The following is a 144,179-nucleotide window of genomic DNA, read 5'->3' on the forward strand; positions in this document are numbered from 1 at the left end:
GTGCTTATTTCAAAATTTCAGTGGTTGCCTGTTGCCCATAGATTTATGACCTACGTCTTCATACGAATCTCTTGAAAATCCGATTCCAATCTATTTTTTTCAGATTAATCTCCAACGCCCTTCCTCATACTTGATGTCTTTGCTTTAGTTATCAAAGGTTGTTTGCTAGTTCCTGAACATGCCACGTGACATCACGCCTCTGTGACTCTGTGCTTGTTATTCCGCTGGTAAGAAAACACTTGGGTTTTTTTGGTTGTTATTTGTTTGTTTTGTTTTGTTTTTCCCTACCTGGTGAACTTTAAATTTTCGTATAGAGATTTAACTAAGTCATGATCACTTCAGTGAAGACTTCTCTGGCTCTCTATTGCAAAGCTAACTCTTCCTTCACTGTATTCTGTTGTCCTTTATACGTGTCCCTCCTAGAGCACTTATTACATCACAGTTACTTCTTCATCCACCTATTCCTGAAACGATGATGAGCTTCATGAGGATAGACAATATGACCTGGCTGACCTTATACCCTATGCCTTGAGTTATAATGCATCACAGATTAGATACTGAATAATCAATATCTTTTGCTAAATAAATAAACAAAAATAATTTTAACATGAAGATCTTATGCATAACAGTTATTCAAACATAAATTGAAAATGTAAACCCGTAAGAAATTTGGAGTGGTATAGTAGATAGGAACATAGTTCTTATATTTATATTTGCTTTCAAGACATATGTCTTAAACCAAATTTAATAAAAACTTATGACCCAGTCATGTGCTCTTGGAGAATTGTAACATGTCTGTCAAGTTCCAGTTCAAATGACAGTCTGCTTTGAAAGACTTTATTGTTAACTGGTCCATGCTAATTAGTATGGCTACAAAGATAAATAAATAAGATTTTCTTCCCACAGAAACGTCATAAACAATAGGGTCAGTCATATACAAAACAGCTACCTGGGTAAATAAGAGGTGACAGTGGAAATCACTGGGGAAAGGAAACTTCAAAGTGGCTACAAAAACCAGCTTTTTACGTGGAAAACAAATAAAAAGTTAGATGAACTATTCATGTATTAATGATCTAAATGAGGAAGAAAATTCAAAACTTTCAGTGTCTAGGAGAGAGGAGAAAAAAATTCAACACTTTTATGAACACGTAGACAGTTTTTTTTTTTTTTTTACCTCAGAATAGAAAGAATATTTAAAACAATATATTAAAATATATTTTAAAAATTGTTAAACTTTATATGGGGATAATGAAAGTCAATCTAACAAAAAGATAGAAATAAATACCATAAACTAATTTAAAAGACAAGAGATTAGAAGAAGATTGTGACACATTTTTGACAAAAAATGATTCATATTTAGAAGATACGCAGCAGAGGTCATACAAGTAATTAAGAAAAAAACAAACATTCAAATAGGAAAAGATATGAGAAGACTGTACTGTTGATAATTGCATATTACACTTAGAACTAGAAAACCCACTTTTTAATATAACAATAATGACACTAAAATAATAAGAAGAATGATAAAAATCAATGTTTTGAGTCTATTTTATTTGTTTCTGTACAGAAAAAGTAAAGACTTCATCATAAAAACTCTTAGAGCTAATAAATGAATTAGGCAAATCTGCAAAATACACAACCAAAATACAAAAAAAAGTTTCTATATACTAACAATATACTATCCAAAAAACAAATTAAGAAACCAAGTCAATTTTTATTAGCATCAAAGAGAATATAATACTAAGAATAAATTTAACCAAGGAGGTGAAAGGTCCATACACTAAAAACAGCAAAACTTTGATAAGAGAAATTGAAGAAGTCTCAAATAAATGGAAAATGTTCAGGAATTACAAAATTAATATTTTTCTTACTATCTAAATTTATCTACGTATTCAAAGCTATTCCTATCAAAATCTCACTGGCATTTTGCATAGAAACAGTAAAAACAGCCCTAAAATTCATATGAAATCACAAAATATCTGTAATATACAGAGCAATCTTGAACAAGAAGAACAAAGCTGAAGGTATTGCACTACCTGATTTCAATATGTTACAAAGTCTTAGTAAGCAAAACAGTATGGTAATGGCATAAAAATGGAAATATAGACGAATGGAACAGAGAGCACAGAAATAAATTCATGCATTTACAGCCAATTGATTTTCCACAAGGTTGCCAATAACACACAATCGGAGAAATGACGGTCTCTTCAACAAATGATGTTGAGAAAACTGAATATCCACATACAAAAGCATGATATTGGACTCTGTCTTATAACACACACACAAAAAAAAACTACTCAAAATGGATTAAAGACATAAATTTAAAACCTGAAACTGTAAAACTATTAGAATAAAGCATAGGGGAAAAGCTTCTTGGCATTGGTTTGGGTAAACTGAATTTTTAGATATGACCCCAAAAGAACAGATACTGAAAGCAAAAATAGCCAAATGGGATTGCATGAAACTAAAAATTATTCTGTGCTCCAAGGAAATAATTAACAGAGAGAAGACGCAACTTACCTATGAATGAAAAAAAAAATTTGTAAACCAGACATCAAAGTTTAAAATCCAAAGTATATAAGGAACTAAACTCAACAGCTAGCAAACAACCCCACTGAAACTGAGCAAAGACCTGAACAGACACTTATTAATGGAAAACATACAAATGACCAAGATGTCAAGATATGAAATTAATTGTTCATCAGTGGATGAATGGATAAAGATAATGTGGTGTCTATATAACATGAAAATTCTGCATTTGAGACAGCACAGATGGATGTGGAGGACATTATGCAAAGTGAAATAGGCCAAGTACAGAACGACAGATACTACATGATCTCACCTATATGATGAATCTAAAAACGCTGAACTCTTAGAAACAGAGAGTAGAATGATGGTTACCAGGGGGCAGACAGAAGTGGAGTGGAAGAAATGGAGAGATGTTGGTCACAGCATTTAAAGTTTTTGCTATGCAGTTTTGGATATCTGTACAGCATGGTGACTATAGTTAGTAACACTGTTCTGTGTCCTTGAAATTTGCTAAGAGAATAGGTCTCAAATTTTCTCATCTCACACACTAAATGGTAACTATTTGAAGTAATGAATATGTTCATTGGCTGGATTTTGGTAATCATTTCACAATGTATGCTTATAGCAAAACGTATACTTTAAACATATAAAATTTCTGTCTACTGTATCTCAATAAAGCTGGAAAAAATAAAAATAATTCAAATAAATCATCAACATACAAAATGTTGGCAAAAATGTGGAGCAACTGGAACTTTCACATGTTGCCAATGGGAATGTAAGATGGCATTCTACTTTGGAAAATAGTTTAGCAGAGTCTTAAAATACTAAACATGTATCTAACATATGATGCAGTCATTCCATTTCTAAAAGAAAAATGAATACATATGTTCATACAAAGACTTATATATCAATGCTCAGAGAAGCTTTATTTACAATAACAAAAAGAGGAAATAGCCCAAATGTCTATTAACAGTTGAATAGATAACCAAAATCTGGTATACCCATACAATGGAATACTACTCAGCAATAAAAAGCAATGAACTAATGATACATGCAACAACCTGAATAACTCTCAGAATTTATTAAGACAGACCAAAAAGAGAGTACCTACTATATAATTCCATTTATGTAAAGCTCTAGAACATGCAAAATAATGTATAACGACAAAAACACAGCTCAGGGTTTCCCTGCAGACACAGCGAAGGGAGTAATGAGTTACAAGGAGTCAAGCAGAAACTTTTGGAGGTGGTAGAAATGTCATTATATTGATTGCATTCATGGACTCACTGCATACACTATGTCAAAAGTTAACAAATTGTGCATTTTAAATACATGTGTCTATTGTTTGTCAATTGTACATCAATATAGTCATAACATTTTAAAATAGTGAAATAATAAAAATGGAAAAATATATTCAATGCATTATTAATATGATTGCTTCAGGAAAGAGGTAGGGATTGAAACAAAAAGCTTGAGGTGTATTATTAAAATCTAAGTAAAAATTATCGTACTTTTTTTTTTAATAGTAAAACCCAAACTCCTTACAAAAGCCTACAAAGGCATTCATGACTTGTGTCCTTTCTTTATTTCTCTATTCTTATCCACTACGTCTCCCTCCATTGCTGGACCACCACTACTCTAGACACACTATCCTCCTCCCTGGTCTCAAAATAGTCCTACCTTGAGACTCTGTTACTGGTTTTTTGCTCTGCCTGGAAAATTCTTCCCCCATTATTTACAAGACTCAGTCTCCTACTTCATGTGTCTACCATGACTCCCCAACCCCAACTAAAACAGAAAATGTACTCCCACCCAGGAGCTCTCAATCTCTTTCATCTGTATCTATATAATAGAAATATGTTTCTAAAACACTGTATAAATTTTTTGATTATACTTATTGCTTATTTTTCCTCACAAGCATGAAGTTCCAAGAAGGAAAAAATTTTTGTTTCTATCCTTCACCAATGTAGACTTAGCACCTAACACGGTACCCAGTATTTGTGTTGTTTAGTAATTACTTCTTGAAGGGCTTTAGTATATACATATTTCATATCTGTGTGAAATATATGTATGAAATATAGGTATTACATATAATAATATGCTTTACTAAATGCTTAGAAAAAATATATAGAATTCAAAATTATTAATTCTGTATAGTCTGCATATTTGAAAGATTCTTTTTCTTTTAAAAAAGTTTTAAGAAGTTGATAAAACAGCCGGGCGCGGTGGCTCAAGCCTGTAATCCCAGCACTTTGGGAGGCCGAGACGGGCGGATCACGAGGTCAGGAGATCGAAACCATCCTTGCTAACCCAGTGAAACCCCGTCTCTACTAAAAAATACAAAAAACTAGCCGGGCGAGGTGGCGGGCGCCTGTAGTCCCAGCTACTCGGGAGGCTGAGGCAGGAGAATGGCGTAAACCCGGGAGGCGGAGCTTGCAGTGAGCTGAGATCCGGCCACTGCACTCCAGCCTGGGTGACAGAGCGAGACTCTGTCTCAAAAAAAAAAAAAAAAAAAAAAAAGAAGTTGATAAATCAATGAAAATATAATACATGTAAAGACTATAAATTATGTAAGATGAGATTGATTTGCTGTTGTTGGCACTTAAATTACATGTTACAAAAATAAATACCTGAAATTATATTTAATGAAATATTAAACTCTCAACCAGATTTTACTAACATGAAAGTCTGGTTAGTTTTCCTTTTTACTGAATTGATGTATTACTTAGGCTACATATTCTATGATGCAGCTTAAATGTATGAAGAATAAGACATTATGTACATTACAACAAGAAAGAAGTTTGATTTTTGAACTTGGATATATTCCCTCAATTTGATGACCTAATCAACCTTATGAAATAAAAGCTTGGAGGAAAAGTAATTCTTTTTTCTTTTCATTTACTTAAAATGAATGATTTGGATGAATATATACAGAACAGGTTCCAATTTAAAGTATAAATAAAGAACCTCTATAATATATATAACAGAATTCTTCCCAGATTACAATGATAACAAAAAGAAAAAAAGGGACTAATTTCAGAGTAAACTCAGTTTCCAGCAAGGTGATTTTTCTGAAAATAGATTATGTCCCAATTTACTTGCATGCACAGAAGTAGAGCTACATGCATTTGCTTGTGAGGTCTAATGCATGAATACATAACTTTAAAAGTATGAGCCACATTATAGCCACCTCAGCGGGGAGTTTACTGGACTGGCTACATGCAGGGAATTTATGAAAAACGAACTGAGAAAATCTGGTCCCACTATGGGTAAATTGGGAGGACAACTTGAAGAATGTAAATTCAAACAACCAATAAACCAGATGGCTCAGAGGGGAATTTAATTGTTATACATAAAATTTAATAGGGAACAGGCACCAGCAAGGTAAGTTACTCTTTAAAACTCACACAGTGTAGCAGAAAAAAGTCAGTGACTGGAAATCTCAGACTATTTCTGAATTTCAGATGGAAAATTTCCATTGTTCAACAGCCTGTTCACTAACTTAACATACAAACAGAAAGAAAAAAAAGTAAGAAAACATCAATATGAAAATACTCTTATTTCTGAAAAACATAGTTTAAAGCCACTACTTCATACCCGGGTTTCCTGATATTTAATATTCATGTGTTATTTCAATTCACTTTAATGATAGGTTAGGGACTATGCACAAAATTACCCTAAAAGAGAAAATAAAGTGATATTCAGATGATAATGGTCACTGTATTTTTTTCCTCCTAAGTGTAATGTTGATTACAATGTGGAAATGAAGAAATGAACATGGCTGTGAAATTTGACTTTGTGAATGCTCTGATCTCTGGAGGCAGTTGATCTCATACCATGATTATGTCGCAATGCAACGGGAAAACACACAATCTCACTGTTAAAGAAGTGCATTTTTGAGTTGTATTATCCCAGGGATATTCACAGAGGGTCAAAGCATGAGGTTTATCTACCTTTTTTGCCTCAAATATCTGTGTGGAAGTGCTGGTCCTTTTAATCTGAGCCCAATATTATGTGAGTCACAAGAAGTCATTTTGCTTGGATTTTCACAATTCTGTAAAGTACAAAAATAGTGCGCTCCCTGAACCTCAGGTGCCCTGCTTCACATTTGGTGTTCCTGGGTTCTCATTCAAAGACAATCAATCATAGCATAAGAATAAAATAAATCAGTCCCCACAGGGAAATTTCACTTAAATATAAGGGCTTTTGTTTCCTCTTCTGCCTCTCTTCCAACAATGTATCCTTCAAACACTCTTTCACCTAAGATTTCAGAGATCCATACCTTGCGAGTAATTTACAAATTTACAAGATGTTTTTCTGGGCTAGGTGTTACTGTTTGTAACTACAATGCAAGTTATTTTCTGAATATGAAGCTAATTGTACTGCATCTAACTTTGGTCTCCATGTTTATTCGTAACAAATTTCTTACTTTGTTCCTCTTTCTTTCCACAAATATTTACTAAGTAGTTACAAGATGCCACATACTGTTCTCAACCCCGTGGGTCTTAGAAAGTGAGTTATACTGCTTCCATTCATTTTCAAAGTATTTTAAAGAGATATGTGAAGTGCATATCCACATGAACACAATTATCAAAATTTATATTATCTAAAAGCCATTTACATGTGTTCTTTCTTTGTGTGTTCTGAATTCTACGTGAGTTTTCAGAGATTATGAAAGTAGGAGCAATTTTTTTTTTCTAAAGCAATAGCTTCAAAACGAAGTGTTTTATGCAAGCTACTCAGTGTCAACTTGGACAAGTCAAGTCAGAGCCACCATCACATGTATGCACCTGCCTTGTCTTTGTGGGAGCTGCCTTAGCTAATTACTTAGCAGTAAGAATGCCAACAGCTACCCAAGTTTTCAAAGAGGTATGGAGGCAAAAATCCTACATTAATTCCTTCATTGTGCTTTTGAAGGAATTAGGAACAGGTTTCTTTGGGGGATGAAGCAAAGGAGCAGAATTCTTATTACTATGGCTCATCTTATAACAAAGTTAAGATTCATTTTCCTTAGAAACAGCTGAAAGATAGTATCTGGATTCATATCTATTTTTTTCAAAGCTGAAAATCATGAGGGATTTCTCTTTCCATCAATCATTGTTAGAAAATTTAAAAATGCGGTTATTAAAGAAAACAATGTAACTAACATTTATGGTCCAATAATTTTTTAAAATTGTCACCATTTTGCCGAATTTGTTTCAAGTATTATTTTAAGAAAAAGATACAGATAAATTTGAAGTGTTATTTGACTTACACTGTGTCATATCTTCTTGTCTGTTTTTACAGAGGCAGTCTTTATCATGATTTTTATATCTCTCTCAAATTTCCATATATCTATATATGTATGAATGAATAATGTCAATTATATTTACCACTTGTACAAAGAGTATCACATAATATATCTTGTGTATTATTCTGAAAGTTGCTATTCATGTTGCTTTGCATGTATTTATGTTGTATATATGTAACATTTACACACACATGCATACACACATACCTTTATAGAGAGTAATCTATTTAGCTATCTAGAGAGTTTATTCTGGCTAGGCATAGTGGCACACACCTATAATCCCAGCACTTTGAGAGGCTGTGTGAGTAGATTACTGGAGCTCAGGAATTTGAGACCAGCCTGGGCAACACGGTGAAACCTTATCTCCAAAAAAAATAAAAAAATTAGTTGAGTGTGGTGGTATGTGGCTGTAGTCCCAGCTACTCAGGAGGCTGAGGTGGGAGGATCGCTTGAGCCCAGGAGGTAGAGGCTACTGTGAGCCGCAATCATGCCACTGCACTCCGGTCTGGGTGATAGAGTGAGATGCTGTCTCCAAAAAACAGAAACAAGAAAGAGAATTAATTCTTTAAAGTTTTAACTTTTCCACTGTATAATTTTACTATTTTTAAATTTAATCCCCTGTTACTAGAAATAACTAGTCAGAAGTGTTGAACATGTTTCCTTGCCCATGTGTGTGAATTTCTCCAGGGTATTACTATACTCAGTAGTGGAAGCCTGTGTGGTAGACTACATACACATTCAAACTATTATTTTCCACAAAATCACCCCACAATGACTGTACCAAGTACAGTCACAACAGTGCTTCTCTTCTTTATCTGCTTTTGTTCATTCCAATTTCCTTTTCTGTAAGTTTCCTGATCATAAATTTAGCCCCTTAGCTCGTTGCTTTTTTTTTGCCTGCTCAGATTTTCTCTACCACGACAGTTTCTTAGTGCTGAAGAGCTGCTTTTCCCAAACATCCTCAGTATCTTACCGTTCCCATCCAATCTGACATACAACTTAGTCATATGTTATGTTGGCATAACTATAAAACATTGTCAGGAAATAACAACCTAAGAACTTTCTAATCTGTTATTACTATTAAACAAGCCTTTTAATCCTGCCACTATACACGTACCATAAAGTCCGTATTTCTGGACCAAACATTTTTTGGTTTGAGTTCACAGTGGAGGAAAATGCTAAACAGGGACTTGTAAATCAGTCTTATATGTGAAATTATTCACCACACTACCAATAAAAAGTTTATGTTCCCCTCATCCTCCCTCCCATTTTTATGGTTATTTGCAGGCAAACCACAGAAAAAAAGGACAGAAAACTGAGGATTGATATAATGATCAGCCAAGAACTATTTGAAGAAACAAAAGATTCTTAGTTTATTATGACAAAGAACTGAACAATTGTAACTGTAAAATATGTTGATGACGATTCCACAATTGAAATCTGAAATGTGAACCATTGCAGGTTGATTTTTCCCCCAAATGGTGGTAAATGCCTTGACTTTAGAAAGGAACATCTTATAGCAGACAAGCATGAAGCAATAACAGTGTTGGACGTAGCAGCAACGCATAAGACCATTAAGAATTAAAATAAAAAAGAAATTCACTCAATTTCCGGGCAGAGACAATTGAGTGAGCCCTATCTAAGAAGCTCTTTAATTACTTAGAGATGTGGTACGTTCAATAACTAACAAATCATTCTTAAGGTGTGCAAGTACATAGCTATTTTATTTTCAATGATATAATCTTGCTCTTAAGCTCCTAACCTGTTGAATGGTGATAGAAGGAATAAGGACTTATAATTGACAAGTGAGGATAGCCTTGACTTTTCAGGTTTAAGCCAGTAGATTCCACTTTTTAATGGGTAAAAATTCAGTCTTTCAGAGTTTTTTCCTACTCCAAGCTAACCTATCCAAGGTACCAGTCAGCGTAAGAGACATCCTGTAGACATCAGCTGTGGAAGTTCAAGATCAGGGCCATTAGGCTCAGTTCGTGGGCCTTGTATACCACGAGTTCTTCATCTGGACCACAAGATGTTAATCTTCTGATCATTCTACACATCTTCTACATAGAAACCCTATGTGTGCAGACTATGAAGAAACAGGACAACCACTCTTGAGTCATTTGCTTCAAATACATATGTATTAGCAAATGCTTATCATGCTGGATATGGTAACAAAACGAAGTGATATTATTGGAGAAGAATTTTGCTTTTCTTTTTTCAGTTTCCTCCATGTTAATCTAGATATTTCTCTCGTAAACCACCTTGAGGATTCTCTCTGAGGGAAAAATTACGTATTAGCACCTGCTTTCTTTCATTAAAATTTTCTCTCAAAATTCTCTTGCATCCAACTCAGTCAAGTTTCTGCATTCTACTTTGGCAGGTGGAATTTCTAGTACAGCATAGCCTCATTTCTCTACCTGGCTTACAATAAAACTGGCTATTCAAGCTTGACTCTATCAGAATTGGCTCTTGATATGTTAATGGAGCTTAAGGAAAATCCTCTTTTCTCTCAGTAATGCCTAGCTTTCCAGAATAATTGTCTAACAAAAGACTCAGAAATTCTTAGTGGCTTTAATGACTAATTTGACAGTCAAAAATCTAGTAATGATTTTATTGCTGTAATTGGTATATCCATCTTTCTAAGACTTAAGCCTCTTGGCTTGCCCTTAAGAAAAGATTGTAGGGGAAAATTATTCAGGAGAAATACAAAATGAATCTGGTAAATATTTTCCAAATATCCCATGATAGATACATGAATTGGCAGTGAAAAACAAATTCCGCTTCATAATATTTATTTTTGTGTAAATAAATGCATGCTTATGCTACTGAGTAAACGTTATATGATAATTTAATTTGAGTATCCCTAATTGAATAGAGAACGTCTTTGTAAAATTTCACTCCATTTTCTTATTATTGTAAAAGAGAGGTTACATTCACAAAATGCTGTTCCTACAGTGCCTTAAGTACACTTAAGCCATATAAAACTGCAGATTTTGATCTTTTTAAAAAGTTCAGAATATTATATATATTCAGGCTTGTGTTTCCTCATGGAACAATTAGCTGGAGCTGAGTAGTAGCTGGCAGCTCTCTATGGAATTATCCTCTTGATTCATTACTGTCTTCTCCACTTTCCATTTTCTTTCTGACACAATAACTATCTTATTTATTAAGGATAACTGCATGGGCTCTGTAGGCAAGTGAGTCTCCAAACATATTTGAATTATATACACAAACCTAAGATAGGCATATTTGGATTTGGTAGGCTCTGAAATACTATCACTATCAACAATCCAAAGCCCAGAGCGTACAAACTAATAAGCAACATCCTTTACTGGATGCCACCTGTGGGGTGTTTATCCCACTCTTCTGGAGGTTACATTGGCATTTACATTGACCTGTAGTCTTGACTTAATTCTTGCCCTTCTCACTTAAGTCACTTTATTGCCTTAAGACAGAACAAAGTATACAGTGTCTGATACCCCTACATCAATTGGAAGGTCAATAGGGCTTTCCAGTTAGTAAGGCTCCTGTGGATCTGGGGCGCTAGATAGAGGAGAGAGTAATGGATGTGATGTATAGACAAAGAGAACAAATAACAAATGGAATCCAAGTAAAATAACTAAGGACAAAGTCATAAAAGTATGGGCACACAGGGATATTATAGAAATGAGATAAATCTGAGAAAGCCAAGAAGCCCTTGAAAGTCAGGAGAGAAGAGGGAACAGAAAGCAACAGACTAGATCAGTTCTAGATGTGTGCTGGAAGACAAGAGGCTCGATTTTTATCTGCTGCAGGTAACTGGAGGCAAAGTGAGTCTGTGCAGAAGGCCTGCGATAGAATGAATTGAACCAGAACCTGAAATTTGGTTTGGCACTAAAATGAGACAGTTAAAAACCTATCTCTAACTTTATTTTCCAGATTGCAAAAACCCTCTGGATTTGTGAGAGAATTCCGACAATAAAGGGAAGTAAAAAACCTTGCATAGTAGCATAGAGAGGCAATAAAATTAAAATGTTTAAAGTATGTAATATTAAAATTTGAATAACTAAATCTATGTCAAATTATAGATATTTCTACATGAAAGCAATAGTGTACTATGTGGGTGTGTATTTTATTCAATAAGCATTTTCTGAGAACTTAAATTGCGTCAAATATAAAGGGGGAAAAGGTTCATTAAAGGCACAGAAAAAGTTTCCTCTTAACAAGTTTAGAATCGCTCTATTGGAAACCAGATATATATACTGATTAGGGAAATTTGAAGCTTGCAGTAGCAATTTACCATTATTACAGCCTTCTTTTTAAGCGCCAAGTACTGTGTTGGATACCATAGTGCAATAGCTTTTCTTATCCTCAAGGTAAGTAAAAAAGATATTATTATGCCCATTAAACAACTAAGGAAACTGAAAAGTTTTTTTTTTTTACCCTGGACTATCTTGATAGCTTTCCCAAAGCTCATTTCCATATGACCCATACCTTTCTCGAGTACACTCTTGAAGCTATTTTCAAGTTCATATTTCTAAACCATATCTCTGATTTTGTCACTTTTATTACTCCCTATAGAAAAATTTAAACCTCTTAGGCTGCCTTTCAAGTTACTACAAGATCTTTTTTCTTATATCATCAATAATTATCACCTCTTTCTTCCTTTTAAAAACTTTAAGTTTCAGTCTACTCCAGCATTCTCTTCTGCCCAAACAGCTTGAACTTCTAGTAATTATGCATTTGTTCCACTTCTATCCACTCAGAGAACTTTTCCCATTTTTTCTTAATAACCAAAGATTATGCATTTTTCAAGTAAAGAAAAAAGTGAAATAATAATTTTCATAAAATATTTCCCTTAATTCCTTTAGTTTTAAGTAATTTATCTTTAGCATGGACACTTATCTCTGCCATGAACTCTTCTATAACTTAAATCATTCTACTTTTGTGCTATGGTGTGGCCAAGAATCTGAATATTTAGTAATTAATTGGTTTTGTGACTGGAAGATGTACAGAGAGAGAGAGACACTGAAAAACAAAAGATGTTGAGAGGGCACCTAGAAAGTAAGCATTGGAATTCTAGGGAAACTCTGGTAAGAAATGATCGAGACCAGATATTTATCTCTCAATTTATTGTTACCAAACCCTTTGGGATGTCCCAGGATGACCCTGCACTAGACCTGAACACAGGTAAGAGCAACAGAGCCCTTAAAATAAAACCATCATGCAGTTTCTGAGCTTTACCTAGAAGCTACACTGGTGAAAAACGTTTGCTAGTTCTGAATTTGTAAGAGGCCAGGTTTACTTTTTGGTAAGGTGAATGTGTAAGTGAATATAAAAAGATATAATGTTGGAAGTACAGGCACAAATTTGAAAATTTAGGTTTAAACACCCCGAGACAGCATAGGCACTGATTTCTTTTTACTTTGCAACTTGAAGAAGTTCTGCAGCAAGGATAGAGGCAGCAATCAGAACAGACAGCTAGAGGGGAGGAAACGTATCCCTTTCCTTCCACTCTTCTAGATTCTTGACTGGGTCTCCTTGTCAAAAGACAGATTAACAAAAGGAAAGCATTTAAAATAAGTTTTATGTGACTTGGTGCCTTCATTAGCAAATGAAGATCCAAAGAAATGGTTAAACTGAGCATTTTATACTACATTTGATGACGAGTGGAAAGTTATGGAAAAGTATAAGAGATAAGGGTATGAGCTAAGTGTATTAGACTGAAGGGTAGTTAGCAAGGCTCGTTTGTTAGGATTCCTGTTCGTGTCCCTCTGTCTTTGAGGATAAAAAAATTCCTTTTTGCCAGGTATTTGGGGAGCACCTCTCATTTGAGGGACATATGACCCTGCCAATTCTCAAACTCCTTCAGCTTAAAATATTTAATATGCCAAGATGCCACATTTTGGAATAGGGTGTCTTGAGCCCTGTCATAGCTCAGTTCCATCTGCTTTGCAATGACATAGTGCAACAGTCAAGCAATGGAAAGCAAGGCCCTCTTTGTGCATGGAAGCTGTGTTAAAACTATGAGTATTCAGTGTTGGTGAAGGACAGGTTTTTTTCTTTTCTTTTCTTTTCTTTTCTTTTTATTTTTCTTTCTTTCTTTAGAAAAGAAATGTAGTATCTACAGAGATGTAGATACTTTCTAACCTCAAGAAGGTACACCCTAGTTTTACATTCAGCAGAGTTAGAGATAGCAAGAAAAGGCCCCTGGGCCATAATAAGACACCTGCAAACTTCTTAAATCTCAAGGGAAAGAGATCCAAAGAAGAGGAATTGGACTTTACATTTTTAATATATTCAGATAGGTGCTTGATTGACAAAGCACATGAAATGATATCTGACTTTCCAAAGAATCTCCATTTTTTGCCCCTCACTGTTGGTAGAGTGTAAAAATGGCCCCAAATTCTTTCCCTGCTTACATTTATGATCTTATAGTGTTACATTTTTTTGTCAAGAGACAGTTTTGTCAAGAGACAAATCTGCTTGACATTTAACATGTGTTAGCCAGTCGGACATTGGCAAATGTGACACAAGCAGAGGATAGAAAGGTGTTTTAAGCACTCCACTGTTCTCTCTCTTGTTTTCTTGGAATATTACAGAATACGAAAAAGCCTGAGCTAGCCAGCTGGAAGACACTATATCATGTGGAAAAGAACTGAGGCCCCAGGCTAAAGCAAACAGCAGATACGTGAATAATCCCAGATCTAAACCAACCAAATCTAGTGCAAAATTGTCAATTCCTGGAAATGTGAGCCAAGCACACAATTGTTGTGAAGCACTAAGTTTTGGGGTGACTTATGACACAACGATAGCTGTTTGATATGGAGGTTTTTGAAAATAAACATTCAACTCATGCAATTACTCATGCACATACCTCATCTCCACTTTTAGACATTAAGCACTTTCAACAAGTTTCATATCTTACCATACAATTTTTCCATTAAAACAAGCACAGTGATTTGCAACACAGAGTAGAATCTCGGGATTCAAAATCTGTGGTTCAGATAAATGTTGTTTGAGGAGGCAGGGGACAGAAATCAGTACAGGCCCAAGCTGAAATGAGCATATTAGGCTCTATTTTGTCTCTGGTGATACCCCAGAAGTATTTTACACCTATCTTAGTCTACACAAACGAAACTCCTTCTGATAACAGGTGTACAGTAATCTTTCCAACTTTACTCACATAGCCTACCTGCTACTTGTCCTAAAGAACTCTAAGAAGTGTAATTTCTTCTGACATGAAAGGGCACTTCTTCTCAGATGGCATAGAAAACGCATGAATCCTACCCATGTTGCTGTTCTTAATGTCATTTTATAACCGAAATGGAGTTATGCATACGAGCTGTTCTGTTATTTGGCCCGTGAGCTGTCAGTACCCTGAGGTATTATCTACCTATGTGTTCTCTTTATTGCCTGCACAAACCAGTAAGGTCACTTGAAATTCTCTTCCTGTTCAGCCCACGAGGAAGAGAATTGACAGAAGAAAGCAGAGCTTGTCAAAATAAACTGAGGATTGCTGACCTAGTTACTTCATTAAGATAATATCTCTTTAGCATTTCTTCTAGTTGGCATAGTAAACATATGTGCATGTGCACACATAACCATACATGTGTTATGGTATTACTGGTCTGCAGGTCTTCTTATCTGTTTTACTTTATTTTTGCTCTTAACACAATGTAGGCTTACAAATTGTTTAGTTATGACTACCTCTAGCAATTACAGAAGAGATGTTTTACATACTTTGAATCTATGTTATACTAACATGCATGCTGTTTTGGGGAAAACAATCAGCTGGGTGGCAAAAAAATGGCATGATGGTCGTTTTCTAAAATGTATGACTTCAATTATTATTAATAACAACACGACAAGATAATTAACACCCTGCACAGCATTTTTCATTTTAAGAGTACTTTAGGAATATTAATTGTATAACCTCTTCAACACCCCACTTTACAACTAGAAAAATGAAAGCAGAGGTTAAGTGATTTCTCAAAAGTAAAAATACCCAGCATAAAATTCAGCAACCTGTCCCTGATGTTTCTGCCTTACCCTTAGACCAGTGAGTGATCTCTCTTTTCCCTTCATATCTAGGATCAAGAAAACTGAACATGGCATTAATGTAATACTCTACTGCCAGCCATGATAATAGTCGATAGCTCACCTACTGAATTATACTCAGGAAACACTTTCTGAAAAGAGAGAAAACCTAATGAAAAAAAAAAAAAATCAGCCAGAAAGACAGCTAATTAAAACTGGAGATTTCTCCATTCCATCTCTAACTTGTAAGTACAAAATAAATTGTGAACATATTTGTTGGTGGCAGAATCTATTGTCCTCCCAACTCAGTGAAAGAGAGAACACTAATTAGTCAATAAAGTTAGGATGGGAGGAAGAGGATGCAGGTAACGACAATACAGAAGCTTCAGAAGTCACAAATATGACTACAGGCCAATTGATAGGCAAAGCTGACATAATTTCTCAGGTGATGTCATTCTGCAGAAAGGTACTGAGTAAACAATATTTCCAATTTATTTATCTATTACGTCTTTCTTTTTATACTACCTCATGCCAGTTATTCTGTTCCATAGAGTTGACAATACACCAGTTTTGACTAATATCTGCTTTTTATGCAAAGGTGTAGCTCTAGTTCTTGGGAACAAGTATGTCCAATTAGGCCTAATTATTGATAACAAAGGTAATGTAAGCCTGTGTGGTGGTGATGTCATCTTTGCCGTATTGTACACATGCAACACATAAAAGCAAACTGCAGCCTTTTTGCATTTTGATTAAGAATTCTTTCTATAGTCACCATGTCACCATCAAGATATCAACAGAAAAATATATTTGAAACATAGAAAAAGAGATACAATTAAATTCAGTGAATTAGAATAGATTCAGTGGCAAGATATAGAAATGATGAGGTTAAAACAAAGCAGATCAGATGATAGAAACAATGTTAACACTAAGAATTATATTAATTAACTAGTGCTGACCTCTGGAAATTGTGCTATCATTTGTAAATAAAGCAGCTTGTTATGATTAAGAAGTTGCTATTATGACAAAAATCTCTTAGTCTCTTTACTAATTTAATTAAAATCATAGGAAATATATATTCAGCTCTTCAGAATTTCTTTATCTTGAATCTTTAGGAGTTGCAATCACTGAGAGATATCAATATTAATTTGAATGGAATGTACAGACCATGCTGTTCCTAACCTTCTGCTAGACTAAATGCCCTAGATGATTCTCCTCATGGAGACTGAAAAGAGCATGAAAAAAAATGTGCAGTATCCAGAATTAATATGAACACAGGAAATCAGAGGATTTCAAATAAACCCTAGATGACTTCGGTTTCCACTTTGACAGCTTTAAGGTAACTGAGACAGAAGATAAAGCCTCGAGTCCATTGAAGGTGAAAAGTCCTGTATAAAACCGCCTCATAACTCTGAGAACCAAAAGGGATATCTTGTCAATATAAACAAGAAGTAGACACACCATTCAGAAGGGAAACTTGAGAACAATGGTCTTTACTGGTAGGAAAAAATAGTCTACTCTAAAAATTTGCAACCAAAATTCAGAGCGCATCTGGTTTTGTATTTGAAATTCATGAAAATGTTGTGATCCGGAAAACCTCTAAATGGTTCTAAACCAAATCTAACATAGTGTTAAAACACACACACAAAAACACATATACACACATTATAAACAGTATGGGTTTATTTCAAAATCAAAGACAAATTTGCATTTAAAATGATTAATATAATTTACCATTCTGATAAATTATGATAGGCAAACCATCTTGATCGTTGTAGAAATAGTATCCAATAAAATTAACATTCACTCCTGATAAAACTATCAGCAAATCAGGAGTGGGAAAATACTTCCTTAAAGGTGTAAAACAGGGGTCCCCTAACTCGCAGGCCATAGGCAGCTACCAGGCCTGTTAGGAACTGGGCCACACAGAAGGAGGTGAGTGGCAAGTGAGCGAGCATCACTGCCTGAGCTCCACCTTCTGTCAGATAAGCAGCAACATCAGATTCTCATAGGCATGCAAACCCTATTGTGAACTGCGCATGCGCGGGATCTAGGCAGTGCACTCCTTAACGAGAATACCTGATGATCTGAGATGGAACAGTTTCATCCTGAAACCATACCCTCACCCCAACAACACCCCTGTGAAAAAAGTGTCTTTCACGAAACCCATTCCTGGTGCCAAAAAGGTCAGGGACTGATACTGTAGAAGATAGTTGAAAAAAAAAAAAAAAAAATTGTAACAAACATTATTATTACTGGTAAAATATTTAAAGTTTTCATTAAGATTACTAAAAATACGTTTTTTCTCTGCTAATATAATTTCAATCAACATGAAAACGGAGATTCTAGCTAGCTTAGCATGATAAAAAAGAAAGTAAGGGCGGAGTGTGATGACTCATGCCTGTAATCCCAGTACTTTGGGAGGCCAAGGCAGGCGGATCACAAGGTCAAGAGATCAAGATCATCTTGGCCAACACGGTGAAACCCCATCTCTACTACACATACAAAAATTAATTGGGTGTGGTGGTGTGCACCTGTAGTCCCAGCTACTTGGGAGGCTGAGGCAGGAGAATCACTTGAACCCGGGAGGCAGAGGTTGCAGTGAGCTGAGATTGTGCCACTGCACTCCAGCCTGGGCAACAGAGTGACAGAGCGGGACTATGTCTCAAAAAAAAAAAAAAAAAAAAAAGGAGCAACAAAATTCTATTTGTTGAAGATAATGCTAAGGTCTATGTAATAAGCTAAAAGTGTACATAAATTATAAGCATCAATGGCAAATAATTTTAAAAGGTCAAAATATAATGGTCAATATACAAAAGCTAACTGAATTTCTGTGTATTGTCAAAAATTAGAATCTACAATTTAAAATATATGTTATTCAATATATTTCTCTATTTTAACACATTGATAAACTATTTAGAGTAGCGATAATACATATCTAGCAATAAATCTAATCAAATATACTAAAGCTTTTTATTTAGAAAATTATAGATATTAGACAATAAATGAAACTTTAACAAATGAAGAAATACTAATTGCTTTTGAAAAATTTAATTCAATGTTGTAAAGATGTCCAACTTCATGGAATTTATCTATAAATCAAAATAATTTCAGTAAGTTCAAATATAATTTTCCATCTCTTTCCATGTGTATGAGTGTGTGTGTTCCACTCAATAGGCTGATTCTGAAAATCATATGAAAAGTATTGCCAAGACACATTCCAAACAAAAACTTGAAGAGAAAAACAAAATGACAAGGAAACCAAAAATCCAAGATGATAATGAGAGACAGAACGAGCTGGATTTCCTAGGCCGACCAAGAATCCCTAAACCTAGCTAGGAAGGTGACCGCTTCCACCTTTAAACACCGGGCTTGCAACTTAACTAACACCAGACCAATCAGATAGTAAAGAGAGCTCACTAAATTGCTAATTAGGCAAAAACAGGAGGTAAAGAAATAGCCAATCATCTGTTGCCTGAGAGCACAGCGGGAGGGACAATGATGGGGATATAAACCCAGGCGGTGGGTTAAGCCAGCAGTGGCAACCCCCTTTGGGTCCCCTCCCTTTGTATGGGAGCTCTGTTTTCACTCTATTTCACTCTATTAAATCTTGCAACTGCACTCGTCTGGTTTGCGTTTGTTATGGCTTGAGCTGAGCTTTTGCTTGCCCTCCACCACTGCTCTTTGCCGCCATTGCAGACCCTCCGCTGACTTCCATCCCTCCAGATCTGGCAGGGTATCCGCTGTGCTCCTGATCCAGCTAGGCGCCCATTGCCACTCCCGATCAGGCTAAAGGCTGGCCGTTGTTTCTGCATGGCTAAGTGCCTGGGTTCCTCCTAATCGAGCTGAACACTAGTGGCTGGCTTCCATGGTTCTCTTCCATGACCCATGGCTTCTAATAGAGCTGTAACAGTCACCGCAGGACCCACGATTCCATTCCTTGGAAACCGTGAGTCTGAGAACCCCAGATCAGAGAACACGAGGCTTGCCACCATCTTGGAAGCTGCCACCACCATCTTGGGAGCTCTGGGAGCAAGGACCCCCAGTAACAACAAGAAAACAAGATCAGTTCTATAACCAGTCAAAATTTATTATAAAGCTATATTAATTATGACATACATTCTTAGACTACATATAGACAGTAAAAAAGAATAAAATATCCAGAAAATGACCCATACATATATAGGTATAATTTGTGTCAAAGCCATCATCAGGGGTCAGTAGGGAAAGGATCGATCATGAAAACTTGGCACTGAAAAAGCTGGCTTTTTTGTTTTTTAAATTTATTTTTATTTTTTTAATTTTTATTTGAGACGGAGTTTTGCTCTTGTTGCCCAGGCTGGAGTGCAATGGCATGATCTCGGCTCACTGCAACCTCTGCCTCCTGGGTTCAAGCGATTCTCCTGCCTCAGCCTCCTGAGTAGCTGGGATTGCAGGCATGCACCACCACGCCCAGCTGATTTTGTATTTTTAGTTTCTCCATGTTGGTCAGGCTGGTCTGGAACTCCTGACCTCAGGTGATTTGCCCACCTCAGCCTCCCAAATTGCTGGGATTACAGGTGTGAGCCACCTCGCCTGGCTGAAAACTGGCTTTTTATATAAAAAAAAATTTTTAATTGGATTCCCATTTCAGAAAATACACAATTTCAGGTGAATTGAAGGATGAAATGTAAAAGGCAAAAAAAATAAACTTTTATTAAAACTCTATAAAGTAGAATATTTTAATATGCATAATAAAACCAATTTTTTAGGAAGATACAACACTCACATCATGAAGACAATTTGAAAAACTACAATATTATAAAATCAAGGAATTGTTATAATCTAAAGATCCCATGAAAGCATAAACACTTCCCAGGAGAAGGCATTTCTAGCACATACATATAACAAAAAACTATGTATCAATAAGAAAATTATAAAGAGCCCTTTAGAAAAATTAGCAAAAGACAAAAAAGTTTTCCTTACAGGATACACACATGGCTCATATTACATGACAATACTCTCAATATTATTATCAGAAAAATTCAAATTAAAAATTTTATATCAAATATATTGAATAACAGTCAACATTTAAAAGCTTGAATAGATCTTGTTAGAAAGTGCATAGGGTCATGGAAGTGCTCAAGCACAGTTGGTAGAATTTTTAAACGGTTTAATCATTTTCAAAAAGGTTTTGACACTAGTTAGTAAATTTGTTTTATTTTGTTTTGTTTTGTTTAGTTTTTGAGGCGGAGTCTTGCTCTGTTGCCCAGGCTGGAGCGCAGTGGCGTGATCTCGGCCCACTGCAACCTCTGCCTCCCAGCTCAAGCAATTCTCCTGCCTCAGCCTCCAAAGTAGCTGGGATTACAGGCATGTGCCACCATGTCCGGTTGATTTTTTTGTATTTTTTTTAGTAGAGACTGGGTTTCACCACTTTGGCATGGCTGGTTTCAAACTCCTGATCTCGGGGTATCCACCCGCGTTGGCCTCCCACAGTACTGGGATTAAAGACGTGAGTCACCACACCCGGCCTCTACTTTGTATTTGAAAATGTGCATGCCCCCATGCTTTAAGCAGTCCGCTCTTGCAAAAATACCATTGAGAAACACTTGAGTACCTGCAATAGTAAACAGATTTTTAAAAAGTGAATAGGATCATTGTTTGTAACAGCAAATATTCCAACCCAAATGCCAATCAACAGCAGAAAGGACAAATATTTGTAATACATTAATATAATGGGAAACTACACAGCTGGGAAAATGAATCAATTACAGTAACTAGCAAGTTAGAGGAATTTCACATACTTAATTCTGAGTTGAAGTCATAGAAAAATGTATATGACATGGTTTATTTCATTTAAATGTCAAAAAATATATAAAAACTACATAGATGCATCAAACTTTAGACAAAGGGAATGATTAATAAAATGTGTATGATTTTAGTTACTTCTGAGGAGAAGGCTGGATGATAATATTGGGGAGAGGCACACAGAAGGCTTCTAAGATGCTGAGAAACTACTTTTTTAAATTGGGAGAGATGATGATTGGATGGAGAGAGAGAGAGAGATTGGAGAATTTCATTCTGCTACTATTTTTTAAATCTGTACCTATATCTTTTGGGTATAGAACATTTTAAACAAACAAAAGTACATATTAGACTTAAGTCCATTAACCCGACATGCGTTAAGCACGTTGGCTTTGAAGCTAGACAAATTTGGACGCAGTTCTGGGTCAATCACTTACCACTTCTATGATTTGGGGAATGTTTATCTAACCTATCAAATCCTCTCTTCTTTTACCTGTGAAATAGAATAAAAGTACCTATTTCATAGAAATGTAAGGTTTAAGTAAGGTAGTGTATGTAAAGTACTCAGCACAGCACCTGCCAAAACAGTACTCATGATTAGACGCTGGTTATTATCATCATCTCCATCCTACATGGAATAATTAAAACATATAGATGCATGGTAGAGTGAGATAGAACGAGATTCTAAAATCATACCACCTCTATTATCTCAGAGAGTTTGTATTGTCTCTGGATCTCAGTTTTCTCATCTTTGAAATGGAGATAAGAATACTTAGCTCAGTTGATAAGATGAGAACTGTTTGAAATCATCTATATAAACTGCCCAGCAGAATGCCTGATACATGCTCAGTTTTCAGCAAAGCATAATTTCTATGTTAGCAGCATATTGCTGTTGTCAATAAAGCATCTTAATAGTGACTTTGTAACATATCAATTTAGTTAGGCTGAACTTCATTTCCTAAAAATAGCTTTCCTGTTTTGCTTTTGGTGAACATGGGTCACAAGAGAGATTCTTGTGGGAGATCTTGTGGGAGGGTGAAAGTTAGGTTGCAATCATTTTGTAGCACACACACACTGCTCACCTCAGTGTAAGCCAGAGACCAGATCTCCAGCTGTTTCATCTTCCTCTAGATCTTCCTACAGCTCTTCTCAATTCTGAGCCAGGTGTATTTTTAGCTTCATAAGAAGGACCCCAGAATCTGCAGGACAGCCATACCCTCAACATCGGAGGCAACAAGACTGATAGGAGGTTTAATCCATGTCAAGCCAACTTGTCCTTGTGGACTCTAGCTTGTTCTTGCACTCCTCCATTTTACATTCATCTTTCCTTTTCTGTTGCCTGCCCTGTAGTCTTCAAGTACCAACAGCAACAGATGCACAGATGACAGCTTCACAGAAACTGCTTAGCCAGCTCCAACAATTGTGTAAGGTAAAATCCTCGTAACAAAATCCTTTATGTGTGTGTATGTGTGCATGTGTGTGTATACTTATATATATGTATGGACACGGTGGCTCACGCCTGTAATCCCAGCACTTCGGGAGGCCGAGGCGGGTGGATCATGAGGTCAAGGGATCGAAACCATCCTGGCTAACATGGTGAAACCCCATCTCTACTAAAAATATAAAAAAATTAGCTGGGTGTGGCAGCGGGCGCTTGTAGTCCCAGCTACTCGGGAGGCTGAGGCAGGAGAATGGCGTGAACCCGGGAGGCGGAGCTTGCAGTGAGCCGAGATGGCACCACTGCACTCCAGTGTGTACATACATACAATAATATATGCATACATCTACTTATAATAAGACAATTACGATACATAACGTGTTTGTGTGTATATGTATCTTAGTACTCTTGCTTCTCTAATTGACTCCTGACTGATGTATATGTTAGCCTCACAATCTGTGAATAATTGTTTCTGCTGACATAGTAATAACTTCTTTATTTCAGACTTTTAAAATAAGATTCAGTCTGTGTTGGTAAAAAGCCATAGAAAGAGGCGCACAGAAATTCTGGGTAAAAATGTAGTTCAGATGGGGTAGAATGAGCACTGTTCCACCAAATCTGTGACAAAGAGGGCACATACAGGTTTGGATGAGAATTTAAACTACAAGGGCTTATATTGTTAATCATCCCAGAAGTGTTCAGTACTATCTATATTACTGATATTCTAGGCTCCCTCTTACACTGGGAGGGATATTCTAGGCTCCCTCTTACACTGGGAAACACTTGGGACACAATCGTGGTCAGAAGAGGGATTTCACTACAGCTACCATCATAATTTGCCTCCCTTAGTGATGCTGCCTGTGCTCACCCCCAGCCATTTTCCCCTGGAAAACCAGGAATGAGAAGACAGAAATTTTTGGAAATCTAATCTTTCATCCTGAAGACAAGTGATCTGTGTCTCTAAGTTGCCTTCCTCTTCTTTGTTTGGCATAAATGGAATTCGAAAAAAATCTAGTGACATGGTATGAGTCATATAAGTTAAGATATCATCAGTTATTTGCCATGGCGTGGTATTTATTATGACGTCTTAGACCTGGACAAAGTAATAAAACCAATTTGATCCCAACTCTCCATGTTACAAATGAGGAAACTATGGTTTAAAGACATTACTGTCAAATTTGCCAAAGCCACATAAGTATTTAGTGACAAGTTTCTAAAGGGAATTATGTTCTTGTGCAAACAGGATGTCCTATGAGGTATTTTTCTTCCTAGAGGTTTAAAGCAATTCTGGAAGAACTAAACTTTTCGAATTTCTTTATAGAATATGACCAACAAATGATGCTATAGAGCTTCACATTTATTTTCCTGTCCTGAAGTAGGTAACATTAGCCTTGAAAATTGTTTTGCATACTGACAGCTTTCAAGATGGAGAGGAGAAGCCTGGAAAAGTTTAAATAACCCTGATGCTACTTATTTCACAGAGCATACAGTCCCACTGGTGATCATTGCCATGTTTGTGGTGGTTAACCTGTGAACGCTGGCAGGAAATCAATGTGACCTCTTGTCTGGTTCCCATGCTTCAGAGAATCTCCCCCTTGATGGCTGAAGATTTAAGAACATCAATAAGTGCATTTTTACTCTCTGAATATTTTCCTTTTTTATGACATGAATCAAAATATTTTTGCTTTTTAGGAATATTTCTCACTCTTTTTAGATTTTGAATTCAATTGGGAAGGTGTTAATGAGGCCTTGGTTAGAAATGTCATTCCCAACTGGGACGGGACAATCTTTCACAACTAAAAACTGAATTTTAAACTTTGTCAAGTCACATAAAAAATAAGTATCTCGGCGGGGCATGGTGGCTCACACCTGTAATCCCAGCACTTTGGGAGGCCAAGGTGGGTGGATCACGAGGTCAGGAGTTCAAGACCAGCCTGGCCAAAGTGGTGAAACTCTGTCTCTACTAAAAATACTAAAATTAGCTAGGAGTGGTGGTGCACACCCGTAGTCTCAGCTACTCAGGAGGCTGAGGCAGGAGAATCACTTGAACCCTGGAGGAGGAGGTTGCAGTGAGCCAAGATCACACCACTGCACTCCTGCCTGGGTGGCAGAGTGAGATTCTGTCTCAAAAAAAAAGAGGGAAAGAAAGAATAGAAAAAGAAAAGTATCTCTGAAATACATTTAAGGATGGCTCGGAGTGAATTCATTCTCCCCTTTGAAAACAAATATGTACTCTTTCTCATGCTTTACCACAGCTTTCTTACATTCCCTCCTCCCCTACCCATACCGCAGATAGACTCACAGGACACACACACTCCCTAGTTATCTAACCATATGGTCAGGGAAAAAATAATTGATTATAGTGCCAGGTAGGTAGTGTTGGTTGTAATTTTTAGTCAGAGAAGAACTTTGATGCTAGATAGAGTGGATTTTAAGTCCTTATTCATAAATCTACAAGCTTTGTGACCACAGGAAGTTACTTAAGTTAAGCCTGAGTTTCTTTTTGTTCAGAATGGGAAAAATAATACTGCTTAATTCACAGAGTTGCAGTGAGAGTCAAACGAGGTAGTGCGTATAATGTACATAGCATAATCTGGCCAATGAATATTTGTTTAAGAACATGTTTTGAAAAATAAGTAATATCTAGTTCAGCATTCAATCTCCTATTTCCTTAGTGGCTTTTCTTGAATTATTTTTTATTTTCGTCAATTGATAGATTAACTTGTAGGTTTGCCTAAGAGATGATTTTGAGATTTTTCAAAGAATACTTTTAAAACAACAACAACAACAACAAAAACAAAACTTCTTTGGCTGGATATCTTATCTACCTGACCTCTTTATTTATGAAATAAAGACTTGAGAGTAAATTATTTTTGATTCCCTTTATGGAGTCAAATTATCTTTTTCTATTATTATATGACTTGTTCCTCACCTGGTCCAGACTCATTACCTTGTGTTAACCAATAAAACGGTCCAGGAAAGACACACTAGGATAAGCCGAATGCATGTTGTTGGTAGGAGAAATGGAGACACTGAGTATAAGAGAAATAGAGCTATAAATGTGTTAGCGTGATGAGGTTAAAGAAAAGAGAACCTAGAAGGCTGGACGCGGTGGCTGACGCCTGTAATCCCAACACTTTGGGAGGCTGAGGCGGGCGGATCCCGAGGTCAGGAGATTGAGACCATCCTGGCTAACATGGTGAAACCCGTCTCTACTAAAAATACAAAAAAAATTAGCCGGGCCTGGAGGCGGGCACCTGTAGTCCCAGCTACTCTGGAGGCTGAGCCAGGAGAATGGCGTGAACCTGGGGGGCGGAGCTTGCAGTGAGCCGAGATGGCGCCACTGCACTCCAGTCTGGGCGACACAGCGAGACTCCGTCTCAAAACAACAACAACAACAACAACAACAAAAAAAGAGAGAACCTAGAATTGCAAGATGGGAACTCAGAAAGAAAATGGTCTTTCTAAGAAGGAAATCTAGGATTATTAAAGTAACCAATAAATCAATCTCAGGAAAGGCAAAGTGGAAGAAGTAGAATAAGCTTAGATTTCAGCCTTTGTTTTCTTCATAAAATAGGAGGCAAAGTGTTTGGGATGGAATTGGAAAAACAGGATAAGAAGTTAGAGAAGATCTCAAAGAGTTTTGTGGAAAATAATCTATGATACAGACAAGTATAGTGAAAAAGTGAGGAAGAAACTAAGGTCACAGAAGCTGAATTTGGGCTGGACCTCATCAGAGTGACTGGTTCTTTTGGAATGCAAGGTTAGAAGCCTAAACAGGAACAGGAAGGTTTTTGGAGTTTTCGGAGTTGAGAATCCCTGTGGTGTGAGTAACAAAGGGTAAATGTGGTAAGAGACTTAGGATCTGGGTTCAGGCACACAGACATCCTAATAGAAATTGTTTATGTTTCAGGGATTTATTCAGCTGGGAGTTTAGCCGATTCAATCTCATATATGTCATGATAACATGGATGCTCAATTGGAGAGTACTCTCTCAATGAGAATCAGTTTTCAGTTCTGTTATATCCATATACACTGAGAGAAACCCAAGTCAAATCATTACAGATGTACTGTCTTGTTGTTTTCATCCTATTTTGAAGTATGCTATTATTTTTACATTGTAGTGTATATGTATGTGTGTATAACTATCTACTTTAGTTTGCTAAGGCTGCTCTAAAAAAAGTACAACAAATTGGGTAGCTGAAACCATAGAAATGTATTTTCTCTTGTAAACCAAAACATATCTGAGACAGGTTTCAATCAGCTTAAAAGTTTGTTTTGCCAGGGTTAAGGACATGCCTGTGACACAGCCTCAGAAGGTCCTGAGAACACATGCCCAAGGTGATCATGCCACAGCTTGGTTTTTAGGGAGACATAAAGCATCAATCAATGCATGTAAGATGTACAGATGTACATTGGTTTGGTCTGGAAAGACAGGTCAATTTGAAGGGGCAGAAGAAGCTGGGAAGCTCCAGGTCATAGGCAGTTGCAAAGATTTTCTGATTGGCAATTGGTTGAAAGAGTTTATCTAAGGATCTGGAATTGGCTGTGTGCAGTGGTTCACGCCTATAATCCAAACACTTTGGGAGACCAAGGCAGGTGCGTCACTTGAGGTCAGGAGTTCAAGACCAGCCTGGCCAATATGGTGAAACCCTGTCTCTATCAAAAATACAAATATCAGCCAGGTGATATTGGGAGGCAGAGGTCGCAGTGAGCTAAGATAATGCCACTGTAATACAGCCTGGGTGACAGAGTGGGACTCTGTCTCAAAAAACAAAAACAAAACAAGAGAAACAAAACAAATCTGGAATCAATAGAAGGGAGTGTCTGGGTTAAGACAAAAGATTGTGGAGATCAAGATTTTTATTATGCAGATGAAGCAAGTCTCCAAGTAGCAGGCATCAGACAGAATATATTGCAAATGTTTCTTATCAGACTTATAAAGATGCCAGACTCTTAGCTAATTCTCTCCTCCATCAGTGAAAAAAATTGGAAAGGGAAGGGAAAAGGGAACAGACACCTTTGCAGACCATTTCAAAGTATGTCAAAGAAATATATTTGGAGGTAAAATACTTTGATTTCTTTTAGGGCCTTTTATCTATCATATCAGTATCTTATTGCTACAGAGAGTCTGCTTTGTCAGTCTTAAGGTCTATTTTAATGTTAAATGCTGGCCAGCTGTGCCTGAAATCCAAAAGGAGAGTATAATGTGGTACATCTGACCCTCATTAACCTGATGTAGTTAACCTGAACTAGCTTTCCAGGTTAATTTAGGAATGCCCTTGGCCAAGAGGAGGGGTCCATTCAATTGGTTGGGGGTGCTAGAATTTTATTTTCAGTTTACACTCACTTCTGGTAGCTAAATGTGGTTCCCTCAATTGACTGGAAGGGAGAACATGTCCCGTGTCCCTCTCTATCTTCTGGTGGTTTTCCAGCAATCTTTGGTGTTCTTTGGCTTCTAGATACATCACTGTAATCTCTGCTTTCATGTTCACCTGACATTCTCCCAATGCTCTTTCATGTCTGTGTCCAAATTCCTCCTTTAATAAGGACACCTGTCATATTGGACTAGGGGTTGTCCTACTCCAGTATGACCTCATTTTAACAAATTATGTCTACCAAGTCCTTATTTCCAAATAAAGTCCCATTCTGAGGCACTAAAGTTTAGGGCTTCAACATGTATGCTTTTGGAAAACACAATTCAACCCATAATACTATCTGTATATTCATCTCTCTATATAAATTTGCATCTACATCTATATCTTTCAATGTATCTATCTAGTTCACATCTCTCTGTCTAAAGTGTATATATGATTTTCATTTTTTAAGGGAACTATTTTTTATGTGTTATTATTGTTTTTTCAATTTTTAGTTTAAGTTTGGGGGCACATGTGAAGGCTTGTTACATAAACACTTGGTTTGTTGTACATATTATTATATCACTCAGGCATTAAGTTCAGTACCCGATAGTTACCTTTTCTGCACCTCTCCCTACTCCACCCTCCCCCATCAAGTAGAATCTAGTGTCTGCTGTTTTCTTCTTTGTGTCCATCATCATTTAGCTCCCACCTACAAGTGAGAACATGTGGTATATGATTTTTTGTTCCTGTGTTAGTGTGCTAAGGATGATAGCCTCCAGCACCATCCATGCTCGTACAAAAGATATGATCTTGCTCTTTTTTATGGCTGCATAATATTCCATGATGTATATACACCACATTTTCTGTATCTAGTCTGTCACTGATGGCCACTTAGGTTGATTTGTGTCTTTGCTATTGTGAATAGTGCTTCAGTGAACATTTACATGCATGCATCTTTATGGTGGAATGCTTTATATTCCTCTGGGTATATACCCAGTAGTGGATTGCTATGTAGAATGGTAGTTCTGCTTTTAGGTCTTTAAGGAATTGCCAAATTGCTTTCCACAATGATTGAATTAATTTACACTCCCACCAACAAAGTATGAGGGTTCCTTTTTTTTACTTTTTTTATAGTAGCCATTCTGACTAATGTGAAATAGTATCACATTGTGGCTTTAATTTTCATTTCTTGATCAGTGATACTGAGCTTTTTTTCATACGATTGTTGGCTGCATGTGTGTCTCCTTTTGAGAAGTGTCTGTTCATGTCCTTTACACATTTTTTAATTTCTTTTTCTTGTTAAATTTGTTTAACTTTTTATAGATGCTGGTTATTAGACCTTTGTCAGATGAATAGTTTGGTAGTTTGAAAAATTTTTCTCCCATTCTGTAGGTTATCTGTTTACTCTGTTGATTGTTTCTTTTACCGTACAGAAGCTCTTAAGTTTAATTAGATCTCATTTGTCAATTTTTGCTTTTGGTGCAACTGCTTTTGGTCATGAAATCTTTGTCTGTTCCTTTGTCCAGGATAATATTGCCTAGGCTGCCTTCCAGTGTTTTTATAGTTTTGAGTTTTACATTAAAGTCTTTAATCCATTTTGAGTTAATTTTTGTATATGGTCTAAGGAAAGGGTCCAACTTCAGTCTTCTGCATATGGCTAGCTAGTTATCCAAGCACCATTTATTGAATAGGAAGTCCTTTCCCCATTGGTTGTTTTTGTCAGCTATGTCAAAGATCAGGTAGTTGTGGATGTGTGGCCTTATTTCTCAGCTTTTTACTCTGTTCCATTGGCCTCTGTGCCTGTTTTTGTACCAATATCATGCTGTTTTGGTCACTGTAGCCTTGTAGTATAGTTTGAAGTTGGGTAATATGATTCCTCCAACTTTGTTCCTTTTGCTTAATATTGCCTGGGCTATTCTGACTCTTTTTTGGTTCCATATAAAATTTAAAGTAATTTTTTTCTAGTTCTGTAAAGCATGTCGTTGGTAGTTTGACAGGAATAACATTGAATCTATAAATGGCCTTTAGCAATGTAGCCATTATAATTATATTGATTTTTCCTATCCATGAGCATGGGATGTTTTTCCATTCAGTTGTGTCTTCTCTGATTTCTTTGAGCAGTGTTTTGTAATTCTCATTGTAGAGATCTTTCACCTCCTTGATTAGCTGTTCTCCTATGTATTTTATGTTTTTGTGACAGTTTTGAATGAGGTCACCTTTCTGATTTGGCTCTCAGTTTGGTTATTGTTGGTGTATAGGTATGCTAGTGATTTTTCTACATTGATTTTGTATCCTGCAAATTTGTTGAAGTTGTTTATCAGCTGGAGAAGCTTTCAGGCCAAGACTATGGAGTTTTCTTTATATAGAATCAAGTCATTTACAAACAGAGATAGTTTGACTTCTGCTTTTCCTATTTGAATGTCTTTTGTTCTTTTCTCTTGTCTGATTACTGTGGCTAGGCCTTCCAATACTATGTTGAATAAAAGTGGTGAAAGAGGGCATCCTTGTCTTGTGCTGGTTTTCAAGAAGAATGCTTCTAGCTTTTGAACATTTAGTATGATGTTGTCTGTAGGTTCGTCATAGATGGTGCTTATTATTTAGAGGTATGCTCCTTCAATACCTAGTTTATTGAGAATTTTTAACATGAAGGGATGTTGAATTGTATTGCAAGCGTTTTCTGCATCTATTGAGATAATCACATAATTTTTGTCTTTAGTTCTATTTATGTGATGAGTCACATTTATTGATTAGTGTATGCTGAACCAACCTTGCACCCTGGGGATGAAGTCTACTTGATGGTAGTGGGTAAGCTTCTTGATGTGCTGCTGGATTCGGTTTCCCAGAACTTTATTGAGGTTTTTTGACTGATGTTCATCAAAGATGTTGGCCTAAAGTTTTCTCTTCTTCATTGTGTCTTTGCCAGGTTTTGGCATCATTTGGCATACAAAGAGTTAGGGAGAAGTCTTTCCTTTTCAATTTTTTGAAACAGTTCTACTAGGAATGGTCCCAGCTCTTCTTTGTACATCTAGTAGAATTCAGCTGTGCATCCACCTGGTCCTGGGCATTTTTTCATTGGTAGGCTATTTATTACTACCTGTGATGGTTAATATTGTCAACTTGATTGGACTGAAGGATGCAAAGTATTGTTCATAGGTGTGTCTGTGAGGGTGTTGCCAAAGGAGATTAACATTTGAGTCATTGGACTAGAAGAAGCAGACACACCCTTAATGTGGGTGGGCACCACCTAATCAACTGCCAGTGCAGCTAGAATAAAGCAGGGAGAAGATGAAAAGAGAAGACTTGTTAATTCTTCCAGCCTTCATCTTTCTTCCTTGCTGTATGCTTCCTGCCCTTGAACATTGGACTGTAAGTTCTTCAGCTTTTGGACACTTGGACTTACAACAGTGATTTGCCAGGTCTATTAGTCTGATGGGCTTCCCTTTGTAGGTGACCAGGCCTTGCTCTGTGGCTGCCCTTAACACTTTTTTTTTTTTCATTTAACCTTGGATAAGCTGATGATTATGCATTTTGGGGATGATCTTCTCATGAGATACAGTACTGGGGTTTTCTGCATGTCCCAAGTTTGAATGTTGGCCTGTCTAGCAAGGTTGGGGAAGTTCTCATGGGTAATACCTTGAAATGTTTTCCAAATTGTTTCCATTCTCCCCAGCTCTTTCAGGTATACCAATCAGTCATAGATTTGGTCTCTTTACGTAATCCCATATTTCTTGGAGGTTTTGTTCATTCTTTCTTGTTCTTTTTTCTTTATTCTTGTCTGCCTGTCTTATTTCAGAAAGATAGTCTTTAAGCTCTGAAATCCTTTCCCCTGCTTGGTCTATTCTACTGTTAATAGTTTTGATTGCATTATGAAATTATTGTATCATGTTTTTTAGCTCTATTCTGGATATTTTGCTTGTTAGCACATGCAATGTTTTATTGTCATTTTTAGCTTTCTTGCATTGAGTTAGAACGTGCTCCTTTAGCTCAGTGAAGTTTGTTTTTATCCAGTACATTAGTCCGTTTCACACTGTTGATAAAGACATACCCAAGATTGAGCAATTTACAAAAAAAAAAAAAAAGAGGTTTAATCAGACTTTCAGCTCTACATGGTTGGGGAGGCCTCACAATCATGGTGGAAGGTAAAAGGCATGTCTCAAGTGGCTGCAGACAAGGGAAGCAAGCTTGTGCAGGGGAAACTCCCCTTTATAAAACCATCAGATCTCATGAGATTTATTCCTATCATGAGAACAGCATGGGAAAGACCTGACCTCATGATTCAATTACTTCCCACTAGGTCCCTGCCACAACACGTGGGAATTCAAGGTAAGATTTGAGTGGGAAAACAGACAAACCATATCATTCACATTCTGAGGTCTACTTCTGTTGTTTAAGCCATGTCAGCCTCAGCCCCATTCTGAACCCTTGCTGGGGAGGTGATGTGGTCATTTTGAAGACAGAGGGCACTCTGGCTTTTTGACTTGTCAGAGTTCTTACATGGATTCTTTCTCATCTTTGTGGGCTTATCTACCTTCAGTTTGAGGTTGCTGGCCTTTGGATGAGTTTTTGTTGTTGTTGTTTTGGTTTTTCTTTAAACAGTCTGGCTACTTTTCCATAGGGCTGCTGCAGTTTGCTGGGCATCTGCTCCAGTACCTAATCACCACGGATTTTCCAGTACCTGGAGGTATCACCAGTGAAGGCTGCAAAACAGCAGAGACAGCAGCCGGCCCCTTCCCTGTTGTCAGTAGGTGGGCCATCACCCTGCCCTACTTTTCTCTGTTCTCTGTGGGTCCAGCTGTTTCCCTGATCAGTCCCAAAGTGAATATCTGGATATTTCAGTTGAACGTGCTATATTTACTCTCCCCTTTCCTTCCTCTCCCTGAGAGCTATGCACTGTAGCTGCTTCTAGTCAGCCATTTTGGCCCTGAGAACTGTATATGATCTTCTAAGAAACAAAATGATTTTACAATTTTATCTTTCTTTCTGCATACTATATTTTATTTTGTTAATTTTCTTCATTATTTATTCCCAAATGAGGAAAACTTCTTTAAAAAAAAAAAGGCCATTTTGATTAATAGATGATGCATGTATCAGTTATACCATCCAGTCACAGAATAAAAACACCACTTATTTTAATAAAGATAATTCAGTATAAATAATTGTTAAGTATTGAAAAATAAAAATGCAAGAAGAAAAACTAATGTGTCCTTGAAGTGGCTGTTTCCAGAAGTAGGTATTGTTTCTAGAGCTGGGAAAACAAGCAAAAGAGTTGGAATAATTAAAGCATAAAATCTAGGAGAAAGGGCCCCACAGTACTGGAACATGGACCTCTAATTGGACAGTGCTCAGCCACCACTCATGTCTCGGCTTGGAGTTGGGGTTCCGGGGAACTAGGATCCAGGCCTCTCAGGGACACTGTCAGCTGTTGCTGCTGCCTCCAAGGGGTGGCAGAACAGATTCTGTCTCTGAGTGTTGGAAAAAATTGCAAGCTAAAATCAACTGCTGTTACTGAGGTGAAAAGAAAAAATTATGGCTGACACAATGGTAACAAGAACAGGAAGTAGAAACAGGCTATGTTCCTATGGGAAAAATAAGAAAATTATAATTATTTTTAATAAGCCAGTAAGAAAATCCATTCTTTTTTCTGTCTAATATTTATTCTTGTTTTGTAGAACTCAGATTTATTTTCTTTTTGGATACAGAAACTATATCTGTTCTAAAAACATTCAGTTAGTCAGTTTAGGTTAAAAAACCATCATGAGAAGAATGTTAGCTGCCAGTGCTCTAGACTTTGTCTGAAGTGGAAGGTTCCAATCTTTCCTAGACTATTTGATGTAATTAAGTCTTCATGTCTATTTCCCACCTTCAGGCTGCTATAACAAAATAGTATGGACTGAGTAATTTATAAACAGAAATTTATTGTTCACTGTTCTGAAATGTAGGAAGTCTAAGAACCCAAGTCATCAGCAGAATGAATGTTTGATCAGGGCTTGCTCAACTTTAGCTTGCAGTGAGCCGAGATCACGCCACTGCACTCCAGCCTGGGCGATTGTGAGATTCCATCTCAAAAAAAAAAAAAAAAGAAAGATTGTGCTTTCCTGCCGTGTCCTCACTTGGTGGAAGAAGTGGAAGTCTTCATTAAACCTTTTTTATAAGGGTACTAATTCTATTCATGAGGGCCAAGCCCCCATGATCTAATCATTTTCTAAGGGCCCCATCTTTTAAAACCTAAGTTTTGACATGAATTTTGGAGGCACACAAACATGCAGATCATAGTAGTAGCTTACCCTACCCTCAACATGGGAATCTTGCTTTATCCTCAAATAGCGCTAGTTTTTCAGCTATCTCTTCAAAATGCTACCTCACCTGGGCCATATCTCAGCCTTATAGCTTAGAACTAGTACATTATATAAAAACTTTCACAGTACTGATCATTCTATACTATTATATCTTGCCAAGTTAACAATAATGCAAAATTCTTCAGAGCCTTCAGTGATCTCTCGGCATTTGACTTCATGCTTGCTAAAGTCATGGACAATTATTGTTGGCTCATGATTATAGGACTTGAAATACTAAAATCAGTGTCTGCAATGTTGTCATCTTCCTGAGTGTCAGTTTCTTCTGCAACAGACAGGGAGAAAGCAGGAACTGCCTTTTAAGCCAAAATGTTGATCTCAGCATAGACCCTTGAATATTTATGCTGCTTCTTCTCCTGCATTATAATATGATTGCCACACTAGCAGCACAGTGAGAAGAGTCTCTGGACTCATCTCATTCTAATTCTAAACAGTTTTCTAAAAGCACTATGTTGCACAGCCCCTTTTCTCTTTAAGTTACATTTAAATAGCTTGATTCTGTTTCTAGATGAGTTGGATACAAGCCCGTATGCCATAGCAAAAAGGCCTCTCCTCTAGTGAATACTAGATTATATCATGATCTAGGAGCAACCTCAAGAAGCAATAAAAACTTTTAGCTAATTACTGTCAGACAGAAGGGCTTAATATCAATTCCACTAAATTTAAAATTGTAGTCTTTGGCAGGAGTCCTCAGGTGGTAAAATGGGCAGTACTAAATAATTCCATCCAGCGAGTCAATCCATTCTATTACTTAGGAGTATGTTTCATGCCTAATTCATCCTGGCGAGCCAATCAGCTTGTAGCACCAGTCAAAATCAGAAACAATTCTGACCTAACACTGGGTTTCTCTTATGGATAAGACATCTTACTCTCCCAAAATATTTTAGGCCCAAATAAATTATCTTATACATGGAACCCTGTGCTCAATGAATTGTTGTCCAAGGTAGTGTATTAAAATATTTTTTTAAGGAAAAACATTGGGATTCCAATGCAGAAGTAGGACCCTCCTTTCATAAGTGTGCACATACAGACTTCTGATGTGCACAGGGAATGTCAATGTTACTGTCTGATATTTTAATTTATTGGGGAATGGATCTTTCTGTAAACAGTAACACAGAATAACTGTTACTTGGTTATATAACATAGACTTCAGGCTCATGTCTTCTAAATAAAGTTACTAGAGGTCAAAATCCCTGAGATCTATTAGTTTGACTTCCTCTAATGATGCCTTTGCTGTGTTTTAATGTTTTGTCTTGATTTTCATTGAAAGTCAAAATAAAAAATAGCCACACACAAAAAACCATTACTCACTTTCAGCCAAACCATTGCTGAGGATGTCATTTCCTTTATTGCTCAATGTCACTTTTATGAGAGTTCACATGATAATTCACTCCATGAGTTTAATGTTAGAAAGAAAAAGTCTCAACAAACGATCATACGTGCTTTCATTGAGAGAATATAGAGATCATATTATGATTCTTGCTAGGAATCTATCATATTTCAAGGCTCAGTTTAAATCCTGATAGTACAGACACCTTCATCAACTTATTCTTATCTTGTGAATATTTTCCTTCTTTGAATTTTTATACCATTTATTATCTGCAACTTGTAATATTTATGCTTAACTAAGTTCATGAGTTTTCCCACAGTAGCCCCTAGCATAAGCATAGTAAATTAAGCACAGAAAGCTTCACTGATTGTATAACTAGTTCTAGTGAAAAGCAATCATTTCTTTAGTTTTCTTATTTGTAGCATTCTTCAGGTCTTTATTCTTTCACGAGAGCAGGCTTTGCCTTATTTAACACTGCATGTCCAGCACATGGTTTGGCATATAGCATGCATTCAATAACTAACTGTTAAATAAAAGAAAACTTTCAGTGACTCCACCCTCCTTAGATCAGTAGTTCTTAATCTTTAGTGAGTATAATAATGACTTTTATATGTTAAAAACTTATTCAGAATTCAGAATACCAACTCCATTGTTACTGGTTTAGTAATCGAGATATTCAATGTAAGGCCTATGAATATGAACATGATTGTTTAAGAGGCATTTCAGGAGATTCTGATAGAAGAGATTAAAAGTTAAGAAAGCTTGCTCTAGAAAATAAAGTTTAAATTCCTTTCTCAGGTATTCGAAGCCTTATGCAATCTCTCTCAAACTCACTTTTTAAAATGTATTTTCTACTATCCTCTTTCTATCCAATATGCATTAAACAAATATAATTACATATTATTATATGTGCAAGGCCATTTAGCACCAATTCACTTTGACCCTCCAACTCCTACCTCTGTACACACAAGTTCTTACCTTTTACAGACCAAATCAAAGGCCATTTCTTCCAGAAAGTCTTTGTTTATTACTCCCCACCCTGGTTGACACCAGCCAGTTCCTCACTGACAACCCTGACTGTCTTTCTACTTAGTACCAAAGTCATTAATGCATCTGAGCTTTTTTTTTTTTCCTCCCATAGCTCCCTGAATGAAGATTTTAGGTCTAATTCATCTTTAATTCTCTGCCATACTCATCATATTACATATGGAAAGTTGTTGCTTAGTAAATACTGAGTAATTTAAAAAGCAAGTCATTTCTGACATTCCTGCACAACTTCTTTTTACTTCAACACCTTTCCCCCATCTTTGTGCCCAAAACATGTACTCTCTGTCCCAGATGACTTAGTCTATGAAGTAGCTAAGCATTAGCATCCCAGCCCCTTTCCTCAGAAGCATGCTTAATGTTGTTACATAAGAAATGACAAGGCACCCCTCAACAGGAGATGTGTTTTCATTTGTCTCCAACAAGGAAGTGTTTCTTTTACCCTGGGGATGAGATCACTTCTTCCCCTCACCTCAGTGTTGGAAAAAGAACACAGACATCACAGAGCAGTCTGGAGAGAGTGCTTCAGGGCCAACTTAAGAGAGAGAAACCAGTTTCCCATTTAACAAGTCAAGCAGACGGCCAGCTTTTTTTTTTTTTTTTTTTCTCTGAGCATTTTGAAAAGAAACAAGACTTCCTTACTGACTGCATTTAAAGTTAACACTGGGCATTTGCATTGCAAAGACTAAGAACCCAGAACCAAATGGCACACAGGAATGCGGTCAGGAAAAGCAAACAAAACAATCAGCAGAACAATTCAAGAGAAGTCAGGTCAGTTTCTGCTGCATTGATTGGGATTTGTCCCTGGATGTTCAGTGAGGAGAAAATAGATGTTAACACCAGAAATTCACAGGCTATATTTAAGCTATTACATATATTTATGATTAAATAAGGTATGCATTACAATACATAATTCTCATTAGAAACCTCTATAGAGTTTGTATTAAATTCAGAGTTATAGGACCCTGGGATATAAGAGATGAAATTATGGAAGTATCATAATTAAGTTTCTGATTGTCCAGAAAGAGGAAAACTAAGTGAGCAAGACCCTTAGAGAATGCTGTCTAAAGACTGCTGAATTAGGTCTAAAAATGCTACACTTTACCCTTGCTTAGCTGATTTTTTTGACCATGGTAAGTGTCCTTAATGAACACCAAACTTGCTAAAGTATAATAAATGTTTAAATTTATCTTACTTTTTCCAATTTTGTTTTGTTTTGTTTTGCTACAAAACAAAAAAGTTGAATGATAACCTCTCATTTTCCTGGTAAAAATTTTAATTTCTTTCTAGTCCATAAAACAAAATTATAACAGTAAACCCAATAAAAGAGTAAATCATCTCTGATACTTCTCTGACTGCTTCTTTCCAACCCTTCTATCAGTGTAGATACTGATTATATTTGGGATCTATTAGATCTGCAGAGCACAGCCTTTCACATACTAGCATTAACCATGTATCAATTCTTTTTTCCAAGTGCTAACTCACTTACTGGAAAATTTAATGAAATACTCGCCCTGGCACTGCAACCTGCCTTTTGTCACTTTGAGCCGATAATGCAACATAAATGTTTTTTACCACCTCTGGATTCATGGGCTTTAGCAACCACTGCTGAGAACTTACTGTGAGTGTAGATAGCTTTAAAAGCCTTGCTTCCTTGGTGTTAACTTTCAATAACTGGAACTGAGGCAAGAGCCTTGCGTATTCCTCCCATGCAGATGCTAAGAATTTTTCTTTATATTCATACACTCAGAGTCTTCTTGATAAATAACACTAAGACTCAAGTAAACCATATCCAAAATAATCTATACTGTGACAAAATGAAGGCTGCAGAGTCATTTGAGATATTGAATATGAAAGACCTTCAAATTACTTTATAGCATTCTATAGAAGAGATTTAATAGTAAGTCCTATCTTTATGGTAAATGATGCATAAATGATGGTAAAGGTTTATAAGGAGAACATATGAAAACTCACATATAGAGCATAAACTAGGTGACAGCCAGCTTTTCTAAGGGTGAATGGTTTTGCTCACTTGTTTAGAGCATATCAGCCAGTGATGGATGCAAAACTGCAAAATTTTAGAAACCTATTTTTTTCCATTGATAGGAAGAGGCTGTTCTTTAACAAGTAGAACTTCTGGTTTTTATATGCAGAGGGGTATTTCGTTTCTATTTCAAGGGAAAGAGCACTCAGTCAAAGCTCCCTCCTGGAGATCATGCTCTTACCTATAAAGATGGAAACTTGTTTAAATCCAAAGGGAATACTGTCCTCCTCAGTTCCCACACCTTTGTATTATCTTCATATAGAGGAATGACAATTCCAAGCAATTGTATAGTCATAAAAAATAATAGTATTGTGATCAGAACAAGTATATCAGCCAAGCATCCACAGGTCTCCTAGTTTATTCTGTACTCTGCTTGTACTCTGCTTCCAATGGAGCTTGAATAAAATATTAAGGAAAAATATGTCACTTCTTCAGAGGCAGAAAGGTCCTTTTTGTTGAAGCCCCCAGTAGATCATCTGTTCATTGGAGGTGATCTCCTCTGCAGCTTGACAAAGAACTGTGACATTACAAAGCAGTGTACGGAGGGGTTTGGAACCAGCTTAACATGAGCAGAGCTGGCACATGCTGAAAAGTCATTTGCCTCTTTGTATTTTTTTTTTTTTTAATCCCCTGCAGTGTCTTTTTCCTTTGACTTCTCATTACTTTTATAATACACAATTTTGTTTTCTGTTTGTAACTCTCTGCTGCAGTGATTTAAAAGTTTCAGAATAATCAATTATTGTAAGGATGACTATATATATATAAAAAAGCTGGTTTATTTGAAAGTGATATAAGTTTCACTTCACGTATTTGTCTCACTAAATCCCTCATTTGACCAATAAAGCAAGATGTTCTAGCATGGCCTTGACAGAGGCCCACCTTCCTCATTCTGGTCTGTCTCACTGGTTTGATCAAGGCCTAAGGCAATTTGCATTAAAAAAAATTCAATAATTGTTCTAAATTGCTCTCCATATGGTACAGTGCTAAGGAAAAATTTACAAGTTACTGCCTTCGTGACTTGAGAGAGAAATTGTTTTATTTTATTAAATATCAGACAAAATTGAATATGTAGTTTTCAATAATAACTCTCAAAGCTGATATTAAGTACCTGAACAGATAAGACCATGATAAGGTCAAGAAAGAGGATATTTAAACATCTGTAGCCTTTTTTTCTCGCTTTTTTCTTTTAAACTTAAGCTTTTAAATCTTGAAAGTTCATGTCCAGTGCCTTGATCAGAGATGATAAATGAACTACTGAATTGGAAGAAGATGCTGTTATTATTTTAACCAGTAAACTAACTCAGGGTTAATCTGGGTGTTATTTAACCTATTGAAAGCGTTTTGAGTGAACATATGGTTTCTATTGTGAAATGAAGGCACAGTTTTAACTATGAATATAGATAATTACCCTTTCGACTTTAAACATTTATATGTGTCACATTGTGTCAGAGCATTTTTCATGGTCAATAGGTTGAAAGGTTATAAAGTTGAAAATGAAAATCAGTACTTTCGAGTAAAACTATGTAGCCAGTACAAATAAAGCAATTCACTACTGCTCTCTCTTGGAAGGCGTTAGTAATAACACCCAGAAAGCAATCACTACACCAGTAGCACAGATAGTAAGTGAAAAACATGATCTCAGTTAAAGACCTAACCTTTAAGTTAGAAATTCAGCCTATAAATACATATTCATGAATATTTCAATGATTATTTTGTAGACTGAATTATAGATGATGATTTTTTTTCTTTGTGTAATAGAAAGAGAACGATATTTTTAAGTTATTTTAAAACTTGATATAGAATGTGTCTACTGCAACCCTGATTTGAACATTTCATATAAATGTAATTTTTGAACTGACACTGAACATTTACAGCAGGGTACAAATTTTGTAAATTGCTCAGAATGACGTCAATACTTTGAGCCTAAAGAAAACAATTCCTTCAAATGGAATTGGACTCTATTGCAAATGCTTACTTTCAGAGTGGACGCCATATAGATTCAAGAGAGCACGACCCCCATTCCAACAGAGTAACAGCAAATTTTCAAATTCATAAGAAAGGGGTAGGGGTCAGAGGGAGAGAAAGAGAGAGAGAGAAACAAAGAGAAAGAGAAAGAGGGAAACACATTTTGGCAAATTTCAATTTTTTATCAAGGCCTCGAAAGTAACTAAATATTGAATAATTATTTTATCAACACTAATGGATTGGCAGGATATAGCTATCAACCTAAAACTTAATTTTAAAACAGTGTTTTCATTTGTATTTCACTCTTTAGAGTGACAGAACCCATTTTGCACTGGGTGGTTATAATACCTCTGTCCTATTATTATTTTTTCTCATCTTACTTCTTACAACAAATAAGAAAAAAAGTTAAGGCAATTGTTCTTTCTATTCTTTTACTCTCAGATAAGACATTCTTGGGACAAAGATAGCATGCGAGTGCTTTCAGTTTTATTAGAAAGGAAAGGCACACACGTTATTTGTGGTATGTGCTTTGTTGCTCAAATTGTTTGGAACCATTTATGTCAGATGCTGATGTCTTTTTAAAGATCACATAGCCAGTGGTTTACAGAATGAGGTTCCAGTGCTGCATGAAGCCAAAAGAAAAACCCAAATGATGATGAAGGACTTTGAAAAAATAAGATTATAACAACAATACATGCAAAGTTTCTATTTTGCTAGACTGACAACCAATTCAGGGACAAGTACACAGTGTCTTTTGATAAAAATACTGGCCTTCATCTTCTGTAAGTAAACACTATGTACGTTTTAGGATTCCTAAATGTGTTACCACTATCATTAGTGTCTTTTCCAGCACTATGACCATTCTTCTTTTTTGTTTTTTTTTTTTTTCAGACGGAGTCTTGTTCTCTCGCCCAGGCTGGAGTGCAGTGGCGCGATTCTGCTCACTGCAAGCTCCGCCTCCCGGGTTCACGCTGTTCTCCTGCCTCAGCCTCTGGAGTAGCTGGGACTACAGGCGCCCGCCACCTCGCCCGGCTAATTTTTTTGTATTTGTAGTAGAGACGGGGTTTCACCGTGTTAGCCAGGATGATTTTGATCTCCTGACCTCGTGATCCGCCTGCCTCGGCCTCCCAAAGTGCTGGGATTACAGGCGTGAGCCACCGCGCCCGGCCGACCATTCTTCTTTTAAGAAAACTATAACCCTGGTCAGACAAATTCTATATTCAAAGGTAAATGCAGTTACTAAAATGAAAGAGGCTGTGAAAGTCTCTGAATAATTGCCAAAATTATTATTTTTTAATCCATAACGAGAAGAAACATGTAAAAAGTGTGCCTCTGCTTGTAACTCAGATCAACATTAAGAATTTGCATCTTTTATTGTGTATATAAATATTATTTCTCCAATAATGTTAAAATATCCACCACATGTTCTAAGACTGTAAATCTTTTATAAATGGAATGATTTAAAGGGAATGCATCTCAATTTGTATTACCTACGGTAAAATGTACAAGATGTTTTTATGTAAAAGTAACAATTATTATGCTTTTTATCTTTACAGTCTATTTGTGTTTTTATAGAAATAATGTTTACATTAAATTCCCGTGTTTTTTGTTTTTACTTGTTTTCTTATCGTCATGAAATATTTAATGTATTTTACCTTAGTATTTCTTTATGTTTATTCATGAAAGGGCAAGAAGAAGAAAACATACAGGAGGAACACTTTTCTAAAACAATACTTGACCATTTAAATTATCAATTTCACAAGAAAAGTTTTTATTTCTTTTAATTAATAATAATAATTATTAGCTCCTGATAATTAAGTGAATGCGTATGCACAATATTCATAGAATAATGCCTGAAACAGTGTATTGTCAATACGTTTTAACTATCATTGTTTATCTATTAATTCATATATTAAGTAAACATGAACAGGATGCTTACTGAAAGCAAGTTAGACCAACACCATCTCCCCTCATAAATTTTGCAATCTAGAATGTATTGTAAACATTAACTTAGCAGATTTCTTTAAGACAGGTTATTATATTTCTGAGCTAGCTCGGGTGTTGTGTTACAAAGTAATAGAGAAATATACTTAATGGTCTCTTCAAAGCCTTCCATTAACAAGTCTGCACAAGTTCTAATGAACCACTTTCAAAAGTCAAATCATTTGTTTCATGTCCCATTCAAGGCCTGCCGTTTACTCATCACAAGCTGGAACTCACCATTTTGCTATTTAAATAAATCAGGGCCCAGCGTCAGAGTTCAGAAGGAAAAAACATCCCAGAAGTTGCTTTTGAGCAGTAGTTAAAATACTTTACCCTGCAACCTACTTCTGAGAAATGGTAAATTGGTTAATGAGGTCACTTCCATGAAGTTTAAAAGCTACTTAGAAATGGAAAAGATGGACAAACACCAGATATTTTAAGAAATATTCTACTACTGTAAGATCTGTTTATAAGGTTGACCCCATTATCTAAGCTATGAGACTCAGTTACCTGATATCCCCTGTGCTTACTCTCCTTGGAGAGGAAAGTGACAAAGTTGACCTTTAGAATAGTCCTTATTACTATTTTAATGAATATTAAAATATTTATTAAGAATTCATAAAAAAACATTAACTATACTTAAGGAAATTCCTGAAAAAGACTTACACCTGTAAAAACACATAAAGCACCCATGACTGTGATTCACACTTAGCATTTTATTTTACCACTTTTAATAACATTTACTACATTGCATTACATCATAATCTGCCTGTGGCTTGTCACATAAGGTCAAACAAGAATAAAGAAATGGGACCATATTGGGGGCATTAAAAAAAACTACAATTAGTACTGGCAAATGTCTAAACAAAGGCATTTTCTGAATTTCTTCAAAGCTCTAGATATCATCAAAGTAATGTTAGAATTATTTCTGAAAAAAAAAAAAGAAATGTACAGTATTGATATTATATTAGCACTAAGATATTATGGTTCTTTCTTTTGAAATAAAATTGAGGTGGATATGGTTAGAGTCATTGCTTCAGAAATCATGACTAATTTCAAAATTGGATCATTGGAAACGTTTTTGCTATAACACTGGTATTACGCCTATTTAAAGGCTTTTTTCGTTTATTCAAATTCATTTCTTCTTCAAATGTATTTGAGATTGATGGTAGGTAACACACATTAATAAATAAGTCATGACATTAACCTACCAAACCTCCAAAATTAATTTTAATTCCTCTACAACATATTTCTCTAGCATCTTTACCAGCAGGTGGGCCTGCTACTCAACTGGAGGAAGCCTTGATGCACATCTTACAGACCTCACCCACTCCATGTACTAAGAAGAGAAAGAGCTAGAAATCATGAGATTGTTTTGTTAATTCATTCCCTGATTTTACTCGTGAATTAAAAGTCCATAAAATGAGATCAGAAAAATACTTCTAAATCAATATATAATTTCTGCAATGTTTGGAAGTCCTTTAACAGTTTGCTGGATGGAAAAGCAATTGCCACCACTGCCCAGGCTTGAATCCCAGTACTAGATTTATCAGCTATGTCACTTTAGGCAAATACCTTAGCCTCTCTGATCTTCAATTTTCTTATTTGTAAGATGGTTAAAACAAAATCTTTCCACGGACGTGATACGGCTATTTTACTTAACTGTCCTACAACTTCTGCTCAAAAGATTGTATTACCTCCATGATATAGGAATCGTGGTGTTGTTATTTAGCAAAATGAATTGTGTGTAACATCTAGTGGTCAACCAAATGCTATTGTCTTTTCAGTTTTACATTTAAAAGCACTTGACATACTATTTGCTTACATTAAACAAAATAGTTGTGTAATTATTAATGAAAGGAACATGTTCTGAGAAATGTGTCCTTAGGTGATTTTGTCATTGTGCAAACACCATAGGGTGTACTTACACAAACATACATAATACAGCCTATTACATGTCTAGGCTATAAGGTATAGCCTGTTGCTCCTAGGCTACAAACCTGTAGAGCATGTTACTATATTGAATATCATAGGTAAGTCATGAATATCATTGTAAATCATGGTAAGTATTTTGTGTCTAAACATAGACAAGGAACACAGAAGTATAATCTTATGGGATCTTTGTCCCATATGTAGTCTATCATTGACCATAATGTCCTTATGCAATGCCTGATTGCAAAACGTTCTATTCAAGGTAGCATGAATTTACTTTACAGCATCAAACTCAAGCTCTAAATTATATTTTAAATGTCTCAAAAGCCAGTCTCCACATGAGTCACCACTTTTACTCATTTGGATTTCTTGCCCAATCATCTTGGTTAAAATTTTAAAATTAAGCATTCAAGGCTCTGTTAAATTAAAATCAGAATGCAACCGTGTAAACTAGTCTGCAAATTGCATGAAACACATTGTCATTTTTAATCACAAAAAATTATTTATTCTATGAGCTGTGGCCCTTCTTACTGTTTCCAAAGTAAGTGGGAAAAACAGGGTTTATACAATATATGAATGCTAAATTATGCATGCAAAATCTTTTCTTTCTTTTGCTATTATAAAAGAGAATGGACTACAAAAATGCATAGCCAGTAACTAAATGTCCAATTTGTTTTTATTATTAACAGAAATGTGCACATAAACTAATTTTGCAGGTGGGCTAATTGCACCTGTTTTTCAAATTACAGTCCTTAATGAACTCTCTTTTTCAGAAATATGTTCAGTCCTAAATATGTAGACTTTGCGTCAATTGCAAGACAACTAGCCGTGTACTACACAAATGTTATAGCACAAGGATCAACTCTCCTGCATATGTCTTGAATATATGCAAGTAGTACATCAGGGTTTAACCACAGTGAGGAAATAATAGTCTGTTCAGAAAAAAAAAATCTTTACTAACATGCTTTTCTTGTTGTTGTTCTCTTGCTGTCGCTAAAAATTCCACAGAAATCAGATGAATAAGAAAAAGTAATACTTATTATCTCTAGCCTTCAGATACCTAGATTCCTTGAGCCGTAGAATAAACTCTGTTAAATTCTGCTGTACTTTCTGTTCAATTGTTTTATTTTTTATAGGTGAGGAGACAGGCCTAGAAAGATTGATTTTTCCTACATCACACAAATTAATTAATGACTCAGGCACACCCAACTCTCTGGAAATTTAACTCAGTGTTTTGTCTGTATTGTTTTTGGGTTTCTTCGTGTTGTATTGTCTTATATTTACAAGAGTAGATTCACCTGGCAAGAAGTTTGGCTGTAAATTTGTTTTTCTTTAATGAGATAGGATTTTCTAACTGATAATAAATTTTTATATTCTTCCTCAAAAATTTAATTCTTGGGATGCCCTCTTGCATGCTGTGAAGAAAAGTATTTTTAGAAATGTGTGTCACTTAATTCCTGTTAAATTTTCTATAACAGATGGTGTAGGTATTTGAGTTATGTACTCATCTTCATGTGGTCTGCTATTAGCTTTTTTTAATATAAGGACTTTTTTGTTGTTCATCATCGAAACTTTATCTTTCTACTACATGAACTATTATTTCTGGAGAGAAAAAAAAGTAAGAGAATTTTTATGTTACTGAAATTGAGCACAATTTGGTGATTAATTGCATTGTTCTCATTAATGTCTCTGCCTGATGTTGAGGGCTTATTACCACAGTGTGAATTCAGTGGAACTGGAATCTTAACCAGGTGTGGGTTATTAAAGTGGCAGTACCCAATTTGAAATTGTTTAAGGAGGTGTATCAAAGTTGATATGCTTAACTATGTTCTTCTGGAAAGAAAAGCAGTGCTTGTTCAGGAAAATCACTCATATCCATCATGTGACAAAAGGACTCAAAGCTCTTCTTCCCTTTGGTAAAGCAAGAGGGAACTGTATCTGTGGTATATTAGCAGCTTCAAAACTGATGAAAGAATACAGTTTATTAAAAAACTTTTTGTTTTGTATTTGTAAAATCATTTATTTCTTACCTCTTACCAAGGAATTGTTTTCCTTCACTAAGAAAATTAAAAGTGTAGGCTGAGTTTATGAGGTAGATATTAGTCTCTAAAGATGGTAAGTTTAATCCAGTCACTAAAAATATTCTTAAAATGTTATTCAATCTACACTAGCTTAAAAATGAGTTATCTTTTTCAGAAAGGTGATAGTATGCTCCAGAAATCAATTGTGAGTGAAGTTTCATTAAATTACTCATATCTTTAGATGGTTCTACCATAACAAAGTCAAGGGTAGGTTTTTAACTTGGGAATTGACAAAATGCAAATATCTGCCAGTTCAAGTTTAGAGCAATCATCATAACCACCTGGTGGCAATTTCTAGATCTTAATGTTAGATCAACAATAAGTTTGACACAAATCAGAAAACCAAATAGATGGACATAAATTGAGAGTCTGGGGGAAAAATACTACCTTGCATAGAGCTTGGCAGTTTATAAAGCAATGAATGATACAGTCCTTCACAATCTCTGTTTACACCAGCAACAATGCCTCCCATGTTACACAAAAATTAACTCAAGTTCAAAGAGAAGAAATTTCTTTCCCTAAATCTTACATCTATTAAACTGTGGAACTTGGTTTGGAACCCTTCTTTTCTGATTATTTCCACTGTTTCTACAGGAACTGTTCATAAGTGGCTAAAGCAATTTTGTGCAAAGATATATAATTCTTTGAGTGTGAAATGGGTATATTTGCCATTTTATGTCTCTTTTGTGTGTACTGAAAAACAGTGAAGCGTTCAATTATATTTTTTTCTGTGACTTCTTAGCAATTTTAAAATGGTAAAGGAAAACATGGAATGGTTCTGTATTGTTAAAAAAGACCCAGGGAGGAAAAATAAAGCTGAACCAGAACAAGGCTTGGAAATGCTTCAGTTTTTATTTTATTTTATTAATGTTTGTATAAATTAATTTGTTCCTACTGTTGATTATACAAATTCATGTAAATCAACAGTCAGGAATTTCTACTTTTAAAAAAGAACAATACTGATGGGTAGAAAAGAAATCAGATTTCTATTGGCCTGAGATTAAATGGGTTAATATCACAGTAGACTGTCTCAGCAGTCACAATAAAGAAGGAATAAGATGTGGAATAACAACAAATAATGGTGAAGAAGGAGAGCTACTTAGAGGAAATCTGACTTGAAATTTTGAGGATATGTAATTAAAAACACACCAGGCATTTGTTAAGGAATGACATTGTGCATAGTAGAATAATATTAGTTGTATCATATGATGTTTATATATATTTAGTTCTGAAAGAGGTGAATATTATGCATTTCATGTGGCTGAGATTAACAGAGCAGTAGTAGAGGCCACGTATCTGAGGCTTTGGTTATCTGAGCCTGAGCAAATATGAGTGCATATCCCAGTTCTATGCTTAGTAAACTATGGAAGAAGGGTAATTTATTTAACTTTTGCACCTTAGTTGATTTGTCTATAAAATGAAGTTCTTGGGGTACCATAAGTGACATTACATATGTTAAACATTTAGTACCATATCTGGCAGATATCAACAATTTAATAAATGCTAATTATTATTATTATAAATTCAATATACTAAAATTCTATAGAGCAGTTGAGAGAGGAAGAAGTATATATAATTTTGAATCATCAAGGGCTGAATTGGGTAACTGATAGGATTTGGCTCCGTGTCCCTACCCAAATCTCATCTTCAGCTGTAATCCGAATTGTAATCTCCATGTATCAGGGGAATGACCTTGTAGGAGGTAATTGAATCATAGGGACAGTTTTCCCATGCTGTTCTAGTGATAATGAGTGAGTTCTCACAAGATCTGATGGTTTTATAAATGGCAATTTTTCCTGCACTCACTCATTCTCTTTTGCCGCCATGTGAGAAGGTACAAGCTTGCTTCTCTTTTGCTTTCCACCATGATTGTAAGTTTCCTGAGGCCTCTCCAGCCATGTGGAACTGAGAGTCAATTAAACCTATTTCCTTTATAAATTATCCAGTCTTGGGTATTTCTTTATAGCAGTGAAAACAGACTAACTCTCTGTTTTAGAGTAACTGTCATTACAACTACAGAGAAAAGAGTTAAGAGACAAAATGTACTGGGAGGAAGAAGAGTTGGAAGCCAGGGCGCCTTTATTAAAGAGATGGTTGTATGCCAAACTTGGTCCTTAAAAGACCTATAGGATCTGGAGTAGGCTTGGACAACCTGGAGTAGATGACTTCAATTAATGGAACAGTAGAAATCAGGATATTGCTTTTGACAGCTGATAAATCTGCTGTCTGAAGAGCTATGGAAATAAATATAGCTCATAGTGTACTTTGAACACAAATTTAGTGCCAAGCACTGGAATAAGTGCTTTGTAACTATCACATCAAATATTTGTAGTAATCTCATGAGGTAGATACTAATATCATCCCCAATTTACAAATAAAAAAATGAAGTACAAAGAAGTTAAATAAATTGCCTAATGTGCACTCAACTAGCAAGTGGGAAAACTGGGCAAGACCCCAGAGTTCATGCTCTTAATCAAGAAAAATCTATGTGGTATCTTGTGTTTCTGTGATCCAAAGCTACTTTCTGTGGCAAGCAGTGAATGTGTCATTGTTTAGTTAAATAATATTCTTTTGTGTAAGTGGGTTAATAGCCTTTAGCAACAGACAGTAGAGTGTCAACTACCTAAAAATTCCAATTTTATCACATTGTCTTGATTTTTAAAACAATACATATAGCATTTGCTCAGTTACAATTTGAATGAATCAATAAAAGAAAAAAATCAAAAGCATTCATAAAAATTTTATAAACACTATCATGGCATAAACATTGGAAGATGACAAATCATATTTATATTTTCTTACCATAAAATCGTAACTATATAAAAACTTAGATGATAAAATTTAGCTTTGTGTGAAAACAGATTTCACATTGTGGGTAAATCTATCTGATTTACCATTCCATCTCAATTTGTAATAACTTCTGTTTCATTTATTTTACGTAGAAAACCTATACTAAAATGATAGTTAAAATAAAAAAGGTTGGTTAAAATAAAAAAGGTTGTTCAATAGAGGAAACCTGAAAAGTTCTATTGAATTCTCAAATAACTCTTCATTTTCCAGGTGCAATTTATTCAATTTACCTTCATTATCCTCACTTTATCTGCACAACAAGAGGTCTTTAGGCCATTTTATGGTCCTATGGATATTAGCACTTCTAATAGGAGCTGGATATAAAGTGAGAGAAGGTGAAATTTAAATCAGCCCATTTTGCCGCTGCTTTATTAGTTTCAAACTGGATCCTTTGGGACAGAAAATTAGCACCTCTAATGGAAGTGTGATTTACTTTTGTTGTAACCTATCCAGTTTTTGCCCTTTCTTCATTCAGCTATATCAAAAATAGATTATTTGGTCCAATGCACCTCATACCAGCCTACGTCTGGGCATGCTCCACGAAACATTATGTGCTTGATAAATGGATCTGTGCTTTCCAGTCTTATATTCAGTTATCCACAAAGCTACTATTTGCAAATGGCTTACCTAACTTCAAGTCATTAGCTATTTCTACCTAGATTACATGTGACGATTTTTTTCGCCTTGTGATTTAGTCTCATTTCGTTTTTTTTTTTTTTTTCTGCTTCACATTAGTCAACATTCCCCAGCATCCCAGATCCTCTCACATTGCCATGTCTTTGCACATTCTGCTTTCTTTGTATTGCCCTATTCTCCAGTTCTCAACCTGGCATATACTCACGAATATGCAAAATGTCTGCTCAATAATGCCTTTTCTAAATAGCCAGAATATTGACTGTTCTCTGTGTTCCCACAAGAGTCCGCTGATACTATTTATTATTTATTATGTTTATTGATTCTCATTAGACCACGAGTTCCTTGAAAGCTTAAAATACATTGTCGTGGTAGCTCAGGGTCTAGCACATAGTAAAGACCCACAACAAGCTTTGTAAATAATAGCTAATGTAGCTACTTAGTTTGGCTTAGATTTACCTTTACCTCTTTCTCTTATTGACACATAATATGTTCCATATTTATGGGGTACATATAAGTGTACGTTTATTATATAGAACAGAATGTGTAATGATCAGGTCAGGGTATTTGTGGTGTCCATTGCCTTGAGAATGTATGATTTCTACGTGTTGGTATCATTGCAAGTCTTCTTTTCCATTTACTTTGAAACATACAAAGTATTGTTGCTAAATATAGACACCCTAGTATGCTATCAAATATTAGAACTTATTTTTTGTATCAAACTATATATTTTTACCCAATAACCAACCTCTCTTCATCTTCCTCTCCCACTTACCCACACTTCTCAGTATCTGGTATCATTGTACTCTCTATGTTCATAAGATCATTTCTTTTTTTTATCTACCAATATATGTGAGTACATGCAGCATCTGTCTTTTTGTGCCTGGCTTACTTCAGTTAAGATAATGACTTCGCCAATATGCAATAAGTAGTGATGTTGTAATAGTGACAAAGTTGTTTTGTTCCTGACGTTAGTGAAGATGCCTCCTGAATTTCTTATGTAGATAGACCAACAGATCAATGGGGAAAAAAGAATCCAAAAATAGAACCATACTTACATGTTTGATTGATATTTTGGCAAAAGATCTAAGATAATTCAATGGGAAATGAAAAATCTTCCTCTCAATTTGTGTTGAAACAAGGAGATAAACATAGGGAAAAATAAAGCATGATCCTTTTCTCAAACCACACATGAAAATTAATTTGAGATTGTCACTTAAATGTAAAGGAAAAAATGTTAAAGTTTATAGCAGGAAAGATAGGCCTATATCTCCTGGTTTTACAAAATTTTTTTTAGCATACACAATGGACAAAACATAAGACAAAAAATAATGTATAAATTGGGTAGTATTAAATGGACTCCCCCCTTAAAGGCAGCATTAAGAACATGAAAAGACAAGCCACAGACTGTGAGAAAATATTTATAATGCATATATACCTGATCAAGAATGTGTCTACAGAATATATTTCAAAAGATTCCTACATGACTATAATGAAGTGACAAATAAATTACCAGAAGCCTTGAACAGACACTGTACAAAAAAGCCTAATAAGCAAATGGCTAATAAGAATATGAAAAATTATTCAATCTCATCTGTCATCAGAAAAAAGCAAATCAAAACTACAGTGACATACTGCTTTATATGTACCAGAATAACTAAAATTTAAACTGTCAACAACAAATGTTGTCAAGCATGAGGAACAATTGGAACTCTCACACATTGCTGGTGCAGTGAAAAATGTTAGAGCCACTTTGGAAAACTTACAACATCTTATAAAGTCCAACATGCACGTACCCTATTGTCCATCAATTTTACAGCTGGGTATTTACCTCAAAGAAATGAAAACACCTATACACAAAAAGCTTGTTTATCTTGGTTTCATTCATAATAACCCTAACCTAAAATATTAAAATTTCTATCAACTGGACAATACATTAAGCAAATTGTATACTCATACAGAAAACTTCACAGTAATAAATATTGATGAACTTGGACAAACCATGTAAATGAGAACAATTATTGATATGGGAAGGGGTGTAAGGGAACTTTTTGAGATGATAGAAATGTTTTAATATATTTATTAGGATGTTGATTGCATGGTTGCATGTTCAAACTCATTAACGTGTTCTTTTAACATACTTGTATTTCACCATATGTAAATGTTACCTCAATGTAATTTTGTCTCAATATAGATCATAAACAAAATGTTGTACACATTGGAACCCTTATACGGTGTGGTTGGAAATAAAATGATTCAGCTGCCATGGAAAGAGTTTGGAGGTTCCTTATAAAGTTAAGCATAGAATCATCATATGACCTAGTAAGTCAGCTCCTAGGTTTATACCCAGATTGTTGAAGGTAAGCACCCAAACCAAACACCTTCACATGCATGTTTATAGCAGTGCTGTTCACTATCGACAAAAACAGTCCAAACATCCATCAACATATGAATGTGTTGACAAATTATGGTATATACATGCAATGGAATATTATTCAGCTGTAAAAAGGAATGATATACTGAGACATACTACACATTGATAAACCTCAAAAACATGCTCAGTGAAATAATTCAGACACTAAAGATCACATATTGCATGGTTTCTTTTATATGAAATATCTGTAATAGGTAAATTCATAGAGAAAGGTGCAGATTGATGGTTGTAAGGGGCTGAGGATAGAGTGAAATGAGGAGAAACTGCTTAAAGGGTATAGGGTTTTATGTTGGATTTAAATAAATATTTTATAACTAGATAGAGATGGTGATTGTGCAACATTGTGAATGTAATAAATGCCACTGAATTGTTCACTTTAGAATAATTAATTTTATATTAGATACATTTCATTTCAATAAGTTTTTAAATAAGCAATAGGCATTAACTTCATATTGCATTGTCTAATTAAAATTTCCAAATAATAGTAGTGAATATCTAAAAGCTTGATGCGTGGAGTCCTTTTATTGGGATGTTTATACCATTTACAATTAATTTATATGGTTAGCATTAAATTTCTTATTTGCCTTATGTTTCTGCTTCCTCTTTTTCTGTACTGTGCTTCCTTTGTTTTAATCACTTTTTATGATTTCATTTTGTTTTCTTTTTTGGCTGCTTAGCCAAAACATTTTTGTGTAAGTGCTTGTTCAAGAGTTTGTAGACTACAGCTTTAACCTACAGCCTACCTTCAAGTGATATTTTCCCACTTCATCTGGAGTATAAGAACCTTATAATAGGTGACTTCCATTTCTCTGCTACTGACCTTCATGCTGTTGCTTTCATTTATTTGACTTTTACATTCTTGTAAACTCCATACTACATTGTTATTGTTTGGTTTCGTCAATTATCTTTTACAGAGATACAAATAATAAGGAAAAGTACTCTGTATATTTACCTATGTGATTGTCATTTCCAGTTCTATTACTTCTTTGTATGGGTTTGTGTTTTCATGCAGTATCATTTTCCTATTTTCCTTTTGTCTGAAGACTTTCTTTAACATTTCATGTAGTACAGGTATGCTGGTGATACTTTTTTTTTTTTTTTTCCAGTTTTGTATGTCTAAAAAGTGTGTATTTTGCCTTTATCTTTTTAATACACTTTCTGGCCAGGCATGGTGGCTCATACCTGTAATCCCAGGACTTTTCGAGGCCAAGGCAGACAGAGCACTTGAGGCCAGGAGTTCGCGAACAGCCTGGCCAATATGGCGAAACCCTTTCTCTACTAAAAATATAAAAATTAGCTGGGTGTGGTGGCACATGCCTGTAATCCCAGCTAATCAGGAGGCTGAAGTAGGAGAATCACTTGAGCCTGGGAGGTGGAGGTTACAGTGAGCAGAGATCACACCACTGCACTCCAGCCTGGGTGACAGAGTGAGACTCTGTCTCAAAAACAAACAAACAAAACAAACATACTTTCCTAGGTAAAAAAATATGCTAGGTTTATGTTATGGACTGTATGTATGTGTCCCTGAAAATTCATACATTGAAATTTTAACCCCTAATGGAGTCATATTAGAAGGTAGAGGCAATTAGGTAATTAGGTTTAGATGAGGTCAGGAAAATGGAGCCCCCATGATGAGATTGGCATCCTTATAAGAAGAGAAAAAGCCTAGAGTTTTGTGTGTGTGTGTGTGTGTGTGTGTATGTGTGTGTGCACCAAATAAAGCAAGTAAAGGCATGGTAGGACATAACCAGGAAGAGGATCCTCACTAAGATCTGTCTATGCTGACACCCTCCAGAACTGTGAGAAATAAATTTCTGTTTTTAAGCCACACCGTTTGTATTAGTTCTTTCTCTCACTGCTATAAAGAATTGCCCAAGACTGGTAAGTTTATAATCAAAAGAGATTTAATTGACTCACAGTTATGCATGGCTGGGGAGGCCTCAGGGAACTTACAATTATGACTGAAGGCAAAGGAGAGGCAAGCACCTTCTTCACAAGGCACCGAGAGAGAGAGAGAGAGAGAGAGAGCAAAGGAGAAACTGTCAAACATTTGTAAAACCATCAGATCTCATGAGAACTCGTTCACTATCATTAGAACAGCATGAGGGAAACTGAACCCATGATCCAATCACCTCCCACCAGGTTCCTCCCTGAATAGCTGGGGATTACAATTCAAGATGAGATTTGGGTGGGGACACAAAGCCAAAGCATATTACAGTTTATAATATTCTGTTTTAGCAGTTGGAAATAAGACAGTTGATAATTTTCTCCCATTAGTACTTTTAAAAATAGTGTTTCATTGTTTTCTCAACTGCATTGTTTTCAACAGAAATCTTTCCTCCTTGTTTTTGTTCCTCTGCATATAATGAGTTTCTTTTTCTTTTCACTTTTAAGATTTTTCTGTTTATCATGGGTTCCGATAAACTTTATTGAATTGTATGTAAATTTTCTGGTAAGTTTTTATGCTTCTTGGTGTAGTTTTATTCATGTCTTGGGTTTATTGAGTCTATTAGGTCCCTGAGTTTATGATTTTCATTCAATTTGGAAATTTTGGGGAAAATATTACTTCACACTTTTTGCTCCTTTCCTTCTTTTGTGGGTTGGGGGCTCTAAATACACAAATAAAAGGGCACTTGCATCTTTCCTACAGTTCACAATGCCCTGTGCATTTTCAATTGTTTCATTCTGTAATTCCAGCACACTGGGAGACCAAGGCAGGCGGATCACTTGAGGTCAGGAGTTTGAGACCAGCCTGGCCAACATGGTAAAACCTCGTCTCTACTAAAAATACAAAAATTAGCCAGGAGTGTGGTGCATGCCTATAACCCAGGCTACTTGGGAGGCTGAGTTAGGAGAATCACACGAACCCGGAGGCGGAGATTGCAGTGGGCCAAGATTGCGCCACTGCACTCCAGCCTGGGCTACAGAGAGAAACTCTTGTCTCAAAAAAAAAAAAAAAAAATTATTTTATTCTCTGTATATTACTTGAATAATTTCTACTTCCGTGTCTTCATGTACACTGTTCTTTGTTCTGCAATATTTAGCTTCCTATTAATCCCATGTAGTATTATTTTGATCTTGGATACTGTAGTTTCATTTTTAGAAGTTAGGTATGGATCTCTTTTATCCCTTCTATGTCTCTACTTACTATTTTGAACATATGAAATACAGTATAGCAGCTTTAATGTCTTATTGCTAACTCCAATATCCAAATCTATTTTGAATGGGTTTGAGTTGAATAATTATTCTCATCAGAACAGATTGTATTTTTCTGCTTCTTTGCATACCTACTAATTTCTGATTGAATGTCAGACACTGTTTATTGTACTTTGGGGTATTTTGGATATCTTTGAATTCCTATAAGGACTCTTGAGCTTTGTTCTGGGATAGTTTTTTGGAAACAGTTTATCCCTTCAAATTTTGTTTTTAAAATTTGTGAGGTGGTAGTCATGACATATTTTGTCTAGAGATAATTATTTCCCAAAACTGAGGCAGTATTATTACTCTACCAAATGCCTGGTGGGTTATGAGTTTTTCCAGACTTGGCTGGTCAGAAAATACACTCTTCCAAGACCTGTGGGAATTCCAGGTGGTTTTCCCTGTAACAGTTTTGGTTGGTTATTTCCCTCATATTGGTGCGCACAAGTGTGCTAATCAGCACTCTACTGAACACTTGTGGAGATTCCTTTGCAGATCTCTAACATTCTCTAGCTATGCAGCTATGTCTTATCTTATAATCTGTCCTGAGCACTCTAGCAACCATGGTCCAAAGATATTCTTAGAAAAGTCTTTCTACTCAGGAAATTTGCTAAGCATAATGTGGATTCCCCTTTTCTACTGGAAAAGCAATAGGGCTCACATAATTTATTTTATATCTCTCAGAGAACTGCCCTGCGTTGTCTAATTTTTCATGTCTTGAACACCAATGATTTATATATTTTGTTGTTTTTGGTTGATTCAGGCACATGCAAAAGTTTATTTAATGGTAGGGGAATCTTTTTTTTTTTTTTTTTTTTTTTGAGACAGAGTCTCACTCTGTTGCTCAGGCTGGAGTGCAGTGATGCGATCTCGGCTCACCACAACCTCCGCCTCCCAGGTTCAAGCAATTCTCCTGCCTCAGCCTCCCGAGTAGCTGGGACTACAAGCACACACCACAGTGCCTGGCTAATTTTTGTATTTTTGGTAGAGACAGGGTTTCACTATGTTGGCCAGGCTGGTCTCGAACTCCTGACCTCGTGATCTGCTTTGGCCTCCCAAAGTGCTGGGATTACAGACTTGAGCCATCATGCCTGGCTTAATGGTATGCTTTGATGAATGGCAGTTCTTGATTTTATTACAGTCCAAATTATTAGTGGTTTTCGTTATAATTTTTACTTCTTATGTCCTGCTTAAGAACAACTTTTTCATGGTTACAAAAATATTCTTTTATATTTTATCTTCAAATATGTATTGTTTTACTATCCACATTTAGGTTGACTATTGATGTGGAATTTAATATTTTGTGTAGCTCAAGGTAAGAGTCCACATTTGTTTAATCACATTGTCTGGTCTGTTTGTGCTCCTATAACAAAATGCCATAAACTGATGGCTTACGAACAACAAAAATTTATTTCTCAAAGTTCTGGAGGCTGGAAAGTCTAAGATCAAGTCACTGACAGAATCAGTGTCTGCTGAGGGCTTACTTCCTGGTTCATAGACTGCTGTATTTTCACTGTGCCTTCACATGGTGGAATGGACATATGAACTCTCTGGGGATTCTTTTGTAGGACCACTAATTCTATTCAGGAGGGCTCTGCCTCATGGCCTAATCACCTTCCAAAGGTCCCACCTCCTCATACCATCACCTTAGAGGTTAGAATTTTCACATGAATTGGGGGACACACTCAATCTGTTGTGCTAATATGGATATATAACTGATCCAATACCATTGAAAAGATAACTCCTTTTTCAATACACTTCAATATTATCTTTACTATAAATGAGGTAACTATATATATGTGGGCTGTTTCTGGGCTTTCTGTCTTATCTCATTCATTAGTTTGTCTATTCTTGTACTAATACCAATAGGATTTCGATACTTTTGTGTCACTGTTTTGCAAGGCTATAGAAAATTCTCTTTGCAATCCATTATAATAATGCCCTAGAGTTCTGTGTTCATTCTGAACAGTTTTAATGTCATTGCTGTGTTTTAGCATTTCATATTTTTCCTAGGTTTCATAGGATCTGAAGTGGTAGATTTCTTGTTTTTGCTAGGATCTGATTTGGAGTCAAGATGGACTTAGAAATTATCTGGTTTAATTAACTCGCTTTATAGATGAGTTAAAACAACCTTAATTTGCTTAAAGGATGTACAGTTAGCTAGAGCCTGGAACCCAAAGCATTCTTCACACCCTATGCCTTTTATTTTCCACAACTCCCAAATTAAGTGCAGTTGGTGTCATACATACTTCTCCCATTTAGTTCATTTTTCCCCCTTCATGCTACTGTATGGTTTTTCACTTTGGGTGTATTATGAGTTTTTCATCTTCCACACAGGGTTCTGTCAGTTCGTGGTATAGCAATTTAGTGTTAAAATGGTGCTGTGTCAGCTGTCAATGCTGTAAGTACTTCGGCTTGATTCCTCTTCAGGAAAGCTTGGGCTAATTTTTTGCCTTTGCATGTTTGCTTTTACATTTTTATTAAAGATTATTTTCATTATAATATTATGTCTTTATGCTAGAATTACAAAAATATGGAAAAGTAGAAGATGGAAAATAATTACCCATAATACACTACCTAGAGTTACACATTTTTAAAAGTTCTGTTCTTTTATTTCTTTTTATTGACTTCAGATTAAATGATATATATAAAATTATATTGCCTGACTTTTCAAACATCCATTTTACGATTATATAAGTATAATAATTTCATTATAATATTAAGAAATAAAGACCATTTTAAATATTTTAAAACATTAATTTCTTTCCACTATTAAAATGTTGCCATATTTATTGACAGAGTTTAAATGTATTTTTATATTTTCATGAAATTATGACAAAATGATTTTTAAGCATCCTTAATCAGGAACTTCACATATCCCAGTAGGAAGATATGTGTATGGGCTCATAATAAAAAATATGTATATATTTTCAACTGAGTGGTTTATAGACTTTTCACAAGTAAAAATAACTCAATGACTTATGCAATTTTTATGAGTTGAAAAGATGCAAAAAGTGATTTCTCATGTTCCTTGACAATGAAAATGACTATTATGATTCTTCATATGGCTTGGCTGTTTCCCCACCCAAATCTCATCTTGAATTGTAATCCCTATAACCTCCACATGTCATGAAACGTACCTGGTGGGAGGTTATTGAATCATAGGAGAGGTTTCCCCCATGCTCTTCTTGTGATAGTGAGCTCCAACGAAATCTGATGGCTTTATAAACATCTAGCATTTCCCTGCTGGCACTCATTCTCTCTCCTGCCACCCTGTGAATAGGTGCCTTCTGTCATTATTGTAAGTTTCCTGAGGCCTCTCCAGCTGTGCAGAACCATGAGTCAATTAAACCTCTTTCTTTTATAAATTACCCAGTCTTGGGCATTTCTTCATAGCAGTGTGAGAACAAACTAACACAGGAAATTGATACCACAGAGAGTGTGGTGGTGCTATAAAGATGCCCAAAAATGGGGAACTGACTTCAGAACTGGATAACAGGCAAAGGTTGGAACAGTTTGGAGGGCTCAGAAGAAGACAGGAAAATGTGGGAAAGTTTGGAACTTCCTAGAGACTTGTTGAATGACTTTGGCCAAAATTGTGATAGTGATATGGACAATGAAGTCTAGGCTGAGGTCATCTCAGATGGAGATGAGAAACTTGTTAGGAACTGGAATAAAGGTGACTCTTGCTATGCTTTAGCAAAGAGACTGGCAACATTTGCTCCTGCCCTAGAGATCTGTGGAGCTTTGAATTTAAAAGAGATGACTGATTTAGGGTATCTGGAGAAAGAACTTTCAAAGTGGCAAGGTGTTCAAGAGGAAGCACACCATACGAGGTTGGAAAATTTGCAGCCTGATAATGCAACAGAAAAGAAAACCCTATTTTCTCCAAGCTGGCTGCAGTAATTTGCATAAGTAATGAAGAGACAGAATGTTAATAACCAAGACAATGAGGAAAATGTTTCCAGATCTTATGAGAGATTTTCAGGGCAGCCCCTCCCATCACAAGCCTGGAGGCCTAGGAGGAAAAAATGGTTTTGTGAGTTCGGACCAGGGCCATTCTGCTCTGTGCAGCCTGGGCATGTGGTGTCCTGAATTCCAACTGTTTCAGCTCCAGTCATGGCTTAAAGGGACCAAGGTACAGCTCAGGCCATTGCTTCTGGCAATGTAATCCCCAAGACTTGCTGGCTTACACATGACATTGAGCCTGCAGATGCACCGAAGTCAAGAATTGAGGTTTGGGAACCTCTGCCTAGATTTCCCAGAATGTATGAAAATGCATGGATGTTCAGGCAGAAATTAGTTGCATGGGTTGAACCCTCATGGAGAACCACTGCTAAGGCAGTGTGTAAAGGAAATGTGGGGTTGGATTCCCAACACAGAGTCCTCACTGGGACATTCCCTAACGGAGCTGTGAGAAGCAGCCCACCATTCTCCAGACTCCAGAATGGTAAATCCACCGAGAACTTGCACCATGCATCTGGAAAAGCCTCAGACACTCAATGCCAGTCCATAAAAGCAGCCAGGAGTGGGGCTGTACCCTGCAGAGCCACAGGGGTGGAGGTGCCCAAGGTTGTGGGAACCCCTCTCTTGCATCAGCATGACCTGGATATAAGACATACAGTCAAAGGAGATCATTTTGGAAGTTTAAAGTTTACTGCCCTATTGAATTTTGGACTTACATGAGGCCTGTGGCCCCTTTGTTTTGGCCAATTTCTCCATTTGAAATGAATATATTTACCCAATGCCTCTACCCCCATTGTGTCTAGGAAGTAACTAACTTGCTTTCGATTTTACAGGCTCATATGTAAAAGGGACTTACTGTCTCAGATGAGACTTTGGACTTGGACTTTTGCTGATATGATTTGGCTCTGTGTCCCCACCCAAACCTCTTACTGAATTTTACTCCCATAATTCCCATGTGTTGTGGGAGGGACCCGGTGGGAGATAATTGAATCATGGGGGTGTTTTCCCCCATACTCTTCTCGTGGTAGTGAATAAGTCTCACAAGATCTGATGGTTTTATAAGCATCTGGCATTTCCCCTGCTGGCATTCATTCTCTCTCCTGCTGCCCTGTAAAGAGGTGCCTTACACCATGATTGTAAGTTTCCTGAGGCCTCCCAAGCCATGTGGAACTGTGAGTCCATTAAACCTTTTTCCTTCATAAATTACCCAGTCTTAGGTGTTTCTTCACAGTAGCATGAGAATGGACTAATATAATTTTCAATTCTACTTCTATTTTTTTATTTGAGAACCCTGAAAAAATATATATTTAGCTAACTTTTCTCTCTCAGTGTTCCAAGCACATAAATAGTTTAGCCAATAAAAGAACAGCTGGATTAATACATTTTTTGTATTGTCTAAATGTATGGATATAAGAATTTTCATTAGAGTTATTTGAATTGTGGGGCCAAGCATGAATTTATAAACAAATTTCTTAGAACTCAGAAAATATTTGAGGAAGAAGTTCTGAGGAAAGGATGGTAATTTACTCACAATGTATTAAATCTAGCCAACAAATATTAAATTCTTTAATTTGAGGTCCAAATTATGCAGGAAAAAAGCCTTAATTTTCTGGGTTTTTTTTTCTGTTATTTTCTATACAAGTATACATATTTATTTGTAATCTCTAGGTCAACTAGAGTGGTTCTTAAGTATTATTTTATAAAATGTGGGAGATGTAGTTTATTTTCTGGATGTTTTGTATATCAAGATTTATTTTTTATTCTTATGTACTTAGTTATATAATAATTGAGTTAAAATATTAATTATAATATTAATATTTTAGAAAGGTATTTAATGACTTGCATATTGAACTATGACAATTAAAGTAACTCTAGATTACTCTCAAGGAATTTTTAAGATAATGAGTATCTATTGGTGGAAAAATTTCTAAATATACAAATGTACAGATTTATACTGTTCTCATAATTGTTTCATGGTATTCCTTTAATATCATTTTAAAATCCATGGGATCTATAGTGATGTCCCCTCTTTCATTTCTAAGATTACTAATCTGTGACTTCAGTCTTTTTTTGTTAGTTAGCCTAGTCAGAGGCTTATTAACTTTATTGATCTTCTCAATGAACTGGCTATTGATTTCATTGATTTTTTTCTATTTTCTTGTTTTCAATTTCATTAATTTCTGCTTTAATTTTTATTATTTCTTTATTTGTGTTTTCTTTAGTTTTAACTTGCTCATCTTTTTCTATATATTCAATACTTTAAAATATTATTTAGACATATGTATTTTACTCTCTATTGTAGAAAGTACCTTCAATTATAAACAGAGTGTGCTATAGGTTTAAGAAAACCATTATTCATTGAATGAGTATCGTATGCCTTTCTCTGCATTGAAACTTAATTTATATTATTTTATTGACTCCCCATAACAATTCTATAAGGCTACATGTTATTATCCTTATTTTATTAATGAAAAAACTAGGCTCAGAGAATTTGTCTAACAACTATGACAGAAGATGTAGGAAATTAACTCATCTTTGTCATAAAAGGCTATTTCCCAGTAAAGTTATCTATTTATATGACTTTGCATAGTATATAAGGTAAGCTTTATAATGCCTTATTTAAATAAGTACTATATAAACTGCTAGACATATTAGATTATGGTCCAATCATTATTGCTAACATTTATTGCAAACATATTATATGCCAGATATATACTTATTCATGTCATTTCCACAACAGCCTATGAAGTTAGTTATCCTATTTTTACAATCAATCAGAAGGAGGCCCGAAGAAAGACTAAATAATTTGCTTAATGTCTGCAGGTTTTAAACAGTAGAATTTATAATTAAACACAAATAGTTGGGATGTAGGACCTCTGCTCTTGGCCACTAAGCTATCTAATTATTTCAGCAACAGTATATTCTAAATATATTGAAGATAAGAGGAAACAGTTGCATTATGTACAAATATGTATGTAAACTGAATAATTTAAAACAGAAAATTATCTGAATTCTTCTAAAGCCATCCAAAGTTCTTAAATAGGTCTCATCCAATGTATCAATATGATAACCAGAATATTTACAAAGATAGGGGCCATCAAAATAAAGACAAAAAAATGAAGAGAAGCATTTTTTTAACCATCTCTTTTCATTAATATATTTGATTACAATTATGCAGAGAAAATGAAAACAAATATTTTGAGGAAACAGAAGATAACCTAATTATCTTATAACTAATAGAACAACTCATTTAGAAAATTGACTCTTTAATAAATGGACATATTTCTTTTTTAAAGATCACTTGTAAGTTTACAGTGCTTACCATTTTGGAACTTGATTTTTAAATAGCTCATTTAAACTCAGAATTAGCATTACCACATGAAACACAAAAAGCATTTCTAAAATAAAAATAGCATTTGGAGCACATCTGTTCCAATGGTATGTTTTAAAGAAATTTGCATGTATTGGGATCTGATGGCTTGTTTGTGCGTTGCTTTAAGAAGGTGGTCTGCATGACTCACAATTAGACTGCGTATCAGGAGAGATGGGTGTTGCCATGGTAAGTACACATTTTTTAATTGAATAGCAAACTAATAGGCACATAAAACCCATGTAAATTATTGGCACATAAATTGCCTCTCCTGAGGCTACAAATAAACATACTTCTCTTTGGAAATAGTTTGCTGTTTTTTCTTGGGCTTTGTTTCGGTAGTAGACCCATGCATCTCCTTTTGCAGCCTGAAGCCTCCTTTCCTTATACCGAGTCTTTCTCACCTCCCTTCACTGATGAACAGCAGTTTTCTAAGTACGAGGAAGAACTACTTTGTACACAAATAATGCAAGAAGATGTTAAACATCATGAAAACCATGGTCTGACTCTTAATAAATATCTGGAATCTTTGCATCTAAAACATCATGGGAAAACAGTATTAAATAAGACTCAAGAAATCCCTCATGATTTGATTCTGGAGTTCTTCATAAAACAGGGATTGCTATATAAAGTGAATAAAAATGAATACTTTCTGCTTGTACTACAGAAAGGTTATTTGTAAATGTGCATGCTCAAAACCTCCCTGTTCTCTCAGAAATCTGTTGTTCAGTCTTCTCTCCTCAGCCTTTCTCTTCTTCCTTGCAGCCCACCCTCAGCTCACCCAGTTCAACTTATTCATATCCTTTATTGACAAAGCAGTAAAAGCTTTTGTTTTTTAATTTTTTTTTTCTCTACTTGCATATTTTGGACTCACATGCTCTTATTCATCCTTTGCTTCACAAAGGAAGCTCTTTTCATGGCATTTTTGGGTTATATGGCAATTTGTAGGATGTGCTCTGCCTCCTTTTTCCATTTGGAAGTTTTCTTTTTTTTTTTTTCTGGTTTTACTTTAATCACAATGAAGCATGTGGAGAGGACAGTCATTTGGACTCATATCCAAGTTATTTTTAGAAGCACATTGACAAATTTTTAAGTAGACATTGTATTTTACAAAGAATGCTGTTCTGAGATCATTCTGGCTTGAACAATAAGAAAATTCAAGACTACAGGAGGCAAGCACAACAGGATATCCATAAGTAACAACGCCTACTTATCAACGAGGGGGAGCTTAACAGACTTGTTCCTGACTGTGACAAACAGTGAGCTGAATTTTTAGAGAGGCTGTAAGCAGTGAGTGAACACAAAAGGTAACAGGAAAAGATTTGGTGTAGTGCACCAAGACTGCTTCGTGGTTCAAATCAAGAGCGATTTAGAACAATAGTGACTGATCGTTTTCAGCAGCTGCCTCGACTTTTATTCTATTGCCTTGTAGAGTTCACTCACCTTTGTTTTCTTACTTTGATTTCAGAGTTCATTTTTCATGATGTTCATTTTTTATGATGAAAGTGAACCTGTCTTGAAGGAATAGATGAATAGTTTCTAGTGGGTTCAAAGACACCTTCAACAGCTTGGAACAAAAGGAAATTATTATACAGATCAAGGTACTACATGAAAATGTTTTTACAGATTTTAAATAAAATATAAACAGCTGTTGAGGGAAGAATGGCACAGTGACAGTTGTTACCAATCCAGTAATAATCTGAACACAAATTCGATCCTGTTCATTATGTGTAACCCACATTCCTCCATAGAGAAAACAGTCAGACTTAAATGTGTAAAAAATGAATTCAACAGCAAATCAGAACAAATATAGAAAAAGGAAATGGTGAATCAAGTCTGAATTTATTATGTAATTTTCTTGAAAACCAAGTAATCAATATGTTCTAGCTATATAATGAATGGTGCTAATAGTGATAGCCTGCTTTTATTGGCTACCATTCAAAGGACTGTCTGGTAAATGATGAAACATTCCAAGGAACTCTTTCTCCTGTCTTTTTATATTTCTCTTGCTTGTAAAATAGTCTTACTTTCTAATCAGGAGCATGCAGTCTTTCTAGATACTTGCTTATTAAAACAGAAAAGGTGTTTCTCATGTCTTCTTATAGTTCACTCTTCTAATTTGCTATATGACTTAAAATTATCCTAGTGACATATCTTCCGAAAGCCTCAAGGTTTCTTTAAGATTATGTTTAAAATCTATAGGGGTAAAAATAAGTGAGAGATTATAGAATTCTTTGTAAACTCTTATTCAATTGTGAGATATAGAGCTTAAACAGGAAGAGTTTATGTTCCACTTTGCATCCAAAAACATAAAAGTAGTCAAATATTTCACCTAAGCAACTCCATTACTATCAGTTATGTTTGTATTGATGTCACATAACACAATAGAATACAGGCCATAGAAATCTGACTTAGAAAGCCTGCTTAAGCTTTTTAAAAGTCTGTATACATAAGTTGATGTCATCTGCTTATAGAATAAAAGAACTATAGTAAACAAGAATGCATAGGGGCAACAGGAATGTCTACCTTTAGAACAACTGAGCTGCCTATTGAATGTTCTTATGTATTTGTTGAATGTAAGACAATACTTCCTCCCTCAATGTTTTAGAATACAGCTATTCTGCCACTGGGAAAACATTTGTGTAACTCTACTATCTTGATGGGTTTCCTAACAAAGTTGTTCTTAAATTATATTCTCTTGGAAAACAGTTTGACTTGGCTCAAATGTATTTATTGAAGGCAAAGAACTGTAGATCATAAGAATGTTACATGGATACACTATTTAAAACTCTTCTCTTTACCTATTGAATAGAAAAAAAAATTATTAGTGACCTTACCACTTTATATCTTTTTCTATGCTATTTTTTTTCACTTTTTTCTCTTCTTTCTGATGATACTCAGATTTACATCTTTCTACTGTTTTTAATCATTCCACATTGGGGAAAAGTAATAACATAGTTTTTAAACAGAAAATCTCTAAAGTAGTAAAGTACTCTAAAGAGGAAATATTATAAATGGCTCCATTTTGTAAGTAAAATGAATCTGCGATATGTTTAGGGGTGACCTAGTACATAATGGAGGAAGAAACATATTTAATATGTTCATTAGTGGTATTTATTAGCACACTTATGCAAGGCAGGAATGATCATTCAGGAACATTTTCATCAGACCAAGTACCCCCTAGAGAGTCTTATTGTCCCTAGGATGTCCAAGCATGAACCATGCTAATATCTGAACAATGATATTTCTAAATAAAATAATTAACAGGCATATGTGTTCTCACAATCCAGACATCAAAGGACAAAAATTTCACATCAAAATCAGACAATGAAAACATGAAATAGGAAAGGGCAGCTATTGTTGTCCTAGCAAATCCAGCTGATGCATTTTTAAAATGTAGTTATAAACCGTTAGACAGAGAGCCAATATTTGTTTTATCTCAATGATTTCCATTTCAAATTTTCTCACTTTCCAAGTCAGAGATTATTTTTCTCAATCTTTTATGTTACATGAGCACCCTGGGATTTGAAACTCCAACTGCATTCCTACTGTCTCTTCTCCTGGCCATTGATAAAGATCTGTAATTACAATGAGGCCAGAGATTGCCTTGATGATGTCAAGAGGCAGAACACAATATCCCCTGACCTTTCCTAGAAACATTACTCTGCTATGCCAGCAGTCAAGTTTTCTTATGTCTGTAAAGCAAAAAGACTGGGCTGGGAGAAATAGAAATAACAAGATTACTTCTTGCCACCCCACACAGCATAGCACAGTCAAGCTGCACAATCGTCATTGTGTCCTAGAAGAAAAAAAAATTCCTTTGCTTGGGAGGTTTGCTCTGTGTTCCAAGGTTGAATTTGGGGCCAAATTCTAGATCAGATCTGGGGTTTTTTTTTGTTTTTTTTTTTCCAAAGCAACTAAAGTGGGGCTAACTGATTTTGATTACCAGTGAGCTTTTGTCACTCCTGCTTCCTCCCTAGTTGTCAGAGTCCCCTACCTCTGTGCATGAGAGGTGGCATGGGCTAGCAGTGCAGGTCATGGCCTCTGGAGACGGACTGCCAAGTCCCATTGCCTGTTTCTGCCATTGAACAGGTATGTGATCTGGGGCAACTAGCTAAGCCTATTGTGCTTCATTTTCTATAAAATGCAAATGAGTACTGTACTTACATCATATTTGTAAGGATTAAGTAAATTAAAACAGCTAAAAGGCTGAAAGCAGGACCTTGTATTCAATAAGTGCTATATGAAAGATGGCAATGCTATTATTATTGTTATTATTTGACATTACCTGTAGTAGATCCTGAAATCTGGCTTACTTAGCATATGTTTCAACATCTTTCTAGATTTCTTTTCTTTACAATGTAGGTTGGAAAGCTAAAAACAACACTCTATTGACTCCCTTCCAGCTAGGCTGCAGGCCTGTGATCAGTTTCTTCCAATCACATGCACCTGCATAAGGTGGCAGCTGGTCAAAGGGAAATCGGATTTTCTGGACAGCATGGGATATTGGCATCCAGACCAGCCCAAGGTTCCTAAGTGTGGGTATCAAGTTCACAGCTGTTACCATTAGAAGAGTCCCATGGTGTGGTTGGATATTTTTTTTTCCTGACATTAAAAACCAAATCTGGTTCTCTGGGCTTCCCTGATGCTCCATAAAACTATCAACTATGCCTTCATAAAACCTTTTCTGCTTAAACTAGCTGGAATGTACTTTACTATTTGTAATTAGGACGCCTGGCTGCCATATACCATCATTTAAGGTTTCATGAAGCAGCATAACTCTTCCTTGTGAATGTGGCTGCAGTGTGGCAAAGTTGTACGTCTTATACAGAGAAGAGGGGGCCACACTCATGCATGTGACACATACTGCTTCATACAACTGTCATATAGATGGATCCCTAGAAGTTTTCTCCAATTCCTCAAAGCACTTTCAAGTTCAGCCTCAGGGAATTAGGGATATCTGTTCTAGTGATTGCAACACATTCATGGTTCTTCCCTCAGCACTTTATGCTTTTTCTATTACATTCCTTTCACCTTAGGCCAAATTAACATATTCAGTAAACAAATCTAATGTTCAACTTTGTGTCTTTGGAGAACAAAGGAATTTTAGTGTAAACAATGTAGACATTGGTAAGTAGGTAAATTCCAGGTTTAGGGATGGTTCCAAATTTACCAGACATTTCTAGTTCCGTTCTCAAATCTGCCCTTCGAAACAGCACTTCAATATCAGGGGAACCAGTCTCCAATATTTCAGTGTAGGTTCTTTCTATTTTCCCAGTCTGAGAAATGAAGAAAAAGAGTACAAAGAGAGAAATTTTACAGCTAGGCCTCTGGGGGCATCATCACATATTGGTAGGACTGTGATGGCAACCCCAAGCTGCAAAACCAGCAAATTTTTATTAGGAATTTTAAAAGGGGAGGGGGTGTATGAACAGGGAGTAGGTCACAAGGATCACATGCTTCAAAGGGCAATAAAGATCACAAGGCGAAGGCAAAATTAGAATTACTGATGAGGGTCTATGTCCCGCTGTGGATGCATTGTCTTGATAAACATCTTAACAGGAAACAGGGTTTGGGTTCGAGAGCAGAGAACCGGTCTGACTGGAATTTACCAGGCTGGAATTTCCCAATCCTAGTAAGCCCGATGGTACCACAGGAGACCAGGGCATATTTCAGTCCTTATCTCAACCACATAAGACAGACATTCCCAGAGCAGCCATCTATAGACCTCCCCTCGGGAATGCATTCCTTCCCCAGGGTATCAATTATTAATAGTCCTTGCTGGGAAAATAATTTGGTGATACTTCTCCTACTCACACATCCGTTTATAGGCTCTCTGCAAGAATTAAAATATGGCTCTGACCTGCAGGCAGTCAGACTTTATGGTTATCTTCCCTTGTTCCCTGCAAATCGCTGTTATTTTGTTCTTTTTCAGGGTGCACTGATTTCATATTGTTCAAACACACATGTTCTACAATCAATTCATACAAGAGCAGTCCTGAGGTGACGTACATTCTCAGCTTACAAAGGTAACAGGATTAAGAGATTAAAGTAAAGACAGGCATAGAAATTATAAAAGTATTGTTAGGGAAGTGATAAATGTCCATGAAATCTTCACAATTTATGTTCAGAGATTGCAGTAAAGACAGGCATAAGAAATTATAAAAGTATTAATTTGGGGAACTGATAAATGTCCATGAAATCTTCACAATTTATGTTCTTTGCCCTCAGCTCCAGCAGGTCTCTCTGTTCGGGGTGCAGACTTCCCACAACACTTCAAGGCTTGTGTTAATAATCTATTCACTTAATCACTGAAAATTCAAGATTGTTCTCAAGAAATTATAAATCAAAAGTGCCCAGTTAGATAAGGGCAGAGTAGAGAACAAAACATAGTTGATATGGTTTGACCATATATCTCTGCCAAATCTCATGTTGAATTGTAATCCCCAACCCTGTAGGGGGACAGGTGGAGGTGCTTGATTCATGGGGCCAAATCCTGTGTAGCTTGGTGCTGTCCTCTTGATAGTGAGTGAGTTTGCACAAGATCTGGTTTTTAAAAGTGTGTAGCACTCTCGCCCATTCTTTTTTGCTCCCCTTCTGCCATGTGAGACGCCTGGTTCTGTGTCACCTTCCACCATGAGTGAAAACTTCCTGAGGCCTCTCCAGAGGCCAAGCAGATGCTAACATCCTGTTTGTGTAGCCTGTAGCACCTTGAGTCTACTAAACCTCTTTTCTTTATAAATTATCCAGTGTCAGGTGTTTATTGATAGCAATGCAAGAATGGCCTACTATAATAGGTCTTCTAGTTTCTTTTCAAGAACTGTTTTTACTATTCCTCACTGGCAGTCTTAACTAAACTAGAAGTTATTCTCAGTTCAGTTATGATCTGAGTTTAGACTTCCAGGCCTTTTATGTTGTAAAAGGACTAAATTTTAATTGAAGGTTTTTTAACAGACCAGTCATGATCATTAACTAGCTAGTGTACTGTAACTCTTAACATAATACCGTGGATAGTAACATAAGTGACAGTTGCCATTCTAGTTAGTCTAATCTGATTAAAACAATAATTTTAAAGATATATTCACTAATATGGATAATAATAATAATAGGACCCAACATTTCAGTATGTATTATATTTATAAGAATTACATTTAATATCAATTGATTCTTGAGGGTCAATTGATAAAACCCTGAGGACGTTTTATTTGTGATTTGCAATGCAAAATTAGAAAGGCTATCTGATGATATGACAATGGATCCAGGCACTTAAAAAGTAACTTTGTTCCTAGCATTTCCAAAGTCTTTGGCATTCTGTCTACAGTGAACTTCCTTGATTCCAAACCTTCTTCCTCCGCCCTCTAAAATTTCTCCCACTCTTCAAACAGAAGATATTTTCTGCTCCACCTAATCATTTCACATCACCTCAGCTGGATATGATTGCTTCTGCAGCCCTTATTCTCTTAACAACACACACAGAATTTGTCAAATGCTGCTGTATATTGCAATCTGTTGTCTACTTAATTTCACTCCTCTATCAGAGCATTAGTTAGATCCAAGGAGACATATACTGTCTTGTGCTTTTGTTCTTTGAGTATCTCAGAGTGTCTGGGGCTTTTCACAAAGATAATAAATATTTGACAAATAAAAGGATCACAAGCTCAACTGCCTGCAGGGGGTGTGTGGTCAACATGACCGAGTGCCACTAATCTGATACAAGCATATAGGTGAAAGCCACTTGTACTGTGAGCAAGCATAAGATTGCCTGCTCACATTGTCTCTGAAATGTTGTATGGTCGTAATGAAAGCAAGATAAAGCACTGCCAGTGGTCAAGTTAAGTCCTATGCCTACCAGGTATGTCCCTTGAATAAAACACCAATCAGCCTACTACACAGTAAAAGCCAACCCAGAAAAATATGCCACTTTTCCTGAGGACTGAGTTCACTTTGTTTTCCCCTCTCACATGTGAGGAAAGGATGCATAGAGGTTGCAGGGAGTCAGACTCATTAATCATTAATCAATGATAGGTCTTTTATTGAAAATAAGAGAAATGCTACATTAGATAGACTTACATCTTACAAAATGATTTTAATTACATTGTTTAATTTAAACTTCATAACAAATTAGGGAGTTGGCTGAGCACATGATACAACCACATTTCTTATGGATGAGAAAAATCAAGGTTGGAGAGACTCAAGTGTCTTGCTCAAGTTACTGCAAAATAGGTTGTGGTAGAGATGTCACCAAACCCAGAATATTTGACACCTACCCCAGAGCTCTCTGCCCAACACTACTCTGCTTAGCACCAGACCTCTGTTATTTTTGACCCAGGCTCACCAATCGGAAGTGAGAGGCAGTTCTCATGAAAACAGGAATGAGTTCTCTAGGGTTTTGGGTTTTTGTTATGCTTTACACGTTTTTTTTTTTTTTTTTTTTTTTTTTTTTTTTGGTTAACATATAAAATTCTGCAAATTATCACATGCTTATTTCTCATTTAATTATCGACTATTTTCTATTCGCCAGTTATATGTACATGTTTGTAAATGATGGAAATGAGCATACTTGAGACTTTATCCACTTTGCATTGCTTATCCTAAATTTAAAGACACAGAAACACACAAAAACACACATTCCATAATATACTTTTTAGAGGAATGTCTAGAATAAACCAGCAGCCAAAGGGAAAATTCAGAATTGTAGCAGGAACTAATAAAAAATAAAATAATCTATCCTATTACCAGCCATGATCAATAGAATTTGTGACACTCGAGGAACAAGAAGCAGGGAGTTTTCATAGGCTTGGTGGGCTTTGGAAGTTAGTCTGCCCATCTCTTTTCTCTTTTTTAATGGATTTGTGTATGCTTTTTGGTGTAGGAAATCAGTCATTGTTTTATTTCCATGCTCACTCTATCTGGTGAAAAGTTGAATAACAAGCCTCCCCAAAATTTAGCTTGATGGGGATTGGGAGGAGAGGATCACAGGCCATCACTAAGGATGAAAATGTGAATTCTCTTCTCTGGAGTTCCAATCTTGATAAGAGAGACAAAAGGAAAGGACCTGGGTTGGAGGCAGGACAGGGGGGCGGGGAGGTGGATTAATGGTGATGGAGGGGGGTAGAGGGGTGAAGGGTGTGTGGGGGAGTGTGGGAACAGCTTCCTTCTTCTCAAGGTCTGTAGTGAAATTACAGACAGTGGTTATTGGTTATAGGTCATAAAAAAAAGAGGGATAGTGGGAAAGCTAAGAGAGAAGAGCAGAGTACACTGCTGTTCTGCACCAATTTTCCACCAGTATTCATTATAGTTTCTTTACTCAAAACGTAAATCATTTCATTATGTTGGTTTGCTAGCTCTTGACAATAATATACCTGTCAGTCCTCAAAGTTGAATCAAGAGAGGGTAAGAAAATGGAAGAAAAGTGAATATTGCTAGGAACAATTGATCTGTCACTGCTTGCTTAAGTGACCTTGACAATGTAACTAAACCTTTCATAAACTAGCTACAAAATGATATCCAAATGTTTACTTCTGGATGTGTTAACTTTAACATTTTACTTATATTCTTCTATTGAAATAAGTTGAAAAAATGCTAATGAGAGTTTTCAATGAATATCTGTGTTACAAGGTATTACGATCTCGATGTACTTTTGAGGGTTAAAGACCACAGCTACTTAGAAATTAATATGTATAATTTCACCTGAATTCTTATGTTTAAAGAAAACTTATTTTACATTAAAATATTTTTATAATGAAGTACATTACTGTCATGCCATGGAATCTACTGCAGATGATGGTACCCAGAGAAATGAAGACGCTTTACTCATGCTTACTTTTGACAATTATTCTCCCATAAACATTCACAGTATAATGGAAACTACACAAAAAAAAATACTCTAAAGATTGCCCATCTACATGTAAACATAGTACAATAAATAGAAAAACTATTCTCATAATTACCAGGAAAATATCTCAACTAGGAAAAACATTTCAACCACTTATGGAAAAGAGGTTTTCAAATGCTTATAAGAAAAACATCAAGATTCTTCAAGTTATTTGTCTTATTCACTAATTCTTGAAATCTCTGTTTTACTCTTCCTGCAAAATCAGTTATTGAGTAGTTGGTAGCATCTTATGCTAGTATTTTAAAGGGAAAAACAAACACTCATTAAATAATTTATTATAACTTAGATGCTCAAAGCTTGGTTTGAGAAATAAAATGTAACTTAGAAAGGGATAAAAATGAAAAGAATAAAATTGGTTATGCAGATATATATTAATTATCTCTTCATCATTAGTAAATCACATAAGAGTATTTTAGGGCAGAGAGTTACAAAATTTTGACCCCAAATGAAAATTGATCCTAGAACATTTTCCTCTGGGAAAAGTCCCTCAGAACAGAGAAATAAAGAACAGTATGACATTCGAGTGTAGTGGAGTAACATGGAAGAAAGAGAACCTGTCTGGAGACTACAAGAAAGAAAACGAAGAAAAGTGTTCTAAAACGAAGAAAAGTGTTCCTTAAAGAAGGAAGGAGGGAATTCACAGAGGAATGCAGACCTAGGGGTTGAAAGAATTAAACAGCCAAATGATGGCAAAAAATCAATAAATAAAGTAAAGGAAAAAGGGAATGGGGAAGAAGAAAGAAAGGAAAAAAAACAAATTAAAAGAAATTCAAAAGAAAAAATAATTAAAAGAAAAATTTGTGTTGTCTAGTAGGTAGAAAGTATGATGCCATTTTTGCCATTTGTAATTCCTAACAAAGAGTTTAGGAATCAAAGTAAAGTTTGTACATAAAGGTTCCTTTCAGCTATCTCCCTAACATAGCCTCCATAGCTAAAATGTTGATGGTTTTTGACAAATCGCATGTTGGGGAATATAAATTAGGATGTGACTAGAAAGTTTGTGATATGTAGTGAAAGGAAAGACTCCATTTTAACATTGTGTTTACAGAACATATGCATGTTTGTATTTACTTTGGGGCCAGGAAGACAGAATGATAGGTTGCATCTTGGAATATTCCTTTACAATTAGGCAAAATAAGAATTCTTGGAAATAGAGTCCTATGAATTACACACTTTAATATATCAAAGCTAAACTAAGGTCCCTTGTGGATCCATTTAGCCTACCCTTGAAAGGGAATATAGCTGGAGAATAATATTTTACTCAATTCTATTGCTAATCATTTCATATTTTCCTTTCTGACACTGAGACTCCTTTTGCCACCATCTTGCTTACTTATGCATCATGCACCATTCACAGGGTGAGGAAGGAATCCCTGATACACAAACCGTCAACTGATAGCCTTCCTTACAGAAATTTTCCAGGCCTCTGCTGGAAACAAATTGCATTTGGTTCTAAAAATTCTACATAACTACTCGTGTGTCACCTTTGGACCGTATCTTTATAGTTCAGTTTTAGGGTTGGCCACATTTTCACTTCCATCTACTCAACTGTGGAAATAAAAACATGTTCTCTTCTTACTATACCTCTGGATTTGTTTAGTTTAATAAAACAATGATATCCATACTTTGAGGACAAGCCACTTCTAACCCATCAGTTTGACTTCATGATCTTTGAACTTCTCTTGCTATAGAGCTTACATTAAATGTCTGCTAGGAAGCAATGAGTTTCGTGTCAAGACCTAATAATTGATTTAACTCTCATAATGCTTTGAGCTTAGAATTTAATTCATGTACATTCCTTTACAAGACTTACCAGGTGCATAGGATTTATGTCGCCATAATTCTGATAAAAAACTCCATTTATCAAGGGCACTAATGGTTTATACAGTTTCAAATCAAATTAACATGTCTCCAATCTTATTTTTTTCTGAATACTCAGCAATATTTGATACAAATACTTTCCAGTCTTGAAACCATCAGTCCTTCCTACATCTAATGTATTTTCTATAATGAAGAGGATGTAAAGCTAAAAATTATGTCTCCAGATTTCCTGGAAGCTGGAATTAAAAATGGGATTTAGGTTTGACTCAGTGTCCTCTCATGTGAACTGGGAGGTAAAACCGAGATAAGGGCAGAATTCCAATTGCTTTTGCTGCTTTTGCCAGGCAGGCATGGTATTCGGTGAATTTGTTTTTTCTGGAGAACCATTGACAGAGTTTTCAATGACAAGTCATTAGATTTATCAGTTTCAAGAGTAGGATATTCATTTCATGTGTAAATTTGTAGATTTTTGAACATTTCATTTTTTCCTTGACTAGCAAAATAACCTATCATCCTATATATTTCCTCATTGCATATATAAAACCTAAGGCAGTATTTACTTGTTAATTGTCCCTTCTTCTTCATCATAATTTAAGTACCAGAAGGGCCAGGACCTTGTTTGTCTTCTTCTTTACAGAGAATAATGCAAAGCATGTAGTTAGCAATGAATAAAATATGTTCCCTGAGTGAAAAAAAAATGAATGAAGACTGAGTGAATTGGGGTTGTGTTGGGAATTAAGGACTGGAGCTATGAAGATTTTATGTATCATATGAATATTGTTTATATTTTCCTTGCATACATACATGCACGTATATGCATTTTGTGTGTGTATAATATATAATCTTTAGTCCTTTTCAGATCTTTCTCCCAAGATATACTTCAAGAGTGAGAAAATCTTCCTTTACTTCTCAATCTCTGTAACTTTCATCTAAGTCCAAAATTTGCTAATTATTTTTAATATTTTAACTCAATTTTTAATAAATTTTGACAAAATTTTCTAATTATGTTTAAAATAAACTTTCTATTGTAGAGAAGTTTTAGGCTTACAGAAAAGCTGCAAAGCTACTACAGTGAGTTCTCATATATCTTACATCCAGTTTTTCCTATTAACACCCTACATTAGAAAGGTACATTTGTTATAATTAATGAACTAACATTAAATTATTCATTCACTTATGTCCATATTTTTCAGATTTCCTCAGTTTTTACCTATTTTTTTTTTTCTGTTCCAAAATTTTATCCGGGCTACCACCTTACATTAGTTGTCATCACTCTTTAGACTCCTCTTGTCTGCAACACTTTCTCAGGCTTTCCTTGATTGTGATGACCTGGGGAATTTTAAGAAGTGCTCGTCAGGTGTTCTATAGAATGTCACACATCTAGAATTTATCTGATGTTTTTCTCATAATTAGACTTGGGTAACATATTTTGAGATGAAAAACAGAGAGAAAGAGTACCACCATTTCATCATATTGTATCAAAGGTATATAATATCAACACAACTTTTCAATTTTGATAATGACCTTGATTACCCAACTGAAGCAGCATTTGTCAAGTTTCTGCATGAAGTTATTCTCTTTTCCCTTTTTACATACTGTTTTTTTTTTGTTTTTTTGGTTTTTTTTTTTGAGACGGAGTCTCGTTTTGTCCCCCAGGCTGGAGTGCAGTGACAAAATCTCGGCTCACTGCAACCTCCACCTCCTTGGTTCAAGTGATTCTCCTGCCTCAGCCTCCCGGGTAGCTGGGATTACAGGCATGCATCACCATCCCCAGCTAATTCTGTATTTTTAGTAGAGACGAGGTTTCGCCATGTGTCTCAGGCTGGTCTTGAACTCCTGACCTCTGGTGATTCTCCCACCTCGGTCTCCCAAAGTGCTAGGATTACAGGCGTGACCCACTGCATGTGGCCTATATATTGTACTTTCTAGAATGAATTCATTCTGAACAGTCCATACCTAGGAGAGAGAGAGAGTGTCTTGCTCTGTCACCCAGGCTGGAGTGCAGTGGTGCGATCTTGGCTCACTGCAACTTCTGCCTCCCAAGTTCAAGTGATTCTCATGCCTCAATCTCCTGAGAAGCAGGGATACAGGTGCATGCCACCATACTCTGCTATTTTTTTTTTTTTTTTTTGAGATGGAATCTCGCTCTGTTGCCCAGGCTGGAGTGCAGTGAGGTGATCTTGGCTCACTGAAACCTCTGCCTCCCGGTTTCAAGCAATTCTCCTGCCTCAGCCTCCTGAGTAGCTGGGTTACGGGCATGTGCCACCAAGCCCGGCTAAATTTTGTATTTTTAATAGAGACGGGGTTTCACCATGTTGGTAAGGCTGGTCTTGAACTCCTGACCTTAAGATCCATTTGCCTTGGCCTCCCAAACTGCTGGAATTACAGGTGTGAGCCACCAAACTCGGCCTTAATTTTTATATTTTAAGTAGAGACAGGGTTCCCCCATGCTGACCAGGATGGTCTTGAACTCCCAGCCTCAAATGATCTGCTGGCCTCGGCCACCCAATGTGCTGGTATTACAGGTATGAGCAACCATGCCTGGCCAATTATTTACATTTTTGTTTGTTTGTTAACTTTCAGTCTCACAGACAGCACACATTTCTAGAGTTATTTATGTCAGTACCTATTTCTCCAACATTTTCAGTGAGATTGTTTCATACATATGCAATGTACTTAGAGTGTTTTGTTATGTTCTACATTCCATTCACAGATAACATGATCTCCTAAGTTACTTTTTAAATTTGCATGTATTCAATTTTGTTGTTTGTTCTATGTGTAAACTACTGTGGATTTCAACAAATGCATGGTGTCATACATCCATGTTTATAGTTACATGTGTATTATAATCAAGGACATATGAATAGTTTCACTCTCCCAAAACACCCCCCGTGCCTTTATCTACTCAACCCTTCTATCCCCAGACTGCTGAAAACCACTGATGTATTTACTGTCTCTATAGTTTTACTTTTCCAAAAAGTTATAAAATAGTATAGAGTAGGCATTCTTATCAGACCTGCTTCTTTCATTTAGCAACATACATTTATACATCTTCATGGCTTGAAAGTTTATTTTTATTATCACTAAATAATAATATTTTATTATATGGATATTCACAGGTTGTTTCTGGCTCCAGTCAGTCAGTCATTGAAGAATACGTTAGTTACTTTCAGCTTTTGGCAATTATGACAAAGCTGCTATTCATGTACAAATTTCTACGTGGACATAAAGCCTTGGCCGACATAGGCATCAGAGATGAAGGAAAACCCTCCTTTACTTATCAAACAAGCTCTGTAGCTTTCACCTTCTAAAAACCCCAGCTTTCAGGTAACATAAATTGCTTGATATATTTTTCCTCTTTTAGTCATATATGTGTGTGTGTGTTTGCATGTGTGTGTGTGCATGTGTATAAATTGATGCAACATACAGAGCAAAATAACTTTCAAACAGAAATACTCTTGATTTTTCCATATTCTTTTCTGACTTATCGTTACTGTAACCCAAATTGTTCTCATCTTTACATATAAGTCAATATTTCTGAAGAGGAAAGAAAAAAGCAAAACAGTACTTCCTGAAACAGTGGACTTCAGAAGATTATTTTCTGACAATGTGACTGTCACTTATTAGTCCTGAACTAAAGATAACTGTTACAAACAACTCCTCAAGGAGTTTGGCTAATTGCTAGCAACATGAAGGGCAGCACTGTTGCCTTGATAGTTTTTGTTGAATTTTTTTCTTTACATAGCAAAAAACAAACACCTTTATAAAGCCATTTTTGTAAAACTTTTCATTGGAACACATATGGTTCCCTTGTTAAGACACTGTTCACTCACATGAACATTCACTGATTTATTCGCTGCCAACAGTCTGTGGGTGTTTTAACTGTCGTGTACCTGGCAATGTACCATAATATTTCACTCTAAAATCTGAAAGTCATTTAATATTCATGGAGATTAAAAGCTAGCTGAAGATAGCAAAGCAAGGCCAGAAATATAGTTTGGTGCTCAGTGGACTTTGTGTTTCTCATTTATTACATTGTCTTCAAAATAAGTATGTGGGTGGAAGAGATGTAGATGGCACGTTAATGACATTCACAGATACCAAATAAGGAAAATTAACACCACAGAGCCAAACTTATATACTTTGTGTCCATGTGATTTGGGGATATAATAAAGACAAAATAATCTGAAATCATGTTACACAGAAAAGTGAAATAAAAAATAAGTCAGTACTTTTAGAAATGAAGACAGAAAAGGCCACAAGTATTACATAGAGAAACGATGAGAGTTATTGATCAAAGAGTCACTTGTAGATGATTCCACAATAGAGCTAGATAGAATTTGCTGGTAAATTATATCATTATAAAATCAATTCACATTTAGTTCTCTGCCATTTGGTAAGATCATTCATCTTGTAACAACTCCATTTCTGAAGTCACACTTGCATGAGTGTGCAATGAGGTGGAGAGTTAGGCGATGTGGACAATTAAGACAATTATCTAGATAATTTGAACTGAAGATATCCACATTCCCTCATTTTGAAAATACAGTGAAAAGACTTTAAGACTTTCTGCATTTATGTCTCATATTTGAAGATAATTCATCTAGAAAGATTTTTCTGACAGCCTCATGATAGCATCATGTGCTACTTCTCCAAATGTTTTCTTAGCATCTGTAAGTGTCCTACCACATTTCACTAATTGTACTTGCCTCCCTATAGGTCTATATTCCATACTGAATAGTCAGTTCTTATGGTAAGCACTTGAGAGTTATTTGCTGATTCAATACGCTTGTGACTTACAGTTGGAGAGACATGGAATTATAAAGACTGTCTCTGCCATTTGTTATGAAACTTTACTATGAAGCTTTAATAAGTTCTATTAGTCTCTGATTCTTCATCTTTAAAATGGGAATATAGCAGTTACTTCTCCCAGGATAGTTGTAAGGAGTAAATGAAACAATATGTATAATCCCAAAAAGATAGTTTCTAGCACATAGTAGGTGCTCAATAAATGCTAGTTTCCTCTAACGTCATTTAATTTGATAGCTTCATAACAGCTGTATAATCACTTAATTAGAATTTGTAGGAATAAACATCTTTTCTTGACAACAAGATTGAGAAAGGTAAAAGAGATTTAAGAACCTGCCACAGCCCATCCTGTGTGCTTTTTCGCCTTCCTCTTGGGGTTCTCCCACCTACCTAAATTCACTGACTTTCAGGGATCCACTGGTTTCCTAGACTCCTCTCTTAAAAACTTCAGTTGATATTGTCTTTCCTTGTATACCAGCAAGGGATTTGAAGTGCAGAGACCCGGATCAGCACGGCGGCTCATGCCTGTAATCCCAGCACTTTGGGAGGTCAAGGTGAACGTCTCACTTGAGGTCAGGAGTTCAAGACTAGTCTGGCCAACATGGTGAAACCCTGTCTCTACTAAAGATACAAAAATTAGGCAGATGTGGTGGCAGGTGCCTGTAATCCCAGCTATTCAGGAGGCTGAGGCAGGAGAATCGGTTGAACCTGGGCGGCAGAGGTTGCAGTGAGCTGAGATTGCGCCATTATACTTCAGCCTGGCTGACAGAGCGAGACTCCATCTCCAAAAAAAAAAGAAAAATTAAGTTCAGAGGCCTGGAGTATACCGTTTTCACCTTAGGAAGTCACACAGAAACCACAGTACCTGTCTGAGTTTCAACTTACTCATCTACAAAGTAAAGAAAATATTTCCTATATTAATGATATTTACTTGGCTGGCTCCTCTCAATTATTGAAGACAGAAGATACAGCAGGAAAAGACAGCCGTGTTCTCAGGTTTCCTAGAGGTTAGGCATTAAACTAACATTTGCATAGGACATTATTCAATAAGTTCACAGTGCAAATGCAATATGTCTATTGATCAGGAGCAGATACACACACATATACACAAATACATAGACATGTATACATACTAGATATGTAATATGTAGCCTAATCTCGGAAGTGGGGAGGAATAACAAAACTGAAAGGGCTTTATAAGTTTTCCAAATCTATATGAAGGCAATATATGAGTATTATTATTCCCAGGGAATCTTTTTATATTATTTCTTTCATAGAAATTCCTTAGTCCTATTTCCCAGTCCCCATCGCTCTATAAACACTTGTTAATATTCCTTGAGGAATGAGGTTCCTTTAACATAAGATGAAATAAAAGACCATGCCACTATAGGGTAGCACTGCTTACTGAGTGATGCTGACACCCCTCCTCTCTCTGAGATAATCCCTTTTGGGTAAATTCATTGGTTCCACATAGGTATCCCCCTTGCTTTTTTTCTGGACAATGAGTTAGTTCCCAGAGATAGCCTGATCATTTGCAGCTTTAACTAAAAGCTTCTCTTTTTCTAGCTACCTAAAGATTCCCACACTATCAAAAGGTGTCCATCATCATTCTTTCACTCTACACCTGTCTCATGGCCCAGTCCCAACCAAGTGTCCCTTGACTGTGGCTCAGTCCCATTTTTCCAGCATTTTATGTGTCAGCTATTCTTTCTGCCTGATGTCCCTCTAAGACAGAAGGTATGGCGATTTCAGCAACAGTTATGGATCATCCCCTGGATGCGAATTTTTACGTTAGTCTTCTTGGGTAAATTATTTTGGAGTTCTGAACTTAATTCTCAGACACACAACCTGCCCTTCCGAGAGCTGTTTCTGAAGAGTGAGGCCTTTCTGTTTCCTCTAAATGAGTACTGAAGAAGCAGTGTCCAGCAGCCCCCTTTCAGATGGAACTCTGATGCCCCTTCTCTACATAAAGAAAAGATGACACTTCACAGAAGAGACTGCCTTTGTGTATTTTTGGAAACAAATAATCTATAGATCATCTAGGATTAAAAAGACGCTTAAAACATCCAGATGAGCAGAGCAATACAATTTCTAAATTGTATTGACTCAATAGTCTATTGAATTTTTACATTTGTTTTAATAGAAAGGGATGGAAACTGATGAATTTAAAATATACATTGCAACGGTTAAACGTTAGATGTAACAATAAAAATGTAAATATTTTTATAAATATAAAAATATAGGCATCATGCTGTCTGGATTATGATGCGATTTGACATACTTGCCTCAGTCTTTGGACATGCACACTCTCTTTCTCTTACTGTTCAACATTTTAGGTCCTTACACACTGTTCCCTTCCCTTTGCCCAGAATGTTGGCCAACCGTTGGTAATTTATTTGTTGTTTTGCCCCAGCTCCCTTAAGGCCTGACGTATAGTAACTGCTCCATAAACACTTGTTACATGAAAAAAGTATTATCTCTAATGTATAAGTAAGGAAACAGATTTTCTCACCATCTCTGTGCAAGTCAATGGTAGCATTCAAATCCAGCTCTTTTTTCACATTATACTATGTATTCCTTCTTTGCTACACTAAGTTGTCTGGTTGCCATGGTTTTGAATACTGAATAGTGTTTTGCAAGGGACCTCCTAAGGTTTCTAGAACTTCAAGCATTTACAACTAACATTGTAGAGTTTCAAACAAAATAGCCTGACGAAACACGCTGGTAGAAGAATTTAATAATAAGTCTTTTATGAAATAAGTCTGCCATCTCTTTTTTGGCAATATTCAACGATTGTGGCTAACATACTATCAAACTTACATATGATAACATCCCTGAGAAAAGAATCATTTTTCTTTAGTTAATTCCCTTGAGCATGATGGAAAGGCTTTCATGGATATACCTACTGACCATTTCTATAAGGAACAGAAAGGCATAAATACTGATAATAAAGTTTTATTGTCTCCTGATTGAAATAAGCCTCAAAATCATCAAGATGGTTTTATAGCCACCCTTTCTAAACCCACATACCTACACACACTTTTGTTTTAACTCGGAAATAATTATACGCACTATAAAAAGTTTTCAAGAACAACAACAAAATTGATGTGTAATATTTATACTGATTGGATATTTCTGTTGTTTACAAAGGAATGCATAATTATTGTAGAGAATTCAGAGGGCAGAGAACAGCACGAAAAGGAATCACCAAAATATCACCCAAAAGTATTTCAATGTATGCATTTCCAGGCCCAGTCATACATGTATCAATATTGACCTTTCGTAGTAAACAATATGGTAAAACCATTTTTCCATATCTTTGATACATCTGATCAAAATTGTAATTTAGTGACTATTTTTGTAGTTAATTGTTTTGTCTATGTGTTCTTCTTTAATATGAGCTTCACAAGTCCTGGAACTGAGTCTATCATATTCATGCTGTATCTCTAGTTCTGATTTAGATACTTGAAACTCAATAAATTTATCTTCAATGAAAGAATACATGAATAAATGATGAACAAATGAGAAAAATGTACAATGAAGGTTGTGTGAATAATTGTGGTTAATTTCAAATAAGTTTTTAATAACAATTAACCTTGGGAATAAAAAATAAGATGTTAACTTCAGCTATCACAGTTATGGTAGTCTGTCTCCAATGCATATATCTTACTAGCAGACCTCTTAGCAAAGAAACCATTTTTTCCAAGATAGATTTTAAGCACAGGTACAAATTTGCTGTTGATACTTTAAATTATTACATTCTAACCCTAAGCTTTTGGATTATAACTGATATCCACTCCAGACACCTTGCTTTCTGACTGTAACATTGCTTGCACATCACCTTATGACCTTTACTCAACCAGCAAATTGAAGTTTTATGTCCTTAGAGTTAAGTTGGAATAAACTGCAAAACAGAGTTTCCTTCACTATTAGTTCTGACCTCTCTAATCTTTTTGCTCAAGGAATTCACCTCAGTTCAATTATCACATCCAGGAGAAGATATAAGTCTTACATATTTGTTCATCATCTAACAATTTCCAGTTGGGTTATTGATATCCACCAGCCAGAGCCACTGACCATTCAATCTTACCAAAACCCAAAGGACTACAAAATAATTTCAGTAATAAATTATGCCTTTTTGTGATCATAATGTAACTTTCCTAGGCTGCTTGAATAATAGTTACTATGGAATTTGGTTGAAAAATAGATTGATACTTCTACTAAAGATAGTAATATAATTGTTTAATGTCTCAAATAATATTCATATCACATTTTCACTGTGTCTATACCTAACTAGAAGCAGGTATGATAGTAAGATAGACCCATTAGTCAATGAATAGACTGAGGATATGTCTAGATCAGACATCTTTTTAGTATAAAGAGAAACTGGTTTTTTATTAGTCCCTAACAATGAACTCAGTCAACTCTGAGAGTCAAATTTATTTTTATCTTAGCTTTATTTTTCTAACAGTGATTCAAACGTAAAGATCATGAGCTATCAAGTTCTCCGTCTCTGCTTCCAGTTCCACAATATGAGAAAGACTATTTGATAAAAGTATTGTGAAAAATTCAGCAGCAAGCAAAAAAGTAAACAGCAAAGGGACGAAGTGAGATAGAAAAACACTCTCCCCCAGCCCCAGGCTACAAGTTGCTTTGTAAACACAGAGTATGTTTCTCATATTCTCTGTATTCTCACATTAGCAGAGTATGTAACAAAACATCAGACTTAGGAAATGGAAAAAACATCTTCTACCTACTAAAGCATAATGAGAAACATCTCCCTGTAATCCAGAAAAGCTTCCCTGCAATACAGCACAAAGCTTTAGTTGCTTTGATTCAACTAAACATTGCTTTCATTATTCTATTTTTTTTTTTTTCTTTTTTTTTTTTTGAGAGGGAGTCTCACTCTGTCGCCCAGGCTGGAGTGCAGTGGCCGGATCTCAGCTCACTGCAAGCTCCGCCTCCCGGATTCACGCCATTCTCCTGCCTCAGTCTCCCGAGTAGCTGGGACTACAGGCGCCGGCCGCCTCGCCCGGCTAGTTTTTTGTATTTTTTTTTTTCTTGAAGTGACCTGTTGTTTCCATTTAGTAAGTAACTTTCTGGATAATAGGGGCAGAATTTTACAGAATCTCTGTATCTCCCCAGTATCTAGTATGGTGCTGGGTGCATCCTAGTTACTCAGTAAGTATTAGAATAACTGGTTTATTCTATCTGAGTTTTAAATTGCCATGATTACATGGCAACATAGCATGATAAAGCGGGGGTGGTGGCTCAAGCCTGTAATCCAAGCACTTTGGGAGGCCGAGACGGGAGGATCATGAGGTCAGAAGATCGAGACCATCCTGGCTAACACAGTGAAACCCCGCATCTACTAAAAAATACAAAAAACTAGCTGGGCGAGGTGGCGGGCACTTGTAGTCCCAGCTACTCGGGAGGCTGAGGCAGGAGAATGGCTAAATCTGAGAGGTGGAGCTTGCAGTGAGCTGAGATCCGGCCACTGCACTCCAGCCTGGGCGATAGAGCGAGACTCCGTCTCAAAAAAAAAACAAATAAATAAAATAAACTTTCTACTGTTTCTGGATTTACTACTATTCTTTTTTCTTAGACTTACTGTCTGCCCCCTCTTTGATTTGCCCAACTCCTTAGTCATACCCCAAGCTCATCTCAGTGTCACTTTCTCCACAGAAAAGTTTCCTTGATATCCAAAAGTCAAAGCTAGTATGCCAAACACTGTGACTCTGTAACTCTCTAATCATCAATCTTTTAGAATTTATCAACAAAATAAAAAGTATTTGCTAGAACTCTTCATTTCTCCAAAATTGTACATCTCATGGGTTCAGAGTTGTATGATTTTTTCATATTGGAATTGAATTTCAAGTAATTTTTAATGTTCAAAGTAGATCTTTAATAAAAGTTGATAAATAAAGAAAAGGAGGTGATAGGCATTAATTGTAATTTCTTTTTTTTTTTTTTTTTTTTTTTTTTTTTTTGAGACGGAGTCTCGCTCTGTCGCCCAGGCTGGAGTGCAGTGGCCGGATCTCGGCTCACTGCAAGCTCCGCCTCCCGGGTTTACGCCATTCTCCTGCCTCAGCCTCCCGAGTAACTGGGACTACAGGCGCCCGCCACCTCGCCCGGCTAGTTTTTTGTATTTTTTTAGTAGAGACGGGGTTTCACCGGGTTAGCCAGGATGGTCTCGATCTCCTGACCTTGTGATCCGCCCGTCTCGGCCTCCCAAAGTGCTGGGATTACAGGCTTGAGCCACCGCGCCCGGCCTGTAATTTCTTAAATACATTATATTGTAAATATTCTTTACTGCTTCTTTTGTTTTCATTTTTAAGCTTCAAAAATTACACCTTTAATCTAAATATAAAATAAACATCTACAATTTCAATATTCATGTAAGATTCGTTAATTAGCAAAAATATCTTTAAAGGCATTATCTTATTCAATATCTAAATTTAGTTAAAAATCAGAAGACTAAAACCTTGCAGGTGTACCATGTCGATCAGTGATAAGCTTGTTAAAACAAATTTCTAAAGTGATCTTTGAGGAGAGATTTTCCAATAACCTTTTATTATAACTTTTAATTTAGTTATTTCAAGTTTAACATTCTTTAATACAAACATCTTTGTAACCACATTTCTAATGCTATTCTTCCATAAACATGACAATTTTACATTCTAAATGGCTTTTATTTTTCTACACTTTTTCAGAATATGACAATAAGAAGGGGTGTGTGTGTGTGTGTGTGTGTGTAAAATTTAATAATATTTAGTTTCCCTTTTAGTGTTTTCCAAAACAAAATTTTGAACGGCTTATTACTTTATAAATAATTCTCTTCATTTCAGTATTTCACTAAAAATCCTAAGGTTATATGTTTTTAGATTTACTTTTTTCATATTGGGCTCTGATGATGTATTCTCAGGACTTTCAATGTCATGGTTATGAGCTTCACCCCCATGTTGAAGTTTACTCGAATCCTCTTTAATGCCTGGGGATTCCTGGCAGCTTGTATTTGTATGTATAAAAGATAGGCCAAATCTCCATAGGGAAACATTCAAAATAGGAAAAAAATATACCACTGCTTACTTTATACATTAAACATTTTTCTCCAAATATTTCAAGAATGACAGTTTTAAAAATTTAATATCCTAAGTATTTAAAAATAATGATCTTTAGTTACTATTAATTTTTTCATTTTATGGCAATTAACATTCTTAGAGATCTGGATCCTTTATAAATCCCCTTGTGTTCTTCTTCTATGAGACCCTTTCTCTTAGAAAATCTTATGAAATGTTTTTCTCTGGGAATGTACATTAATTTACACATCAAGATTTGAGCTTAAACTAAAAGTCAAATGTTTTAAGTTAATAAAAATCTCAACAAATTGTACCTCCCTTTATAAAATTTAAATTAACAGAGATAAAAGGAATCTTTTTCAGAAAAAAAAATGAGAAAACCTAAGTTGTTTTACATCAGCCCGTATAAGGACGGAGGCTATTAAGAACTGGAAAATTTACAGTGATTATAAGCGACCTTCAATACAAACATCTGGAGTAACTGGATAGATTTGTTAAGGAATGGTGATTTTGCACCTGGGGATGAGTGTTTTCACTTCTGTGAATCATTATGGTTCATGTTGGCTCTAGATCCTTTGCTCATAGATTATTGCACATTAATGACACCATTCAAATGCCATCCCTAGTTGGAATGGTGCACCACGCCGACCCACTGTTCATGGTTTTCTAGACGCTTCTCCATCAATCTCTCAACCCGTTTGGATGCTATTGAATCCATTTCCTTATGACAGATTTCTTACTTTAGGACTTAGGAATATAATGGCTCAGAATTTTTCCCTTGCCATCTTTAAAATCAATAACCTTAAAACAATCTTAGTGCTCCCTTCTGAACTTGGGGCCAAATCCACATTCCAACCGTAGTCAAGCAGTAACATAATGCAGTCACACACACACATACACACACACATACACACACACACACACACACACACACACACACGAGAATTTCTAGCCACAGATTGTCCTTATATGGAACATGGGATATCAATCAAGAAAACTCACATGGAAAAACCTGAAGTCCTGGCTGTTTATTTTTCATGAGCATTGAAATATCATTAAAAGTATGTTCTTTTGGATAGCAATAAGACATTGCAATTTTTCTATTTCACTTCCCTATGTGCATTTTCATTTTAAATTATATTATTCACAGCACTTCAAAGTTAAGAGAACATGGAACTCTCAAGGCTACAAATAAAGAAATACATATTTACGAAGCCCCTGGAGACTCACAGATGACACAGTTCATACTTACTTAGACTCCATGTAAGCAACATTCCATGTAAGTAAATTAGGAGGTTGGAGCAAGAGAGCCAAAATATCACATCTCCACCTTGCTCCATAAATTTCTACTTCTTGCTCTTCCTTGTGTTTCTTCACAGTGCTTGTTACTACCTGAAACAGTGTTGATTTCCTGACTTATTCATTTGTTGTCTCTCTTTATGCACCGAAATGAAAACCTTGAAACAGTAGAAACTTTGTCCTGTTTGTTCACTGCTCAATTTGGTCCTAGAATCAGATATGGTACATTACATGTGCTCAGGAGATATTAGTGCAATTAATAAAGGAATGAATGTAAAAGAGAAAAGAGTCATATACAAAGGAATATGGCTGATTTCATTTTATAGGGATAGAAAAGTTGCATTGTGAACATAATCTTTCCTTATAAAATGTAATTGATAAATGAAGACTGAATCTCCCAAGAAACACGATTCTGTTTTCACTAAAAGCAAATTCATATTTATTATCTAGGAAACAAAATAAAGTAGGGCAAGAAGAACTTAGCTATTAAGCCAGAGGAAGTTGTACTGTGCTAAAGAATGGAATGGTCACTGATATGCTTGAAGACACCTCTAAAAGTCAGAAGCATGAGTATAAGCTCATTGGTAATATAGAGTACATTATAATAGAAAATACATCAGACTCAGAGTCCTATCTCAATAAATAAGTGCTCAATACATGTTGGCAATTAGTTTTAATAGGTTATAATTTATTATTAATTATACTATGTAAGCATATGTTTGTATGTATGTATTTATATATGTACTAGGTATAATGGTTAAGAGGATCAGCCAGATTTGTTTTCAAGTCCTAGCTCTGCCACATACCAATTAGTGACCACAAGAAGATTGTTAATCTATCTGGGCCTATTGTACTCATCTATTTCCTTGGATTGTTGTAAGTACCAGACACATAATGTATAAAGCTACTTCACCCATGTCTGGCAAGATAAATAGTGATGATGATTATTATAATGGCAATATCAGTTTATTTAAATTCAAGTAATATAAATGGGACAAACCAGAGTTTTACCATACTAAACAAAATTATCTTCCAAGGTAGAAATAGAATTTATAAGGAAGATCTTCCTTTTCCCTTAATATTATATTACTTCTTCCTAATCCTTTGATATTATAATTCTACAAAAGCAAATGATGTGGCCCTAGGTGTTACTTAGAATTATTGCAGCTAAAAGACAGAACAAAAAATAAGAATATATATGTACTGTTTTATGAACAAAATATACAAATATCTAAAAGATATTTAAAGATCAAAAATATTTCAACAGCAACTGAAAGATGGTATTTTCAAAAATATCTCGACATAAAAATGCTTTGCCTCCAGGTCTTAAAAATATATTTGGCTATTCCTCCATTTGGAGTTTGTTTTAACGCTCAAGTACAGACTGATGAGTTCACTAATGGTCCTTGTTTTCTCCTTGTTCCCTGAGCACTGATTTTTGTTTTTCTCTGACTAGTGAAGTTTTGTTGTGCAACTTTATACCTTATAAACACACATACACAAGCACATTGATTAAATTTGCATTCAGGCACTATATTATTTTAAATAGTGGCTGGCATATATCACAATTTCATCAGATACCTTTTCTAGTAATAATAATAAAATACATCTAATAAGGCATATGTTAGTAGCCCTGTGTATGAAGTAGCCTAACTTAAAAGGAAATGCACGCAGCTGTCAGAACTTAAAATCTAAAGGACAAAACGGAAACTTAACCTCCCCAAATGGCAAGACTTTTCTATGCCTGTCTGGATATATGATTATAAGGTGAAGGACAAAGGTTTTGAAATAAGTAAAATTTCCCTTTGCTGTTCTTCACGTTTCTGTATCCTGTTTTATTCCTTGTCTCCAGTGCCCAAAGACTGAACTAGGCCTCCTATTGACCAATGACCACTCCCAATATAAATCTGCAGCAGCACTGCCTTCTCTGAATAGTCCTCAGACTCCAGGAGTCTTCTATTCAGAGAAGGCAGTGATTAGGTTTAGGATTTGTGTTCTGATTACAAACATATATATTTTAGGGTAAACTCATCTTAGTTTACTATATACGTTACTGCCTGCAGTACAAGACAATATGCTTGAATTCCACAAGTCTCTGTGAGCTATAATCTGTCTCTCATTCTTGTATTGCTTGGTAAGGGTTCCAAATTCAGCCCAAGTTTCTAATAGAAGGACAAATTTTAGAAGTGAAAAAGCCCAGGAGTTTTACTTAGGCTAATAAATGATTATCATGATCTACAAATACAACCCTAATTAATGAATTTTCTAATAGCCATTCCCTGATCCCTCTCGTTAGACATGACATTTACACCCAGATAACAACTTACTTAAAAGTTTTACCAAAACTTAGAAGAACAACAGATAGGGCAGGGAAGGACTTTTATCTTAGTATTTATCTTTTTTGAGTGTTATTGCCAGTTTGTACAATGGCCACTCTGTTTGCCTACAGAGTCCCTACTCTAACAGTATCTCATTCATTATTTATAACACACATTAGGATACTTTGAGTATGGAAGATGCTGCAGAAAACCAATTCTCCTCTCCTTATTTTGTTAATCCTGGATTAAAATTAATGAATTTTATAGCAGAAAGAAAATGAAATAATGCATAAAGGTAATATGGCAAATACAATGGAATTCAGAAAATTAAATTTTAATACACTTCACTTTGTAGCTTCTTGGTTGAGTATGAAGTGATGTCTGCCTTTATTGTTTTATTTCTATAAACCTTGTGGTAAAAATCATTACAGTATATGGTCTATCTTCACCTAACCTAGTAATGGTAAAGATATCCAGAAATGAAATATGAATTTAACCACAACAATGAATCAAACAACCTCAAATAATCATATATGCCCTTTATTTTTGTAATATCTGTGCTCTGCCCATTCCCATCTGACAACTTCAAGTTCAAGTTATTAGAATTGGTGATTATTTTATAGCATTAGACCAATATAAGAAGAAGAAAAATCTAAGCATATAAAGTCTTGCTTAAATCAATAGAATAAATATTGTTAAACATAAATAGTAAACATCTACAGGTAAAAAGCCAAATTATTTCACCGAGAATAATTATTTCCATAGTACATTTTGGGAAATGTTTTTACTACCTGTATGGTTTAAGGTAAAGTGGCTTCATCACTGTAGTTATCTTTTTTTTTTTTTTTTTGTCATCTGTAACATGAGGGATGGATGAGAAGGGGGTTGCTATTAGAATATATAACACCACTGGTCACTGGTTTGGAATAATTGGACAAGGCATCTCTCTTTGGATAAATAAAATTGCTGAGAGCATAGCATGATTAAAATTGGAAGAAGACATTTCTTATTTTGGAAAGACACAACTCCACATCAGAAGAGAAGGCTTGGCCAACAGAGTGGAAATTTGACTTCATCCTCTTCTTTCCCCTTTAGCTAGACATTCTTGTGCAGTAAAAAATCAGCAGAAATGTGTATGGATGTTAGCTTGGAAGAGAGTTAGAGAAGTAGACAGCCTCTAATTTCTTCCATCTTAGCCACCATTCTTTTTTTTTCTGTAACTATAATATGAAAGTATAATGTTCAGAACAAGAGAGGTTATGATAAGACCAGACATGGAAACATGCTTACATTTCTGTGCACTGCATAATGTACATTCACCATGTGGAGTATGTGTGTGCACATGGTCTAAAAGATTAGACTGGAAATTTCTAAAATTTTGAACAAGACGTTTCTAAAATTTTGAGCAATAAGAAGTAAGAGATCAGCTGGAGAAAACCAGATGGCTTCCTAGATAGGAGCCTCGAATTCAACATTTGCCTTGATGAATTCACTGTTGCCCAAGAATTAGTGAACAAAAGTATCCACTCTCTTTCCCAATTGATATTTATAGAATGCCTCACTAAACAATGGAAGACTATATGTTTTTTTTTTTTTTTTTTTTTTTTTTTCCAGTACAAACAGAACATTTACCAAGATTGACCATAGCCTGGACCATAAAATAAGTCTTAATAAGTCTTAAACATTCAAGTCATTCAAATTATGTTCTGTGATACAATGGAATAACATTCAACTAAAAATAAAAATATTTCTGATAAATCCCCCCAATTTTGTAAATTCAGTAACTTATAAATAACTGTGGGCCAAATAAGTGAAAAGGAAATTAATTATTATTTTTGTCCGGACACAAATAAAAAATCAACATAGCAACGTTTGTGGAATACCACTAAAATGATGATTAGGGACATTTTATATTCGTAATTTTTTCTCTCCCTCTCTCTTTCTTTCTTTCTTTCTTTCTTTCTTTCTTTCTTTCTTTCTTTCTTTCTTTCTTTCTTTCTTTCTTTCTTTCTTTCTCTTTTTCTTTCTTTCTTTTCTTTCTTTCTTTCCTTTCTTTCTTCCTTCCTTCTTTCTTCTTTCTTTCGTTCTTTCTTTCTTTCTTTCTTTTTCTTTCTTCCTTCTTTCTTTTTCTGTTCTTGTCTTCTTTTATTATTATTATTATTATTATTATTATTATTTTTTTTTTTTTTTTTTTTTTTAAACAGGATCTCTGGCTCGTGCCTGTAATCCCAGCACTTCGAGAGGCCAAGACAGGCTGATCATCTGAGGTCAGGAGTTCCGGACCAGCCTGACCAACATGGAGAAATCCCATCTCTACTAAAAATACAAAATTAGCTGAGCATGGTGATGCGTGCCTGTAATCCCAGCTACTCAGGAAGGCTGAGGCAGGAGAATTGCCTGAACCTGGGAGGTGGAGGTCACAGTGAGCCGAGATTGCACCATTGCACTCCAGCCTGGGCAACAAGAGTGAAACTCCATCCCCAAAAAAAGAAAAGAAAAGAAACAGGATCTCTCTGTTGCCCAATCTGGAGGGCAGTGATCACAGCTCACTGCAGCCTCAAATTTCTGAATTCAAGGACTCTTCCCAACTCAGCCTCTCGGGTAGCTGGAACTATAGGTGTGCCCCACCAAGAAAATAAAAACATTAATTTAAAATTTTTTTGTATAGAAAGGGTCTTGCTGTGTTGCCAAGGTTGATCTCCAACTTCTGCCTTCAAGCTATCCTCCTACCTCGGCCTCTCAAAGTGCTGGTATTACAGGAATGAACCATCTTGCATGTTCTATATCCTAAATTCAGATAATAGAATAGAATGATATCAAATCAATGATTTCAGCTTTTACTTAAATTAAAAAAAGCTAGAGACAGAAGAGCAAATTAAATTCAAAGTGAGTAGAAAAAAAGAAAATAAAAGTCTATAAATCAATTAAATAAAAAAAGAGTAAAACAACAGAAAACATTAATGAAACTAAAATCTGGCTCTTTGAAATCAATAAAATGGATAAACTTTAGCTGAAGTTATCAAGAAAAAAATACAAGGAGGGAAATATTAAAATAGGAGGAATGTGAGAGGTGCTATCATTACAGAATCTATATATATTAGGATAATAAGAAATGTTTTGAACAAGCTTATGCCAACAAATGTGACACCTTATATAAAATAGTTTAATTCCTTGAAAGAAACAAACTACTTAAGCTCACTCAAGAAGAAAAAGAGAACCTAAAAATCCCTATATCTCTTTAAAAAATGGAATTAGTGGTTCAACACCATCCCATGTTGACTACAACTAAGCATTTACCTTGGGAACTTGATTGTTGCCCAGGGTTCTAATCTTCAGCTTTGCAAGTTAAGATCATTGATCCCACCATTGTCCAAATGTTGAGAATGTCAATCTACATTAAACAATCTCATTTTCCAAGTAAAGGAAATCTCAAGTCACCTTTTTCAGCATAAGCTACAAACCAAGCCAAATGGATAGATTTCTTGATGATTATGAAATCAGAAAAAGGGATTTTGGAGTCCAAATTATGTCTCCTTCTTCACAAGAGTAGAATGGTTGCCAGCAAGGTGCAAAAGTCATGTTGGTCTGGCAGGCTAGTTTTTCCCAGGAAGATAATTGCCTGGACACTGAAAACATTGCCTTGTGTTTCTTTTCCTATGCTTCTAAGATTTGTGAATGTCTTCTGCTAATCATCTTTCTTTAGCTATATTTGTGTCTGTCTTCAGATATATTTGCATACCAGGTTAAGGTGAAGTTTCTCGGTCTGGGTACTATTGCATTTTGGGCTGGATATTTATTTGCTATGGGAGTTTCCTGTTCATTACAGAGTACTTACCAGCATCTCTGACCTCTAGTAGAGGTAACTGCCATAGGTTGTGAGAACTGCAAATGTCTCCAGACATTGCGAAATGTTAGGTTAGCAGCAAAAATTGCTTTTTTTTTTTTTTTTTTTAGGAAATACTGAGTTAGGCTTAAGTATTGTTGATCTAGGTACCTTCGGGATAGCTTTCTCTGTTATCATATATTACATGTTGATTTCAGCATTCAAATCTCTGAGAATGTAATTTTCCTTATTATCTTATCCTTGTCTTCCATTTCTTAATAAGTAAGAATTTTTCTGCATGGGAGTACTAGTAAACTGTATATAAAGGGGATTTTAATCAGAGAAACAGAGGTGAGTGAAGGAATATGGAAACAATGTATCTGGAGAAAAACAAAGCCAAGACAAATTAGAGAGTGTGTCTGACAGTCTTAAATTCACTTTAATTAAAATATTAACCTCATCTATATTCTACTGATAAATAATAATAATCAATGTTGAAAATTTAGGACATTTTAAGAAAAATGCCAAGAGTTACCTGTTTATTGTGTCTTGGGGCTTATGAACCCTCCTGAGATAAGTACTATATTTACTCCCATTTCATACATGAGAAAACTGAATCAACTTAGCCAAACACACAATAAATAGAACTAGTTAACAGATTCATTTTTTCTGCGTCTGTAATCTGAGATCCAGACATTGTGCTGTACTACATTGGTAGACAAAGAGAAGTAAAAAAATCTTTCAAGAAGCTCCCAGTCTAGGAGATCCACAATAATATGGTTTCATCTTTGCATATTGTTTTATCTTTCTAGAGTATCTATCCATTAAGTGTCAACTGATATAAACATCACAATATTACTCTGTAGTTTTAATCAAAACGACTCTGTAGTTTTAATTTTCTAAGCATTGACCAAAACATGTCATCTGAATACTGACATTTGGAAATTTTCATTTCAAAACTTCGTTTCTAAATTTTGTTTCCCATCATATCTGTGAAAATAAGAAGTAAACAATGAGGGGAACTGTAGTATCTCTACAGTTCAAAGACCGGCTATGCTCAGCTGCCTCTGAACTAGGCAAGATGACTTATAATATTATTTGAGAAAGCCTTAGGGGAAGGTTCTAGTTAGACTAGCATGCAATGGCAGTAAAATGACCATGTGTGGGAAGCACTAGTAAAATGTTATAAAGGGCATTTCAATCAGAGAGATCAAGCTGAGCAAAACAATATGGTTTGCTATTATTTTGTTATTGTTGTTAAAGATGGTTTTCTATTATTTTGCTATTATTATTAAAGGTAGATGATTTTCCATCATTTTGTTATTGCTGTTAAGGGTAAAATATCTTTGTATTATGCCTTTACATTATTTATTGAGACAGGTAGATGAGAATGGAACCCCTCCCCACGTTTTAAAATTCACATTGATGTGAATGTGTTTTTAGCACCTTAAGCAGCTGCTGTTTATAATTTAACCATATAAGAGAAAAAAGGAATGACTTCCAGCTAAAACAAGTATAGCTCAGGTCCTCTGTCCAATAGGAGGAGATAAGAAAAAGACTCTCTATATACTCAAAAGATTTTTTGATTGGAGACCCCTTTCGAACATTTGGATTTACATTGTAATTTATATGCAGGGTTCAACAATTTAGTGCCAGCTACTACAAAGTATAGTGCCAGCTGGAAGTTCTGGTAAATAGGAAGTAATTTTTAAAAACAAAGGTCACATCATTTGTTGAAAAAATACAGTATATTTTGAGAATAAACTTAATCTATATTATACACACATGCACACACACATAGATACATATTATATATGTACACACATATGTTTGTATATAAATAATTTATATACATACTTTATACTTTATTTTATACTGTAGCTCTAAAAGTGTTTGAAGATGTTGTGGAAGGAATTATTTCAGGCTAGGGAAACTGATGGCTATGGGCAGGTACAGACAATAGTCTTGTCTACAAGATCCTTTTGAGAAGACAGACCTCTTTAGTTGAATCATACTTCTGTAATAATTTTCATTGATTTAGCATTTTAAAGTTCTCCCTTACCTGAGATTAATACTAGTAATATGGCTTTAAAAGAACCTAAGTGAAGCCCCTTTTTCTCCAGCTCCCCTGGTGTTTTGTACATAAAAACTCCCTGGGATATTCATTTCAAGTATTGGTCCTTGAGTCTCATTTCAGAAATTCTAGTAAGTGATAAGAAGATCTACAATGAGGCTCAGGAATCTGCCTTTTATAAGCCATGCCAAAATTGATGAGTTGCTCCCAGACCACAATCTAAGAAATATATGCAAAGAAACACCAACAATATGGTGTAAAATATATACAGTTTCAAATCTTTAGGAAATAATTATTCCTTCAGCCATAATAGGAAGAAAATATTTAATATTTCTAAGGATGAATTTTACATAAAAGAGAACTTATTCTGAAGGCCTTAGGTTTAGGAAACACTACTTGTGGCTCATGTCAGATCTAGAATCTCTCCCGTGGTGGCATTCAAGACAAATTCTGCCACCAGATGGAAGACTCAACCAACAAATCAAAAGCGTCCATCATGAAATCACAACACATTCGGTGGCAATTTATTATCTTTCTAAATAGCATAGTAAGAGCAGTCAAGTCAGTCAGAGCTATAATTTTAACCTCCCCATCTGAAATTCTTTCTTCCCCATACTGCTTCAGTAACAACAAATGTCTAAGAAATTACTTGAGTGAAGATTAGAGAGTACACATTCACTTCCCCCTCTCTTTTCAAAACACACCACTTTTGAGTCAATCAGCTTATCTATTATCTTGCTGGTTTTGGTGTTTGTCTAAGACAATCTGGAAAAAAGAAGTCACATTGCACTGTTTGTAAAAGTGGAGTCGGTACACGTATTTTTTAAATGGAATGTGTTTGTGACAAAAACCTTCCTTTAGCACTTGATCATTTTAAGACATTTTAACTGAGCAAGAAGTAGCTCCAGTGCAATCAGCCATTTAAGGGAACACAAGAGGATTATAGACTTCTGTAACAGGTTTCTACACAATACAAAATCTCCCAGGACAATTTACAACAGCCTAAAATAAATTATCCCTGAAAGAAATTATGAGGCTGGAGAGTCAGCACAGCGTAGTGGTTAAGGATGCAGATTCTGTAGCTGAGCTGCTTGGATGGAACTCTTGCCCTCACTACACTGTGGTTTTGGTCAAAGTGTTTAACCTCCATGTGGTGGATAGAATTAGTACCTATTTATTAGGTTGTTAGGAGGATTACATGATTAAATACATGTTAAAGGGCTTAAACCAATGGCTGCTACATAGCAAGCACAATTTTACTTCTTGAACTATACTTACATAGTGCTTCATGTTCAATGGATGAGGCAAAAATATGAGATGAAGGCTGAGGGAAAAACTATGACATGTTAAATATAACTAAATGTATTAAACATTTTGATCCACCAAACAATTATTATGTCACAGCAAATTCCAAATGGAAAAAGAGAAATGTTTCAGTATTTAGATTGTCTAACTCCAAAAAAACTAGTATTTTGGCTAAGACAAAATGCATGAATAATTTCAGAATAAATACAAAATTTAAATATTTAATCAGACTTTTAAAAAGTTGAAGGAAATCAAACAGGGTTTAATTGAAGACAAATGGAGTAATTTTAAGCGCCCTGCTAACAGAGTAGAGCAACTGTCTCTATCACACATTTAGTTCTACGCCTGCTGTTCTCTGGAAGACCTGCCAGTTGAAACTGAGTAAAGCTCAGATCCCATCAAATAGCATATAACAGGTCTAATGTCAACGAGTACATGGCACCTTTTCCTGAGGCAACACACTGACGAGCTCCATGTCATTTAACACAGTTCATGGGAATAGTGAAAAAAGAGGATACCTATCAAGGAGTCATCAGACTATGTGGTCAAGAGGCAGGCAAGAGTGAAGAGGAAAGGAGGTCAATGATGTTTCCCACCTTCAGCAGATTGTATTTAAAATAACTTTGCCTATGGTTACTGCTAATGAGAGAGATCTGAGACGGGTTGAAAAAGACATGATTCTCTCCCTGTGCCTGATATAATAGCACATATGGTTCATTTGAAGAGGTTGGGGGAAAATCCCAAAGCACATAGTTTTATCAAGTTCAATTGACTTCACTCCTGAATCTGCAAAATTTGGTTTAAAACCTTGTGAGACCCAAGTTTCTTGTGAGATTTCTGGGCTTTCAGATTTCATTCAAGTGGAAAATGAACAGGCTCTCTCTCAGCAGCATACTGCTTTGGCTCTAGGTGAATCAGAGCCATCTGGGGTTGAGGGTCCACGAACCGCCAATCCCAGCATCACGTCTCTGCTCCAAACACCACCCTCCTACAGACAATCACTTTCTCCAGCTTTGTATGCTATAAATTCCAAGGAAAATCTGCCTTCTCAATAATGAAGGTCTTGTTCCCTGAATTTTGCCAGAAATGCCTTTATATCTCCTTTTCCACGATGACAATCATCAACCCCATCCATTCTTTAAGAAGCACCTGTTGTGGAGGGATGGCGAAAGGAGAAAGGCAGTCCATGGAAAAGACATAGGAAGGCCATGATTGTCACAATGAGCAAGATTTCTCCATTAAAAGGTTCAGAATAAATGATATTTGATGTGACAAATAAAACACTATCCTGAATCAATGTTCATTGTGAAGTATATAAAAGGAATACTTCCCTTTTAATAGTTATTGTAATATTCTTCTTCCTCCATTTTGTATTTTGCGATGCACATAAGAAGCCCACCACTGTGCAATGATTCACCTGGATGCAGAGGAGTAGGCGGAGGTGAAAGGAAACAGGGATGTGAAGGAATGTGGGGAAATGGTGCTTTTGGGCAAATGAGCATTCCTTGTCAAGTCCATGAATAATCATATTTCATGTCCAGTGATTTCTGCCTAACAGCCTACTTTTGGTTACATTTCTAGTTAGGGCACACAGTAAAAAATAAGGCCTTGAATAAAATTCTATTTTCTTTTACTAAAAAACACTAATTTGGGGTCAAGAGCAGCATCTGATCATTAAAGTTGTTTTAATAGAATTGTTCATACTAGCTATCTTTTAGCAGTTTAATGAAGTAGGTTTAACTAGATTGATGTTTGGTCCTCCATGGCCAGAGCTTGAAAAATTAGGCTTTCTGAGATTTAGAGTTACTTGTTACTATTACTTCAAAGGTGCTTTTTAATAATATTAACTCTGGGTAGTGTTTATTCAGGGAGAACAAATGATGTATCATATTTCATTTTTTTTTTTTTTTTTTGGTGGAGTTTCTCACTTATTTCCCTGGCTGGAGTGCAATGGCACGATGTCTGCTCATTGCAACCTCTGCCTGCCAGGTTCAAGAGATTATCCTGCTTCAGCCTCTTGAGTAGCTGGGATTACAGGCACGCATCACCACGCCTGGCTAATTTTGTGTTTTTAGTAGAGATGGGGTTTCACCATGTTGGTCAGCCTGGTCTCGAACTCCTGACCTTAAGTGATCTGCCTGGCTCAGCTTCCCAAAGTGCTAGAATTACAGGCATGAGCCACCACACCTGGCCCATATTTCATTTTTTCCAAGTCTTGAATTTATTTTTTGAAAAAAGTATTATTATTGTGAAAAACTATGCCCAGAAACTGGAGGTTAGTTAGGAAAGGGTTCTGTTGACAAGTTATTGAACATATAGAGTGGTACATCATTAAAAAATGGTTATCTACACATTTAAACCAATTCTAAGGATGCACAAAATTATTTTTTAAAGTGTGTTTTGACAAGACTGTATCTTCTAGTACTTTGATGTAAAACACTAAAATGTCACTTCTATTATTTATTAATGAGACTATGGGAGGAGAACAGAGCATTAAGAGGGTCAGAGAAGTCATTAATTATAGGTTTAAAGAATGGTGGATGGGTTAATTGAGAGTCTGTGAAAGGTTTTATTTCCTTTATTTGTTTTTAGAATATTAAAAAATATTTTAACCATTTCATTAAAAAGCCTTCACATGGCTATCTTAGAAGTCAAAATATATATTGAATCATTCAAATATTGTTCATCTTGGACAAATAATATGATAGATTTTCTGAAGAAAACCAAACATTTGATGAGGCTCTTAATGGACAATGTAAAACTGTTTAATTAGAGTTACTTGACACATTCTTGTATTTAAAATAAGTCATTATGAACATTTTACTCTTGTATTTTTATAAAGACGGGCTGGAAGGAAGTCCTTTTGGACCAGAGCCAACCCACAACACAATGCAGAGGTATTGCTTTTTTTGATAAGTTAAGAATTGCCCATTACAAAGGTCAGAATCTTGTTTTTTTTCATTTGCCAAAGGTCAAATGCCATTATATTTATATTGTCCCTTTAAAACCATGATTAAACATTTTTATTTGTACTGCCTTTAGCTGTTACTCAACATCTGGGTAAAATGTCAGAGTCACTTTTCATCTTTCTTAAATGCTTTTGTTCCTACTCAGCAGCTGGGGTGAGAGTCACACTAAGGAAACAACAGAGACTCCTGCCTTACTGTGTGGGCTGCTACAAAGGAAGGGGAAGCCAGGTGTGCTAAGGGCAGAACTTCTTTGTTCTGAAGCCCTCCTTGATGCAGTTTGACCTAAACAAGTTCAATCTCACAGCGTGTTCTGAAACCTGATTGAATAGTAGTTCCTCTTACAAATTAAAGTAAAGCAAGAATACATTTAATACTTTAAAAAGGACTGGTGATTTTAATGGCTTAGGCTTTCATTATGACTCAACAGCATGCTGGTAGAATTTTGTTTTCAATGTCAGGAAGCAAGACCAGGATACAAGCAGTTTAGGTTCAGCAATCAACAGAGACACAGAGCAAAACTGCAGTTGAGCATTCTGTTATGCCTTTGTGTCTGGGACAGCTTAGTTCTCTTTGCATGGTGTTTCTTACACGAAAACACTAGCCCTGACATAAAAAATGGTTTCTCTCAAGTGAATCATGAGTGCTCTGTTTTTGTTTGTTTTGAGACGGAGTTTCACTCTTGTTGCCCAGTCTACAGTGCAATGGTGCCATCTCAGTTCACTGCAACCTCCGCCTCCTGGCTTCAAGTAATTCTCCTGCCTCAGCCTCCCAAGTAGCTGGGATTACAGGCATGCACCACCACGCCCAGCTTATTTTTATTTTTATTTTATTTTATTTTTTTTAGTAGAGATGTGGTTTCTCCATGTTCGTCAGGCTGGTCTCGAACTCCTGACCTCAGGAGATCCACTCTCCTCGGCCTCCTAAAGTGCTGGGATTACAGGTGTGAGCCACCGCACCCAGCTGTGTCTTCTTTAATTAATACCCCAAGGGTAGTTTAATGTATTTAAAAACAAGCTTTTGTAAAAGTGCAAGGTAATAAAATAATAGGTTTTAATTGGCCGGACTGAACTACAAAATTCTAGTTTTACTTTAGCAGTTTTCCTCAGTGCCCTATGCTAATGCTAATGGATATATCTATGAGATATCCTCTTGTACTTAAGCTGATCCTGGAAGGGACTGAAATGAGCAAATTACTCCCTTCATGTACAATGTTCAACCATGTGAGGTAATTCTCTATTTCCAGTCCTCCTGAGTCCCTTTCACAGTACCAAAAAAAATAATTCCTCCAAATTGCTCCTCAGTGACCCAGAATAGTGAAATCTTCATAAAGATAGAGCTTCTATAAACTTACAATCAATTGTGGCAGATCTAAATGTTCCAAGTTAAAACTTGGTGTTGCAGGCGTCAAATTAAAAGTCAGTGAAGAAACATTTACATTACTGAAAAGGCCTTAATGTTTCACTGCTGTTTCCCACCTGGAACAAGACTTGGTAATAGTTAAAGTCTTTTGAACAAAAAGAGGATAACTACTATTTACCCTCTAAGTCTCAGAGGAAAGCCTGAGTAAAGTCACTCCTCAACTCTCCTTGAGAGGAACAGGCAATCATGGCAGAGACTGAAAGTTAAAGTGAGAAAATGTCCCTTAAAAACACAACTAAACGATTTATCCTTTGATGGTCCGATATGCACTTCTTAGAATCTAAGGAAGTGCTTATTTTCCTTTAAGAAACTATGAAAATAACAAGTAAGAACCTCTTCTTGCCATTTTTCTTTTCTACCTGAATCTTGATGTATTTTATCCTACAGAAGTTACATTTTAGCCAAAATAGGACAAATTGTCTTTCTCAAGTTGTTCCTAAAACAGAATCCAGCATCCTAAATTATTTGTAAGTTCACAGACTGTTTCTCACATTTCCCTATTACCAAAGGTAAGAAATATTTAAAATCTCAAAAATTTCATTATCTGCATAAACATACTAATGCTAGTAAGGTTTCAGTGAATTCCTTTTGGTTGTGTTTGAAACCATGCTATATAAATAACTAGGGTAACTGAAATTTCATTTGTAGCAGTACTGTACTTAAAATTTACAAATATCTTAAGAGTTAAAGTTTTAACTAACTCTATTAGTTACCTATTACACATAAAATCCTTCCAATTTCTTTACACAACAGTCTCTATTGAGTCAGGATACCCAGAATATCAGGCAATTAGAAACACAAAATTGGGGGGGCGGAGCAAGATGGCCGAATAGGAACAGCTCCAGTCTCCAACTCCCAGCCTGAGCGACACAGAAGACCGGTGATTTCTGCATTTTCAACTGACGTACTGGGTTCATCTCACTAGGGAGTGTGGGACAATCGGTGCTGGTCAGCTGCTGCAGCCCGACCAGCGAGAGCTGAAGCAGGGCGACGCATCGCCTCACCTGGGAAGCCCAAGGGGGAAGGGAATCCCTTTTCCTAGACAGGGGAACTGAGACACACAACACCTGGAAAATCGGGTAACTCCCACCCCAATACTGTGCAAGCAGGCACACCAGGAGATTATATCCCACACCTGGCCGGGAGGGTCCCATGCCCACGGAGCCTCCCTCATTGCTAGCACAGCAGTCTGTGATCTAACCGCAAGGCAGCAGCGAGGCTGGGGGAGGGGTGTCCGCCATTGCTGAGGCTTAAGTAGGTAAACAAAGCTGCTGGGAAGCTCGAACTGAGTGGAGCTCACAGCAGCTCAAGGAAACCTGCCTGTCTCTGTAGACTCCACCTCTGGGGACAGGGTACAGATAAACAAAAGCAGCAGAAACCTCTGCAGAGGCAAACGACTCTGTCTGACAGCTTTGAAGAGAGCAGTGGATCTCCCAACATGGAGGTTGAGATCTGAGAAGGGATAGACTGCCTGCTCAAGTGGGTCCCTGACCCCTGAGTAGCCTAACTGGGAGACATCCCCCACTAGGGGCAGTCTGACACCCCACACCTCACAGGGTGGAGTACACCCCTGAGAGGAAGCTTCCAAAGCAAGAATCAGACAGGTACACTCGCTGTTCAGCAATATTCTATCTTCTGCAGCCTCTGCTGCTGATACCCAGGCAAACAGGGTCTGGAGTGGACCTCAAGCAATCTCCAACAGACCTACAGCTGAGGGTCCTGACTGTTAGAAGGAAAACTATCAAACAGGAAGGACACCTACACCAAAACCCCATCAGTACGTCACCAGCATCAAAGACTAGAGGCAGATAAAACCACAAAGATGGGGAAAAAACAGGGCAGAAAAGTTGGAAATTCAAAAAATAAGAGCACATCTCCCCCGGCAAAGGAGCGCAGCTCATCGCCAGCAACAGATCAAAGCTGGACAGAGAATGACTTTGACGAGATGAGAGAAGAAGGCTTCAGTCCATCAAACTTCTCAGAGCTAAAGGAGGAATTACTTACCCAGCACAAAGAAACTAAAAATGTTGAAAAAAAAAGTGGAAGAATTGATGGCTAGAGTAATTAATGCAGAGAAGGTCATAAACGAAATGAAAGAGATGAAAACCATGGCACGAGAAATACGTGACAAATGCACAAGCTTCAGTAACCGACTCGATCAACTGGAAGAAAGAGTATCAGCAATTGAGGATCAAATGATTGAAATGAGGCGAGAAGAGAAACCAAAAGAAAAAAGAAGAAAAAGAAATGAACAAAGCCTGCAAGAAGTATGGGATTATGTAAAAAGACCAAATCTACGTCTGATTGGGGTGCCTGAAAGTGAGGGGGAAAATGGAACCAAGTTGGAAAACACTCTTCAGGATATCATCCAGGAGAACTTCCCCAACCTAGTAGGGCAGGCCAACATTCAAATCCAGGAAATACAGAGAATGCCACAAAGATACTCCTCGAGAAGAGCAACTCCAAGACACATAATTGCCAGATTCACCAAAGTTGAAATGAAGGAAAAAATCTTAAGCACAGCCAGAGAGAAAGGTCGGGTTACCCACAAAGGGAAGCCCATCAGACTAAGAGCAGATCTCGCGGCAGAAATTCTACAAGCCAGAAGAGAGTGGGGGCCAATATTCAACATTCTTAAAGAAAAGAATTTTAAACCCAGAATTTCATATCCAGCCAAACTAAGTTTCATAAGTGAAGGAGAAATAAAATCCTTTACAGATAAGCAAATACTTAGAGATTTCATCACCACTAGGCCTGCCTTACAAGAGACCCTGAAGGAAGCACTAAACATGGAAAGGAACAACCAATACCAGCCATTGCAAAAACATGCCAAAATGTAAAGACCATCGAGGCTAGGAAGAAACTGCATCAACTAACGAGCAAAATAACCAGTTAATATCATAATGGCAGGATCAAGTTCACACATAACAATATTAACCTTAAATGTAAACGGACTAAATGGTCCAATTAAAAGATACAGACTGGCAAACTGGATAAAGAGTCAAGACCCATCAGTCTTCTGTATTCAGGAGACCCATCTCACATGCAGAGACATACATAGGCTCAAAATAAAGGAATGGAGGAAGATTTACCAAGCAAATGGAGAACAAAAAAAAGCAGGGGTTGCAATACTAGTCTCTGATAAAACAGACTTTAAACCATCAAAGATCAAAAGAGAGAAAGAAGGCCATTACATAATGGTAAAGGGATCAATTCAACAGGAAAAGCTAACTATCCTAAATATATATGCACCCAATACAGGAGCACCCAGATTCATAAAGCAAGTCCTTAGAGACTTACAAAGAGACCTAGACTCCCATACAATAATAATGGGAGACTTCAACACTCCACTGTCAACATTAGACAGATCAACGAGACAGAAAGTTAACAAGGATATCCAGGAATTGAACTCATCTCTGCAGCAAGCAGACCTAATAGACATCTATAGAACTCTCCACCCCAAATCAACAGAATATACATTCTTCTCAGCACCAAATCGCACTTATTCCAAAATTGATCACATAATTGGAAGTAAAGCACTCTTCAGCAAATGTACAAGAACAGAAATTATAACAAACTGTCTCTCAGACCACAGTGCAATCAAACTAGAACTCAGAACTAAGAAACTCAATCAAAACTGCTCAACTACATGGAAACTGAACAACCTGCTCCTGAATGACTACTGGGTACATAACGAAATGAAGGCAGAAATAAAGATGTTCTTTGAAACCAATAAGAACAAAGATACAACATACCAGAATCTCTGGGACACATTTAAAGCAGTGTGTAGAGGGAAATTTATAGCACTAAATGCCCACAAGAGAAAGCAGGAAAGATCTAAAATTGACACTCCAACATCGCAATTAAAAGAACTAGAGAAGCAAGAGCAAACACATTCGAAAGCTAGCAGAAGGCAAGGAATAACTAAGATCAGAGCAGAACTGAAGGAGATAGAGACACAAAAAACCCTCCAAAAAATCAATGAATCCAGGAGTTGGTTTTTTGAAAAGATCAACAAAATTGACAGACCACTAGCAAGACTAATAAAGAAGAAAAGAGAGAAGAATCAAATAGACGCAATAAAAAATGATAAAGGGGATATCACCACCGACCCCACAGAAATACAAACTACCATCAGAGAATACTATAAACACCTCTACGCAAATAAACTAGAAAATCTAGAAGAAATGGATAATTTCCTGGACACTTACACTCTTTCAAGACTAAACAAGGAAGAAGTTGAATCCCTGAATAGACCAATAGCAGGCTCTGAAATTCAGGCAATAATTAATAGCCTACCAACCAAAAAAAGTCCAGGACCCGATGGATTCACAGCTGAATTCTACCAGAGGTACAAGGAGGAGCTGATACCATTCCTTCTGAAACTATTCCAATCAATAGAAAAAGAGGGAATCCTCCCTAACTCATTTTATGAGGCCAACGTCCTCCTGATACCAAAGTCTGGCAGAGACACAGCAAAAAAAGAGAATTTTAGACCAATATCCCTGATGAACATCGATGCAAAAATCCTCAATAAAATACTGGCAAACCAGATTCAGCAGCACATCAAAAAGCTTCTCCACCATGATCAAGTGGGCTTCATCCCTGGGATGCAAGGCTGGTTCAACATTCGCAAATCAATAAACATAATCCAGCATATAAACAGAACCAAAGACAAGAACCACATGACTATCTCAATAGATGCAGAAAAGGTGTTTGACAAAATTCAACAGCCCTTCATGCTAAAAACGCTCAATAAATTCGGTATTGATGGAACGTACCTCAAAATAATAAGAGCTATTTATGACAAACCCACAGCCAATATCATACTGAATGGGCAAAAACTGGAAAAATTCCCTTTGAAAACTGGCACAAGACAGGGATGCCTTCTCTCACCACTCCTATTCAACATAGTGTTGGAAGTTCTGGCTAGGGCAATCAGGCAAGAGAAAGAAATCAAGGGGATTCAGTTAGGAAAAGAAGAAGTCAAATTGTCCCTGTTTGCAGATGACATGATTGTATATTTAGAAAACCCCATTGTCTCAGCCCAAAATCTCCTTAAGCTGATAAGCAACTTCAGCAAAGTCTCAGGATACAAAATTAATGTGCAAAAATCACAAGCATTCTTATACACCAGTAACAGACAAACAGAGAGCCAAATCAGGAATGAACTTCCATTCACAATTGCTTCAAAGAGAATAAAATACCTAGGAATCCAACTTACAAGGGATGTAAAGGACCTCTTCAAGGAGAACTACAAACCACTGCTCAGTGAAATCAAAGAGGACACAAACAAATGGAAGAACATACCATGCTCATGGATAGGGAGAATCAATATCGTGAAAATGGCCATACTGCCCAAGATTATTTATAGATTCAATGCCATCCCCATCAAGCTACCAATGAGTTTCTTCACAGAATTGGAAAAAACTGCTTTAAAGTTCATATGGAACCAAAAAAGAGCCCATATCTCCAAGACAATCCTAAGTCAAAAGAACAAAGTTGAAGGCATCACGCTACCTGACTTCAAACTATACTACAAGGCTACAGTAACCAAAACAATATGGTACTGGTACCGAAACAGAGATATAGACCAATGGAACAGAATAGAGTCCTCAGAAATAATACCACACATCTACAGCCATCTGATCTTTGACAAACCTGAGAGAAACAAGAAATGGGGAAAGGATTCCCTATTTCATAAATGGTGCTGGGAAAATTGGCTAGCCATAACTAGAAAGCTGAAACTGGATCCTTTCCTTACTCCTTATACGAAAATTAATTCAAGATGGATTAGAGACTTAAATGTTAGACCTAATACCATAAAAACCCTAGAGGAAAACATAGGTAGTACCATTCAGGACATAGGCATGGGCAAAGACTTCATGTCTAAAACACCAAAAGCAACGGCAGCAAAAGCCAAAATTGACAAATGGGATCTCATTAAACTAAAGAGCTTCTGCACGGCAAAAGAAACTACCATCAGAGTGAACAGGCAACCTACAGAATGGGAGAAAATTTTTGCAATCTACTCATCTGACAAAGGGCTAATATCCAGAACCTACAAAGAACTCAAACAAATTTACAAGAAAAAAACAAACAGCCCCATCATAAAGTGGGCAAAGGATATGAACAGACATTTCTCAAAAGAAGACATGCATACAGCCAATAGACACATGAAAAAATGCTCATCATCACTGACCATCAGAGAAATGCAAATCAAAACCACAATGAGATACCATCTCACACCAGTTAGAATGGCGATCATTAAAAAGTCAGGAAACAACAGGTGCTGGAGAGGATGTGGAGAAATAGGAACACTTTTACACTGTTGGTGGGATTGTAAACTAGTTCAACCATTATGGAAAACAGTATGGCGATTCCTCAAGGATCTAGAACTAGATGTACCATATGACCCAGCCATCCCATTACTGGGTATATACCCAAAGGATTATAAATCATGCTGCTATAAAGACACATGCACACGTATGTTTATTGCGGCACTATTCACAATAGCAAAGACTTGGAATCAACCCAAATGTCCATCAGTGACAGACTGGATTAAGAAAATGTGGCACATATACCCCATGGAATATTATGGAACCATAAAAAAGGATGAGTTTGTGTCCTTTGTAGGGACATGGATGCAGCTGGAAACCATCATTCTCAGCAAACTATCGCAAGAACAGAAAACCAAACCCCGCATGTTCTCACTCATAGGTGGGAACTGAACAATGAGATCACTTGGACTCGGGAAGGGGAACATCACACACTGGGGCCTATCATGGGGAGGGGGGAGGGGGAGAGATTGCATTGGGAGTTATACCTGATGTAAATGACGAGTCGATGGGTGCAGCACACCAACATGGCACAAGTATACATATGTAACAAACCTGCACGTTATGCACATGTAACCTAAAACTTAAAGTATAATAATAAGAAATAAAATAAAGAAGAATTTTTGAACTAGTTAAAAAAAGAAAAAAAAGAATTTCTGGCAGGGTAACACTTTTCAAAGACGAATTTCTTGAAATTTAATGATTCAATATTTTTGATTTAAGAATAAAAATAATTTTTTCAATAAAAAAAAGAAATACAAAATTACCATATCTGTTTTTTCATAAACCAGAGGATTTAAAAATACTTTTTAATGAACACATATTGCTCTATACTACTTCCACATTATAGCAGGCTTTCCAGAAACTGATATTGGATCTTTGGGATAAAAATAGTTGAAGACATCGAGTTGGAGAAACCATGTCATTTTTTATGTGAGTGACAAGTTACAACACTAAGTCAAAACATCTAGAGGTGTGTGTAATCCTAGCTGAACCAGAAAATGTTCTTGAAAGCTGCAACAAATTGATATATATAATGCTAGGAAAAGCAGGTTAGTGAAGAATAAGCTTATCATGGCAGTCTTTTGTTAAATCAAGTTTAGCTTAAAGCTGCCTCCTTATTAGTTTTGCCTGAAGATTTCTCTGAACATAGTGAGCTGTAACCTAACTCAATGTGTAAGTGGCCTACTCTGGTAACAAGGAGCCCCATAATCAGTCAGTCACAGAAGCTACACTTCAACTACTCACAGGTGACTAAAGCGGGAAAGTTCCAGGATCCCTTTGCGGGACTTGCAACAGGGGTGTGGCTAGTTTGCTTGGCTGCTGTGCACTCAAATCCCTACGGGTGGGGGAACATGCCAAGTGGGCAAGTGCAGAAGCCGAAGTGAGCGCTTTTGGGCTCCAGCCCCATGGTAGCGTCTTGGGGTGTGTTACAACTAATGCTCTTTTAACATTTGCTGTCTGGATCCTTGTCCAGCATCCAGGGAGAATCAGGTCACATGGACTTGAAGGATGGTGAATGCAGGGAGGGATGGTGAGTGATGGAGGTGGCTCTCTGTGGGATGGATGGGGAGCTGGAAAGGGAATGGAGTGGGAAGATGATCTCTCCCTGGAGTTCTGCTATCCTGCAACTGATCTCCTCTCTGACCGTCCCCCGGCACAGTGGGCCAGAGTGGTCTTGGAAGAAATAACATTTGGACATGAAAACAGGAATGCCTGTTCTCATTTAGGGCCATGAGTTTCCATGCTTGAGGGTAGGGCCTTTGCCAGGGACTGCTCTCTTCTACCCAGTATTTCCCTGCCTTCTGTCCGTGTTACAACCAACTGTTGAAATAGCATTCAAACACTGGACTGTAACCAATCCAGTTGTTTCTGTGCCTCACTTCTCTTTTCTGTACATCTTTTTTTTTTTTTTTTTTCTGTCTTTCTGAACCTATTCTGGTTCAGGGGCTGTCCGATTTGTGAATAATTCTTTGCTCAGTTAAACTGTTAAATTTAATTTCTCTAAGGTTTTCCTTTGAACACTTTTCACAGACAGATGTAGGGCAACTTGCCACCATCATTGTAAGACTGGTTTTACTTCCTCCCGTTTAACCTGAACTAGATGAGTTGCACCGATTGACTCCCTTTTGCTTTCACTCAGTTGAACATTATTTATGAATGATCTTGCTATTGAAACCCAGCAATTATTTGCTTTAATCTTCTTTATCCAATCAATATAGTTTAGAAGAGTAATATATTATTTTCTATAGATTAGAAATGAAGGCTTTTTAATTTTTATTTATATTTTTCATTTGATGATCTTCATTGTTTAAGGAAGAGAATAATAAATGCTACCCTACTAACCACAAGAAAAACCTCAATGAAAATCTAGTCAAAACTAAAGAAGTCTGCTGCTTATGATCATTATTCTTAAAACCAAAAATTTCAGGGAGGATGAAGTGTTATAAATAAAGAGTAGTGCTTGATTTGCTTGTTTGTTTGATTAGTTGTTATTTGATAGTGATGCATACTGAGACCTGTCAGATATGCAGTTACAGAGTTAACCTCTTTATAGAAAATAGGAAGTTTTTGTTTACTCACCAGCCCCTTCCTGGCGTCTATTAACTCTTCTAGAATGGTTATCTCTCCCCATCTAATTTCTATTCAGGGATTCATTTTATCCTCTAAGTTTACAATATCTAAGAAGGATAGTGGTCAACCACCCTCTCCAAGGATGGACAATGTGATTCAGGCCCAACTCAATCTGACTGGTTGTGATGAATGGTTGTGGTGAATGGTTCTAAGAGCAGCATATAATCTAAGGCACTTCAATCAATATGTATTTTATAACTTTTGCTACACATGCCTAAAACCAAGATCTATATTTTTAACAAACTTTCCACAGGATGAATAGGAAAGGATATGAAGACCTATGAGTGTATTTTTATATGATAAATGGAGGGAAAGCTGTGAATGCAACTGGCATAAGGGAAATGTGCTAGACTGTGTAGAGTATAATCGAGTCCTGGTAACATTGCTTGAAACCCGGGTCAGGCATCACCTGAAGCAAAGCTATTGCTATACCTAAGAGTTATGAGAACCAATAAATACATTTCCTTTTTTATAAGCTAGTTTTAATTTTTTTTACTTCTTTATCACTTTTTAATTGATATCCAATTTTAGTCATCCTTATGCCATATCCTTATCGCAATCATATAGCATAGATATAATTATTTGCATGTACAGAAGCCGGGAAATAATCTTAGTTAAGCAAGTTGCCCAAGGTCAACATATGGCAAATGTCACAGTTGAGGTTTAAAGCTATGTCTAACTAATAAAGCTTAACCTCTTAAACATTAAAAAATGAAATTTCCCCACCACAAAGAGGGGGAAATAATGTGGTTTCAAAATCAGATTATACAGCCAAATGATCACCTGTTTTTACTGACTTTGCATGGACAGATAATCCTGCAAGGATGTGATAAATATGATGAAATAATAAAGTCATGAAACTTTGGAATAGTTAGGTCTTTTATAAGGATATATCATAAGATTTTGTTATGCTTTATATAGTTTATTTTTGTTGTAATTACATAACCTTCTTCCTTGTAGTAGAATGAATCCTAAATTGACACTTTCTTCGCCCATATGCCTGGCTCTTTCTGGACCGGATATGACTCATTTTGTTGATCTTAGCTTCACCATAAGTCTTCCTACAGAAAAATTGTTTTGATTAATATTTAAAGTATGATGAGGATTGTTTCCTGTTTTTCTTAAGCTGTCTACCCAGTTGCCATTGTCCCACAAATGATTTGTTAGGCATGCAGGTTTGTATTGTTTCTGATACTACAAGGACAACAAATACAGCTCTTTTTTTCCAAACTGCTACACCCAGGAAGCTGGAAGAAGAGTAGATATTACATATTGAGTTTCTGAGTGAGTACAATTTCATTATTTTAAGAAGCTGTGCTTCGTTTTAAAACATATGAAATTCTTAACAGTGTCCTTTAGAATTACTTCTCCATTATGCATGCTATGATGTGGAGTCTCTCTGTCCTTCAGATAATAGCATAGTTAAAAGACCAGAAAACTAAGCAGTACAATTGAATCTATATCTTTCTATATATAACCTTGAGCAAACAGCTTAACTGAAATTGAAGATAGTAACAGAACAAGTCAAGTATAAATTTATCAGAAAACAGACTTGGGGAAAGAGTGAAACTTCTCCATGTTGAGTATACAAAGAACCAATATATTTAAACATCTTGTGAAAGATAGATTGTAGGACATATACATACCTAAGCCCATTGTGCTTTAGTACCTGTCAAGTAATTCAGTGCAGAAAAGGCAGAAAGTGGGTAATAAACCAGATTCAACCAGACATTAGAGATTCTTTTATGGCAGATTAAAGATCTCTATCCTCAAGGGAAGAAGGAGACATTGAACTATTATAAACAGTAGAGAGAAATGATCAAACTTGCATTTCTAAAATATTACTTAGGTGGAAATGTGAAAACTTGATTGGATGGGCCTAGAATCTTCACTATATGATAAGTTGATAAGATGAGAATAAATGGTTTATAAAAGTAACAGAGGTTTCTAAATTGGTCCTCAGGATAAATGATGATTCCATTTATTGAGAAAGTGGCATTCAGGAGACGTAGCATTATTGGGTTAGTAAAGGGGCCCCTTAAGGCTTTGTTTCAATTCTTTGGTAGTTAATCATTTTGTATTGTACTAAGTAATTATTTATTTTGAAGTTTCCCTGTCAAATAACAGATGGTTACTGCCTCGTGACTGTACCTTTACTGACATTACATTTTTAAATATATAATTCTTGAAAATATGAATAAAGAAACAATATAAAATTAGAAATAAGGTGCAGCAATAACCATGACTGTTTGTAAAAGTTCTAAATAACTTATTTGAGAAGAAATCAAAATGGAAGTTTTAAAAATAGAACTAAATGACATTATAATTATTCACATGAAAACTGCCAGGATGCTAGAAATCATGCTTTATTTGTGATGGTATTATTATCTACATAGGAAAATATACACATAGATTTCATAGAAAATGTAAGAAAAGTTGCAAATGAATTATTATATTTAATGAGAAGATTTAGCAACTGGATACAAATTAATACTCAAGTGTATTAATAGAGTATAAAATTTTTTGAAACCTACAGATTGCAGTAGCAAAACAAAATGAGATACCTAGATGTGTAAATATTTATAAGACTCAGAAAATTATGAAACATAATTTAAAGCCAGTAAAGAACATTTAAATAAATAGGAGATATTAAAAGTTTCAGCATCACAATGATGTCAACTGCCCCAAAATAATAGATTTAAAGAAATTCAAATTAAAATGCCAACATGTTCATATAGTAGTTGACAGTCTAACTTTAAAATTTGACTGGGAACACAAAGCATCATGAATAGCAAAGGCATTTTTAAGGAAAACAAATAAGGTGTAGGAGATGTGTCCAAACAGCTATCAGGACCTATTATAGATCTATGTTAAAATGGTGCTGTGAGTAAGGACAGAAAAATTAACCAGTGGAAAGAATAGCCATATGGAAATTTAGTTTATCATACAGTTGATATTGCATACCAAGTGGAGAAAACATAAACTATTAAATAAATTGTTGTAAGACAATTGGTAATTACTGCTGAAAAATATGACACTTGAGTCCTACTTCACATGATAATACAATATTCATTTTACTTTTATTAAATAATTAAATATAAAAATGAATATAATAAATAACAGTATATATTCAATAGAAATATTAACTAATATTTAATTAGTTAAACATATTTTATATATTAATATAATTAAATATAAAAGCTTATATTTCAGTAGATAAAACAGATGAATAATTTATATCAGGGTTTATTAAATATCTTTTAAAAAACAATTCGCTAAGGAAAAGCTGGTAGTTTTAACCATGCTAGCATTTAAACCTGCTTATCTGAGGATATAACGAAACAGGATACAAAATCTAGAAGGTCTTTACAGCATGTATACTTAATACTGTTGATAACTTTTGTCTATACTTAACTTAGATTTTAATGTTGGCTTTTTCATGCTTATTGAAAGTTATAGTTGACAGTTTGTGTGACTTTGCTTTTTGTTTTTAAATGGAATCAATACTTAAAATGCCAAGATACTCTGGACAGGATGGTTATTAAAAGGAGCCATGGGAAAAAGATTAAAAACCACTGCAGGAAAAAAAAGAAAAACAAGAAGACCTTGAGAATATCTACCATGAGAGTTGTTCATGGACAACATTATCAGATAGGATCTAGGCCAAGGGAAAAAAAAAAAAAACTTTGGTGTAGTCAGAAAGGGTAATTAAAGAGTGTTTGATGAAGAGAGCAAGGCAAAAACAGGCATAGGGAACCAATAAGTAGAAAGATGTCCCCACCCGCAATCTCAAAGGGAAAAGAGGAAGGAATGATTAACTGAACCAAAGATACATACAGGACATATGGTTTTTGTAAAGAACTCGAGAGCTATTTCAAAACTGCCAGGCAGGAGAGAATATCCTTTCTCTCTAACTCCTACTCTCCTACTTATGCCTCCTGTTAGCAGAACCCAACCCACATAAGGAAAGATAATCCAGGTGACTTACTACATAGATTTCAGACCCTGTTTTCTTTTTCTCCAACAAGGGAATGGAGGAGTATCCAGCAAAGGAGGTAAAATTCAGAAATGGCTGCCATAGTCCAACACTCAATTATAACAATAGTAATCATAGTAAAACCTGTCATGCTATGTTGCTGAAGTATAACACATTATAGCTGAGAAAACACCTGTACATATATGACATAGTTTATTTCTCAAAAATCCACTGAAAGAATCATTAATGTCTCCATTTTACAAAATGAAAACTAACACTCAGAAATGTTGGAACTTGGCCACAGCCACGTAACTAAAACATAGGGAGCTTTCAATTCAAAAGACCATACAGGCTTCCTGAACTATAACCGGGTATGTACATTAGGGCTGGCAATTTTTATGTAATGATTTCCTTTACTCACTTCCCCTTTTCTTCATCCCAAAACAAATGCAGTGTTGGATAACTTAAGAGAGATTGGAGTTTGTTGATTTTGCAATGGTCTATAAGAGGAGGTTTTTATATTTAGGGTGCTTTGAGTGTGAATATTCAAATTTTGTGGGTTTAAATTACTACTTTGCCATTTGCTGTGTGTAAAACCTTGGAAAGTAGTTCATCTCACTCTTTCATATTTCTGTAAAACAAGATGCAATATAGTATATCTTTTTTGAAAGGATGTTATGGGGATAAATTTAAATAATTCAGGTAAAGCATTTAGAAAAATATCTTGCATATTATAAGCCATCAATGTTATTTTTGCATTATCTTCATTTTCTGTATTATTAATACTTCAAGATTATGCCTGTCATTATAATCTCGCAACACTAAAATGTCACTTCTTGGGCATAAATTTCTCTCCTTCTACTACCAGTTTTATTTCATAGCCCAACTAATTGAGAGTTTTCTATATACTGTCTCTATTTCCATATCTTCATTTTCAAGCATTTCAATTGTAATCATATCTTCTCAAAGCTTGCCATGATCTGTGTTTTATTAAATCTCATGACACTTTTTCTGCCCTCATCATGGAACTCTGCAGCAAAAGTGATGCAGTTTAATTCTTCTTTTTGTTTTGTTTTGACAGTATTACTCTACTGTTTCTTCATTCCTCAGCTCTGTAACAAATGTAACCTTCTGACTCCACTGATCCAAGTTGCCCTGGTCATTCTGCAACATTACAGTATTGTTTCCCCTTACCACTGATGACATCAGAAATTATCTTAATTTTCTCTTTTTTAAAAAAATCCAATTCCACTTGATTGTAAGCCCCATGAAAATGCAATATTGTTTATTTCAGTCATTGCTGTATTTTCAATACCATGAACAGGGCCTTTCATATCATAGGCCCACATTTGTTAAATAAATTGATAAATAATATAACACATAAACAGGTGTCTGATACCAAGTAGGTGCTTAATAAATGACAGCTTTTATCCTTCTAGCAATCTGAGGGAAAAATGCAATAATTTGTTTAGTTAAATGATTCCCTGAGTGGTACAATAGATTCCCAAATACACTCCCAACATGACCGTGGACCAACAGTCTCCTACCTTGAACTGCTATTCTTTTATGGGTGCTCTTTTCCCCTCAGTCAGAAGGAAAATGCCATCCTGTTTGGGTCACTAGTTCTTTCACATCCATTTCCAACCATTTTGTAGTATGAGTGGTCTTCACATTATGAGAGTTTGACTTAGGATCTTTTCAAGTTAACAATGGACTTATAGGGACATAACCCCATGATAAGGTGAGGAGCATCTGTAGTTAGATTTGTCTAAACAGAGAACGCTTCAGGGTGATGCTGCTTAGCTTCTTCACACTCTGATCTGTAAGACTTCAGCTCTGACCTCAAAAATAACATGATAACAGTACCCTAACAATATCTTAAAAATCAGTCAATACAGTAACAGAGCCAGCCATTTTTATAAAAAGAAGTAAAGCTGTTTTAAGAGACTGAATTGATCATTTGTTTGAATTAACTGATCAACTAGCAGCTGGCCATCAGATGGCCTGAAAGGTACTTTTATATAGAATGCTATAATTTTCAAATCATCTTTACATAGAGTGTTTCATTTAATTTATAGCATTATGATAAAGTTATAACTACCAAAAGCTATTATCACTTGAAATGGCCTAAGTTGTCATCTACTCCAATGTCTTTATTCCTATAATAATGATAGTGATAATGATACCACATTACTAACTTGAATTATCTCATCCCTTTGTAGGAAAATTAATATATTTTTAAAATTAACTTTAAAATTGACTGACTAACCAGTGTTCTTCTGTCTCAGTAATATTGCAATCCATGTCAATCATTCTAGATACATGACATTCTAGCCTACTTGGGGGTGGATTTTAAAATTATATTCTCGAATATTGTTTAAATTAAATACAGGAAGAAAAATGTAAATGAGAAAATTTAAAATACAAAAATGCAGTAACATATTGGCAGATGTCATTCATGTATTATCTTTTATTTGAAGATATAGCAAATGCACAGAGCTAGTACCATATTCTGCAAACTCTGATACAAAGTTTGATATGTGCTAAAATGTCAAATCTACCAATGTCAGTTATTAGTGCCTTCTTTGGAAGTGTATCCAATTCCTTTTTTATATCAGCTTTCTTTCCTGATACTGTTTTGAAAGCTTCATAAGATATTCATGACCTAGAGAAATCTATTAATTTTTCCCAGTAATTTATTCTACTGCTTTATGGAATTTGTTCAGAGGAATACTAATATTAGATACTAATAAGAAATGTTGTCATATTAAAAAATACCTACTGCTTATCCATAAAAGGGGAAACTTTAACTTCATCTGGTAAGTAGAACCAGGATAACCATGGAGCCATTTGGTAAAACTAAAATGCTATGGCAAATTACCATTACCAATCACCGCTACATTCTTACTGTGAATTTCTATATGCCAAACAGACCTCCCCCAGGAAAATCATAAAGGAAAAACAAGGTCATAGTATCAGACTCTGTGTCCTTGATTTTTTTTTTCTGTGATTTGTGGGGAGGTGGGTGGTTGGCGTATGTTTTATATTTTAAACAATTTCCAGGAAATTATTATTTCATTGAATCATAAATGTTAGGATGGCAAGAGGTCCCGGGAAAGCATCTGCTTCACTTATTTTTTTTCACCCAGGTAATAAATTATAATCCCTATTTTATGGATATAGTTGAGCCTTTGAGAGCTTAAGTGCTTTGAAAAAAATCATGTGGTTTAATTCAACTAGAAATAGGTGCTTCTCCTGTTAGAGCATTTAACACACTGTCATGACTGCCTATTTAGTTCTTATTTATTTACTGGTCTCTCTTAAAACATCATACGCACCAAAAAAAAGTGCACATAAATAAGCCTCGTGTATGTTTATCACTTTTTAATCATTGGCTCCTAGTACTCTGCTTAGCACATGGAAGTTCAATTAATATCATTGAATAAAAAGTAATAAATGCTCGAATGATCATTCAAGAATTCACTGTTAAATATTCAACTGGACATGAAAAGCCACTTATTTAAGTTAGAAATTTTGAATGATGCATGCTATTTTTATTTAGAAGAGTCACAAAATCAGATTGTTTTTAGCGCAAGAGAGGACCATACCGTTTATTCAAAAAGAAGAAAAAAACCTATCTTTGTTGTGCTAGTTCTTTAAATTATCAAATCAAGTACAAAAATGAAAACAAAAAGTAGGCATTGAGACATATTTCATATTGTTCACTGGAGCCTGAATGAGGCATTATTTCTTATCGTCGTTGATACATCCTCTTACACATAGAATCTAACAAACATTTTATAACCTCTTTAGGAAATATTATATTTCCCTTTCTTTCACCAGAGGAGTTTCATTCTGAGCCTGAGTACTCAATATAATTCACATTGAAAATTAACTCCATAGCTTTCCTACCATTATCATTATTAAAGGCCTCCAGGTGCTCAGTCCTCAACATTTTTCAGGCAGTAAATTGCTCAGGTTCTTTTGAGGAATTTAGAAACAGAGAACCAATAAATCCATCTATAACCTCAAAGACCTGTCTGCCATTTTCAGACAGACAGGTCTTTGTTGTGTTTTGTTTTGCTTTGCTTTATCCTAAGGGCACTAATGGGTGTAATAAATGGGACATAAAAATAATCAAAAAAGAAATACAAACAGCTTTGTATACTAGAGGATATAATCAGATTGCCCTAAGCATCATTTTTCTCATCTTCCGCTGATATGTATGGGTTTATGTAATGTTTGTCTTTCAAATACATCTGTTGGAAAATACCAGACCAAATTGATATTAGTTAGTATTCAGGCAGTCTCTTTTTCTGCTGGCAAATAATGAAAAAAACATATTAAAAGAATAACTTTCTTGTAGAAAGTACCTGGTTTTTTTCGTTTTGTTTTGTTTTTAATATACACTTATTTACTAAAGCTGTCTTATTATTTGAAACATCTCTTGGGGTTTGAATAATCATTTATCAGTTAAAATCTGTAGTGATTCTTTCTTTCAACAAACTAGAACTTACTTCACATTCACAGATTCATTGTTCTATCATGTATCTTCATTTAAAAAAAAAAAAAAAAAAAAAACAGGAGGAGAAGAAAGAGAGACATGTCCTTTTCTGAAACATTTCGTGCTGACACCTAGATGACCAGTTTATTGTTAGGTCTCATTTTCTGTTGTACAAACCAGAAAATGAGCTCCCTATTTTATTTCATTCTTATAATTTAAGAAGTGCTGGCTTCGGTTGGAGCTGATGACCTAAAACTTCTAGAAAAAAAAAAAAAAAATGAGTAGCTTTTATTTTGAAGACAATATATAAAGTTTGTATAGTTCTTTGTAAAACTGATAAAAATTGCTCAGGAATTAAGAATATTAAAAAATATAGTCTTGACATTTGGTTTATATTGGTTTGTAGTTTTGTTCCTTTTAATTTAAATAAACATGCAAATATTGTGGGCCGTCTATCTCTGTATTTCTAATCTCCTATTACAGCTAATAAACATATTAGTTGAGCTGAAAATGCATTTCCATGATCAAAGGCAAAACAAAACTAGAGAAATGTTTATTTTTCATTAGAGACCATTGTAATAGCCTCAATGGGGTAAGACCCTATTCTCTTTGTCTTACTTTCAGGTTTCCTATTAGGGACCAACGTAGAGCAAACTAACTAAATAAGACAAGTTCATCTTCAATTTTTGGGGTTCTCCAATGAAGTATTTTTCCTGAACAGGTCATGATATCTCTAACATTCTGCCAAACTCAGTGCTCACTTCTGTGCAATACAGCTGTATGCTTGTCCTTTATGTAAGTTACCATGATTTTGTAATGAGAATCTGTATCTCTGGCTACATCTTACTATCCCAGGAATCCAATTCTGATGTCAAAGTTGATAAGAAGGAGGCAGTCACCTATAATGAATCCTACCTATTACAAAAATAGTTTAAAGGCCAAAATACATTTGAAGTATTATATGTTTCAATGCTTTCTAACTGAAGCTAATAGACTACTGATATGGTTTGACTGTGTCCCCATGCAAATCTCATCTTGAATTCCCATGTGTTGTGGGAGGGATCCAGTTGGAGGTAATTGAATCATGAAGGTCTTTCCCATGCTTTTCTCATGATAGTGAATAAGTCTCATGAGATATGGTGATTTTAAAAATAGGAGATCCCCTGCACAAGTTCTGTCTCTTTTTGCCTGCTGCCATCCACATAAGATGTAACTTGCTCCTCCTTGCCTTCTCCCATGATTGTTAGGCCTCCTCAGCCATATGGAAGTGTAAGTCCAACTAAATCTCTTTCTTTTGTAAATTACTCACTCCTGGGTATGTCTTTATCAGCAGCCTAAAAACTGACTAATACAGTAAATTGGTACCAGGAGTAGGGTTCTCCTGAAAAGATACCCAAAAATATGGAAGCAACTTTTAACTGGGTAACAGGCAGAGGTTGGAATAGTTTGGAGGACTCAGAAGAAGAGAAGAAAATGTGGGAAAGTTTGGAACTTTTTAGAGGCTTTTTGAATGGTTTTGACCAAAAGCCTGATAGTGATATGGGCAATAAAATTCAGGCGGAGAAATTCTCAGATGAGACTTTGGACTGTAGACTTTTGAGTTAATGCTGAAATGAGTTAAAACTTTGGAGGACTGTTGGGAAGGCATAATGGGTGTTGAAATGTGAGGACATGAGATTTGGGAGGGGCCGGGGCAGAAAGATATGTTTTGGCTGTGTCTCCATTCACATCTCCTGTTGAATTCCCACATGTGGTGGGAAGGACCTGCTGGGAGGTAATTGAATCATGCCTTCCCCATGTTTTTCTCATGATAGTGAATAAGTCTCACTAAATGTGATGGTTTTAAAAGAAGAGTTCCCCTGCAAAAGTCCTTTCTCTTTTTGCCTGCTGCCATCCATGTAAGATGTAACTTGCTCCTCCTTGTCTTTTTCCATGATTGTTAGGCCTCTCCAGCCATGAGGAACGGTAAGTCTAATTAAACCTCTTTCTTTTGTAAGTTACCCAGTCTCAGGTATGTCTTTATCAGTAGTGTCAAAACAGACTAATACAACTACCCTGTCCTAAACTGGACTGAATAACTAGAAAATTATATTTTCTTACATAAAAAATTCAGAAGCATGTATAGTCAGGGGCTACATTTTAAAGCTCCAGCTCCACTTACCAGTGAATCATGAACTATATGCATGGTATTATTCCCAAGTCAGAAGCAAAATGGCTACAATAATTTAACAACTAAAACCCACTATCAATAGCACCTGTAACAAGAAAATAAGCCATTTCTTCTCTGGCTATTCAATTTTTTGTATGAGAAAGAATCCTTCCAGACAACTCCAGAATCCCTTAGGAATCCTTTCAGAATCTTTCCAGAATCCCTCTAGAAAACTTGACCTCCTGTCTCATGGGTCAGTGTTTCGTAACCCAATCACCAACAAAGGGAATGAAATTATTTTTATTGTTTGTCCAGGTTAGAAAAGTCATTTGAGGAAGATATAAGTGAGGACAATTATCTCCGACAAATAAGTAAACACTAAAAGAGGAGATAGAAAGGTAAGAGAAAAAGAACGAAATAACTAAGCTATGTCCGAATAATAGCAAACAGAGTTGTTTTATTAGGTCTACCTATCAGGTCTGGCTAAAGCCCTGCTAAAAGGTACATTACTTTTTATATTTTCTGAGCTTACCTCCCTGTGTCTGTTTGCAACAAAACTTCATAAGTTCAGTTAAACCCAAAGACTATAGAACAACATCCTAGTTGCTAGGCAACATCCCAAACTCCAGAACTTTTTCGACTTCTTACTGTATGCCATAAACTACTTTTCCACATCTTATTCCCTTGATTCATTACTCTTTAATATTTAGAGTAAAATATCGTTAATTAATATAGCCCTTTTCCAGGTTCATACCATCTTTGATTTAATCATACCTTAAATAAAAGTAGCAAATATATTTGCTTTAGGTCTCCCTACTGTATTGTAACAAAGACTCCATGTTTTCAAACTCTTCTCTTTCCTACTTTCTTACTCCTTAGTTACTGTCCTAGTCTGCTATTGCTTTCTTTAATTCAGTCATTGCTGCAGGTGGAAATCAATCACTATTACACTTACGATGCTATTGTTGCTGGTCACACATCAGAGGTGTTTCTGCAATTGCTACTATTGCCATGACCTCCACAAGAGATCTATTGAAAACCTTCTCCCATGACTATAATTCTTTTGGCTAATTAGGTAAAATAGCTCTTTTTGTAGTTTAGCATTTTTAAAAGTATGCTAGTTTTCTGTTGTTATGTAACAAATTATGACAAACTTTACAACTTAAAAAGCCAAATTTATTACCTCAGAGATCCTGTGGATCAGAAGTACAGACACAGTTAACTAGGACTTCTGGTCAGGGTCTCGCAAACCTGCAACTAAGGTATTGTTTAGGCCTGAGTTTTCACCTGAAGCTCGGCAAACTTTTTCAAACTCATATGATTGTTAGTAGAATTAATTCCTTGCCGCTGTTGAACTCATAGAGGCTCCTTCTTCAATGACAGCAGGAAAGTTTTTCTGATTTCCAGAAGGCCCAGTTTTCTTTAAGGGTTTATGTGATTAGGTTAGCCCCATTCAGGAAAGTCTCCCTTAACTGATTTGGGACCCACTCATGAGAGGTACAATCCATTATATTCATTGTTTTGCCCACACTCAACAGGATAGGATTATAAAAGGTATGAATGTCAAGGGGTTAGGGGTCTTGGAAGTCATATTAAGATTCTGCCTACCACAAAAGTTAGCCTTCATTTTCACTTCATTTTTACAGTTGCTATGTTAGGCAGCTCGGATGAAAAGATGATAAGATTTTATCTCTAGCCTTAGAGTTTACTCTACCTTGGAAGATGTATTTGTAGATATTAAATAAAGGAAACAAGATAAACATACAATTAAAAACAATCATGTAATCTAATAGTTCAACAGAGGAGATATGCTACTCTGGTTTTGGGAAAGATGAAGAAATAAAAGTCATACTTAAATAGGTGGCAATGTCCTTAAAAGTTGAAGCTTTCTAAGATGAGTAAAATTTAGACAATTTAAAATATAAGGAAATGATAATACATATAAAAAGAAGAAGAAGAGAAAAAGTATGGTCAAAGGCCTAGAAGCATATATCAACATGTAGTATTTATGAAATACTGGCAATTTATCATTTTGCTAGAGTTCAAGGTTGGGGGTAGGGAATTGAAACTATTAAAATACACAGACGCATTCATTATATTGGGAATATTGAATGCCATTGTATAATTATGAGAAATTATTCTGTTTGGAATGGGAAGCTATATTTAAGAGATTTGGGGAAAATTTTGTATTATATTGGTATATCGTACTATCTTGGTGGCCATGATAAAAGATGGCTTGAAGAAAGAAAACAGGAAAGCATTGTAATAGGTTATTGTAGTTTTTCAGCTTAGAGGTGATAGGAAAATTAGGTAGTACAATAGTATTAGGGATGATAAAGGTAGGAAAAATTGTGACAGGTTGAGAGGGCAAAGTTGGGCAGTACTTGGCAAATGATTAGTGTTAACACTGAAGAAAGAGTCCAGAAAAATTGATTTATCATCTTAACAACTGAGTTCTTAGTGATGTACTAAAAGTAGTAGAAAGCATAGGAGAAGATTTATGGTCTTAGAATTCAGGAATAAATGATTGGTGCAATTTGGCAAAGTTGATTTTGAGGTTCTTGTGAGATACAAGGTGTAGATTCCAACAGACAGTTGTATCTACAAACTAGAGCCTATAAATAAGTCTGAAGATAGGGGCAAATTTAAAGATTTAGATTTTAGACTCAGCCACATAAATATCAGATAATCCACAATAAAATGTCCAGGAACAATATGTGAATTAATAAAAATGAGAGCATGAGGCTGGTAGCAGTGGCTCACACCTGTAATCCCAGCACTTTGGGAGGCTGAGGTGGGAAGATCACTTTAGGTCAGAAGTTCAAGATCAGCCTGGCCAAGAAGTAAGAGCATGTCTCTACAAAAAGTAAAAATAAAAATAAAAACAATTGATGAGGTGATAATTAAATCATGGTCAAATAGAGGAAGAAGAAAGAAGAATCTTCAAAGCAGTTTAAAAAAACAATAGTCCCATAACTACAGGAAGTAAGATAGAGTAGGGTCCTAATAGTTTAAGAAGAAACATAGACAGCACCACAGAAGACTGGTATATAATAAGATCATTCCAGAAGTTCCCTGCAATTAGATATGGCAATTAGAAGGTCATTGAGTAATTTCATTAAAAAACTTATTACAGTAATGGAGACAGAAAACCACTTGAAATTGTCTGCGGTATAATAGGATGTGATAAAGTGGGAACACAAATAGAGACCATTCTTCAAAATTTCACCTAAGAAGGAAAAGGAGTTTAGAGGAAAATCTACATGAGGCACAAATTTTAATTAATGTAAAGCTTGTAATGTAAATGTAAAGAATATGTTCAGGTTATATGTCATTAATCAACAGAAAGAGACATTAAAGTAGGCAGAAAAAATAGTTCGTGAAAAAAATCATGAAAGAGAGAATGGGAATCAAAAGCATTGGTAAAATAGGTTGATCGTCAGAAGGAGAAATGATGTCTTATAATGAGATCAAGTAGAAGGAAAGAGGGTAGAGATATACTTGTGTTGGAGAATAAGATTTGGTTGATGGAGTCCAGAACAGATTACTACGACTTCATTGTTTGTTTCACTAAAATTAAAAAAAAATCAGAATTAATTGTTTGTTTAGAAGACTTGATTTAGATATGCTTCGAGAGGAATGGGAGAAGGGCTTTAAGAAAAAAAAGAAAAGAAAAGAAAAAAATGTAGAGCTTTGAGTATTCAGGTATAGACCACATTTAGCACTTTGTAATTCTGAACTGAAAAAGCAAACACGGTGAGTTATTAGATAAAAAAAATAGATCAAGCAGCTTTAAGGACCCACTTGAGGGTATGAATTTAAAATTCCTCCTGTCAACATAATTGTGTGCTTTTCTTCGTTTACATTTAGCTGTGTTGTTGCAGAAGTGAAATACGTGGAGATTTGGAACTCAACTGGGGCATTGTGTCCAATTATCTTATTGCCATTTATCATCCTTAGCACTTAAAGATTCAAGTTGCCGCTAACAGAACTGCTATTGTCCACATGCTTCCATTTTTAATGACTGAATAAAATATCATCAAATTTTCTACTACCTCTTTTCTGGAATCTGTGCTGTGTTGTGGAATACTATAGATGGAATTTACCTAAATCTTTTCAATTCCAAAGCTGCCCCACTAGTTCTAGGAACCACTCTGTCTTCTATAGTCTAATGTGATAGACTCCTAATAAACCTTTTTATATTCAATTGTCTTTCTCTTACTTTAATTATGAAATATTTTAATATTCACAAAACCATTGAGTGCAATAGTTAACATTTATTTGTCATATATATGCAGAGATTATAAGAAAAATAAGATTAACCTATAGCTAAAATCTTTTCTACTTCTTTTTCATCTCATCCCTACCTTCCCGTTTCCAGAAGTGAGTACCCTCTCAAATTTGCTGTATATCATTTCCATGCATTTTTAAAAAATAAGTTTACTATATAGTCATTATAAATTAAATATGTCAACATAGTTTTTATATTTTGAAATAATTTAAATGGTATCATACTTCATGTGCCATCCTAGGTTTTATAAAAAATTGATTTAATTTATAAAAAAAAATAGATGTATTGATTACTCAGGCACAAATTTAACAAAATACCTAAAATATAAGTAAACATTGGAAAAGAGTGAATAGTATACCATATTCATGAATTATAAATCTCAATATTGTTAGATGTCAATTCTTTCTAAACTGAGACATAGATTGAACACAATTTCTTTCAAAATTGGAGCATAATGTTTCAGTACAAATTGACAAGCTAAATCTAAACTGTATATCAAAATTCAAATTAAAGTAGCCAAAGCAATTTTTAAAAAGCAGAAACATTATAAAAAGTTACATTTCAATATTTACTATCCAATTAGATCCATTACTAAAGACTCTAGTATTATTTTTAAAAAGTTAGATAAAATAATTAGTTGAACAAATTAAAGTTCAGTAATAAATCCATACTTGTGTGGGGGATTTTTAACACAAAGTAGGTTATAATTCTAAAAGTTAAAAACTAAAAATATAAATTTTGTAGAAGAAATATCTGCAATCTTAAGATAGACCAATTTTTTTCAGACACAAGCACAAATAATAAAAGCAAAATGATAAAATGAGGTTTATCAAAATTAAAATCTTTTTTTCTTTAAAAGATTTTGTTAAGAAATAAAAGGCAATCCACATGTTGGGGGAAATATTTGTAATACACATATCTAAAAAAGACTTATATTGAGAATATAGAAATATATGAATAATATATAGAATAACATAACAACTTATAAATAATATACAAATAATTTATTCAATAATTTGAAGACAACAAAAAGAAAAACACTACTAAATCACCTGAGTATGCATAAATTTAAAAATTATTTTGCTGAATCAAATAACAAAATGATACATACTATATCTTTCAAATAATATAAATCCCAAGACAATTAAAACTGATATATAGTAATAGTAAGTAGGTTAGCAGTTGTTTGAGGAAGGGGTTGGAGGGAACTATAGTTTACAAAGATGCATGAGGAAGTTTTTGGGATTAATGAAAATCTGTATCTTGATTTTACATTTTAAATGGTATTGTAAGTTAACCAAAATAATATTAGCAAACAAATAAGGGAAACAGAACTAGAAGTACAAGTGTACTATTTTACGGAGTTAACCAACAAAATAACTTTTTAGCAGTAAAAAAGCTTTCAGAATTGGATTCAGTAAAAGAAGAAGTGGGGAGTAGCATGAATGAACAAATCTTTATTTTGTATTGCACACTTGAAAATTAACAGGTTAATACATAAAGTATATATTTTAAAGTTATGAATGGAACTACGCAAGGATTTAAAGACAGAAATGGTTACAAAAACATTGTTTCTGAGGATCAAGATTGGAATGTTTAATAGAGCAATAATCAAACATACATTATTACCTGTTAGTTTTTAGCAGACTCTCCATTACCATTTAACTTTTAACTTTTTTTTAATCCATGCAAACTTGTTACATGATTTTGTAATAAGAATTTCTCCCCATTAATGATTAGTGCTTCCAGACCTATGGTATTCCCTTTCATGCATTTTTTTTAAAAGTAAGTTTTGAAGATTCACCCACACCCGTTATGTTTTGTTTCTGTTAAGAAATGTTAATCCTGGCTGTGCAAAGAACTGAAAATCCCCAAATAACCATCATCATTTTTCCCATGAGGGTTTGTAGGGTGTTTTTATGTAAATAGGATTCCGTGTAGCCTTCTCTCTGTAACCTCGTGTTTGCTAATAAGAGTTATATCCCTTTCCTCTCCCAAGTTACAAAATTAGAGCCCTATTCAGTATAGCAGACCATGAAAATTCCCAGGTGCCAAAGGAACAAAAGCAGGGGAGGTGTTGTAAATCTGAGGCAAAAGCGATGGTTTAGTTTATACATGAAAGACTATGGTTCATATAGGAATTTGATTTAATCAGTCTTACTATCACAGAATGTCAAAATAGCAAAGACACCTATTGAGTCCTATCTCATGAAACTGGGTTTCCATAGTCCTAAGCATATTTGCTTGTTTTCAATTTTTAAAACATCAGTAGGTATTAGAAATTTTCTTTTAGCCCCCAGTTTGTATCCTTGTCTGAATTTCACAATAACACCCAAGCTTCAAATACTCAGAGAGGTATGGCTTTAATTATTTTATTGAGCTTCATAAATAATTATTTTTCCTTACAATTTTGACATGTAAGAACCCTTGAGATTCTTCCAAAATCCCTAATAATATTGTCAAGCATGCCAAAATGCTAACAGTCATTCTGTCTGGATTTACAAGTTGGGGAAAAAATCTAAAGATGTTAAGATATAATGAATTTTTAAAAACTCAAAAAATGGTGAGTTTAATACAAAAATGTTAAATCATCTACTCATTGAAAATAAATTATTTCTGTGCTTATTCCTTTAATAGAATCAAAGCATATAAATGGATCAGATTGTAAATTCCTATTAGAAGGAATACCTCGTATGTGTAGGTGTTAATATGTATGCATAAATTCTAACTGAATGGCCAAGTATATGTAAGAATGAAAAGATAAAGGCACATTTAATTTTCAAACTTGATTATTGATTTTTAAAAATGATTTTAATTAAAGATTCAAAAGAAGATCCCTATGATTTTGTTCTGAGTCCATGGTGGTGGAACCTGAGAAGAGTTTCATCAACTAGTATTGAGATTTACTACTGAGAAAGATAAAAAGTTTTGGTGATATCAGTAACTCTTTAATTAAAAATTATATTTAATTAGTCTTTTAAAAAATTCTGGATCCTTAAGACCTAGGCAAGTGCCTGACACAAAGGTCTAACGACACAATAAATGCCCAATGAATTACTGAATGAATAAATGTAATCAAGTACCTTTAATCTTTTTAATTGGAAATTCTTTATTCCTAAATTATTCTCTAGAATAATTTACAAACCTATCAGTAGTCATTCTAGCTTTTACTGAATGTAGAACAACATGAAATATAAACAACTTCAAAAAATTCTTAGTTGTTTTAAGTCAGTGGAGCAAAACTTTCCAAGTTCAAAATTCAAGGATGCTGAATCAATCTATTAATCTAGACAAATTCCTTCTTATTCCTTCCTGTGAAATGAATACAGTCATAATATTCATAACAAAAATGTTATTCAATAGCTATATTTTCTACATTTATAAGTATCCAGATAATATGAATGCAAGTAGATGACAATTTTGCTTTGCATTTGCATTGATATTTAAAAAAAATAAATAGCCACTGAAAGAGATTTAATATAGAGAGGATTAGAAAAGGAAAAATTAATAAATATTCAGTTTATGAATTGTTAACCCCTTCTGTGGAAGAATCAGTCCAATACTTAGCAGAAATTTTAAAAGAATTACATCATAAGGGGCAAAGTTGATGTTACCTTCTTTTCTATATTTAAGAATAAAGAATTGATTTATAAATTTTATGGCAGAAACTTTGACTGCATTAAAAAAAAATCTTTCTGAAAGGTGAATTGGTAAATGATAAAAATATCAGCTTTTCCACATGAAACATATTTTAAATTAAGGCTTAGATTTACCTACTGCTTGGTTTTTATATATAAATGCAAATTTATAGATTTCTTAAATCTGTTGAATTAATATGTCTGTGAGAATATTTTTCTCTCTGGATATATTTAAACATATCAATTTCATATAAATGTCCATTTTCTTTTAATTTTAGTGGTAAAATAAAAATAGAGCACTTAATGAATCAACAAATCTCTAATATAATCACTATTGGGAAGATATCTGCCATAATACTAATATAGTAAAATGTCTGCATATTAGGTAAAATGACATTGGCTGTGGTTAAATGTCACCTTTGTTTTTTAGGCAAAAGCCTAAAAGTGGAAGGATAAATGTTCATAAATCCACCAAATTATACAAGTATCATTGAGTAAAACATTATTTAGGTGCACTTTGAAAGCCTTCAGAGTTTTATCATATGTGGATAAAACTCATAATGCAAATTATCCATGTATGATAAAACTCAGAAGGCTCTCAGAATGTGAGATTGTGAATTAATTTGAAAACATATAATGAGAAGCTAGTATGAAAACGTCATTGTTTCAGATCTAAAGACATAACCAAAGACACTCCTCCTCTGCAAGTTTACCTGGTAGTATTTTTAGGTAAATGCTCTACATTAAAACATTCTGTTCCTGGATATCTTGTTTAAAGACTTATCCTGCTTTTCAGTCCTTCTTTCAATTCTATAAACCACGCAATTTCTTTCCAATGAGTTCCTCCTGTTGGTAAAGTTATTTTAAATTTTAAGATAGTGAGAGTCTGTTTCTGATTGCTGCCAAATATCCATAATGGATATCTAAATAAGTAACAACAGTAGGTTATTTAGGCAATACAATCTTGGAAATGTGGGTATTTGAGGTTGGTTATTGGGTTGAGGTGAACCAAAAGACTGAAATATTGGTTCATATCCTATTGCTTCTTTTATTGACCTGAAGTCGTATGCCTAATAAATGTTAAGTTCTCAGTGTCAATTTTGAATTCGAATTCTTCATTTGCAATTATTAGAAATAAATTCTCTTAAATCACATTGGAATTAACTGAAATCAATTATATAGTGTAGTTAATAGAAATAAGGGAGAAAAAGGTAATCAATAGGCAGAGAAGGGACAGGAACTAGAATGCAGTCTTTAGCAACTAATCATTTCTTGATTCATTATTGGGAATATCTGGAAACTAAATGTTTCATAATAGGACACCAGAAAATGCTCATCATAAAACTAGGTGCCACTAGGTGAATTCAACAGTATGATAAAAAATGGATTAGATCCAAATTGTCCTAAAGGCAGAAATAATTTGAATGAGAAAGTTGTCTATTCTAAATACGTGTTACCATTTTCAAAGTGCCACCAATCGCATAGCCCACAACTATAATTTCATGGTAAAGTTCTTATAACTGTGTGATTGAGAATTTAAAAACTTTAGTGTTATTTATAGAAGCCTGTATAGGTGGCACCAAATCTAATCAGAAGTAGTCTGTTTAGACATTACAACTTGACCAAGAATGGCCTTTAGGGATTATGGAAGGTGATATTCTTCCAGTGGGCAGAAGAATGTGTGTTCATTTGTTTCTACTTTACCTAAAAGGTGAGATGGTCACACTCAATTAGATATTGAGTCTTGGAATGAGCAAGATTAGATGAGTGACAGGGAGATTTGGGAAATAGAAACCAGACTTCTCAAAATAGGTCTGGAGCTATTCAGAGAGAAAGCATGGCCCATGTCAATAACTTGATTTTGGATTCTAATGCCTAGAACTGTGAAAAAATTATCTTCCATTCTTTCAAGCTACCCATTTCATGTCACCTGTTGTGGAAACCCACAGAAATTAATGCAGATTTATTTCATGTCAGTTCTCTGTCATTCCTATCTGTATTAGTCCATTCTCATGCTGCTAGTAAAGACATGCTCAAGACTCGGTAATTTATAAAGGAAAGAAGTTTAATTAACTCAGTTCAGCATGACTGGGGAGGCCTCAGGAAACTTACAATCATGGTGGAAGGGGAAGCAAACACGTACTTCTTCACAGGACAACAGGACAGAGAAGTGAAGAGTGAAGAGGAAGAATAGTCCCTTATAAAACCATCAGACAGAGTGAGACTCCGTCTAAAAAAACAAAAACAAACAAGAAAAACCATCAGATCTTGCTGAAACTTACTTACTACCACTAGAACAGCATGGAGGTAACTGCCCCATGACTCACTTACGTCCCACCAGGTCCCTCCCATAACACATGGGGATATGGGAACTATAGTTCTAGTTAAGATTTGGGTGGGGACACAAAGCCAAACCATCTTATTCCACCCTTGGTCCCTCCCAAATCTCATGCCCTCACATTTCAAAACATAATCATGCCTTCCCAAAGGCCCCAAAATTCTTAACTCATTCCAGCATGAATTCAAAAGTCCAAGTTCAAAGTCTTATCTGAGACAAGGCAAGTACCTTTCACTTATGAGCCTATAATATCAAAAGGCAAGTTAATTACTTCCTAGATACAATTAGGATACAGGTATTGTGTAAATACACCCATTCCAAATGGTAGAAACTGGCCAAAACAAAGGGGTCACAGTCCCCATGAAAGTCTGAAATTCAATAGGGCAGTCATTAAACCTTAAAGTTCCAAAATTATCTCCTTTGACACCATGTCTCACACCCAAGTCACACTGATGCAAGAGGTGGGCTCCCATGTTCTTGGGCAGCTCCACCCCTGTGGCTTTGCAGGGTACAGCACCCCTCCTGACTGCCTTCAGGGACTGGTGTTGAGTGCCTGCAGCTTTTCCAGGCACAGAGTGCAAGCTGTCAGTGGATGTACCATTCTGGGATTTGGAGGATGGTGGTCCTCTTCTCACAGCTCCACTAGGCAGTGCCCTAGTGGGCATTCTGTGTGGGGGCTCTGACCCCACATTCCTTTCAGCACTGCCCTGGCATTCTCCATGATGGCTTCATTCCAGTGGCAAACTTCTGCCTGGACATTGAGGCCTTTCCGTACATCCTCCGATATCTAGGCAGAGGTTCCCAAACCTCAGTTCTTGACCTCTGTGCACCCGCAGGCCCAACAGCACATGGAAGCTGCCAAGGCTTGGTGCTTGCACCCTCTGAAACAATGGTTTGATCTCTATGTTGGCACCTTTTAGCCACACCTGGAGCAGCTGGGATGCAGGGCACCAAGCCCTTAGTCTGTGCACAGCAAGGGGGACCTGGACCTTCCTTAGGAAACCAATTTTTTCTCCTAGGCCTCCGGGCTTGTGATGTGAGGGACTGTAGTGAAGGTCTCTGAAATGCCCTGGAGACATTTTCCCCATTGTCTTGGTGATTAACATTTGGCTCTTCATTACTTGTGCAAATTTCTGCAACCAGCTTGAATTTCTCCCCAGAAAATAAGGTTTTGTTTTTTTATGACGTCATCAGGCTGCAAGTTTTCTAAAGATTTATGCTCTGCTTCCTCTTGAATGCTTTGCCACTTAGAACTTTCTTCCACCAGATACCCTAAACTTTCTCTCTTAAGTTCAAAGTTTCACAGATCTCTAGGACAGGGGCAAAATGCCACCAGTCTCTGCATAGCAAGAGTGACTTTTACTCCAGTTCCCAACAAGTTCATCATCTTCATCTGACACCACCTCAGTCTTGACTTCATTGTCCATATCACTAGCAGCATTTTGGTCAAAGCCATTCAACAAGTCTCTAGAAAGTACCAAACTTTCTCACATCTTCCATTCTTCTGATCCATCTGAGTCTCTAGGAAGTTCCAAACTTTCCCACATTTTCCTCTCCTCCTGAGCCCTCCAAATTGTGACAACCTCTGCCTGTTACCTAGTTCCACAGTTGCTTCCACATTTTTGGGTATCTTTACAGCAGCACCTCACTCCTGGTACCAATCAATGATATTAGTTCATTATCACACTGCTAATAAAGACATACCCAAGACTGGGTAATTTATAAAGGAAAGAGGTTGAGTTGATTCACAGTTTAGCATGGCTGGGGAGGCCTCAGGGAAACTTACAATAATGGTGGAGGGGAAGCAAACACGTCCTTCTTCACTGGGCAGAAAGATGGAGAAGTGCAGAGCTAAGTAGGGGCAAAGCCCCTTGTAAAACCATCAGACATCATGAGAATGCACTATCACAAGAACAGCATGGAGGTGATAGCTCCCAAGATTCAGTTACCTCTCACAGGGTCCCTCCCACTACATGTGGAGATTATGAGAACTACAGTTCAAAATGAGATTTGGGCAGGGACAGAAAGCCTACCCATATCACCATTTATGGATCAACTGAATCATAGCAACATTTTCTCTTAGCGAAGCATTTTTTTCATAGCGAAGGAAGTTCAAAAGTGGTTTGGTTCATGGAGGATTTATTGTAGTTGCTAGGTTATCTCTTATTGGAGAAGAATTGAATTCATTTTCTGTTGTTGATGAGTTAGTGTGATAGATTAAAGATGGGTACATTGAAGCATGTTCTATTTGGTGAAAATTATATAAATAAGTATAAAATGAAGGGTCTTTAACATATATTATTCTGTGTATAAAATGAGACAAGAACTGGTTTATTTGCTTTCCAGAGATGGTACGATGAGTCAGGATTTTAAATTATAGTCTTTCTGACAAGAGCTAGATCTGCAAATATTCAACTGTATTCTACTGGAACTGCAGTTTTGACATAGAATGAGGACTAAGCAGGATGAATAAGTGATAAAAGAAACGACAAACATATAAAACTACAAGAAAGTAAGATTTAAAATAATAAAATCCAACCTCAAGAAAGTTGCTGAAACAAACAGTATTAAAGGCAAAATAGAGGCTGTATTTTACACAACACAATATAGGCATTTAATAAATGTGAATTTTTTTTACTATTTTCTTGTTATCATTAGTGTTATTAATTTATGAATCACTGCAAACTTAGAAAATAAATGGTAATTGTAATGCTTAATTAAACTAGGAAAAGTGCTATTAGAGTAAATGAATAAGTAAAACTTCTGAGTTCATTTTATAGAAAACTCACCAGTTTTATGTTATTAAAATCCATAGTAGTAGTTTCTTTCTTTAATAGATAAATTTTCTGATGTTTCTCTGTATCAAATATGGTATTAGTCTCATAATTCATGTAACCATAGCCTAGGTTACCAAAAATACGTATTTTAGCACCTTGTCATATATTTTTCCTAAGTTATACAGAAATGGAAGCAGACCACAGATGATTTGATTAAAATATTTCAGAAGAACAACAGATTAGGATTTAAACAGTGCTTAAGATTTTCTGCTTTTTATTAAAGCATATTTTTTAGAAATCACATCTCAAAACTAGATTACAGGTTTATAATTCAAGATTTTATGCCTCCAAATACAAAACTACACTACAGCAAATTACTTATAATGAAATATTTCATATCTAATGAGTATTTTCTATGTTCAGAGCACCATGTTAAGTCCCATTCATATATGTGTGAGCTCATTTATGCTCACAGTTGAATGAAAGAATTACTGACATTACCCTCTTTCACCAGAGGAAACGATGGCATAGGGAGGTCAAAAGAACTTGTACATGGTTATAGGAAATTGAAATGAGGTTATTTAATATTGACTGTTTAAAACTACGTAAAAAATAAGATTTCCCACAAAACTCAAAATCTAACATGGCATTTTTCCAAGTATGTTCTACTTTCACCTTAGAAGATAATAGATAAGAAAAAGAATTCCATGAACACAGAATATCCAGAGATGTTGGTTTAAACAAAGGTAGGGATGTGTGTGTGTGTGCGTGTGTGTGTGTGTGCATGTGTATTTTGTATATATGTATATAAATATGCCTATACGTACATATATGTATATATGTATATACATATGCCTATACATATATACACATCTACCTTTATATAGCCATACACTGCATGTGCATGTGTGTGAAGACTTTTAAAACTTTGATAGGCTAATGTGCATTGCAATCTATCAAGAGGAAGATACAGACAGTAATTTAGTAAAAATAGTTATTGAATTTCTACTGCATTCTACATATTAGGCTAGAAATTAAGAATGCAAAAATTACATAGGCATACCTAGTATTGACTGCTACAGAAGTCATGTATGAGAAGGACCATTAAAAGTAAAATATGTAATTTGAGCATATAAAAGGCAATTTTAGGGTAACTTTGGAACAAGTGACATTTAAGGTGATAGGAAAGAGATGAATAGAAGACTGTGTTATTGGTTAATAACCATTCTCTTCAGCTAACCAATTGGTTAAGAATGTGGTTGGTTAGCTGAAGAGAAGGGTAAATGATCTGGGCAAATGATCTGGGCAGAGGCACATCATGTACAAAGGTGCTGAGACAATAAAGAGAATGACAGATTTAGATAATTGTGAAAAGTCTAATATAGCTAGATTAGGAAGATTGAAAAGATACAGCCAGAGGTAGAATGTGACAGGCTCAGAGGCCTGGTGAGATCTGATAAGGATTTTAGATTTTATCCTAAGTGTAATCAGCCAATAAAGGGATTCTAGCAAATATATGCTAATATCAATTATTCATTATATAAAGATAAAGAGAAGTTGTCACTTACTTCCTGGTCTGCTTTAATAATAAATTATATTTATTCTGTTCCAGAATAGATCTTGAATCTCTTTGGTTCTTGCCATGTCTTTTGCTACCACCTTAGCCTGTATCACCATCCATTGCTGCTCACCTTTATTATAATCATGACCTGCCAGGTGTTCTGCTCCCAACTTGGGTGAAGACTCCCAGCTTCTAGTCTTAACTCAGGACCCTAAATCCTTTCAACACTTAAGTCAGAATATATCCCTACCCTGCTTAAATGCCTCCAATGACTTCCTCATGCTAAGAAAGCACCACTGCCTCATGTAACCTTCGAGGGACTTTTAGGCTTTCATGTCTACCCCTCGATCTCACCTACTCACACTGTGGAGCCCTTCTACCTATTATTCCCTCTGCATGTTTCTCCGTAGATACTCTGTAGCACAGACATAAAAGGGTATCAATGCTAAGGGAGATTCAGATAATAATACATTTTCCATCAAATAAGATTTGTAATATTGTTGCTTTGTCTATTTACATCATCTCTTAGATTTCTAAAAGTTTGCCAAAAAGTATCTGGATGTCTCAAAATCCTGAATATTTTAGACAATTTGAAAATAAAGCACAAAGTCTAACATCCAATTTTTCTCTGAGGATAAAGCAAAGTTAGGTTTAGAGTATAATTATGTTTTCCTTTGTATATATAGATATATATATAGAAAGAAATCTGGCTATTTTTTAAGTGAGGATTAGGAACCTTAATCCCCAAGTGAATGTGATATCAATACTGAGGCATACTTTCCACTGCCCTTGTTAATTGTGAGGCTTCACTCATAGGACTTTTAAAAATGCTCTGTTAAACAATAGATGGACTGCTAATGTCCTTGAGTGTCTCTCTCTACAGTGGATGCTGTGACCTGGGTGTAGTTCCTGAGTTGATTGCTCAGTTTAAGTAAGTAGCTTATTCTGTAAATAGCAAATTAACACTGTCTGCAAAGGCGGTGTTTTTTGACTGTTCATTGGCTATAGGAAATCAACTCTGCTCTAATTTCCTACATGAGTCAATAGGGTGGAAGCCAAAGGAATGCAGGCTAATGTGACCTTTAAATACACTCCTATGATATAAAGTTACATGTGAAAAAGTTTTGGAAGAGGCACACTATCTTTTAGTATCAGGAATATGCATGTTTGCTGGCATTAGTAAATAAAATTTAACAACTCTAAGGTTAGTCTTAGCCATTGGAATCACCTCAAATTCAGAGAATATATGCATGGAAACCTTGTAAAGCTAGAACTGGAAAGATTATCAATTTAAAAGTAATTACAATCTAGTCATATAGATTGGTACCAAATTTTAATATAATATGCACATAGTGTGACTCTTTGCTATATTATTTCTAATTATTCTTAGTCTTTACTTGGTTGCCAAGTTCTTGACTTCTCAAGAGATTTCTTACATGTTAGATATTATTAGATTTGACCATTACATTCTCAATCTGTAAATTTGATATATACACACATTAGTTATAAGGGATATAACTATTTTTTTTTAAATAAGGAATGAATTTTCTAAGTAAATATTGGTATTATTCCTGGATCAATGCCACTGGCAACAAGTTGTCCTTTATGGAAAAACAAATGCAGGCACAAACCAAAAAAAGGTCCAAACCACTTACATGACAACTGCAGACCTTCCTAGAACAGCTGAAACTTCAAGGTATAAAAACACCAGAATGTCATTTACATTTCCAGGTAGATATATCTAAATAAGAGAATGCAAAAGAGGCTACATGTCTGTAGGAAAAAAACCGAGTTTATTTCCTTTAGGTAAAAAGAGATAATAATACATGTATCCCAATTCTAAAATAGCAACAACCACATATTTTCACTCTTGAAAAATATTATTTCTTAATTCAGCTCCAGCAAATTATTTAATCCAGAAAAAAGTTTTGAACAATTTTCAGCAAAATGTCATCATTGCACTGGCAAACTAAATGTCTTTTCTGGTAATAGCAAATACATTAATAAACCTGAGAAATTCTTATTATGGGGTATAAATATTAGTGAATGGAACAAAGAGATGGTTTTTCTTTTATTTGTTCAAGACATTTGGAAAAGTAAATGCCAAGGTTGGGCCAGCTGGGGGTTCCAAGATAAAAGACTATAAAAGATTGTCAAGTGCTGAAATTGAGGCAGTAATGAATAGCCTATTAGCATTCCCCCAGCCCCCCAGAAAAAGAACATGAACAGTTGCAATCACAGCTGAATTCTACCAGATGTACAAAGAAGAGCTGGTAACATTTCTACTGAAACTATTCCAAAAAAATTTTAAAGGAGGCACTCCTTCCTATCTCATCCTATAAGGCCAGCATCATTCTGATACCAAAACCTGACAGAGACACAACAAAAAAAGAAAACTTCAGGCTAATATCCACTTTTATTTTTTTGAGGTGGAATTTCACTCTTGTCACCCAGGCTGGAGTGCAATGGCATGATCTCGGTCCACTGCAACCTCTCCCTCCAGGGTTCAATGATTCTATTGCCTCAGCCTCCCAAGTAGCTGGGATTACAAGCATGCACCACTACACCCAGCCAATTTGTTTGTATTTTTAGTAAATATGGGGTTTCACCATGTGGGCCAAGCTGGTCTCGAACTCCTGGCCTCAAGTGATCCACCTGCCTCCCAAAGTGCTGGGATTACAAGCATGAGCCACCACACCAGGCTAATAATCCTTGATGAACATCGATGCAAAAATCCTCAGCAAAATGCTGGAAAACTGAATCCGGTTGCACATCAAAAAAACTAATCCACCACAATCAAGCAGATCAAGCAGGCTTCATCACTGGGATGCAAGGCTGGTTCAACATATGGAAATTATTGGATAGGATTTATCACATAAACAGAACTAAGGACAAAAACCACATGATTATATCAATAGATGCAGAAAGTGCTTTGGATAAAATTCAACATACTTTCATATTAACAACTCTCAATAAACGAGCTATTGAAGGAACATGCCTCAAAATGACAAGAGGCATACATGACAAACTACAGCCAATACCATGATTAATTGGCAAAAGCTGGACGCATTCCCCTTGAAAACTGGTACAGAACAGGGATGCCCTCTCTCACCACTTCTATTCAACATAGTATTGGAAGTTCCAGCCAGGACAATCAGGCAAAAGAAAGAAAAAGGCATCCAAATAGGAAGAAAAGAAGTCAAACTATCCCTGTTTACAGATGACATGATCCTATGTTTAGAAAACCCCATCATCTCAGCCCAAAAGCTTCTTAACTGATAAGTAACTTCAGCAAAATCTCAGGATACAAAATGAATGTGCAAAAGTCATTAGCATTCCTATAAACCAGCAAGCTAAAATCCAAATTGTGAGATCCAAATCACGAGCTAACTCCCATTCATAATTACCACAAAAAGAATAAAGTACCCAGGAATACAGCTAGCTATAGAGGTGAAATATCTCTACAAGGAGAACTACAAACCACTGCTCAAATTAATCAGAAATGACACAAACAAATGGAAAAATATGCCAGGTTCACAGATAGGAAGAATCAATATAGTAAAAATGGCCATACTCCCTGAAACAATTCATATATTTAATGCTATCCTCATTAAAATACCATTGACATTCTTCACAGAACTAGGAAAAACTATTTTAAAATTCATATGGAACCAAAAAAGAGCAAGACAATCCTAAGCAAAAATAACATAACTGGAGGCATCATGCTACCTGACTTCAAACTATACTACAGGGCTATAGTAACCAAAACAGCATGGTAGTAATACAAAAACAGGCACATAGACCAATGGAACAGAATAGGTAATCCAGAAATAAGACCACACACTTATAACCATCTGATCTTTAACAAGCCTGACAAAAACAAACAATGAGGAAATAATTCTTTAAACGATCCTGGAATAACTGGCTAGCCATATGCAGAAGATTGAAACTGGACCCATTCTTTATACCATACACAAAAATCAACTCAAGATGGGTTAAAGACTTATATGTAAAACACAAAGCTATAAAAACCCTGGAAGAAAACCTAGATAATACCACTCAGGACATAGACACAGGCAAAGATTTCATGATGAAGACATCAAAAGCAATTACAACAAAAGCAAAAATTGACAAGTGGGATTTAATTAACCTAAGGGTCTTCTGTACAGCAAAAGAAACTATCAACAGAGTAAACAGATAACCTACAGAATGAGAGAAAATGTTTCCAAACTATGCATCTGACAATGGTCTAATATCCAGCATCTATAAGAAACTTAAATTTAACAAGGAAAAAAAACATAAAAAGTGGACAAAGGACATGAAGAGACACCTGCCAAAAGAAAACACACATGCAGCCAGTAATCTTATGAAAAAGCCCTCAAAATCACTTATTATTAGAAAAATACAAATCAAAACCACAGTGAGATACCATGTCACACCAGCCAGAATGGTTATTATTAAAAAGTCAAAAAATAACATATGCTGGCGAGGTTGTGAAGAAAAATGAATGCTTATACACTGTTGGTGGAAGAGTAAATTAATCCACCCATTGTGAAGGACAGTATGGTGATTCCTCAAAGACCTACAGAAATACCATTCCACCCACCAATCCTATTACTGGGTTTATGTGCAAAGGAATATTAATCATTCTATTATAAAGACACATGCATGATATGTTCATTGCAGCACTATTCATAATAGCAAAGACATGGAATCAACCTAAATGTTCATCAATGATAGACCAAATAATGCAAATGTGGTATATATACACCATGGAATACTATGCAGTCACAAAAAAGAACAAGAATATGTTCTTTGCAAGGACATGGATGGAGATGGAGGCCATTATTCTTAGCAAACTAATGTAGGAACATAAAACCAAATATCACATGTTCTCACTTACAAGTATAAGATAAATCACAAGAACACATGGACACATAGAGGGAAACAACACACACTGGTGTCTATGGGAAGAAGGAAAGGATCAGCAAAAATAACTAATGGCTTAATACGTAGGTGATGAAATAATCTGTACAACACATTCCCATGATCTACGGTTACCTACACTACAAATCTGCCCATGTACCCCTGAACTTAAAAAAAAAAAAAAGATTATCTATACACTATAATGAAAAGATTGTGCCCAACTTTCATCCGTAATAGTGATCACTCAGCAGCTATATTTATATTGTGACTCTGTTCCCTGACTTTGGCTGATTGTAGCAGTGGAGAGGTCTCAATCCAAGGTAGGATAATCAAATTATCTTCCCAGCAAATCTGGGAAGGGAGTTCAAGGTGGCATTCTTTATGTAACTGGAATTATATTATATAAGCTCTTGCACTCTAGGGTGGCTATATTGTATTTAGTTATTTGGACAGAATCAGGGAAATCTGGTCTACAAAGAAGGAGAATGCTGAAGTACACCAAGACAAAAAAACAAAGACAGTGGAGTGAGGAACTTCCCTTGGCCTCTGTTAAATTTTCACATCCTTTTTTCTATTTTTCCTGATCCTTTGATGTCTTCCTGCCCTGGGTTTCATTAAATATTTCTAAATATTTATAGTAGAATCTTCTCCCTTTTCCTAAATCAGATTACATTATATTCCGTTAATTAAACTAAAGGACTCTTAACTAATACGAGGAAATTTTAATTTAGTATAAAGCCAGAAAACAAAGTTCATAATGGCAGTATAGGTGCTAACTGGTAAAGAAGGCACATAGAGGAGAATGTATTGTCAATTAAGCACTAGGTTATAAGGAATAAAGGGTGGTAGGTGCAGGGCAGAAGGTGGAATTAAAGACGAATAAATATTTCTGGAGTGAAGAATGTCACGGCTTTGACACTTGGCTCACATGCTAAGATACACAGCAAAAGAAAAAGAAAGAAAAAAAAAAGGATACAAGAAAATATATGCAGGGCCTGAGAGTGCAAATGGTTGGTATATATCAAGTTTAGAGTTCTCTCTGTATCTTCATAGGGTATTTTGGGGGAAAGCCTTCCAGTTAGCTATTACCCTGCTTTAGAGGAACCAGTTTAGGCTAGGGTAAAATAAGGGGGAGCATAGCAAAAACCATATGCACACACAACACACACACTTTCCTGTTTACCAAGGCACCAAGTCAATTACCAGAATAGTGGCTGTAAATTCAGTTGTCTCTATTTCTTTGAGATTCTGCAGATATACAAAATGATTAGAGCAGCAGAGGTGTTATCAATGGAAAATAAATGCCTACCAACATCATTAAGATAATCTTTATCTTTGATACCAGAGAAGTAAAATCTCTTGTTTTAAATGTTATTTGCCAACCTCTGCAAGGAATGTGAGATATCTGTAACAGTTCTATAATTAGGAACTCAGCTATTTCAGTTGCTGTGGATTTCTTGTACCTTTAAAGTTTCTAATTAGTTGGTCATTGTGACCAAACTTTTACTGCAATTTTCCCCGAGAACCTATAAGAAAAACTTGAGTTAGGTCCTATCAGGTCTGCTATTAATCAAGAGTGTCTGTTTTAAATGTCTGGATGTCTCATCATGAAAATCTCCTAGTGTCTCCCATTTGTAAAAATGTAATGCACAGGAATATTAAAGACAAAGTGATTTGGCTTTTATAATCATATCAAATTTTATCATGTTTTTGTCCCTTCTGATATGAAAATACTAAATTTGGAAGCCAGAAGTTTCAGTCTTAAAAGAAATGTGGATGGTAGAACAAAAAACAAACAAAGGAAAAACACCAAAAAATGGGGCAGAAACAAGGAAACAAATAGTCTATAAAATAAATTGAGAGGGTCCACATAATCCCCCTCGTCATTGGAACTAGCAAGTTCTTTAAGCCTAAAAGTCCAAAACTATTGAAGCTGTCCTCAACTTTTATGTTTTCTCATCTTGCATGTAATAAAAAGCCTAATGTGGAGAAATATGCGTGATTTATTATTTGCTGTTGTAATAATTCATATATCATAAAATTTTATATCTGAAAAACTCCTAGAAGTTATTTTTTAGTTCCCGATTTTACCAAATACATAATGGAGGCCTAGAGAGGTTAAAAGATTCTTACAATAATCTGTATGTTTTCTGGTCAGCCGTAAGTCACAACGTATTCTTCACCTACATTATCTCTGGATTTCTAAAATCACCTCCTTAAAGTTTGCATTGTCAAGGTTCTTTCACTCCACTAAGAAGCACGGCTATGGAGCAATTAGTACAAATTAAAATGAATGTTTTACTATTTTGTAGAACTTTAAAAAACATATCTTCCATACTATATGCTACACAGAAATACATTTAATTTATCTTAATTGCTTTGATATTGCTTCTTTAGAAGGCTACAGCAGCCCCAACCACCTCTAAAATCAAACTAAACTACCTTTTTAAAGACTGGAATTAGATTGTTCTCTCATTAATAACTCATTTGCATTCTGTCTTCAGTAACTGTGGTCATACTGACCACCTCTCCACCATCTCCCAACATAGCAATATTCTTTTGAACCAGTGTACTGGATATTTCCTTAAATCCCATAATCTGAGGTCCTTTTAAAAGATGCTTGTATGTGAAGAAAA

Source organism: Chlorocebus sabaeus, chromosome 20 (genome assembly GCF_047675955.1).
Source record: "Chlorocebus sabaeus isolate Y175 chromosome 20, mChlSab1.0.hap1, whole genome shotgun sequence".
In the NCBI taxonomy this organism is placed as follows: Eukaryota; Metazoa; Chordata; class Mammalia; order Primates; family Cercopithecidae; genus Chlorocebus; species Chlorocebus sabaeus.